This window comes from Lepisma saccharinum, chromosome 10 (assembly GCF_977018435.1).
Source record: "Lepisma saccharinum chromosome 10, izLepSacc3.1, whole genome shotgun sequence".
NCBI classification, from domain to species: Eukaryota; Metazoa; Arthropoda; class Insecta; order Zygentoma; family Lepismatidae; genus Lepisma; species Lepisma saccharinum.
The window spans coordinates 57,925,935-58,070,113 of record NC_139238.1 but is presented as its reverse complement, the minus strand read 5'-3'; positions in this window follow the sequence as shown (position 1 = coordinate 58,070,113).

The following is a 144,179-nucleotide window of genomic DNA, read 5'->3' as shown; positions in this document are numbered from 1 at the left end:
GTCGACGCTGCCCACTTCGCAGAGCGTCGCCGACCTTCACACGCAGTTTACAGAGATGCGAAGCATCGTGAACGATCTTACCGAGAAGAGCTCGAAATTGAATCAAGTCGAGAACCTTCAGAACATTGTCGTCAACATCAGAGATCAAGTTGGAGTGCTGGAATCCACGCAGGAATCGACGCTGGCCTCTTTCGGTGCCAAGTTGCAAGAACTCAACGAAAACTACAAGCAGTTGAACGTGGAAGTGAAAATCAAACCGTCGTTTTCTGCCGTAACGGATACCATAGTCGAGCATTTGCTGCCCATCGAAAATAAACTCGGACAAGTTCACAGTAATCTGCTCGGCGTCGACACTAAATTCGCTAAACTGCATTCTCTGCAAGCCATCGAAATCAACAGCGTACCCAATCAACAGAGAATCTCCACGTTCGTCGAAGGTAACAAACTGTACATGTTGCATCCTTATCATCCGTACTACAAGTTTCTCCTCGATGGCACGATTCAGATAAACGAATTTTCGTACTGGTCTCACGGTAGAAAAGCTAGCGTTCCCACCATGACTTTGATGTCGAATCGTGGTGTCCAGAAAGCGGGAAACATTCCTCTGGCACGTTGGAACGAAACGCGCAACATATATGAAATACACGAAGACGAAGATCTCACCGTTTTCGACGTGAGTGCCGGCGATAAGCTGATCATTCAAAACACGAGCGAAGTGCCGCCCTCTTTGAATCCCATCACGCTTGTGCTCTCTTGAAACGTAATCTCTAAACAAAAAAATGTCTAGGCAGGCCATCGTCGAAGAATTGCATAAACCTGCACGCCGCAACTACGAACGTTTGGCTGTGGTAACCAAGGGCATCGACGACCTCTGGCAAAGTGACCTCGTGGAGATGAGCAGCGGTAATTTGAAAAACGTACATAAATTGAACAAGGGCAACAAGTACCTTCTCACCGTCATAGACACATTTTCGAAATTCGCATGGGCTCTACCTTTGAAGGCCAAAACAGGAACATGTGTCACGGAAGCATTCAAATTAATTTTTCGCGAAAGCGGCGGCAGACGACCTCGGTTTCTGCAAACGGACAAGGGGAAGGAATTTTCCAACCTCGTATTCCAAAAATTTATTCAAAAACATGGGATTCGACATTATTCAACCTTCAGTCACATCAAAGCCAGCATCGTGGAAAGATTCAATCGAACCTTGAAAACACACATGTGGAAACGATTCACGCTTCGGGGAAATTACAAATGGGTCGACATCCTGCCGGAACTCGTCGACACCTATAATGATACGGTACACAGAACGATAGGCATGAAGCCAGCCGACGTTACGAAATCTAACGAGCAGCGTTTAATTTCTACAGTTTACTGTCCAAAGTACACACCCACGACAAAAAAAGCTAAATACAAAATTGGAGACCAGGTGAGGATCAGCAAATTCAAACGCACCTTCGAGAAGGGATTCACAAAAAATTGGAGCACGGAACTTTTTACGGTGGTTCGAGTTTTACCCGGAAACCGACACACGTATATAATAAAAGATAGTAGCGGTGAGATTTTGAAAGGAAGATTTTACGAAGAGGAACTCTAAAACGAAACACCCCGACACGTACCTCATCGAGAAAGTATTGCGTAGGAAAGGTGACAAACTGTTTGTCAAATGGCTGGGACTTCCGGAAAAAAGTTGGATCGACGCGAACGAAGTGATCTTGTGAGTACGTGGAACGTGGTGAAGCGTCTACCGGATCCGGAAAGTCAAACGAAGAAAAAGAACGGTGAGTTGCTTCCCGACAGCATCCGCTGTCTGATCGTAGGTCCTTCGGGGTGTGGGAAAACGACACTGCTCGTGGACAATTTTCTCCCCGCACCGAATTGGTTAGATTGGAAGAACAGGCACCTGTACGTGTTCTCGAAAAGTTTGGAGCAATCCAAATACCAGCAACTGATGAAACTGTACGATGGTCTGGACATTGCAACGTTCGCCTCGGAAATAAAACCACTCGACGATTGTCGTGAAAATTCAGTCGTTGTGTTCGACGACGCCATCCTGGAAAATCAAAATGAAATTCGCAATTTTTTCACGCAAGGTCGTCACAAAGGAATGGATTGTTTTTACCTAGCTCAAACGTTTTCCAAAATTCCAAAACAGTTAGTACGCGACAACGCTAATTTCATATGTTTGTTTCGTCAAGATCACACCAACCTCAAGCACGCGTACGATGACTACGTAGGCGGAGACATGAACTACAATCAATTTTCGGAACGCTGCTGCTCTACTTGCTGGAACGGTGACGATTTCGGATTCGCTACGATCGACATGACGAGGAAACCCAACGACGGAAAATACAGAAACAAAATCAACGACTTTCTAAACGTTGCAACGTTGTGAGAAACGACGTGTATAAATAACGTCATGACGAAACGAAAAATCGAAGACGAAAATCTCAAGCTTCGCGATTACCTCGCGAAACGCTTCAAAGGTTGGAAATCCGAGAATCGCGGATTCTACGAAGAGAAGAAACGTCAGGATCAACCTGTGATCGATGCCATCAGCGGTCTAGGTAAAGAAATTAAAAGTGTCACGGAACAAAATAAAAATTTGATCAACGAACTCGTGCCGCTCGCAGCTAAAAGTTACGCCGTACCCACTCCCATTTCGAGCATTCCTTCGACACCGTTCGAACTGAAGGATGCACCGGCACGACGTCGAGCTATAGGTAGCACGTCGTCGTCTTCGGATAAAATCGAGTTGGGACCTTTGGCACGAGACTACCTGAGTACGGGGAAATTCGACAAGGATGAAGTGTTCGGATTGTATCCCAGCATGGAAACCAACGAAGGCGGTGATGTGGTGTGGAAGATTGGGAAATCGAAGGAGACCTTCGAAGGCAACGACATTAAAGTCAATTTAGGCGACAAGGATAGTTGGACCAGGTATCCGGGTACGGTGGGGCTGTGGGAACTCGTCGCCAAAAAGCAGCCGAAAGATTACACCGACGAAGATTACCAAAGTTACAAGGAAATTCTGATCATGACGGATGCCTTGTACCAGAACAACGACGCCTCGCAGAATAGGGTGAAATCGAGCAGCGGCGAGAAGTACAGGAATCTCATCAAACCGATTTGGAACCAGGTCAAAACAGGCAGCGGCGTCAAACGCTACAACACGTTACCCAAAGAATTCGTTTGGGTGGACGACGTGAGGAAGCTCGTGGACCGATTGTTGGTGATAGCCGGCGAAGAGAATGCAGGCAACCGCAATTTCTACAACGAGAAGGTTGGCATCGTGGACATGATCAGCACGAAACTTTCCAACTTCATCGTGAACGACGACAAGGGCATAGGTTACCTCATCAAAATCATCAACACGCTGCCTCCGAAATTTTGGAACGTGGCCGAAGGAAAGGGGCTTGTGAACGACATCATCAACAAGTTACCTTTCGAGATGCATCTACCTGGCTACCAGTACTGCGGACCGGGTACCAAACTCGAGAAAAGATTGGAGAGAGGAGACAAGGGTGTGAATCTGTTGGACGCGGCATGCAAAGATCACGACATCGCTTACAACACCACGCAGACGGATCTGGATGCACGTCACGAAGCAGACAGAAAGTTAGAGTACGCAGCTTTCAAAAGATTCGTGAGCAGAGACGCATCGTTGGGTGAACGGGTCGCCGCACTGGGTACCACCATCGCCATGAACACAAAACAAAAATTGGGGTGGGGTATATAAATAACATACAGTAAAAAAAACAACATGGCTTGCATAACTGATTTGCCGCACGAACTACAATCTAAAATATTCAAAAAGGTAGTTAACGGAGATGTTAATAAACTTGTGATCATAGCTAGAACGTCGCCGGCATTTCGCATGGGATGCGAAATAGTTCTCAAGGACCATCTTCGGGAGATCAGTGGAATGAGGTGCGGTGATCTCGACACTCTTCTGTCGGCCGCGGGGGAGAAATTGAACGAGAGGTTGGATGAACTGCACGAGGCGAGGCAGGGAAGAAGACGGTATACTGATGATTGGCGTAAGTCCAAACAGGAAACTGAAGAAATCATCACGCAAATCATCGCGTTCTCCGAAGCACGAACTTTCTTCCTCTGTTAAAAAAATCTTCGATACAAATCGTGAAAAAAAATATATATATAAATAACACGCATCGTGAAAAAAATAATCTTCGGTATAAATAACACACATCGTGAAAAAAAAAATTAAATTTCTCTAACACACACACTGAAAATTTCTCTTCTTCGATATGACAAGTGAAAAAATGAGTGACCTCCAAGCATTAAAACAAATGCTAAATTTGTCAGTCGAGTATGTAAAAATTCGGGAATTGGAAGTCGACAAATCTTACACGATAACTTCCGGTTCAATTGTTTCTACCCAGTATGGTCCCAAGGTACGCCTGTTGCTCAACGCACAATACAGTCTATTTTTACCAGATCGATACGCTAACATGTTATCGGACGAGAAGCTATCTATTTTAATCGAGAACAAAACTCAAATCGTGTACAAGGGGGCAAAGGAACTTCTTGGCAAGAAAACAAAGCACGTAATAGAATTTGTGTAGCGACTGCGGGGCCGTGAAAAAAAAAAATCTCAGAATATTTATATATAAATAACATACCGTAAAAAAACTACACAAGAAAAAAATATCAGAATATATATATATAAATAACATACCGTGAAAATAACACATAGAGCATCAACATGAAGCCCAAGGGTGTCGTGTACCAGATACCATACTCCAATCTGAAAAATCTAGGTGCCCTCGATGGGTTACTCACCAAGAAACAACGTGAGAAGAAACGTTCTTGCTTGTCGAAAGGACATGGAATGAAATTACTTCTCAGCACACCTCAATTGAGACGCTTGCAGCGTTCGCGGAAACAGCAAAAGGTCGGAGGTTTCATATTCAGCATCCCGGCCATCCTGGCAGCATTGGGGGCCGTTGGAAGTTTAGCCGGCGGTAGCGCCGCCATCGCGAAAACCGTCATCGACTCGAAGAAGAACAAGGCGGAATTGGAAGAACAGAAACGTCACAACCTGGCCATGGAGAAAAAAGGAGGCAAGGGCGTGATGAAAAAATTTAAAAAAAAGAAACAACGGCACTCACCAACCGAGACATTGAATCTCTGATCGGACCGTTACAAATCAATCACTTCAGAGGAGTTTTCATGTCCGACTCGTTACCTTCAAGCGTGAAAAGAAGAGAATGCGGAGTAGTCAACTTGGACGGTCAAGAAAATCCGGGCACGCATTGGATATGTTACCACAAAAATGATGATAAAGCATTCGTTTTCGATTCTTTCGGAGGTGTTCCACCTACAAATTTAATTCATTATCTGAAAACGAACAAAACCTCTATATACTACAACGACGAACGCATTCAAAATTTCGAAGACGTGAACTGCGGTCATCTCTGCCTCTCCGTGCTCGCGTTTCTCTCTAAAATAAATAACCCTACGATCGAGGATTTCCAGAAAGCATTGTGGAACCTCAAACAGCATTACTAGGATGGGCGTGTTCCATCTCACGAGCGAATCTTCAATCTTGAAACTCACGCTGCACGACGACATCGTCTATCCTAAATCCGTGGCTCTGCGTGCATTCTACAGCATGTACCTCATACCTAACGTCACGCAGCACAACAATAAAATTAGCGTCGGAAGCGAACACATCGTCGTCACGCCAGGACAATACAATCTTTCCACTTTGCAAGCTCAGTTACCCAAAGGCACATACCTTTCTCAAAATTCGGTCACGCACAGAGTGGAAATCCTATCCGCGACGGAAACCGTGGACCTGGGCACCATGGGAGAACTTTTAGGTTTCGAAAACGACACCAAACTCGAAGCTGGCATCAAGCACGTAGCAACCAACATTCCTAAATTCTTGGCCATAGAGACTCTGAACGTACACTGCAACGTGGCGGAAGGTATGATCACGAAATCCTCGGACGGATTGTTAGGAAGTCACAAGCAGACGGGAATCATAGCCACTTTCAAACCAAGTTCCGAGTTCATGGAACCGATCATCTACACGCCCTCTTCGCCGATCTATTTTCCAGTATGTCGCAACCGCATAGACGACATAGAGTTGGTGGTGACGAACGAGAAAGGAGACGTGGTGGATTTCGCAGGTGCCACTACGACGGCCATTGTGGAGATCAACATATAATAAATAACCATACATGTAAAATGGAGCAAATCGAAAGTTACGAATTGCAATCTTTCCCTCCCAACCGTCGCACGTTCGCCAATCTGAACGAAGCGAACAGGGAGATCGAATACGACCTGGACGTAGGCGACGGGTTCATTCATCCTCACAGAGCGGACCTCTACTTTCAATTCGACGTGGTGAAGAAAGAAAGCGGAGACGCGTTTCCCGCAGCAGCAAATTTGATACTCGTGGACAACTTCGTGCCTCACCTGTTCTCGCAGGTGGAGGTGAGGAAACACAACACCGTCATCGACAGAATAGATTATCCAGGCATCACGTCGACGGCAGTGGGAACATTGAAATTATCCAAAACGGACGCAGCGTACTACCAGGCCGGGGGATTCGAAGCCGGGACCAAAATATCGACGAGAAGTCACACGGTGCTCTTTCCCATGCGTCTGCTGCCGGGTTTCTTCTCGGACTACAAGGAGATCATGTGGAAGGGAGGACTGAGGATCACGTTTCGAAGAGCGGCCAACGACAACGACGCACTGATGCGATACACCAACTTGAACGCCGACGGCACGCCGATAGCCAACACTTTACCCGAAGCGGCGAAATGCGTCATCCGAAGCATGGAATTGAGAATGCCGGTGGTGGAATACGAAACGAACTACGCCCTCAAGTACAAAGCTGAGATCTTGAAAAGTCCGCAGGTGCCGATTCACTTTCACGGTTACCAGTGCGTGCAGAAGATGGCGTCGGGAAGTCACATGGAATTCGACGTGACGACGCAGTTCAACAACATACAGTTCGACATGCCAGATTTCGTCGTAGTGCTCTTTCAAACCGGGCGCGATAACTATCAAGAAAAAGATTCCAGCAAATTCGACGACTGCAAGATCAAGAACGTTTATCTCAAGAATGGACGCAACGAAGTGTTCCCGCGCGAGAATTACAACCTGGACATAACCAAAGATGATTACCTCAAACTTTACGAAGCTTACACGGCTTACAAACGCGTGACCGAGGGAAGTGTGGACATGTACTACACCCCCAGCGAATTCAAAATCCGCAGGCCGATGTTCGTCATCAACACCACAAAAAGAAAACAGGTGGTGGTCAACGATCGAACCAACATCAAGGTCGTCTGCGAGTTCCACGACGCGCTGCCTGCCGATACTCTGTGCAGCGTCATCCTGATTGCAGAGAAGTCCTTCGCGTACGACGTGAAAAACGAGAGGGTCACAGAGCAGTTTTAAAAAATATCGCCAACAAGCAAGAATAGCTTTTCTACATTCCCAATTACAAAATTTTTAATCTAAATCACATCCAAAACACGTGTTTTTTAGGATCAAATCGAATTTCTTAAACAAATTGAGGGGGGGGCTTGCTTGTAGTTGAGTAGTTATCATCAAAACCTATCCAACAAACCCACAATCATCATCCTAGCTCAATTAGGAGCCGAGAAAATCAACGTCTTAGAAAACGTCTTAAGATAATTGTCTTAAGAAAATTTTCTTGACAGACCGGAAGTAACATCTTGACAGACCGGAAGTCGACTTTCTTAAAGATTAAGATATTTGTCTTAAGACGTTTTCCAAGACGTTGATTTTCTCGGCTCCTATGGGGTCTAGAACCATGTAACTTTGATCTATGTATATACCAGTACTTGCCCAACCCTGTGGCCGAGTGGTTAGCACATCGCGCTGCGATGCCAAGAGTCCCGGCTTCGAATCCCGGTCGAGCATGGTTGTTTGTGAATATCTATTCATCCATTTCATCACTCATCCCCAATCTTCGCAAATTAGCCAAAAGATACAAAACGCGAAGTAAAATAAACTAAATCAATAAATCAATTAATATACCAGTACTTTTCCTACATGTTCACTCACCTTACAACCCACCCGATCAAAAAATAAAATTTACCCCCTGCGCGTATGCGCACATGTATAAATTTAAATATAAGCTCGATATTGAAACAAAATATTATTTTTTCTCCTCCCCCTCTCTCTCTCTGGCCAAGATTGCAAATAATTGCAGAAATAATAATACCATAATATTTTAAACTGTAGGTCTAGGTCACCCGAACCGGACAACATTTAAGTTGGTATTTTTTTTTTAAGTCCACTTTATGTGCAGTAAGACTAATCGGGACTAGACCTACAGAGTTTTAAAGTGTTATCCGAACCACTTGTGCCTCCAGCGAGTATCGAACCCTTGAATACAAACCTACCTACCACTGCACCATGGAGGAGGCCCCCAGACGACATATTTGCACTACAACAAGCAAAAATAAATTCATATCTGTGCATATAGGAAGTCCAATACATAGTTGGTAATATGTGATGTGATCAGCACCAAACATTTAATTTTTATGTATGTCCGTGTTTGCCCCGACCCTGTGGCCGACTGGTTAGCACATCGCACTGCAACGCCAAGAGTCCCCCGGGTTCAAATCCCGGTCGGGCTTGGTTGTTTGTGAATGTCTATTCATCCATTTCATCACTCATCCCCAATCTTCGCAAATTAGCCAAAAAATACAAAACGCAAAGTAAAATAAACTAAATCAATAAATCAATCATTAAGTTCCGTGTGTTGCAATCATAAAATTAAATTTTAATTAATTTTTTTTACTATCCATCTCTCTCTCTCTCAAATCTATATAGCCTGTTCATATTTGGCATGTCGGCCATTTTGTTTACGTGGTAAAAAAAATCTCAAGCCACTTTTTTGCGAATGCTCGTTCTGTAGCCATAAGTATAATTGGATATAGTTGTCAGATTTTATTTAATTTGAGGTTTAATATCAATAAGCGTGCATAAAAACTAAATATTTTAAATAAATAAGATTCGAATAACTATGGACTTTCACTAGACTTTGCGATGGCGCAGCGGTAGCGTCGTTGCCTTGTAATCAAGGCTTCAATACCCCCACAAGTAGTTCTTAAAACTGTAGGTCCACCCCCGATTCGTCTTACTGTGCATAAAGTAGACTTAAAACATCAAATCAATCAGTACTTCCACTAGCCTCTGCGATGGCGCAGCGATAACGTCGTTGTCTTGTAATCAAGAGTTCGATACCCGGTGGAGGTACAAGTGGTTCTTGAAACTGTAGGTCCAGTTTCAAAAATCAACTCACAAAAACAAAACCATACTTATAAATCAAAGCCAACTCATGCAAGCTAAGAAACAAAGTTACTTACTTTTGGAAAATACTGCAGAAATGCTCTTCACTATCGTTTAAAATAAAAACAGAACTTTCTACACCAGTGCTTTAAGTTTTATACGGTTTTCTAATAAGGTCAAAAGTGAAATGTTAGCCAACGCAACGTGGACCAATAGAAATCCGAGACAATCCGCTCTAGAAGATTCTTCCCCTACATTTCAGCCACATCATTTTGAATAATACATCGCATTGTATTACTGGTATCTATGCTGCTAACTGACGTCACTATATATACTTCCGTCATCCCAAGGCCTACGTATTGTTGAATTTTGTGTTATTGCGTCAATGTTGATAGCACGCGAAATCCCCTTTCGCATTACAGGTATTTCAATGTAATAAAAAGCTTTAGAATTTCATTAGAGATAAGAGGACTTGCATCACTGGTATCTATGCCGCTAACTGACGTCACTATATATACTTCCATCATCCCAAGGTCTACATATTGTTGATTTTGAGTTATTGCGTCAATGTTGATAGCACGGGGAAATTCCTTTCGCATTACAGGTATTTCAATGTAATAAAAAGGCTTTAGAATTTCATTAGAGATAAGAGGACGGTATTTCGAAACCAACACAATGTAATTTCCTGTTCATTCTCGTAACCTACTCCATATTCGAGTGAACACTCTCTTGTTCAACATCCGTCTGTCATTTGACAGACTTGACCGGGACTTGGAAAATTGCAATAAAATATATTCATTCTTCCCCCTTCACGCAGCACACTCGATTTCAAATATCGCTACAATAACAATTTTTACATCATGAGGAGAAAAATATCATAACAGGGGCTTAAAATATTGTAGGAGAAGTTTTGTTAGGTTGTAGTTTGTTAGGTTGTAGTAGGGATTTCCTTAACAAAAAAATAAAATTTTGATTATCACACACACACACACATCGTAGAAAATCACACCTGAGAGTTTTAATAACAAAACATTGTGGCAGATTACGCTGAGAGTGCAAGGTCGTGGTAGATTACACTGAGGGACCTTACAGTAAGAGAAGACAGCCTTATAGGAAAATATCGTAAGTCATTTCAAATATAGGTCAAAAAGCGAGGTAGCATAAGAGCAAGATTTACAGAAGATAAAAAAATAGCTTAAAAAACTGATGCCAGAGCTTTTCTTCTGCCTAATTTTCTTTTATTGTAGGTTAGTTTAGTGCGTAAAACAGATTACGCCGAGAGCAAAAGCCTATTAGCAGGTTGTAGTAGATTACACTGGGGGGGGGGCCTTACAGTAAGAGGAGACAGCCTTATAGGAAAATATCGTAAGTCATTTCAAATGTAGGTCAAAAAGCGAGGTAGCATAAGAGCAAGATTTGCAGAAGATAAAAAAATAGCTTAAAAAACTGATGCCAGAGCTTTTCTTCTGCCTAATTTTCTTTTATTGTAGGTTAGTTTAGTGCGTAAAACAGATTACGCCGAGAGCAAAAGCCTATTAGCAGGTTGTAGTAGATTACACTGGGGGGGGGCTTACAGTAAGAGAAGACAGCCTTATAGGAAAATATCGTAAGTCATTTCAAATGTAGGTCAAAAAACAAGTTAGCATAAAAAATAGCTTAAAAAATAATGCCAGAGCTTTTCTTCTGTCCATTTTTCTCTCATTGTAGGTTAGGTTATACCCAAAAACAAAAATCTTGGTGATTTTTCGAGTGAGGAGTTGGCAACACTGCTCATGCCTTACGAGAGAAATCCATTAAGGTGAGAAAAGTAGGTCAAAAGACCGGTCTAGGATCGGCCATTCCACCTACTTCTATATCCCTTGGCGTCGCCTTTCAGCGTTAAATGTGGACATTATTCAGCATTATGTTGCCAAAGTGCTCAATAGCAACGAGTCTTTCTTTGTGGGGAATACCATTAAATGCTCGGCGCATATTGTGGAAAATCGACGCGGAAGAGGAAAGAGCAAAGTTCCTCTCTACAGAAAGTACGCTCCGTTACTAACAGTGAACAATGCTAATCAGAGACAGCGGGCTATCACTGTAATCCACAAAGAAAGATAATTTGTGTTTACCACGTGGCCGCGGTGGCTCAGTCGGTAACGCGTCTGACTACCATGCTCAAGGTCCCGGGTTCGATCCCCGGCCGGTTCAAATCCGGGAACTTTTCTAACGGTGGAAGCGGCCCCGGCGGCCACCCAGCTTCGAATAACATGGGTACCTGGGGGAAACCCTGGGGGGTAAAGGCGGTCAGGGGCGTGATGCTGATCACATCACCCCCACTCATGACCGGATCAAGAAAGTGTGGGGCGTTACCCACACACCCCCTATACGCCTTCATGGCGTGGTGCTATGCACAGGGGAGCACTTTACCTTTTTTACCTTTTACGGGCAATTATACTTGGCAAGGGTAAAATTGACAAGGATACTAACAAAATCCAATCTTTTCGAAGGTTTGATAATACATTTAAAGAAGCCGCTATGCGTTTGTGTCATGAAGCAAGTGTCGACCCTTCCAACGGGTGTACAGTGGAGGATATTATGATGTCTCAGAATAAGCTAGGGGCAGAGTACCAGATTGTTGTTTTTGCAATGAAAGACGGGGAAAGAGACTATGAGGTGATTCGGACCACTCCATTCGCCCCTAAACAAATCAATTTGTTGTATCATAACGAACACTTTGACATAGTCAATTCAGTTCGGAATCTTCTTGTGAAAAATTATTACTGCCCCAATTGCCAATTAGGTTATAATAACAAATATCAACATACATACATTGCATTGTTCTAAATGTGAAGGTAGTAATTTAGAGGAAAACACTAACTCTGTCCCTCGAAAATGTGGAGAATGTAACCGTACGTTTCTGTCTGGAAAATGTTTCCAGAACCATTTACGTACAGAAGGCCGTAAATCCAGTGTGTGTGAATCCATTCACCAGTGCTCAATCTGCTGTAAAGTAGTGAATATGAGAAAACGTAAAACTCCTCATAAATGTGAAGAATTCTTTTGCAAAAGCTGTAGTGCGTTTCTGGAGCCTACCCACAAATGTTATATTCGCCCGGTCAAAGTAGATCCATTCAGTAAATTTCTGTATATTTTTTATGATTTTGAATGTATGTTGGTTGAAGGGGAAGATGCGCAGAAACATGAAGTGAATCTGGCAGTTGCCAAACAGGCTTGTCACACGTGTAAAGACTCTGAAGCAGATTTCTGCGAAACGTGTGGCCCTCGTATGCATATTTTCCCCAATATTGAGGAATTTATGCATTATATTCAAACACCCAGGGAAGGATTTGAGAAAATTGTGTGCATTGCACATAATGCGGGACGATACGATTCTCATTTTGTACTGAACTATTTGATCACTAAAGAAAATATTATGCCTTCAGTAATTATGAGAGGGTGTAATATTATTGAAATGACCGTGTGCAAAAAAATCATTTTCCGGGATTCATTAAATTTCATGTTAATGAAATTAAAAGACTTGCCTACAAGTCTGGGTCTCGGAGATGAACTGCGTAAAGGCGACTTTCCCTATCTTTTCTCTACGCCTGAGAACCAACATTACGTGGGGCTCTACCCTGATATTTCTTTTTATGATGTGGACGTCAAGTCCCCTAAAGAAAGTGAGGAAATTCGCAAGTGGCATGAAGAAACTGTTCAGGCTGGGAAAATATTTGATTTCCAACAAGAGTTGCGACAGTATTGTATTAGTGATGTTGAAATCCTTGCAGCTGCGTGTATTAAATTTTCAAATTTAATTGAACAATTATCGGGAATTCAATGCTTTCTGAGATGTGACACACTTGCATCTTTAGCCTCATTGATATTCAGGGCTAAATTTCTAAAAGAAAACACACTTATCAAGATACCACCGATGGGATTCCGGGAGCAGGATATTTATTCTCTAATTTCGTTGAAATGGTTGAAATGGATAGAATATTCCAATAATATTACATTGAGGCATTCTGGCAATCTCGGGGAAGCGAAAGTAGGCCGTTATAAGCTGGACGGTCTCCTTGAAGAGTCTAAAACTGTGTACAGTTTTCTGGGATGTTATTTTCATGCTTGCCCGTTATGTTCCCCTGAAAATAGGAATCAACCCCTTAATGAAACAGGAGAAACATTAAACCAGAGGTACGAACGCCCAGTAGCAAGAAAAGCGTTGCTGGAGCAAATGGGGTACACGGTAATTGAAAAATGGGAATGTGAGTTCCATAACGAAATCAAAACCAATCCGGAACTACGAAAATTTATTGGTGAGAACTGCTACTCACTTGACTCCCCGCTTATCCCCAAACAAGCCTTCAATGGCGGACGTACATAACTTTTCAGGGCTCTATACGATCGCCAAGATGGCAAGAATTCATGCATGAAACTTTTAGATGTTGTTTCCCTGTACCCGGCCATGATGAAACAGCGAAAGATGCCCACGGGCAAACCTGTGATTTACACTTCCGAGTTTCCCCCACTGGAGAACATATTCGGGGTAGTAAAGTGCGATGTTCTCCCACCTAAAGATTTATTCTTACCTGTGCTTGGCATGGCGTGCAATAGCAAGTTAATGTTTGCTCTCTGCCGTGCATGTGCACAAATTGAGAATCAGGAAGAGTGCCCACACACCGAAAACAAAGATACTTACAAGGCACCTGGGTATCAGAAGAACTCAAGTTGGCTGTAGAGAAAGGGTACAAAATACTAAAAATTTATGAAGTATGGGATTTTCCTTCAGCACAAGAATCAGATAATGTGTTCAGAGAATACGTAGATACTTTCCTTAGACTGAAACAAGAGTCCTCAGGATATCCTTCCACTTGCAGTACAGAACATGACAAAGACAAGTATATTCGAGATTATTTCGAACATGAGGGTATTCAGCTTGTCAAGGAAGAAATTGGATACAATGCTGGGCTGCGTTACATATGCGTTACATATCCAAAATACTCCTGAATTCAATTTTTGGTAAATTCTCAGAATCCGTATTAAAAACTAAGTCAATTTTTGTCAATACGGAAAAGAAATTCCATGATATTGTATTCAATCCGCAATTTGAGATTAAAAATGTAGTCCCTATTTCTGAAAAATGCTTGCTAGTAAACTTTGTCGACCTGGAAACGGCCAATTCGACGCTAGTACTGTCCAATGTCCTTGTCTCAGCATTTATCACTGCTTATGGAAGAATGCATTTATATTCATTCATGGATCAAGTAAAAGAATCTATCCATTATGTGGACACTGACTCTGTATCCTATGTTGAAAAGCAGGGTGAAACGCTGTTACCTACAGGTTCCTTTCTCGGTGAACTGACCGATGAGATTAAAGAGCCGTATGAAATCTCATGTTTTCTTGGTGGTGGCCCCAAGAATTAAGCATATAAAATGGTAAACAAATATGATGCAACATATGAGAAACATGTCATTGAAGTGCGTGGAATTACCATGAACTACAGGACGCAATTGCAAATTAATTTTGACTACTTCAAGCAACTTGTTAAAGGAGAAATTGAAAAGAGAGTGGTTGAAAACCCTCGAAAAATTAAACGTAAAGCTAATTTCGAAATAGTCTCGGAAAAGGAACAAGAAACTCACCAGGCAGTTCACACGAGACGCCGAAAATTGGAGTAGTATGTATCTTTACCGTACGGGATGTAAACAAAATATAAATGTCATTTTTCAAGAGATGTATTGTAAATAAATACTTACATTTTTTACACACGCACACCACACACACACACACACACACACACAAACACACACACGCATTTTGATAGAATTCTTTTTTCAGTCGCTCTGTTATTGTTTTTTATTTATAGTTATAAATGTTATTCCCGAGTGCGGCCTCCGCCAAGTTAACTGTCTTCTTCTTCCAATATAGGGAGGGTGATGAAAATATAAATGTTCTATAACCTCCTTCTTCCCCCTAAACCCCTGAAGGTCGCAGAAGGGGCACTCCTGCTTTATGTCTTCCTGAAAACAAAAAAATGTACCATGTAACAAATATTATACTCTGACAGAAGGTTGGGGGTTATTTGACAGCAATTTTTCAGCTCATGCATAAATTGGCTCTAGGACCCACCAAGCCTCAATAAAATGGGAAAATAGAGTAGAAAACTTTATCTGCTTCTAAATAACAAGAAACTCTAAAATAATCTGTTCTGTATATCTTTATTCTTTCTCCTACCATTGAAATTTATTTCACGGGGGTCTTATCGTGACGTATATTTTGATTATAGCAAGTATCCCTTCAGTTGAGTGAGTGTCAGCCACAAAGTCGGATCACAATATGAGAGCAGTTATTGATTTTATAGGATTTCGAGATAATCATGGAAAATATATTCCAAAAGATATAGCTGTTGTGGATCCAGAATCTAATTGTTTGCAATCATGGGTATTTAAACCTCCGTGCGCATGGGATGATCTCGATATCCGAATACAAAATGAAAATTTATGGGAAACTCAAAATGTGCACGGCCTCTCTTGGCAAGCTGGAGAAGTGAATTTTACCAATATGTCCACTATTTTATCCTGCTGTACCGAAAATGCCGCAGCCGTTTATTCCTTTGGCGCAGAAAAGTGCCATTTCCTTTCTACCTTACTTCAACGCACTGTGATTAACTTGGAGCAGCTTGGATGCCCTAAATCAGCTCTACTAAGTTTCCCTGCCTATACCCGCTGTGAGAAGAACCACCGCCTGAGAAAAATAGCTTGTGCTCTGAGAAACACGCACCTGTACGGTCATTTTCTACACCACTACAGTTTCATTCAGCACGTTGTACCTGCATGTGCCTCAACCCAAGACGAGAACAACTCGACATCAGACTGCAAAGAAGGCAGCATCTCGTCGTCAGACGAGAACTTATATTCATTGAATTCGGCTGCAAAATGGTAACCATAAGCATAGCCATGTCAGTGTTTTATGTGAAAATTTTTGTTGGAGTGTTTGCAGACAATAAGTTACCGAAAAATATCAAGTTTCAATAAAGACAGAGATTCGGGGCCTGGAATACATTGGACTGCCCTGTACATTGATTCGAATTGCCACGGAACATATTTTGACAGTTTTGGTGAAAACCCCAGTGCTTCTGGGACAGAGTTTTTTAAACTGAACTGTAACTGTATAACCAGAATAATTATTCCTTGACCAATGTGTAGCAGGAACTGATACACAATATATTTGCGAAGGATTTGAAAAAAAAATTACAAATGTGATTTTCTTGACTTTATCAACAGTGTGGATGCTGTGAGCACCTAATCAATGAGCAGTGCCTCGTAGAAGCTGTGGCCCAGACAATAGTGTTTCACTATCCTCACCCTACTTGTGTGGAATGCGAGCATGGAGAAAAAGAAGAAAGCAATCATAGATGCCTTAAACTTGAGTGCATAAAGTAAGAAAAAATGAAGCAGTTGATCAACAAATACAAAGGACGCGTGTGGGGCCTATTTCAAGTCAGTCACAACAGAATAGTTGTGAGAAATAAACAAGCCTTTGAAACAAAAATAGACAGTCTGGATATTACTCTTGTTATGCAATTATATACCAAAATGCTATCTGATCTTCAGGTCAGCTTTGCATGTACATGCAATGATCTGTGGCAAGGAAACAAATCAAGGACTGAGCAAAAAGGAGTAAGCCACATAAATAAATTTGTCACCAATGATAATAAAGTGTATTTTTCTGGTAACCCCATACAGACATTACGAACAAGGGAGTTGTACGGTAATCCCGTACGCCACTGTTTGTTTAGATATAATGAAGTCCCGTCAAAAAAGTTTCACTTTTGTGGCCAGGGACCAATATATGTACCCGAGTCTACGTGTGCATTAGATACGCACCCTGCTCACATTCATGATCGTTCTTTAGAGGATGAGTTCTGGGAGGCAATTTGCAACAATCAATACAAAAACTAGCAAAAAAAAAGAGGAGCTCTTTCTCAAACAATAATGTAATGTTTACAAATGTATATTTGAGATAAAAAAAGCGTTAATATAACACTACTTTGTAGTAGAATAGTATTCTCTGATATGTAACAATTGAAAAAACTTGATGTATTACGTACTTTGTAGTAGACTAGTTTGTGAAAATAAAAATTTCGTGTGTAGAAACCATTTGTTTCATTTATAAAAAGTGGAATTGAGTTACTAAAAAAGGTGCTTGAAAAGTAAATAAACCACCACAGTATTAAAAAAAATATACTTACAATACTGATCGGCAAAGATGACATCTTTGGATACAACGTTCTTCGCACCACACTTCAAAGTAACAATTTGGTATCAGATTACAAGAGGGAGCGTCTATATACCCCCAAGCATCATAAAGTACCTTATAAAAAATCCAGCTTTCATTTTACCCGCTAACTTTGCTATTCAGGCTTGCAGTCGCTTCGTAGCCCTCCCGGATACATAACTTATTTCTTCCTATTTATAGAATGTGAGATATGTGGCATGTCTCTTTCCAGTAAAAATATCTATATTCGGTAAACAATTATAGATGTTTTTTCACTGAAGTCTCGACTATCCCGGGGCGCTTGCAACTTTCCAAAATAAAATATTGGCGACACGTGCTAACCACTACAAATTTAAGCACCATTCAAAAATCATAATAGAGGCAGGGCGTAATGCCCTTTAGATGAGAGGAAAAAAACCTATTAGCAAAGACCGCGAGAACTAACAATGGAGGCTCACCCCTTCCGCCGTGCGAGCGACTGGTGGGAAAATTTTTCCCTGGTTAGGGTCTGGCAGTCTTTCTTTGCTCCCGCAAAACGTTTGTCCCACACTTGTTCAGGGGATTTTGTGAACCGTGTCTTCAAATGATTAGTAATGTCAACCTTATATTTTCCTTTCATACACATAACACTTGTATGCTATTGATCCCTTGGATAATTCTTAACATAACCAACTTTTCACATGTAGAGCGCGTGCCAGGATAGCTTAGTTGGTATAGCATTAGGCTTTTAACCTATCGGTCCAGGGTTCGAGTCCCAGTCTGGGCTGTTACAATTTTTAAACTTTTGTCATTGGTCTTTTGTAAAAGGCTATTTACATAGCAGAATCTGCTTTTGTAATTCTCAATTTATACTATATTACATTTAGCACATAATATAGTATAAATTGAAGTCTAGTTAGTGTTGCGGTGCAAGTGCTTCTGGTACATGTAGTTACTTGAAATAGGAAATATTGGCTGTGTAACTGGTAAAGCTTGCTTTTTGTAGTACTTTGCGATTATTTTGAAAAAATTGTATATATATATATATATATATATATATATATATATATATATATATATATATATATATCCAACAAAATCACTAAGCATTGCAGTCTACTAGAGATCCACATAAAACACACAAGATGGAACCAGAAAGCCGCTACAACATTGATAACAACATGGATGTCGTTATTCGAGGTACTTTCACCGACACTGAATTGATTTTGAAGCATAAAAAAAATTACATTGTCCTAAATAGCGATGAGTACCCATCATGCGTGTACAAATCAGATGCGATCTTCGACACTTACAAGAACAGATTCCCCACACGAGAAGAGAGATTCAGATCTATAAACATTATAGGAGAACTTTACTTCACCTTCGAGGGCAGTGGAGAAAACATAAAAGTGGAAATCAGCAACGCCACTGGAGAAGTCACACTAAATTTTGAACAATGGCGAAAATTTCTCTCTTACTATGACACCCTCATGGAGGAATTCCAGCGGCGGCTAAACTGTAATGACTATGTGATTTTCGCTTATTGGTAGTCTACTTTTCGTGTATATAAATCTGATATATTCTTGAATAAAAATAAACTTTTAAAAAAATAATGCAATTGTTTCATTTGAATCCTAAATGAATATGTAAACTAAAAAACAGATATATGTCAGCATTATTTCTCGATGTAAAAGGTTCTTGCACAGTAATAATGCTCTGTCGTCTGGGTCTACGGCCAGCTTAATCTGTGGTTTGTGTGATTAACCAATCAACATGCTATAGAGCCTAAGCTTTAAGCTTCAGTCAGTGGAATTTAGTCCTGACTGTAGTAAAAATAAGACTCGCATGATATAACAGCCACAAATAATCCCTGGTATAACTAAACACTAAAAAAGTCAATAGTTCTTGAAAAAAGGACTATAAGGCTAAATAACAAAATAGAAAACAATTATTTTTTCACAAATCTTTTATGATTTGCTCTAAAATACATTACATATTGGTAATTGTAGTATTGTACCAAGATACAACTCTTTGTACATTTCTGAAAGCACAACCTTGTTCTGATGGAGGCGAAGTATCAGAATGATACTTGCACAATCCTCCTTGAAACATATACAAATTTCTAAGCGAAGGACAGTTTGCACTTTGCAAATCTACAATATTATAAATATTGAACAAATCTTTGAGAAGTTTGGATTTTTCTTCTCCCTTGCAACAGAAAGTTGAACCTTGACAGTTCAAATTTCTAATTACACTACGAACATAGTACACTTCACATCCCAGAGGAGTATCGTACGATAAAGCATGAATATTTTCTTTCACCCATTGGGATTCATTATTTTCTTTGAAATATTCTGGCACTTTTACAAGAGCATAATACGCAGTATCCAAATTTGTAGAACTAACACACATCTCACGCAATATAAATTTATTATTGTACATAAAACCTTGCGCATCAATAATATATTGCGCCATTTTCACTTTAGATATTAACAAATATTGTTTCTTAACCACGAGCAAGCTCCGCTTCTCGTATAGGCGCTATAAGAGTTTTTACTAGTTCGAAATCTTTTGAAATTTCACACAACACACTGTAAAAGTCTCTGTATCCTGTCGATTCCTCCTGTGCCTTCAAACCATCACCTACATCTTCATGATTAGCAAGATAAAAATCGAAAATATGACTTGTATTGACCGGATCCTGCAGATAACGCTGGATTCTCTCGCACATCCACTCTACACAATTCTGGCATTCATTCTCTCCGCATTCCTCTTGGCAAATTATAAGACAATCGGAGAGTTGAACTTCGTCTTTACCGCGCACATCCTCGCACTCGTAAAAATGTTTAATAACGCAATCGTGGGCTAGTTGGTTGCCTTCATTTGAATAACACCCCCAACATGTAATGTACTTGTAAGGGGTATACTTTTTCAAAGCCTCCAGCACACAATCCTTATCGATATAATCGAAGAAACATGGACATATAAGCACCAAATCACTCATCGCCCTGGGGTCCTGCTCAGCAACGTCCGTTTTCACTATTCGTTTCTTCCAATCGGGCTTTCAGTTCTTTGCAGAGTACTTCACATCTGCTTCTCAGAAAGAACCTGCAACAATAACAATTCACATTGTTAGTGATATTTTCTAATATTTTTGTATAATATTTTTTAAAAAACATTGCTTTGACAAAAGAATGGGTGGAATTCAGAAAAAGAGAAAGTGACAGGACCTGGAACAATAACAATACATATTGTTAGTGTTATTTTCGAGTATTCTTTGTATAATCTTTTCAAAAATAATGCAAAACGCTTAAACTTTGTTTTCATGGCAGTTAAAAAAACAACTTGAAATAAAGAATAGTACACAAAAAAAGATACTTACCAAGTTAAAAAGCCTTTAGTTGCACTGCAACAACTCAGTCACGCTAAAAAATCAGTACGTCTTTCAAGCCAAACACTTGAGAACTCTCTTGGACCGCTTCGTCTTCCGCTCGATATTTATAGATTCTTAGACAAAAGGCCCGTCAATATAAATATTATTTTCATTACTCTTCTCTGATTGGTTGAATCATTTATTAAAAACCTTCTCTCATTGGTTAATATTTTCTAGCCTCTACCCAGGACCGTTCGAGCTCCTCAATTATACCAAATATGACTCACCACCGACGCCAAAATGGCCGGACGTGACGCCTTAGAATAGGCCGAAAGTGTCTTTTGTACATTAATGGAAAAACCATTAATTCCAAACTCCAAAGTTTGTATAAATCATCAGTGACTCATAACCGCCAGAAACGCACATATAAAATACAACACTAGGTTAGCTTAGGCTGAAAACGGAATACATAATAGTATCTTTTGTGCGCTAATGGAAAACCATTAATTTCAAACTCACACGTGTACATCAGTCATCGATGACTCATCTCCTCCTCCACCCTCGACACGTGGCACTTGATTAATTAACAATAGCGTCACCCTCGATACTGAATTAAAAAAAAACATTAATCATAATTAAAAATGACAGATAATCGATGAAAAACGACGGTAAGTATTTTCAATTCTACTAACGTTGCCCTAATTCCAGCCGTAAAAGAAAATTGAAGGAAATGTGAAAACGTTTTTATATTATGGAATACAGTAATATTAGAATACTTATAAGAATCGAATGCTTGCAATAAGCCCCGAGCTGTACGACTTGTGACGGACGGACTTTGTTAGTAAGAGACTGTGTTGCTAACTGTTTGTCGGAATATATGGGTTTGTTACTTTGCACCATAATACACAACTATATCAATGTACATCTATTATCCATACCAGCTAACTGTATACCAAGCGAACGAGAACAATCTCTGCGCAAGTATTGGCGCGAGACGGCTCCACCAATGAACAGTGAGAGAAACGGGATTGTGTAATGGGCGACGGGATATTTCCCTATTTCCTCCGGATTAGTTCCTTCCATATGCAGCGTTGCAAGCTTTTGAAAGGGATAATATCGAACGCACATGGCAAACGGATCGTATTTTTGTCTCCAGGTTAGTAGGATTGGTTTAAGAATTTCTTAGGGCCCCCTCCATGTAGGACTGCCTTGACGGGGCGAGGGGGCTTAGTAGGGAGGCCATTTTCATCTCATCATTTCATACATCCTTCATATCCATCTCTCACATATTCACAATTCCATCTCATCATTCATCTCCATTCCGTTGACCTCAATATAACTAAGAGTCCTGCTAGAGAAGACAACCTCGATAAAAAAAACCTATCCCAAGGTGAGAGTTGCACGTGCCGATGGGACAGTGTTGGCTGCAGAGGTAGGTACAGTCTCGTGGACTCGGGGATTTCGGTTTGGTCCTCGAGTAGCCTCCATTTTGGGGGTAGGCCTCCCTCGGCATAGAGGGCTTGTCGATGCGACAATTTATGGACCCTCCTATAAAAAAGACATTTGTATATGGGTACAAAAAGTAACTCAAACGGGAGAAAACCCCCTTCGAGCCCGCTTCAATTGGTGGAAAAGACAAGTAACGATCCACGTTATATTGTACTTAGTATTATTCAGAAGACCAACGATGAATCTGCAACAACCAAGAAACATGGAGCTGCTACATTGAAGGACTTGTCACCGTTTGTTATCAAGAAACAGCTAAACTACGCCGCTGGTTCAGACGTACCAGAAATAAAGAAGCTACGAAACGGGAGTCTATTGATCCAGACCAGCACAGATCGCCAGACCAACAAACTTTTAAAACTAAGATCTTTGGGCGAATTACCTGTTAATGTTAAACCCCATCGTCAACTTAACAGTAGTAAAGGTGTGATTCGCCACTGGGATCTGCTAAATGCTGAGGAGGAAGATATTCTTGAAGCACTAACAGACCAACATGTCACCGCAGTGCAGCGAATAAAGAAGCGAAAATCCGGAGAACTTGTACCAACTGCTTCACTTATACTGGCGTTTCAAACGACCACTCTCCCAGACAGGGTACGGGCTGGATATTTGAGACTGAAAGTCCGGCCGTACATCCCTAACCCGATGCGGTATTTCAAATGCCAACACTATGGGCACACTCAGCCTTCCTTCAAGGCCACTACCGCCCTTTGTGGTAAGTGTAGTAAGCCTGATCATTGGACCGAACCATGTTCTTCTGGTCCCAAATGCAGTAATTGCCAAGGCGAGCACCCAGTCTGGCATTGTGACTGCCCCTATTTCCAACAAGAGAAGAAAATCAGAGAGTTGGTCGTCACAGAGGAAATCTCCGCTGGTGAAGCAGAACAACGTCTCCGTGAAAGTATACGCACAATTTTACCTGTGCCATTCCCTACAGTTGCTGCAGCTGCTCTTACCCGCAGCAGTATAGGTGTACAAACCGGCGACGTGTCCACTCAAACAACAACGCTTCCCTTAGTAGCTCGCCCTGCTTCGAGGAAAGCAGCAACCACGCCTCGCTCCACAGAGAAGAAGATCAAGCAGGTACATACGAAGGAATATTTTCTCAAGTCCAGTAGCTCTCCAGTCAGGGCGGCATCGACCACCCTGAGACTTAAAGCGCAGCTAAAGGCTGCCCGGCGGGCGCTCAAAGCACCCCACTCCCCCTTCTTCGTCTCCTTCGCCCTCTGTGTCCTTACCCGAGGACATGATACAGGACGAACCCGCGGATGAAGAATTTATCAAGGTGACAGGGCCTAGAAATAGAATACGCCTTAAAATGTAACTATCATACCTACAGATATGGCTTATTGTCTCCAATGGAACCTTAACGGTTTCCGTACGCATCTCGAGGAACTGCAAATCTTAATATCTGAATTTGACCCTGCCATCATATGTCTCCAAGAGACACATTTTCGTCCAAATGAATCAGTGATTCTCAACGGATACACGCTTTACCGCACCGACAAGCTTCCTGAGGGATGTCGTGCACACGGTGGTGTTGCAATCGGTGTTCGAGATACCATCCACTCAACATCAATCTTTCTCATAACCCCATACAAACTGTCGACGTGCGGATCCATCTACCACAGCCAATATCTGTGTTCTGTGTCTACATCACAAGGGAGGAGCGATTATCTCTTGATGAACTCCTTTCTATATTCGAACAACTTGCGTCTCCCGTAGTTCTTTTGGGCGATTTAAATTCGTACCATCGTTTGTGGGGCTCCGTTCGTACAGATCCCCGGTGTCAAATTGTAGATCAATTCCGTGAGGCATCAGCTTTAACGTTGCTGAATGATGGCACTCCCATATATTTCAGTCCTTCCTAAGGCACACACTCTGCGTTGGACTTGTCCTTCTGCAGTCCCAGCCTTGCTCCTACCACATCTTGGAGTCTTCACCCTGATCTCTATGGAAGTGATCACTTTCGAACATCTTCAGCACTCACGTGAACAACACCCTCACTGGCATCTCAGTCGGGCCGACTGGGGTGCCTTCGAGCGTGCAGTGGACCTTGAAGTCGATCTTGCGTCGACTTTGCCTTAAATCAACGCCTTAGACACCTTTGTGTTACGAGTGCATGATGGTGCACGCACCTCCATTCCACATCCCAGTGGACCTGCAAGGCGACGCCCAGTGCGGAGATCAGTGCAGCCATCAAGGACCGAAATCATGCACTAGATCGATTCAATAGGAAGCACACTGCCACAAACATCGAACCAGTTCCGCATTAGACATGTCCGTGCCCGTCGGCTCATTCGAGCCAGCACGAAGGAGTGCTAGGTCCAATCCGTGTCTTCTCTGACGAAGCAGGCTTCGTCGAAAGCCATTTGGACCAAAGTACGTCGCATCCAGGGGGTGCATCTATTCCTCTGAGTGCTCTGGAGCACGATAGAACATTGTACACAAATTCCGGAGACATAGCTAATATCTTAGACACACAGTTTTCTGATGCGTCTAGCTCGGAAATTATGAACCACTTTTCCGCCGTGAGAAGGACCGTCAGGAACGACGCTCTCTACTTTTTCGAAGTCGTAACACCGAGCCATACAACTCTCCTTTCACTGAATGGGAGTTTGATCAGGCGCTTCGAGAGTCTAAGAATACAGATCCTGGAGTGGACAGATCCATTATGAGATGCTTCGTCATCTGCCCATTGGAGCAATACATTTCCTTCTGGCGGTATTCAACAGGCTTTGGTTGGATGACTCTTTCCCTACCTCCTGGAAAGAAGCTATTATCGTTCCCATTATGCAACAAGGTAAACAACGCACCGCAGCCTCGAGTTATAGGCCTATTGCCTTAACTAGTTGTGTGTGCAAGTTGATGGAACGCATGATCAACAAGCGTCTCAAGTGGTTTTTGGAGGAAAACTGTTTGCTAAGTAATTTTCAATGTGGTTTTCGCTCCAACCGTTCCACACTGGACCATCTGGTTCAGGTTGAAACACACATTCAGGACGCATACCTAAACAAGGAACATTTAGTTGGAGTTTTCGTTGACCTCCAAAAGGCATATGACACAACGTGGCGCCATAAAGCAGCTCCATTCTTGGGGCGTTCGTAGCCATATGGCGTACATTTTAGAACAAAATGTATATGAACGTTTTTGTCGCGTACGTGTTGGGTACTTCTTTTCGGATCTTCACGAACAAGAGAACGGTGTCCCGAAGGGCAGCGTACTTAGTGTGACTCTTTTTGCCATAGCAGTGAACAGTGTTATGGCAAGCATTGTTGCCCATGTACATGGTCTCCTGTATGTAGACGACCTCACGATCTTTTTTCGCTCACGGAATCTCGCGTCAGCTTCTCGCCAACTCCAACTGACGATAAACCGTTTGGTTGAGTGGTCCTCCCAAACAGGTTTCACCTTCTCATCTGAGAAATCCGTGTGTCCACTTTTGTCGTCAGCGCACATGTCATTTAGATCTTGACCTGTACATGGGGAAAACTCCCCTGCACTTCGTGAATGAGGTCCGCTTCCTGGGCCTCATTTTCGATAAAACATTAACATGACTACCTCATCTTCGCCAGTTAAAGTTCTCTTGTCTTAGAGTTCTTAACATTTTACGCGTTTTATCTCATACTTCCTGGGGTACTGCTCCGCCTGTACCGCTCACTCATCAGGTCAAAACTTAACAACGGATGTGTTGTGTACTCGTCTGCCCGCCTATCTCGGCTTCCCACCCTAGACGCCGTTCACCGTGCTGGTATTCGTGTGTGTTCTGGTGCTTTCCGCACCAGTCCTATCACCAGTGTGTATGTCGCGGGATTTGAGCCGTCGCTCTCTCTGCGCAGACAGCGGCTGTTAGTGAACTACTTCCTCCATCTTCGCTCAATGCCCTCACATTCATCTTATCATACCGTCTCAGATGAGAGTAGGCTTGCAAGGTATCGGTTCCACCCTAGAGCAACTAGACCATTTGGCGTTCGTGGCGACGAGAACCTGTCAGCACTTGGTGTTGACAGTGATCGTCCTGGCGTCTCTCCACTCATTCCGCCTCTCCCGACCTGAGAGTTTCCTGCACCTTCTATCGATTTTTCTCTGAGTGCCCTTCCAAAGGCAGAAACACCAATGGTTGTATACCAGCAACGGTTTACAGAATGTCGTGCGAAGAACCTCAATTTTAATGTGTTTTACACGGATGGGTCCAAGACAGTCGAATCAGTTGGTTACGCCTTCGTCCTAAACTCTCAAAGTTCCAGTTACTTGCTACATCCTGCCTGTTCCATCTATACGGCAGAGTTGTACGCCATTCTAAAGGCACTGAACTTTGCAGACGTCAATGGTCTGAAGAAAGTCCTTGTGTGCAGTGATTCGATCAGCGTGTTACAGACTCTGGATTCGCCGTATTCCCGGCATCCGGTAGCGCAACGCATATTCAGACGGCTTGTGTCCTTATCTGCCAATGTGGATGTACACTCTGTTGGGTCCCTAGCCACGTGGGCATCCAGGGGAACGAAGCAGCTGATGCTGCCGCCAAGTCTGCTGATGCAGCTAGCGACCTGCAAAATGTATTCCGTTGTTGCGTTCTTGACACTTGGCAGTGGGATACGGAAACGGGGAACAAGCTTCACGCTGTTAAGCCCACCATAGGACAATGCGTTCCTCGTCTCGCCCCTCTCGGCGAGAAGAAGTTATTCTTACCCGCATGCGTCTAGAACACAGCCGTCTAACGCATAGTCACTTGCTACAAGGGCTAGACCCTCCGTTGTGTCGTGTTTGTAACGTTATTTTAAGCATTCGACACATTCTCGTTGAATGTGTCGATCATGCTTACCTCCGGCAGACTAAGCGGACTATGGTCGGACCGTACATCCGTACATGTACAGTCTGGACCGTACGGTTGCCAAAGCTGGTCTTTCAGCAATCGATTATCCTACTCCTCCTCTGCCGATATGCTCGGCCCTCTCTACAGTTAGCTGGGACAGGGTGTAGATGCAATACTACCATAATGTTAGTGGTCTCATCTAATACTTCAACAGCATTTCACATTATATATTTGTTCCACATTTTTGGACCACCCCCAATAAAAGTCTGTCCATTCCTGGATTTGAAACTAAAACCTGTGCTAGCTATACACGTGTGGCGTCTCAAAATGTTCAGAAAAGGTTAAAGTTTTAGACTTACCTTAGTACACTTCGATATGATCACCATTTGTAGCTTTAGTGATGTTTATACGATATTCATTCTCCTGCCACGTCTTCTGAATTTTGTCCAGAGTTATAGTTGCAATTCCTGCAGCAACCCTCCCTTTAAGGTGCTCCCGCGCATGCTCAGTTTTAAGCTCCTTGGTCACTTTAAGACGCTACACGTGTATATCCATTATATACTTATTTTATAATAACAGTTTAAAATTCCGGAAATTATTCTCGATGACCATGTATATTACTATGTTATGGGGATGTTTGTATTTTACAACTGTACTAGTATATTCTGTCCTATTCACACTAAGAGTGGTAGGAAATGAAGTGAATTAATAAATCGACTAATATTAGTGAAATGACTACTTCCACAAATATCAGACGACCGACTAATTATGACTAATAAATTAACTCAATAAGTGATACTTATATTAATTATTTATATTTATATTTAATATATTACTTTAGCGTTATATATTTAACAGTATAATTAAGAATGTTATGAAAAGCCTAGATTACCAAGTATCAATGTGTGTTTAGAGGGAATTATTATTGGCTACTCTGTAAACTTCAATGTTCAGTAGAAGTTTAAAAAGAAATACATCTTAGAATTAGAAGAAAATATTATACCAATATTGTACTCATACAAATTTCACAATTGCCATGTAATGAACACCCTTTGTAACAGCGCATCCGTGTATGTAAAATTTCTCAATTACCTCTTCAATATTGATTATTTTTTTTTGTATTGGTCCAACGTTAGTATAGTTTCTATGTATTAATTTCTGCGATAATCAATTCCCTATGTAATAATAGTATTAACATATGATGTGAGACCTTTTTTTAAAAAAAGTCATACGTGTTAAAATTCCTCGTAGATTCGGAATCATTTAAGATGTGTCCTCATTTCTTTGTTCTTTTAGAAAATGTAGAACTCACGATTACTCAACAATGCATCGATTTTTATCACAAACCAAGGAAGTTGCTAATGATTTTCTTAAACACTCATCTTTGGACGGAGTTAAACACATTTCGCAAGCTTCTAGCACTCTTATCAGGTAAGAATGATTAGATTGATTTAAGTATATTTGATTTCATTGGTTTGTTTTTAGTATATCTTCGCTATCACTTGAAGACTGTATCGTATTTTTCTTTCTTAAACCACATTCAATTTTACGTTGTAATTATTTTGTCCCAGATTTTGTAAGTACTGTTAAATGAAGCTCATTTCCATTCATCAGACGTAATAATAATATCAATAATAATAATAAAACTCGTGAATGCACATGCTCGAGAAGTACACAGAAGACTAACTTAATACCTGTATGGTCGTGGTAGATATGATTATTATTTCGTAATACTAGGGATGATTCGATTATTATCCATTAGCTTAGTTATAAAGTGTAATTGTGTCGCTATTTCGTCTGCTACTGACTGAAAATGTGGCCATTCTGATTATAATTATCCAGCGTCCATCATTTGCTAGAATTTAAAAGTGAGACAAGATGGACATACAAGTCAAGGTGAAATGCAATATGTATTAATTCAAAATTGGAACAATTAATGTAGAAATAAATTGTTAATTTTATTTCCGAAGCTCGTACAGCATAGCAAACATTGATTTTCCTCAGAGTATATACTATGTATCTAAAATATGCTTATGTTTCTTACTTTTCTTAGATCATGTTTAGGTAAATATTTTATAATGAGACCTAGAATTCAATTAAATTAAATTATCGCTTGAGTAAATATCGCTTGATAAATTAATTAAAGCCGAATTTAGCGAATATAATAACCTTTTGTTGCTAATGAAATGATGATGATAAAATGTCATGCGATAAAATGAAGTGGAGTGTGAAAAATATATGATCTCCTTGTTATAATCAATGGGAATAAAAGGAAAATAAAATGGAAATACACTTTTGTAATTAAAAGGAAACCAAATTTATGCTTTACATGTATGACAGATCAATAATGGCCGAGATCTTCTCAATGGTCGAACCGTGAGAGCGCAGCTGTTTCGAAAACAAATGTTGTACGCGAAACATTTGATGGAAAGGTTTTGTAAAGAGGAAGGGAAGATGTGTTGTTACCAAGTAATTATGTTGGGATTTTTAATAGCGAAAACGTAATCGATAGATCAGAAAATTTTATGAAAAACGTTTAAGTCAAGCCGTGAAAGTGCACATGTTTTTTCAAATGTACAAAGACGTTTTAACGAAAAACTTTATGTAATGTGCAAGGGAAGATGTTTTTGTTATTGTATAAATAGGTCGAGTTTGTTTCCCGAAACAGATAAAGATATTTTTTTGTATGAAGGAATTTGTATATTGCGAGGAAGTTACAGCTTATGTCAATAACCTTGAAACTGTCTTGTAGGTATAGGATAGGAAAAAGAGGATATATTGCGCACGTGGAAGGTAGAGAGTAAGGCCAAAGAAGGATGGACGACACAGATGTTTGGAACCTTTTAACAGCTTTTCTCAATGATAATGATTGATTGATTTAGTGTTTGAAGTCTACTTTATTCACAGTAAAGATAATCGGAACTGATTTACAGTTTAATCCATATATGCTCAACTTTTTTTAGTTCAAAATTTGTTTATAATGACAACACTCATTATTTGTGTTTAGTTGATGATGTAAAATGTGAGAATTTTCTTTTTAATGTTTCATTTCTTAAATACACATTCCCCCAAAATTGGGGCGCTGGGCACTTGAGGCTACATGTTATTGAAACCAATTTCTTTTTTGTTTCATAGTTATATTGTTTTTACTACTGTAACAGGAGTTTTACACAAGATATGTTCAGGTAATGTTAAACAATTACTAGTGATTCATAATCAAGGCAAAACTTATAATTTGACTTTTATGTTTCAGTAAGTAGCGATAGATGGATAATGTGTAGGTTGGTTCGTGCCACGGCTGATGACGCGATCAGGCGGAAACACTGACTCAATGCGCGTGATCGTTTCACATGCTATATGCGCCGTGGCTCCATTCTACATAGAATAAGCTTTCCTTCGCTCATCCTCAGTCGGTTGTTCCAACAAACACGTTGAATATGTTACTGATGTAACCAGCCGAGTTAACAGTCTCATGGAAGAACAAGGGGATGGTGCGGCGTGACGACACGGCACACCAGACACCGAGTTTCTGGGCGTGCAGTGGAACCTCCATGAACACGTGTGGGACACATGCAACTGTTGCGTCAAACGCCGAGATGATTTTCGTGGAAGTCGTATCATTAGCTGCGCTGCGTCGCCCACTTCTGTCTCAGTGCGAACAGTCTTTGGACGCACTTTTGGCCTATTCAACAAGGATCCGGTTTCCCGCCATTTTGCAATCAGTTTTTTGCATTACTGATTTGGTTGGGGTCTTCGCTGGAACTCCATTCATCGCGAACTCCGTCGTAAAGAAATCTGCACACTGTTTCCAAGAACCGAGGCGTTTATGCGTCTCGACAACAAAGATACGCTTCTGCACCGTTAACACCATTCTGACCCACCGAACCACAATTAAAACTTTCCTCGCCACTCAACTGCACTCAACTGACCTACACGCCGCCTGCCTCAAGGTCACAACTGAACACTTTCTTTTCAATCCTCCTCTATGTCATGTTTTCTAAACTGCTTGGCACCGATATCCTGGACTGTTCTCTACCTCGCTCTTCTCTTCGGTGTACCAAGGTTGCCTACATGAAAGGAGCATATTTTCCACGGGGCCTCTTATAGCAGACTCACAGGGTACTTATGTGAGGAAGTTTTCAAAACATGGACGAGTATACTATCTTTCAAAGTAGCACTGCACAATGTTCGATATGAAACCTGAAAGTCGGAATCTTCCATCCCTCCTCTTGTTGGAGTGATTATGTATAACTAGCAAGCATTGTCTACACTGCAACTTATCGGAAATACAAGAACCTGCTGGTACAATTCCTTCATACAAACAGCAATCAAAAGCCTATCGTATTTGCAACATCCAAATTACGATTACCGTTAAACGTCGCGTACGTTTCTACCCTTTGACAATCACATTAATTAATGGATCATCCAAATACATCTTTAAGGAATCAACAGGAGATCTGCTTATTTTTGTATGATCTGTTATTGTTTATTCTCGTTCTGGAGATACTGGTAAATCATGATTTGTCCACTTATGGCCTGGCGAAGCTTCACTTTTTGGCAAAGGATAATTTTTTTTTTTAACTTGCATTTGCTTACTTTCATTCACTTCCTTTCTTCGCTCCTTTTGATTATGATAAACCAACGGATCTTTGTCTGAAATTGCTGGCGTTTGTACAGGATTATCTGGAAGAAGTGTTCCCGAAACAGCTGAAATTCCAGTTTGACTGGAAATAGTAGGACCATAAAATCGAATAACTTCGCCAGTTTTAAGATAAACACACCGGTCATTCACGAGATCAGCAACTACAATGGTTACTTTCTCAACACCATTTTCTGTTTTTCCTGTAGCCTAAAGTCCTCCCTCTGCTCGAAGTGTATTCCCTGATAAATGATTCATATCTCCATAGTCATCAAAAACTTTCCTCTTCACTCAGCATATGATGTTCTGAAGGCCAGGTGTAGATAGCAGTATTCGCAAAACAAAAGAAAATGTACAAATACTCTAACAAAACAAACACACACACACTGTATGTATTATACACACACACACGCACGTTTATTAATATGTTCTTGTAAATCGTAGAAGTTGAAAAGTGAGGAAAATATAAGGAATAGAATAGTGTGACAAGGTTTACATATGATATGATTTAATTTGATTTATTTTAATTTACTTCGCTTTTTGTGCCACTTTTGGCTAGTTTGCGAAGATGAGGATCAGTTTTAAAATGATGAATGGACACTAACAAATATCCACGCCTAGGCCAGGATTCAAACCCGGTATCCCTGGTGTCGTAGAGCCATGTGCTAACCACTTCGCGACGGGGGCGGCGGATTACATACCATTATTATTTTTTTTGGCTATTTTTTAAGACACATATGTGGTCATTGGTCAGCATAAACAAGCTTTTTTTTCGTTTAAGATTACAAAACATGCGCTTGTAGTGGCCAAAACAAACATAACTGTAACAAGTCATTAGTATTCGTCACTTTCATTGCAATATTTTCATAAAAGTCTATTAAATGTTCATTGATATTTGATGTAATGGCTAAAGAAAACATGTTTTATTTATTTTCAACATCACACCCAAAATTTCATTCCACGCCCTATAAGCACACCTACATGATTAATATAGGCGCTGCTCTCGTATCATACGTACAAAAAAATATTCAGATTACATCTGATTTTTGCAGAACTGTTCTCATGTACCAACGTTATGTTAACCTCCAATTATTTTATGGTCAATAATGAAAACCTAAGTAGTGCAATCAATTGATAAATTAACTTAAATCTACTATATTGCTAAGCGCAGTTGGCTTCTTTCATGCAAGGTGGCAGAACATTTTGACCGGCTGAGCAGGAGCTAAATACTGATAAATTAAGGTTGACAGATATAAAGTTTGAGTTTCACACAGATATTCCCTCGCCCTCTCCTGAATTGCATTGTATTTCCTTCACCTTTTGTTGTTGCTAATGTACGTCTAATTTTTCCACTCCACCATTTTTCTCTGTTTGTATTACCCCCGTCCCCCCCTCTCTCGGTGTGTTTTAAAAGACACACCTGCGTCACCAAATCTTCTGATCAAAATTCTCTCCATCTCCTCCAGTCTAGAATAAAAGTAGCGAAAGTAACCGATGTCGTCACCTGTTGTAAAACCTCTTGGCTATCATTTCTACCTTTGCTGTCGGATCCCACTTGAAACAGTAGATCCAGTCCCGATTAGCCTTACTTACTGTGCATAAAGTGGACTTACAACACCAACTCAATCAATCTATCTTTCCTGTGTGAATCTTGATATGGCGTCCCTACTTGTCTCATTTATGTGCCCCTTCCTTGATGCCCTTCAATTGCTCAGTAGGATGTACTTCACTTTGCACAGTCATGGGCACTTCTGGGTTGTAACGATTCCATTTAAAGTTAGTGGACTTGTTATAAGCCAGAAGTGTCCGTGACTGTACAGGGGATATTATCCCTTTAAATTAACAAGAAATTTATCATCCACACTTTTTTAGTTGAACGACATATCACATTAATTGATTTGATTTATTTGTTGTATTTAACTTCGCATTTCTTCCACTTTCGGTCTAATCACGAATATCAGGATGAATTGTGATAAGATGAAGCAGACGAAGGGACAATCACAAACACACATGGCCAGATCACAAAACCAGATAAAAGCTCCACGTAGAATTGTACTGGCTGTGAGTCCAGACGCCATAGTCTCGTTATTCTGCTAAATGCAGTCATGGGTGTACTACGTGGTGGACAGTCTGACATTGGGTTGGTAGATTAGAGTAGCCTATATTGTTAAATCCATGAGACAATTATCGAAAATACGGGTTGAAATCTGTTTTACCTCCAAAATTTGCTTTGCCTCTGTAATCCGTTATCCTTCCAGAACCTGTATTGCCTCCGTAATTTTTGTTGCTCCGAAATCCGGATTGCCTCTGAAATCCGGATAGTATAATTTCCGAATCCGTATTTGAAATTTTCCGAAATCCATATTCCAGATTCTTTTGGCCATCTCTTGTAGAAATACGAGGAGAGCGCTGGAAGTGGAATGAAGTTGTATTGGACAGGTATGTCAGTTGAGCCAGTGAGGTTGATTTATTGTGTTGTACGAATAAAGCAGGCAAGATGCCCCTAGTGCGGTGTTGATTGAACGGATTTAAATTACTTTGGGGAAAGATATATACAGGGTGTTTCCGGGATGATGATACAAACTTTCAGGGATGATGGAGAAGGGCACATGTATCAATTTGAGATAAGAAACTCTCGTCCAGAAACGACTTAGTCGAAAGTTAAAAGCGAAAATCGGTGTATGAAGATGTAATACTTTTATTACCTGCACAAGTTTCACATGCTCCTACGTTCACAACAGTTGTTGAAAGTGGCGTACCCCGGCTTCCCTGCAGGCACGACATCGTCTCTCAAAGTTCTGGCGTACCCTGGGGTCGTTCGAACAGTGTCACAGGAAGCGACACTGCAGAGGATCTCCTCGCAAGAATTCTCGCTGCCTGGGTACCCCCAAAACAATGTGTGACGATGTCATGCATGCAGAGAAGCCCAGGGACACCACTTTGGACAACTGTTGTGGATGTAGCAGCTTGTGAAACATGTGCAGGTAATAAAAGCATTACATCTTCTTCCATCGATTTTCGCTTATACAACCTTAGTGACAATGAAGTTCGACCAGTCACAAATATAGGAGTGCGTTGTGAAAGAAGGAGAACACATGCATATGCTGAACATATTTTATTCAGCAGGCTACATGGAACAAAGGAAAACATAAATTTCCGCTGCAATGCAGCAATGTATGGTGTCCACACAAAATAAAACATTTTCGTCCATCTACACGTGACATTGAAGTTCGACCACTGTTAGAGGGGATCCTGTTTACCATGGTGTGACGCCGCGCCGTCAGCGAATAACTGTGGCAATGCGTCGGGGCATGCTGCGGACGAGTCGTTCAAGGTATTCCACATCGATGCGGTGCCATTCCTTCTGCAGGCAGGCGATAAAAGCAGCCACTGTCGTGGATCCCCTCTGTTGCACACGTCGCCTAAGAACACGCCACACATTCTCAATGGGCGAGAGGTCGGGACTCGATGGTGGCCATGGCAGAGTTCGCACGTGATGGGAGTCAACATTCTCTTGTCAGCCGCGCTGTATGAGGCCTGGCATTGTCGTCTTGAAAGATGAGACGCCGCCTGTGGAACAGGTGCCTTCGCACTGTGGGAAGATGCCGCTCCAGTATGTGTGTATAGGCGTGTGCATTCACAATGCCCTCACAGACGTGTAGTGGGCCAATCCCAGATGCCGTCATGCATCCCCATACCATCACTGATGCAGGTTTCTGTACCCGACGTGCATAACATTTTGCTTCATTCTGTTCTTCCTTCCGACAAATGACTGTTTTCCGTATTTTCCCGTACACAACATTGAAAATGGATTCGTCCGTCCACAAAACCCTGTTCCACTGCCGAAATGTCCATCCCCGGTACATTCGTGCCCACCCTAGTCGATTGCCTTTGTTCAACATGGAAAGGAAGGGCTTACGTTTCGCCTTGTACACTCGGTAACCGCATCGCTGTAAAGTAGTATAATTGACTGTATTATAAGGACCACTTACAAGTGTACAAATGATGAGCTCATATAATTAAACAGCCCGATTTGCCCACACTTAAAATTATGCCAAGATCCTCTTATTCCCCAATTCTTCAAGTGTAATATGCTCTTAATTCTAAGAATTTTCAATCCTAGTGTACAAATGATGAGCCCCCTCAGATTGATTTGCTTACACTTATAAAAGGCACTTCTGTGAGATTGTTGTCCATAAATTTGTTAAAAATATGCCCCTCTTGATATTTTTTTTGCCCACACCTAAAACTAAGCCAAGATACACCCATACACATACCCCCCTCACCCACACACACACACACACACACACACACACACATACGTGTAAACGTGGTCTTATAAGGCCCGAGTGAGTGTACATATGTTGTTGGAACCACTATAATTTGATAAATTAGCAAAATAAAATTCATTTTAAAATGTCGAGACCATGCATGTGATTACAAATACCACCGTGGTTTTTGAAAATTATCATTTATGCAGTTTTCCTCACGAAAAAATGGTTACTATTCTTGTTGGAACCTGGTACCAATATCACCTGTCTAATTTACGTGTTGTAATTTTTAATACAATTGCATCCGTTGTGGGTACCAATCAATATTGCAAAACCCGTCCAACCAATCACAATTCTTGTAGGTCACATGATTTCTTCCTGTGTGTAAGCAGCTACGTACCATACCGAATTGGGCAAATAGTTGTGAAATGCGCTTTACGCCGTCAATTGAGAACGCGTAACTTGGACGTTTCTGTCTCGGCGCAGAGCATTCGGAAGGGGAGGGGGAAAAGAGTTCCTCTCGCGGCGGTCGGAAGGGGAGGGGAAAAAGAAGAGTTCCTCTAGCGGCGGAGTTAGGAAGGGATTAACTGTTGTGCAGTCAGTGCCGTACTTAAGGAGTTTTTGCCCCACTGTGGAATTTAGACAATAATCACATTTACCCTAATCGTTGACTCTTAATTTTTACTTTGCATACTTTTATGTGTTGTTTGAAGATTTCAGAAATCAAAGCAGGCTTGTGTGGCCTATCATGCCGCAACTGTGTGAAACGAAGCTCTTTATTGGAACGCTACCAAGCGAAACGCAATAGGTAACAAGCGACAAGAGATACGTATCGCTTGGAATTGAACCCTCAGTAATCAATTTGACCTTTCGCATTGATGCGACAGGGCAAGCTGCACATGTCGCTTTCGGCTCGGTGCATTAGGTTTTTCGCGCATGAGCGGTGAATTTCTTGCTTTAGATCGAAGTCGCCAGTGTTCATGGGAGTCCGTAAAGGGGGGGGGGGCAAGGGGGACCCGTGCCCCCTTTGGAAAATGAAAGTCAACCAAAAATTATATATTTCACACATATAATTCCATTTCAGCCACAATAATATGTGTTAATTAATGCACGAACATGATAAATTCAAATGTAAGCAATGTTTTTTTGAAGGAACATTGGGTAAAATGTGGCTTATTTGCTCCCCCTGTAAAAAAAAATACCTTCCTTGCCCTTCCCTGGAAAACACCCTGCTGACGTCCATGCCAGTGTTGTCTGTCGATTGTCGCCTGCCACTTGTCGCTTCGATCTGAAGTCTCCTTGAAGGGGTCAGGGGAAGAATTCTGACGGATGCGACAAGCGACAGTGTGCTTCCACATCGACAAGAGACACGGGTCCCTTTTGTCTTGTAGACTAAAACATTCACCGCCCGTGCACGACAAGTGGAGGCGTCACGATGCACAACATTGATAAAGTAGCCACTTTGAGTGACACAACCAAGCGACATGCAATATTTGCAGCTTACCGTGCTGTATCAGTTCGAAACGTTGCAATGATTACCGAGGCTTGTCGCTTGTCGCGTTACGCTTCGGTCTGGAATCTGCTTAAACCAGTAGCGGCTCGTGCCTAAAATAACAGGTGAAGAAGTATATTTATAGGCAATGAAAACAAATAGTAAGTGCCAGTGCCCCCCCCCCCCCAATTTAAAACGCCTTTTTTGTCTTCATCCGTCCATCTGGAAAATTGTGTCTGCAACAAATTACACACTAAGTCATTTACTGGGTTCATTGTAGAAACCACAGCTCAACACATGAACACAACACACGATAGGAAACGCGAAACACACACGCGGAACAAGATCTCGCGAGAACGTGAAGATTTTGCCACAAGCACTGGATGCGATGTTTTCTCCGACGAGAGAACTGATTCACGTAGAGGGCGACACCATGTTCAAGGCCAACGCTAGGTGACGTCACCGTTGCCATGACAACCGGCTAAGTCTTCCGCAACCTAGCGGTGTTTGCTCTTGGGTTGGGACGAACTCAATACGTGCGTAGCACCGAGCGGCGTGTTATTTGAGTATTATCGTGTGCGTTCTGCTGGGAAATAGTTTAATTTAATAAGCAAATGAAAAATGTCAATATTAATTTGAAAATTAGGTGAAAACATCTGCACTTGTTGCACTTGGCCAGCCGCCACTGGCTTAAACGGCATAAACGACAGGCGACTAGCGACATGGAGATTTTATACCAAAGCGACAAGCGACATTAGACCATTCAATATAAGGCAAAGCATTCACCGCGCATGTGCGAACAAAAGTACGAAGCGACATGATGCACGGTATTAACAAAACTGGCCAATCAGAGCGACACGCAAGCTACAAGCGACACCTGCATCCTGTCGTGTGGCTTCTGTTCGAAAGGTTCAATTCATTACTGCTGGTTCGCTTCCAAGGGACATGTGTTGGTTGGCGCTTTCTCTCCCTTACAAGGCAAGAAAGCTGCAAACGACAGACGACAAGTGACAGGCGACAAGCGACACGGAGAATTCACACAGAAGCTGCAAGCGGCAAGCGACACTAGCACAGTTAGTCTAAATCCAAACATTCACCGCGCATGAGCTAACAAGAGCACTAGGTGACAGGATGCACGGTATTGAGAAAACGGCCTAATCAGAGCTACACGTGCAGCTTGACCTGTCTTGATACGAAAGGTTGCATTTATTTCTGAATGCTGGTTTGCAAGTTAAGCGTGTCACGTGCCGCTCCCCTCTGAAAGCTACACCAAGCCATTGTTTTATTGAATTCTCCTCAGGAAAGGAAGAGAATGCTTATACAAATACAGTCTCCGTAGATCATTTGCGAAGCCACTCATTATATTTGAAACTTTACTTTATGTGCACACTCAGCGTGCACTATAATCAACTGAAGCGGCCCTAACAAATTATTCGCTGGAACTTGGATCTCACTTTCCTCATCGTTGTGAAGGGTCACTCGCAATAGAATTGTTACGATTTTATCTCTCTGGTTGAGAACAGAATTTGGAGACTATAGTCGACAAAAAAGTTATTTCTCTTGGAGTTATTAGATTGGGGGAGGAGGGTGGTGCTTCAGATGGCTGTTCCATGTAGACTGTACATTTGAAAAAAAGGAGCAAAGGAAAAGTAACTTATTTAATTTCTTTGTAAAATGAATTAAGTGTTAATTTACCAGAAGTCCAGTACAGCGAAACTATCCAAGTTTATAATGGTGTGAGTCTTAATGGACATTTTAATTAAACCTTTCTTAACAAACTGATTCAATATTGAATAGGGTAGTGGTTCCCTAAGGGTGCGCCGCGGCGCCCTGGGGTGCCGCGAAATGTTCCGGAATTTTAACTGAAATGCCACTTACTTGTTAATCTACACAGGGTTTTAGATATGATTGTTCCAAACATGTGCTTATTTAGTACTATTTACATAAACAATGTTTCTGAATTTGAAATATGTGCTTATTTTTTAACATAAGGCAAGCAACCTAACAACACTAACTTAGCGTTGCAAGTTTTAGATAGGCCTATGCCTATATTCTGACTTGGGCGCCGCAGAAAACTTTTGAAACTACAAAGTTTGGGATCCCCTGAAATAGGGCATAATTGTAATAAAGAATGATTGACGTATAAACTTGATGTGAATCGTAGAGAAATGTTTGTTTCGCGAATGGAGCGAACAAGAAAATGTTTTATAAATCTCATTCCTTGCAACCACCCAATCACAGTAACTGTTGATCACCTGACCTCTACTTCCACGTCACCCATGAAGCCTGCTGGTGCTTCTTTGCGTCCTAGCACCTAGACCACAAGCATTTCGTTTTCGCGCTTTTTTTACCGGACGCCCGGTCCTTTCTTATTTCGGTAGTTCTTCTCGCAGTCAAGTAGGAGGGGTACGAGTTCCACTAAAAGCCTCCCCGATGGCCCTGTCGACCTCCGTGACGGTGTGGTTATCACAGAGCGCTACGACGTCAGGGGTTCCGGGTGCGAGTCCCGGGTAAGGCACGGGTATTTGTTTGTCCAAATGAGAAAAACTGAAAATTGAGAATAACCGAGAAATGAAAATCTTGATAATATAGTGAAAAACGGGGGATACTTCCGATTAGGGGTATTCCTTAAAAAAAAAATGGCGTATTGGTTGCTTCGTCGCCTTGTAATCAAAGGGTCCCGGGTTCGATACCCGGGGGAGGCACTTTGTGGGTTGGATTCCACTTTAAACTGTAGATCCATTCCCAATAAGCCTTACTGTGCATAAAGCGGACTTAACCAAGCAAAATATGTACTATTTTGCGAATGTGGGAGTTGTTGGAAAGGTTCCCAATATAGCTATTTTGTTCTCTGATTATTGGGCTGGTTTAAATAGAATTAGTGAAGGCAACGAGAGCAAGTGAAATATTCATTCGAGAATTAGACTGCAAGAATCACTAGCAGAGTTGTCTGTTTCCATCCGAATCGTGGCGCGCCAAAAGCAAGTTCCGAGCGACCCAGCTGGCCGCTGGCGCCAAAGTGTCTGGAATCGTCTCAAGCAGACCGACCTGCAGTGAACACACAGGCAATGAATTCGGTTTCTGGTGAAGTGACACTTATATATATACAAGACCAGGAACGTGACCGGGGATGGAGGGTTGGGACAAGATATAAATTGTTAAATTTGGACCAAGTTATCTGTTTTTACCATGTATTTAGTAACTCTATAGTCCAACAGCCTTTTGAAGACCAGAGCTTATCAAATGGGTTCTTCGTTGATCGCATTCAGTCCCATCGACGCTGTTATCAGACTTTCTCAATAGGAGCCAGATCGTCCTTATTAAAAAAAAAAAAAAAAAAAAAAAAAAGTGAAGGGAAAGTGCTCCCCTGTGCAATGCACCACGCCATGAAGGCGTATAGGGAGCGTGGGGTTAGGGCCTCACACTTTCTTGATTACGGCCGAAGGTGGGGGTGATGTGATCAGCACCACGTCCCTTGCCGCCTTTACCCCCAGAGTTTCCTCCAGGTACCCACTTTATACGACGATGGGTGGACGCCGGAGCTGCCTGAACAGGTGGAAAAATTTCCGGTTCTCCCCCGCCTGGAGAACCTTATTAAGTCTTTGAATTATATTAATTGTGTTGTGTCATCACCCAAATTTTGGAGCTCTCATCTAAGTTCGAACCCGGGACCGCAGATAATACGCAGGAGACCTTTTCATGGTAAGAGTATGATAATTACAATGGAATGAGAACCCAGGAGCTAGATATTTGGCACCCTAGTAGTAGGGTGCCCATAATATTTTGACCCCAAAACGGGACATCCCTAGGAGATCAGTGTACCTCCTCCCCTCCTGAAAAATCAGTTAGGCCTAATTATAAATTTATTGTTATAATTAAAGTATTATTATTATTTTATTATTTGAAATATGATCTCTCATTGTCAAAAGCTATTATTTATTATAATCTCGGTGTGACTTACACAGTATTTCTGGTTCCTTCTGATCAACCTTTGATGTTAGCCCTACGCAGAAGTTGGGGAGTGCCAGAAGTATGTATCAGAACAATCAATCTTCTTGAGAGCGGCTTTATTTTTCACCAACCGTTTGTAAATCTCCTCAAAAACCTTACCCCACACATCTGACGCGAGATTTCCCACTTCAGTTTGTGGTTTGTCCCAAGTTCATATTGAAACTGCATATACGTTTCTTGGGCATACTTATGCACTCTCTACAAATAACGGAACACACGCAAAACAATACAACTTTTTTTTTTTTTTAGCATGAAATATCTCAACTTTATACTTGGTTTTCAAGCTAACCCCTAGGCTTTTCTAAAACGGTACAAATAGTGTTTTTAAATAATATCGAAGGAACGACCGGGACACGCCTCTCAAACAGGACTGTCTCGTTCAAAACGGGAAACGTCCGTTTCCATGGTGAACAACAAGCACGGCAAACTCTCTAAATAATTGTTTGTTATTATACCTCTAAACATTTAGTTAAAGCAACCACGATGTAGATAATATTTTCGCATTGAGTTTACCAATATATGTACGTAATTGTATCTGGGCTGAAACTCCTTATTATGTAGATGTCACCCTCGTTTGATTCACCTTTTCAAAGCCAGGAGTTGATTCAGCTGTGTGTTGTAGATCTGTGAGAAATATAATGTATCTCCACAATTAAGAATTGAAGGAAACAGTGTGTGCTGCAAAAAATGTCCGTGGCAACGGTTGCTAAGGACGTGAAAAAAGAAGGGCTATTTGAGCTATTTTTGAATTTTCTCTGCCTTTTGGGACGATTTCATGGGGTGTCGTAATCGGGCATTTCTCGCCTCCGGGGCTTCCTTCATGAAGAACATTTGCGTCAGTGAGTCAGTCAGTGGTGGGATTGGGGCTTTATATATATTGGATAACTCGGCCTTTCATGTACAATTTTCTGAAACTTTGAGTGAAGTTACGAGCTAGGCACATTGTAGCTCTGTTTGTATACTCTGTCCCGAGAGTGACTCGAGAGTGCTCGACCAATTAACGCGTGAGAGGGAACAGGGAAAATGGGAGAAAATGAGATTTTAAATTCGTCGTTGAAATCTTCAGTGATACTTATTCTGAAGGTAAAAGGTAAATATAATCTACGTGCATTGAATCATGCTGTGAAGGTACACAGGGGTCAAAGGTGGAGCTCTCCCACCGTTGAAAGACCACAAGGTGAATGCAACGCGGTCCTGGAAACTCTCCCTTCTGAAGCATGACGTCATATGAGTTGCAGAGGCGGGTCCCGTTCCTCTGTAGGCAGGGAAGAAGTGAATTGGTGTTTGCAAAACAACAATATTTCATGAGCTTTAGAATATTAGGAGGGAACATTTAAGAAAGTCAACATCTTCTAAAGTCCAAAATTTAGCACTAAAATATTTCTCTAGAGCACGGTTTACTTTAGTTAGTCGTTAAACTCACACCTTGGAGTAAAAAGTATATTGACAATTAGGCTATTATCAGTCAGTGGCGTATGCTGAGACCAAGATCAGGGCTATCTCCAAATATAGTAGTGTTTGAATTTTAAATGAAAATGTGTCCGGCAAAAAAGAGGGAGGGGGGCCTCTTCCTCATTCATTTTGGATTTTTTTGTTTACATCGATATCTTGCCATTAAAAACAACAATAGTAGGCAATGGACATAAACTATTTCATGATTATTTATAAAGAGGAGTGGTCTATAACATGCAATATGTAGGACCTACATGCGAGTATGAAATAATAATTAACTTCTTACCTTACTTGAAGGCAAACTCCATTCTTCTCTCCTTTTCCGTGAATTTTTTTTTGTCACTTTATCGAAGAACGTGTCCTCACATGAATTTCTGATGTTGATTAGAATTCTGTTTTCCTTCACTTTTTCATTATGCAAACTGTCAGCAATCTTCTTTTGCAATTCAAGGAATGATCAATTCTTTGAGAACCGAATGTCTGTAAGTTACTGAACGCACGTATATGACTAAGTGATTTTTGGTGTTTATCGCAAGCAGTTACCAAATAGTTTAAATTACTAAATCCTGTTGTATTCTAAGGACTTTTGTCGGTAGAAAAAAGCAAACATGCCCAGCAATACAACTTATTAAGTGCACTCGATCCAGTCAACCAAAGATATTTTTGGTAGCTGGTCTCGTGAAAACGCCTAATATATACCTTATTTTTGTCTTTCTGCACGACTGTAAAGTCCGGAAGAGGTGGAAGAGGCCTACCTGTCTATTATTTGCATCCTATCCTCGTAAGGAAGCCGTGAGAATGGCGTCTTGGAGACAAGTTCGGTGATTAAATCCATCTTCACACGCCCACGGAACAAAAACACAGAACAACACAACACATGTAAAAAACACAGCACAACAAAAGGGCCTCGATCACTGACATTTTTTTAAAAAGGATTCCCATCCATGAACACGATACGCGGGCAACACAAAGAACTCGGATCTCGGACACAACAAGTTTGACCATATATCCCATCCTTTTGCGGAAACTACCACCGACCCGCGTGGTTGAAAACACGTGCGTGAATGGTTGCTATGACAACATGGATTGTTTATGTTGCCAAACGTATTTCATTGAGATGACTCGGGCCGAAACCCCACCGCGAGGGCGAAGGTTTTGACATTTTGACAGCGGGGGGAGGTGGGAGGGGTGTTGCTTGAAACAGAAGTAAACAGGATGGCAACATGACTGACGTCATCAGAATGTCCCATATAGTTGCGACCGGCTGCGACCACAGTCGAATTTCATGGAGAAGCAGAGTGCCACCTTCAGGGGAAAATCACTAAATTTGGCGGATTTATAATGCTTGTATGTGACGAAATTCATGGAACTGGAAGAGAGACGGGCAATGCTCGAAGGGATGGAGGGGGGGAGGAAGTGATGTAATTTTCATGAGGTATCCCCCTAGCTTGAATAATTTGCATTGGCACCCCCGCCTATATATTTTTTTCCAGCGATTTAGCGAATTTCGTATTTCCATTGTTGGCAACACTACAAACATCACCAGGATGCAGAGAAGTCTTCACTCTCCAGCGCTTGGGGTTGGAAGTCAGCACCAGGGACCACCAAGGTCGTCTCTGCCAGCACAAATACGTCATGGGTTGAAAGGACCGCCTGCTGGTTCAAAGACTTTTCCCTCAGACGAAGAAGCCTGGCGATAAATAAAGACGACCTTACACTAGCGCTTTCCCCCGTGGTCCTTACGTGAGAGTGAAGCATCGGTTAAATTTGCTAGTCGATTATTTCCTGTATTTTAATATGGGCTTCGGCGATAGCCTAGGTAGCCTAGAATATACGCGCCTGTTATCAGTCCTTCTGATTTTTATCAGCCTGGCATGCAGCTTTTTTCATTGCATTGTATGGGTCATACGTAGATAGCTCGGTGGTCGAGAGTGTTCAGTGGTAAACTGGCGACCTAGGTGCCAATGGATCCGGGTTCGATTCCCTGTGTGAGGTGTAAGGCGTGACGTTTGTGAAGAGTACGAATTCCACGCAGTAAAACCCTGGACCGCATTCTGCAGAATAATGAGGATCTGGAGCCCAGATGCACGGACAGTATAATCCTCTGCGGTTGCGTGTTGGCGCCCTGCATGCTAAGTTGCCCTTCGCAACATCTGTTTTTAACTAGGGTGTACAGACTTGAGTCTTCAGACGACGGCAGTTCTAGTATTTGCCTCGACTGTACGTAATCACTGGCGTAGGCCGAGGGGGGTTGGTTGAAGGGGCTACGGTCCACTCCGAAATTTTAAGAAAACCAACATTTTCAAATGAAGGCAGTGAAGAACTGGGAAATGGGGGACCAGAGTGAGTGTTAAATGTGCTGACGTGTCCATAATTTAAATAAATCAATCAAGTATTTTTAAGTTCCAGCCTGCATGAGTCTACCTTTGTAAGTGTAACTCATAATTCATCTTCGTCGTCGCCAATAGTGGCTGAAAAGCGATGTAAATATTAATGAATGCAAACATAAATTCTAGCTCTACGCTGTAGCAATTCTGACCACCTCTCGTACATAAATCAATTTTGTATACTTTTTCTCCATGTCGATGCTTCTCAACAATATCTGGTTAGTAAAGGTAGAATGAGAATGAGAGAAAGGGAGATGTTTCCAGATGTTTCCAGCTTTGGCTGCAAATCGCTTCTCCCATCTCGCTAGAACTCGAGAAAGACCAAACTGTTAAAATTCCAATTTGGAGCCATTACGGGAAATATAACTTTCATTATTGTAGTGGTTATTTCTACATATTTTATTTTTTGAGGACACATTCCAGGGTGGTCAGGCACCATTGGCACCCCCCGTGCGCAAGACTATGCCCTCACATATCAATTTTCATTTGCTTCATCTGTAGAAGAAAGTATTGACGGTAACCAAAATTAGCGATGTTGTTTGAAAGTGTGTTAATATCGGGTGTGTTGTAGAAGAAAAGAAAGCATTATTTACACTGTTACTCTTCCTTGCACTCGTATTGTGTTTCGTTTGTTAACTGGGACCTCCCCGTTGGTGTAGTGGTAACGTCGTCGCCTTGTAATCAAGGGGTCCCAGGTTCGATAGCGGATGAAGGCATAGGAATATAGTGTTTCGGGTTCCACCTTCAACTGTAGGTCTAGTCCCGATTAGCCACACTGTGCATAAAGTGTACTTAAAACACAAAGTCAATCAATGAATTGTTTGTTTACTGAACGGTGCTATTCGAATATGAGCAAAGCGCTTTCGTTACTTACGAAAAATGCTTCTACTTTAACAGAATTATAATCGAACCTTTTTATATCTTTCAGCTATGATTGCTTGGAAAAGTTAAAGGACGTTAGGATTGTAAAATCTCGGTGGACTCATTATCTTAGCACCAAAAATTCTGGGTTGGAATTCCTATGTCAGTTTCGTATCTCTAATGAGGCAAATAGGAAATAATTTGGAAATATGCTCTGCCCCAGGTTTCTCTGCAGCGGCCGAACGAAAGCAAGTCTCTGCGCAATCAGTCAATATGGAGGACTGACTAACGAACGCGTGCGAGGGAACGGGATTGTGGTAAAGGTGAACAACGACCACCCTTTCCAGCAGCGCTCCGCTTACTCACTCTTCCCCTTTCTTGCGCAGCCTTGCTCCATAGATACCCGGGACAGAGTATAGAGAGAATTGGAAGAGACAGCAAACGTGCCATTTTGGTGGCAGAAGTCATCACTGCATCTACGCACAGTATCGGCAGTTTTAAAAAAAACAATGGCATCTATTTGCGTTGGTAATACATCAAAAGGTGAAGAAAAGCAAATGCTGTTATTCACTTTGTTGATGTCTGGTTAAGTATTTTCCTATCTCGTTGTTGTTAACTTTATCGAAAGAGATTTTTTTTTTACTCTGCAAAAGATATATCGTAATTTTGTCACGCCTTGCATGTATCCTGCAGCTAAATATTGACAACAGTAAAAACGCAACAAAACCAGTGTAACAAAGGACTTTGGCCACGTGTGTAGAAATGAACGTTCCTTTCAACGAAACTCGCACGACTCCACCGCTAACTTTTACTGGCGCCTAAGAGTCTGGACTCTGGAGTTGTTTCGCCCAGACATGTGTGCTGGATCTGCTGTGAGAGCTCGAGTTTCGGGTTCACTTCCAAGTGAACGAGAGTAATGTATACACCCAAGCATCAGTGGCGTGTGCAGGGGGATAGTTATAGTTGGGAACGCAATACCCCCAATTGATTCAAGTTCGCTGCACAATTAACGTGAACTGCAAAGAAAGATGGGGAAATAGTATGACTGCTGTCCACTATCGCAAGTCACGTAGTGGTAACGGTATCACATGTAACGATGCGGCGGTCCGGCGTTCGAGCCTCAGTGGTTCAGTTTCCACTGGATGATATTCATTGCGCGAAATCACACCCACCGTCATGGCCACGATTTCGGCAAACATTTCGGGGTGTTTTTTTAACACACTTGATAGGCATTTCGCCTACAGTATTTGTGGCAGTGACTGAAGGTACGCATATAACGATTACATTCTAAATGCAGTTCTTCTTCATTTTGTTTTAGTCTCGTAAAGATTAACAGACTATCTATCAGACTATCTAAAAAGATGTGTAAGGCCTCACACACTCTTCGATCCCGGCCAATTTGGAGGTGATGTGATCAGCACTACGTTCCTGTCGCCTTTACACCCCAGAGTTTTACCTCTAGTTACCCACCATTTATTTGAGGCTGGATGAGCTCCAGTCGCTTTACGCGGGGACAACGACGGAAACATTTCGACCTTAGATCATCCAAGGGACTCCCGTGTGGCAGACAGGCGCCCTACTGACTAGATTACATTATATTGTGCATAACCATTATTTATTTGGAATCAGCCCCTCCCCCGCGACCTTAATTAAAATGATATATTGTTAGCACTAGCTTACCCGGGGGGGGGGGGGATTCCAGGCCAACCAAATTCTCAACTGCGGACATTTGTATTTAAAAAATGAAAATAAATTAAAATACGTTGCAATGGTCCCTACCAATATTTCTGAATTACTTTTGCTCATACAATGATGAAGGTAACGTACATAGGAGGAAAATTCACGCTGTGGGCCTATCAGTATGTTCCGCCATGAAACTTGTGCCTGTAACAGTGTACAATTGGTTGATAATTATGGTAATTAATGTAGTTATTATAATTACTTGAGAACAGCACATACGAAAACAAGAAATAACATTGATTCAACATTAACATGTAATTTTGAGGTCTAGTGAATGATAAAATGTTTGTGAGACTCGTGTAATAATTGGTTCACATGATGGTCATTTTGCAATTATTATATTTGTTATATAAGTTATATGAAAAACAAAAGAAGAAATGATTCATTAAAAAATTGTTCCATGAATTTTAATTTTAATGTTAAAAAGGAAAAAAATGTCTGGGCCTCTGAGGCCCCCTCAGGTATGTTAATTTCTTGTACGCCAGGGGAAGCTAGGGATAAGAAAAACCAAACTTATTCCAGTCTTAACTTACTTCTTTTGTAAAACAATGGTTTTATGCTTGCAATCATGTATTATATGGTATTGCTGCAAGGGTTCTTCGCTTTGGTCAGATTCCCATTCATTCAACAATTTGGCTGCCAACTTTCCTCTTCTGTCCTTTACTCCTGAGCTAGAATACAATTCAAATGTAGTCGAAAAAAGGTATAGGCTAGGTGATGTAATTTGAAACTCTTTCATCTTCGATTCCTACAGATCATAAAATTGTAAAGTCACGACTTCAATAACACAAATAATTTTCGTCGGAATAACAGTTTTAAGTAAGGTATAAAAATGGCTACAAATTGGCCGTGCTTCAACTCTAGATATTAGAGAACCAAGTTATATCATTTGAGCAGGTAAAAATACAAAATACGTATGTTGATAGGATATACGTATTGTAGAACAAAGTGAAAACTATAAAAACCAGTGAAATTGAAATAAATCTACATTTCTCAAGTAAGCATAAAGGAAAGGAAAAGTAACGCACAATTCTTGCAGTAATGATAAAATATTACTAATTGCGAGAGCTTAACCGTGAAACGATTGCCCCGCCATCGATATGGAGACACACGGGAACGAGTCATACAATTCGACAAAGACTGCTAGGCCTCTATTTTGACGTGAAATAAGCTTCGTAAGTTCTTTTTAACAAACATTGTTTCAATGTGCGCGAGCTACACCTCCGCAGTTCTATTCACTGGGAATGACCTACTAAAAGCGCGAATTTTCATGAAAGGCTAGCATGTGAGTCAATGTGTGAAGAACCCCGTCTCCTCGGATTAAAAGCGCGGAGTTAGAGTAGAACCCAGAGCCCCCTGGTAGCAGCAGATTTTTTGGCGGATGGAGTGGGGGAGGGTTGCACGTAATATTTCGTTTATACTGTAGGAAAGTTCAAGTCCGTGCTTCTGAAGTAAGACATGGATGCCGAAATATTGAGGACAGCGACAGAGTGCTGAAAACAACTTTTCCCACCCTCTTTTTTTACTTTTTTTACTAGCGTTTTGGATAAGATTGATTGATTATTTTTTTGTTTCAAGTCCACTTTATGCACAGGAAGGCTAATCGGGTTTTGGATAAAAGTATTTACATTTTGAAGGCATAGTTTCCCTTCCCTTGTAGGAATAATGCGGTGAATTCAGCAGTCCTACATAAAAGTAAAACATTTTACCAGTAGTCTTTAGGTGAGCCTACCTACAAAGATTTAATTTTCCATAATTGTAATTGCTAGTCAGTTAACAAAGCATACACCCTTAATCCACCATCGTGGAATTAACATTTCTTTTCGCATGCATATCTCAAAGTTCGACTACAAAAACACAATTAATTGACTTGGTGTTTTAAGTCCACTTTATTCACAGTCAGGTTAATCGGGACTGGACCTACAGTTAAAATTGGGATCCGAACCACTAGTGCCTCCACCGGGTATCGAACCCGAGACCCCTTGATTATACAGAAACACAATGACCGAAAATATGGGAATAAATAATATCACCCATGAAACAGCAAAATCAAGTTAAGGTTTTGCAACTGATGTGGTGAACGCTCCGTGCAGACTTGAAGACGCCAATGCAACAGTCTCTTTTCATCTTCCCAGTTATATCGTTTACGTCTCGGAAATCACTCCCGCAAGCCGGCTCTGTGGCTGAATTGTTAGCGTAGCGTGCCACAAAACACACGGTGTCCTAGGTTCGCATCCCGGTTAAAAAACCTGGACATGAAGTTGTGTTTGTTCCAACAGCCTGTTTCATCATTCATCCTAGCCTTCACATTATATGCGACATTTGCATGAAGACACAACATTTGCTGCTGTTATCTACTTATTGATTTGATTAGTTTACATCTCGCTTCTGTCTCTTTTGGTCACGCGAAGATTAGGGTGAAATTGAAGCCAGGCAATGACGAACACGCATGGGCGGTTAGCGACACACAGACTGAGTGTGAGTCTAGACGCCAAAGCCCCGTTTGTCTGCAAAATGCACACTCTGTACTAATAGCACTTGTATAGTTTAAAATATCGATACATCTGATTAAAAATATTCATTAAACTTCGTTGTCCTTTAAAACTGCCACTTTCAATATATATTTCGCCATATAACACAAATACCGCAAACGCACTAAAGGAAAACAATAGCCACACTGGACGCGAACCAAGAAACAAGGATGTTGATTTCAGCCTTCAATATCTCTCCACTTGACTTTTAATTGTTGGCATTCAAAATGTTTACATTCTTATTTCGAGGAACAATTGTTTATATTCGAGCAATAAAATTGTACATATTGTTTGTATCACGTGACCTTTGAAAATATGGTCATGATGTAAGAACTTATTTAAGCGCTAGATACTCCTTCGTTCATGAAATTAGCAAGAAAAAGGATTTGACATGTTCTATTCTGCTATTATAACAACGTTAACACATTTTAATAGTCCATGGTCTTCTTCACTTCTGCTCCTTCAGCTTCTCATTTTTGTGCGGCCCTAGGTATCTAGTACCAACCCCCCGCCCCCCTTCCTTGAGTCCATCGTGTCATACCTAAAAGAGACGTTGTCATTTAGGCGCTTGAAGGAAAGTCATCCCTTACACCCCGCTCCAGTTTGTGGGTAATATTCCCACCCTTTCAGTGGCGTGCCTATAAATGTAGTAAAGGGATGTGAGCATAAGGAGATTATGAGTTATTTCTTACCACTCCTAGATCATGCATTGTTTTCCTAAATTTGACGTTTTCTTAAAAGGAAAGTTGCTCTAAAACCCCTTGTACGAGTAGATAGGCAGCTGTTCCATAACTTTCCAGCTGGCATATCATAACCAAGTGACAGAATTCGGCTCTGTTTAGCGTGAAACACAATACAAGCTGACGTAGTAGTTAGGATAACAGACTGATTCTTCAATATTTTCCCGCTCATCTTATCAATTAATCATCTATATAACAGTCACGATGAATAAACTCCGTGGCGAAACTGCCCTTGAATAACAAACGCCTGTTGATTGGTTGACACGTGATCAGAACATCGAATAGCATTGCCGCTGTTATCTGCTTTTCTCGATCGGATCCCACTAATTCACGTAGCTTCCCAACTGGCTTCAAGAGCCAGAAATGTTCGAGCTCCCACCGGTAAATAAATCTGTTATCACGCTAACTTGATTTCTTAGTTTACTTTATGCTAAGATGGGCTAATCAAGACTGGACCTACAGTTTAAAGTTGTATCCGAACCACTGTGTGTCTCCCCCGGGTATCGAACCCGGATCTCCTTGATTACAGGCCGAAGAAATTACCACAACTACATAGGGTTGGCCGTATATTTTAGGCAATAACCGTTCGACTGCTTCAAAGCACTTTGAAAATCGTGGGTTGAGTACGGACATAATATTGATAAAGCAAACACAGTTACAGTACCTAATCTTTGCAGTAATGAATTACCAGTAAATCTTTTGAACAAACCAAAGAAAAGTTTCGCAAAGATACTCCGTAACACCGTCTTTCAGCACTGAAAGATGGGTCAAACGTTTCTTTTGTAGCATTTTGACTATCTATTCCATCCGCACCACGGGACACAGGTCTTCTTGTACAGAGGAATTCGAAAGAAACGCCTCCCTTACGGTTATGCAACCCGGTATTTTATATCGTCTAGTTTCGCCTGGTAGAGTAGTTCCCGAGAGGAGCAGTGTTTCCAAACCTATAACCGTAGTGTTTCCAACCCCGTATTGGTTGGTTGGCTGTTGATTTGGTGTTGTAAGGCCACAATGAACAGTATGACTAATCGGGACTGGACCTACAGTTTAAAGTGGGATCCGAACCACTTTGTGCCTCCACCGGGACCCCTTGATTACAAGGCGTCGACGCTACCACTACGCCATCCAAGCCTGTATTGCTTCGTAGAAGACGAAACCTTCACGTAACTTCTTCATTCGTGATTTACATTTGGTTTACAGACTCACATTACAGGACACTCTTTTCCTGTATTGCATGTTTTCTGGAGCATTTATTTTTCCTTCTGTGGAGAAAATTCTGTTATTATTTTACATCTTATTTTTCGCAGCTTCTCTACCATTTATTGGCTAATCGCAACAATGAGGATGAATGATGACTCGATGGAATTGATAAAAGGACAGTCATAAAGGAACCATGGGGAGCTAGATTCATATTTTTATTATTACTAATATATTTCTCTTTTTTTACTTTACTTTTGGCTAGTCGCAACAATGAGGATTAGTGTATGATAAAATTCATGAAGGAACACTCATAAACAATCATACCCAGGCCGGGACTCGAACCCGGGAATTTCGGCAGCGAGATCAAAAGCCGACGGCTTACAACGCTCGGGCACAGCGGCGGCCAATTATTATTAGTGATATTGTCTCAAGTAGTGTATTTTTGCACCATATTCTTTCACACAATCATGAAACGGATAAAAATTAAAATGTTAAAATACCTGCCTACATTGTTTTTTTTAGCTTGCAATATAAAGCCCTACTGCACGAAGCTAAATTGTGGAAATACGAAACAGAACCAAGTTAACATATCTTGGCCGTGGAAAGTGTTAATAGAAAATCTAGAAAAGAGCCATTTAACAGTTGCCTGATTGCTTTTCCATTTGTTGTATGGGAAGAATTGTCTGAAATGTGTGTGTAGTGGCAGGCAAAAGAGAATACAAAGATCGAATAGAGAGGCAACACTGTCATTGTTCTGCACTGCACAGACCACGCGTCTCGTCGAGTGGGCGGGGCACTGTGTGTGCGAGCGAGCCGCTGTTGCTTCTGCAAAAAGAACACTCACAAACAACTGAATGACGCTCCGCTTAAAATCTAGTCAATCGAGAAAGGATTTGTTGAGGAAGTGAATTGAAATATAAACGCCAGAATTTGGTCTAAGCCTATAATGGTTACTAGCAATAAGAGCTGATCAATTTTTACATGTGGAATTCCGTAATGAACGAGGCAACAGGCCGCACTCCACACCTTTAGTCTGGTAACACTAATAAATCATCTCATTATATGCGTCCGGTTATGCTGATAGTCATGTTTAATATATTACCTTCAAACATAAACAATATCATGGACTCACTCAGAGGCAGAATTCAATTTTACGCTTTACTTTCCTGAAGATATTGTAGCAATATAATCATTCCGCTCTATTTTCGTATTCTCAATTGAACTCGCACTATTTTCCCCCCTCCCTTCTCCCACCTTAAACATTTTTGGGTGAGAGGCTACAAACTATATACTAAAACTGAATTACAGACAATACTTTACGACTCAAAGTGACGTGACCTAGAACGTAGTGAAAAATCACTGGTGCAAAATTCAACGTAATGATGATAAAATGAAGGTAGGAAAATGGATGTGCTAGAAAGTTTTACATACATACACACAGTTATCTCCGTGTAGAAGATAGTTCTTCACATTTTTCTCACCTTGGCTTCCTTGAATTCACGAAACTGTAAAGCCATGAACGCGTTAACCCCCTATAATCACGGAATCCCAGGTTCGATTCCTGGTGGAGATACAACTGCCTAGTGGTTCGGATCCCACTTTCAACTGTAGGTCCCACTTCGGGTAGCCTTTCTGAGCATGAAATGGAATTAAAACAAAATTGGAACACGGTAACCCATCACAACACACGCGCAGAGAGCGTTGAACTTAATGACTGACAACTACATCGAACTTTCAGCGAAGCTGGAATAAGGTCTATTTGCCATGACAAATAGTGTGAATTTTCAGTCTCGTGGTGCTTTCTATACGAAGTGCAAGCAAGTTATCTAAAAAAATTCAAATGTGAGGGTGAGTCGAGCTATGTTTCATTCAATAAGACTCTTCACTTCAAACATATTTTGCTCTATAGCTGTCGATTTCGAATGGGCATCTAAGACTGGTTGCTTAGCGGACCGAATTTGGAAAAAATCACGGACTGTCATTGTTCCAATCACACTACAGACATAGCAAAAATTGATCGCCTGAAGATGAGAGAAGAGGTGATCTCTTGATATGTCTCGAAATATATAGATAGAATATATAGTCAATCAAAAAGAAAAACAATGGATAATGTCCAATTAAGTATAGCAACGCTGTTAGAACCGGTGTTCATTCACAGAGCAGAAGGGTTATTTTGACAAAATTCTGTTTCCCGGCTGGCTGCTTCGGAGAAGAGGGCTTTGTGAAGTTGCCGCTTCTTGCCCAAGCGGTAGACCTAATTCGTTGTTTGGCCACGAGTTCCTTCGTAGGTAAACGCGGCAACAGAGGATCACTGCCATAAAGGTGGTTCCCGCGCCGGCTGAAAGAGCGACGGAAAATCAAAGAACCATTGTCACTAACTTCAGACAGACATCTAATCATTTCCTTATGTTTCGAAGCTGATCCGAAGGGACAACAAATACCAAAAAAACGTCATGAATTAAATGATCAATTGGTCCGTCCTTCTGTTGATGGATGGCAATCCATATTAACAATAATAATCGTAAGCTTATCATTAAAGAGTCAACAATCAAAGCTAATACGCATCTATTGATCAGAAATTACTAGAGAGTTAAAGATGTTTTTGTACCTCTTTGTTATTTTAAGTCGCTCTTCTGCCACTTTCGGCTAATGAGGATGAGTGACGATTAGATTAAATTGACACCATGATATCAATACTGAAGCCGTGACTCGAACGCGGAAATTTCGTGGTATCGGAAGTGGACCATTTAACGCGCTTGGCCACCAAAGAGAACCTTCTCTGCGGCCAAGCGCAGTTAGTGATGGACTAACGATCCAGACACCGAATGTTCCGGGTTCGAGTCCCTTCACAATCTAAGACATAACACTTTATCAAAACTTTATTCACCTCTCCTCCACCTCAAATTTAATACTCAATCTTCCCAACCAAATTTCCAAGCCAATTTTAGACTTCCTGTTGATATTGCTCCCTCCAAAAAAGCAATCTAAGACGTAATAGTAATACACAAGAGTTGGGATTCCCTGCCCCCAAAATAATTATCAATCCAGCTACCTGAAAATCCCACTAACTTCATTAATCGCCCACCATAATTTCCCTATCAATCTAAGGCCTAATATGTAAGAGTTGGATATCGCCCCCCCCCCACCAATATTACTTATTACCCGTAACAATTCCCCTGACAATCTACAAATTACTATTTGTATAACAGCAATGGCTAATTGATAACGTAATTAAACTTGTTCCCTGTTTACTCAGTCAAATTTCCATCACAGTCTGTGCCATAATGCCCCTCCCCCTGGGCACCACTGATTTAGAACTGTGACAACGTGATAGGTGTAATGTAACTAATAGTTAAGTGTTAGGGATGGGTGCATGTGTGCTGCGCATTTGAATTTTATGTGAATCATATCTGTCAATAATGTGAATATTAATATTATAGAATATAATATAATGGTGCAGGTGTGTGAAAAATTAACCATGAGCACCAATAAAAAAGAATTGGAAACATAAGTTGCATATGGAGATGTGTGTAATTAGTTTTGTTCTGGGATGTAGCAAAGAACATCGGTTAAACCGTGCGGGGTTTCAATACTGTGTCCACCCGCCGTTGGATTCAAGCACTGCATCTAGTCGACGAGGCAAGGATTCCACGAGCAGATGTTTGGTCTTCTCCTTAAACTCTCCCAAACATCAAACACGTGAAAATGTTTTCGATTGGGAGACTTCGCCGGCCAATCTACTCTTGAAATTCCTGGGTGCTGATTAAACCAGGTGGTGTTCGCTTTCGATGTATGGACGCTGCTGTTGTCTTGATCGAAAGTCACGTGCGAAATCTCATCTTCAAGGTGTCTCTCTCGCACGCTGGGAAGCGTGTGGTTTTCCAGCACTGCGATGTATTCCTGCGAATTCATTCTCGAGGACACTTCCACCAATCCACCTACTCCAGACGAACTGATCCATCCCCACACCGCCACGGATATCCTGCCACTCCTAGCATGGGTAGAAATGTTCTCGGGGCCGTAGCGAGTTTTGTTGCGCCTCCAAACATAAACCTGACCATTTTCGTCAGACGAAAATACTTTTTTGTCGCTCAAAATTACGTTCTGCCAAAATTCTTGAGGAGCTGATAAATATTGTAAAGAAAACTGATCCGTGCTTCGTGATGGAAATGCGTCATTGCTTCATTCTTTGCCGCTCGACGGTGCCGAACTGTTGCAGCATGGCACTCCAGTTTCAACTCTTGGCGAATCTTCGTTGTAGCCATGAAGGGATTGCCCTCGCTCATCTCAATAATGCCTGCATCTTTTTCCCTGGTTGCCTTCCACGGCCGGCCTTTGTTGGGTCTTCACTTCATTCCTTGGTCACCTTCTTCCTCGTAACACCGAATCCAACGCCTGACGCATGAATCGTCCACACCAAGGGTCGTAGCAATCTGTAGTGCAGCAGATCCGCCGCACAAGAACATGCGGACTATCTTCTCTCTTGTAAATTCCGAAAGTAAGGCATGATGAAATGATATCGTAAAGGAACATTCGGACCGAAGGGACATGCTGCACGTGGCACATGCCTCTTGAAAACACCTTATCATTGGTGCATGTAGAGTTTCACGCCCATTCCGGTGCAGAAAGTTTCATTTTATTGGTTCCGTTGCAAGTGGCATGCTCAAGGCATAGATACGAGTAAAACTGCTGCAGGATCTCGAACGAAGCACCCACCGGGGCTCGAATTAAAGCCAGAGCGTGGTGGCAAAAGGCAACCGTGAAGTTACTGCATCTGAGATTTACGTCAAGCAGGGCCTGCGTGGTGTGTGCAAAGAAACTCACGCTTGCTTTAGGAAATAAGGATACTATTGAATCAATGCAATATAAAAAAGTATATACCGTAAAATATACATTATTATTGACTCATGCATTCCCTGAAAAAAAATGCATTGTTTTCTCGCCCATTTCTGCCCGCAATGAATATAAATGTATAATCTATTAAATTAAGCAGGTGCATGCAGATTTAAAAATATTGATAAGATAATTCAATTGAATTGAATTGAATTGTTGTTTTTTTAAGTCCACTTTATGCACAGAAAGACTAATTGGGACTGGACCTACAGTTTATAGTGGGTTCCGAACCACTATGTTCCTCCACCGGGTATCGAACCCGGGACCCCTTGATTAAAGGTGACGACTCTACGATTGCGCCATAGGGGAGGCCCTAGTCCTCTTACGGAGATAATTCGTTCGGAGCAATAGAAATGCCCTATCAAAACAATTGGGGAATATTATTTTCAATGTGGATATTCTTCGGAAAATATGTTTCTAACAACAGTTTACCTAAATAGTGGGGACTTGGGGTGAGAGAGAGGGACGGAGTTGGAAGAGAGAGAGAGAGAGAGAGAGAGGAAAAGCACACAATTTTCTGTTCAGTGCGAACCTTTGGGATTGCTTTTTTCTAGCGCACCAAAAACACAATACGTATAACCCAAATACAACCCAAACCTTCAATGGCAAAATTGTGAGTCAATCACTCAACTGGAATAAAAAGTACGGATTTAAATCTAGGCCAGAAGATAGTTATTGCGCTACCATGTGCCAAAGAAATCCACTTTGCCCGCGAGAATTGTCATGCCTGAGTGATATGTAGTTTACGTTAGTTGTGAGAGTTGCTTCAATTCCATTGCCTGCCAAGAATAATGATAGCGCTGAAAGCATAAAATACAGAAATGTGCATGTTTGGCGAGCTATGAGAAAATCAGATCCTTGTGTTTTCTTTTCAAAATTTACTAATTTTATGTCAATTTTTACATATAGCCAATGGCGACAGAGGATGAATGATGCTTCAGGGAAATTGATGAAGATTGAAGAAACAACGAAAAAGAAAAACTCATTATCAGAGGCTAGGACCCAAGAACCCTGGCTACGCAGCATGTTATGATATTTAAATATATCACGGATTGCTGCTAAATCCATTCCTAGATATTTGTAATGAATGAACCCCCGCCCCCGCTACGAGAAAAAGAAAGACTATAGGATGTGAAACATTCACAATGTAATTGCATTGCTTTACATCGCTCTTGGCTGTATTCCAAATGTAGTAAGAGATCAGCGATAAGTTAGATTTTTTTGTGGCAAGGTATAAGTGTATTTGAGCGCAAGGGCTACCTATTGCATCATTTATAAAGAGTTAACTTCGTCGTTACACTAGCACCAGGCACAAATGCATCAATTTCTATTTCGGTTATTTTACATCACTCTTCTGCCTCTTGAGTTAATCGCGATAATACGGATGAATTATCAATTTATAAAATTGTGGCGGGACAAACTCAGTGATACATTCATGCCTGACCAGAGTTCGAATCTGGAACATATGACCTCGCTTCGCTAGAAAGGCTGGCAGAAATGTATCGGAAAAGTGTAGGAGCACCAAGAACCGGTTTCACCCAGCACAGACAATGAAATCATTTACAGCGACTCGCTGTGGCAGTGTTGCTCGTCACCCCCTCCCCCTCACTCGCAGATAGAATAGCCTTCTCAGCACGCACATGCTGATGGAAGAGTGGAACCACAAGCAAAACAACCTGCGCAGACCCACGACTCCTGTGCACCGTACTCCCGCGAGGAGGGGCGGGGGAGAGTGGACCATGCTTCCTTATGGCCCGAACTGAAGGGAAGAAGGGAGATCTGCGCGGGTACTTTTCGTCCCAAGGATTTTTTTCGTTTTGGTCGATCTATACTTTTCGTTTCAGGCATATTCCGACTGGAAGGTTTCTGGCACCCCTCCGCCCCCTCCCCTTCCCAGCATGGTTAATAAATGAGACCCTTGCACTTTCAAAACCCTTATCGCAAGAAAAAGCTGGCATCAATTTTACACCACCATACAATAAGATTTACACGGGAAACATTTCCCAACATATTTTCTTGATTCGGACTAAGGGCAAATTAAAAATAATCAAAGAATTAAATTACTGAAAATATGGAAAAGCGCGATACCAAAATCTGTAATGAGTGCGAAGGGAAAATCGAGAAAAGGAAAAAAAAAATTAAGTATAAAAGTATTCGAATAACCAGATTAAGAGAGAAAGTTATCACTGCTCGAACAATGCAAATGAAAAAAAAAACGGGAATACGAATTGAAATATACGACAATCGGAAGTAGGCTGAAGGAAGCAAATTGTAATAAACGTGGAAAGAAAACATAATTAAAGGAGCGCTGGTTCGATTCGCGACGGAAGCTCATATTTGTTGTTCGAATCCCACTCTACACTGTATGTCCAGATGCATTTACACTTAAAACAAACTTCGTGGAACTTTTTCCAAATCAGATGTCGCCAAAAATTTAAAAACAAAAAGAATAACTCTGAAGGAAAAATGCCGAAAGCGTTATTGCAAAATGAAAAAAAAAAATCTTCACATATTCGTTCGGAAGTGGTAAAAGAATAATAAAAAACTCAAGCATAAATGTTAATAACACTTGTTATTATTACCAGAGACATTCTCAAAATAAACTTCTTGTCCGTTAAAATCAAATAAAGAGGAAAGCAAAATCTCCACCCGGTCGCGTGAATCTGTGGCTAGATTCAAGAGTTGGAAACACTACGCTTCTCGCGAGCTGATATTCCTGGCGAAACTAGATGATATAAAATTCCGGGTTGCATAACCGTAAGGGGGGGGCGTTTCATTCGATTTTGAGTGTACTGCATGTACAATGTAGTTTGGCGAAAGGAAAAAAAAGCACGCAGTTCTTATCGCTTTCTTGCAGGAAGGGAAAGTGACAGAGCAGAAACGTTTTTCATCCTCTTAGCTTCTTATTTCTTACACAAGGCATGATTTTTCCTGCATTTACTTGGGTCTCCCCCATGGCGCAGTTGTAGCGTCGTCGCCTTGTAATGAGAGGTCCCGGGTTCGATACCCGGTGGAGGCACACAGTGGTTTGGATCCCACTTTAAACTGTAGGTCCAGTCCCGATTAGCAGAAAGTGCTATTCAAACACCAAATCAATCAATCCTGCATTTACTTGAAAGGTGAAAACGTATCAGCATCAAAGGACGGAATTAGCCGAAGAATGATTGAAAGTCGAACTTCAGCTAAGAAAAATAGAGAGAATGAATTTGATGTTTAAGCTTGACCAAGATGAGAAAAATCCGCTGGCCCTGTTATTTAATTTTCAACAGTAAGGGAGCGGTCGGAGAGTGGTGACGCAATGATCTCTTTACCATGTGATCCTGCCCCTGCGTTGCCAAAATGTTCAGCATTCTTCAACAGATGGTCGTCACCTTTATTCAGTGCTAAGCATTATCATTATGAACGTCACACACCGAAAGTCAAGATGTAATATTTATCGTTGTTGAAGCTTTTGATAACGAAGGAGTGAAGGAAACTGGCAACACGGCGGTACTCGGGTAAATGCGGAAGAGAGAGGAGAAAACAAATGACTGCCAGTGACGGATCTACATATTTTGGGCCCATGGCAAGCATCACTTAAGGCCCCTTCAATGTAAAATACAGAAGTATGTGAAAGGAAATGTCAAAACCTTTCTGCTATTCCGTTTCTTCAATGTATGTATATATTGTTCGTGCGTGCGGGCCCATGGAAAAAATTGATTTTGTTATTTAGCGTCGCCTACAGAGTGTGTCTAATAGCGACGATGAGGATGAGTGATGATAGGATGAAATTACGGAGTGGATGCAGCAACACTCGCAAAGAACAGCCATGCCCAGCAGAGATGCGAACCCGTTACCACTGGCGTCGTAAACTCTGTGCTAACCACTTCGCACGGAGGTCGGTATATCTCTGGATTTTTTACGGATAGTTTTAAGTCCATTTTTATGCACAGGTAGGCTAAATGGGACTGGACCTAACGTTATAAAATGAGATCCGAACCACTATGTGCCTCTACCGGGTATCGAACAAGGTATACCTCTGAAGAGGAAGGTGGAATTGGAAAGGTAGAGTTTTGCAAAATCACGGACAGATGAAACTTTTGATAAGTCACTTATGAGAGATGTCTAAAGATAAAACTCAGCTGGGAATGATGGACCAATAACTGTTCCATAATACATTTCATTCTACATTTGCTCGTTATTACTTTTAATTTGTCAAGCATTGGGCTGGGTATGCAGTAGTGTTTAGGTAAGCAAATCATGTTTGATGGTTCCCAATGTAAATAGTAATTTCGTTCTATCCACGGGATTTTCGTCCCTTGCTTCGCCTGTCTGTTGCAATTATTACTCATTCATTGGACAAACCATTCGTAATGTTAATACTATGAAGGTTCTCTCCAAGAACCAAGTACGAAGGTTAACTTTTGCATTCCGAACTCAGTCTCCCTTTGTCTCGGGGGATTAACAATTTCAAATAAGGTATTCTTACTTTTCTTTGATTGTCGTTGTAAATACAAGATTTAGAAAAATAATAAAATAATAATATTACATTTAGAAAAACTGGGAATGAAACGTTCGATCACAGGTGAGTTTCCTAAGTAAACTGTCACAGAAAAACCAACGCTGTTATTCACTACGTTAATTCATAGTTCATAACTTTGGTATCCCGTTGTTGTTAGTTATTGCGAAAGAGAAAAGTATTTCACTCCGCAAAAGGGCAATCATAATTAATCTCTAATAATAATCGTCATGTTATATGTGGCATTAGGTATAATTTTGTTGCCCGACCCTGTGGCCGAGTGGTTAGCACATCGCGCTGCGACGCCAAGGGTCCCGGGTTCGAATCCCGGTCGGGTTTGGTTGTTTGTAAATGTCCATTCATCAATTTCATCATTTCATCACTCATCCCCATCTTCGCAAATTAGCCAAGAGGCAATTTTTACGCGAAGTAAAATGAACTAAATCAATCAATCATGTTACACCTTGCTTGTAGCCCGAAGCGAAAATTAGATACCAGTCAAAAGAATTCTTACGCACTACTCTCGCAGCCAAACAAGTGGGAGAAGGGGAACGACTGTAGATTACGGCAGCAGATAACACCCACTTGCGCAAGCAGTAGAAACACTCTGCCGTTGAAATATCGAATTGGGACGTTAGTACAGTCACTGACACTACTGGTTTGTAATTGTCCAATTGAAAGTCAATGAAATCGTTACAACCCAGAACTGTTCGTGACTGTACAGCTGTCATGATGCAAGAAAGGACAAGTACAAAGCATGTTTTTCTGGGATTCGAAACCTGAAACGTTACCCTTGCGCGCTGCACGTAAATAAAGACGGACTGGAAGTAAAATTTAGATCTGACATTTTTGTTAATCAGGTTCACCAGAATATGACGAAGAGAAACACTCGTGTTTTAATTCTTAGTTGAAGTTTGTTGTGAAGGAGAGAGTATAAGCAACATATCTTTGGTCTTTGGAAACACTCATGTAGTCTGCAGGTCATGCTAATTTCGTGTTAAAGAAAGGAACATACTAGTATTACATTTTCGGGTTAGTGTACTATTTTTTTTTATTTGTCCCTAAGTAATTTGGAGTTCTCGATTATAATTTGGCTGGTGTGTCTTTAGAGGCTCTCCCCGATGGTGTAGTGGCAACTTCGTTGTCTTGTAATAAAGATGTCCTGTGTTCGATGGAGACACATAGTGTTATGATTCAACTTTAAACTGTAGATCCACCATGACTAGTCTATTTCTACACAAAGTTGATTTATAATAAAAGCTCAAGTCAATTTAAATCACCTGGTTCGTCTAACCTATTATGCACAAAACATCAAGAAAACATAGGACAGCTCTATTATTCAGAAATCCTGGTAACGACGAATTGTCCATCGCCAGAGGTGCCAAGGGGGGCACTTCCTCCCTTTTTTTGCAACTTTTATGCTAAACCTTATATACGAAGGGAAACTAAACTGTCCTTGCCACCTTCCCCCCAGTTTTGGCATCTTCCCCCCTGTTTTGGCACCTTGCACCGCAGTTTTGGCGCCCAATTGCCGCCACTATCCATCACCATTTTCATTCAGTCTGTATTACACAGTGTGATAATAATAAATTGAAATAATGACATCAATAAGCAGAGGCCATTGGCCGCTTCGAACTAACGTAGTTTACTCCTAAAAACAACATAGGATGTACAATAGAATGAAAATGTAATGAAAATAGCGTTGGGCAATTTTCCTACCATTATCTTTGCCGTTGACTGTGCCTTGGAAGTGTCAATCCCAGAATAAAATGCGTAGGACAGCCAGTTATGGATTTTAGATACCAGGTTTCGGTGTATCGAAATACAGGTCACATCGAAGATGCAGAACATATTTGTTTGATGCCAATACTTGGGGGTCTGCTATATTGATATTTCCAGCAGCCGTAATAAGTATCACATTTCTTACAAGTTGTATTTATATTGCAATCAGACAACGTCCTGCATTTCTGCACTTCTGTGGGTCCAGTTCCGATTAGCTTATCTATGCATAAAGTGGCCTTAAAATACAAACTCAAAACTAAAAATATATGAGGGGTGAACGTGCGTTCGTTTTTTTTTTTACTAAATTGGGAATCAACGCAAAAGGGATAAGCTTTATGAAAATAATGCAACTTTAGACAAATTAAGTATTACTTCTATTTATACTAAGTAATTTTATGGCACTTTTGTTTGTATTGGGTTAACCGTGACGATCTTATATACTTCTAAACTGTGAATAATGTGAGTAATGTTTTAAAAATATATTAGTTTAAGCGTATCCTTCTCTCACTGACATTCGCCAGAATGCACAGTCAAACAGCTAAACCATAGGAAGGGGGAAAGGGGCGTGACTTTTCGTGATAGGCAAACGACGGGTGAATTTTCCATTTCGGCTTATTATAACAAACACGGGCCTGGAATCGCTTTTTATTTAACGTGAAGGGGGACGGACAGTGACCATGTAAGAACTGCATAAAGCATGACGTCCACTGAGACGCGGAGAAACTCAGCAAATGAACACGTCAGACCCGTTTCCGGCGTCTCAGTGAGCGATAATCTGTAACATAGCCTGCCAAAATTTTCGTGCTTCGGTTTCGCGCGTTTCACTGTAGTGGGCGTTACACCATTTGATTTAAGTAGAAGCAGACAGCAGATCTGTTGCCGGAAATTTCCATGTTTCGCCGCGTCTCAGTGGGCGTCAAGCTTCAGTCTCTTCCTTGTAACGCGATCAGCTAACCCGCGTGGCTGAGCGAGCCGGTTTATGTTTGCAGGCAATACCACTGCAAATAGGAGAACTGAAAGGTCTGCACATGTAAATATGTTGTAGAAATTAATTCCATTGTAAGGTGTTAAATGCATTGAAAGACATGAACAAAAATGTTAAAAAAAAACAAACGCAAGTGGTGCTTGCTCAGTTTCCTTTACCGCACGCTTCTGAAAAAAAGGGGGTGGGGGATGTTTTCCCAGTGCGTCTCGGTCATCAGTTGTGGCTCTTTCTACACAACTCAATCGCCCTTCTGCTAGCTCGCTGCCTGTTGGGGCAAAGAATATATACAAACCATAATAATATTAATAGTGATAATAATAAAATCGTCTTTACTAGAGCGGGCGTTTTTCATCCGTTTCTAGCCCGACCCTGTGGCCGAGTGGTTAGCACATCGCGCTGCGACGCCAAGGGTCCCGGGTTCGAATCCCGGTCGGGCTTGGTTGTTTGTGAATGTCCATTCATCAATTTCATCATTTCATCACTCATCTCCATCTTCGCAAATTAGCCAAGAGGCACAAAACGCGAAGTAAAATAAACTAAATCAACTCAAATCAAATCAAATCAAATCATCCGTTTCTATCATAAATATAACAATGAGTCGAAGTGGTTGGTAGATGAGAGCAAATAAATTCAGACGCGCACAAATATTCTCGTAGGGCCTAACCTTAGTGCCTCTACTCTTCAACCTTACAAGATATAAATGAATATCACCATTAAAGAGAGTACTTTATGTTGGTTACCGAAGATACCGAAAATGTCGGTTCTCAGTATATCGATATTTAGAGGTCATATTTTCGAGTACAGATAACGGATATCGATGGTTTCAGCAACCGGCCTCCGTGGCGGAGTGGCTAGCACAGCGCGCTACGAAGCCAGGGGTCCCTGGTTCGAACCCTGGCCAGAAATTGGCTGTTTGTGCGAGTCTCTTCATCAATTTCATTAGGTTATATGATCACTCGTCCTCAACTCAATTAACCGTAGGTGGCAGAAAGCGAAGTAAAATAAACCAAATAAATCAATAGTTTTAACAGCACAAAATATATCCCCTTTATGTGACCATTTCAGGATATTTTTTTTAATTTTGCCTGCTTTACGGTGCACTATATACACCAGCAAGTTAAAAACAAGGAAATGAAGTAATTAACTCGAAGCGGATTACATAAAAAATAATTCCATCGTAGATTCCAGCCGAGGCCACTCCCTAAATATCGTGCCACAGTAACCATCAGCCATGGAATCACTTCTTGGTGAACAAGGGCAATTACATTAACATATTATTATTAATAATATTAACTAGAATAGGATTATACACAGTGGCGGCGATTATGGGGGCGTGGGGGTAGTTGCCTCCCCTCAAATTTTGGCACTTCTTGTCCCCTCAACTGCGTCCTCTAACGAAATTTCCTGACACTTCACTCATCTCCACTTCAAAAGCAATGGAAAAAAGAAATAAGTAAGTTAAGAATGGATGACCATAATTAGAGGCAAACCAAAAGAGTGATCAGTTGAGAAGTCGACCCCATCCTTGAAATAATTTGATTTCGATCAGTCAAGTATGAGTTTTTAAACATTTAACAACGTTTTATATGAAAATCTTATATTACATGAATGCGTGCGTTTCGTTGGTTCTCTTCCTACCGCGCCCATTTTCCATTGCTTTCTCTGCAACGTAAAGGTTGGGGGACGTTCATTACTAGGGCTAAAAGGGGCTAGAACATCACCCTAGTTGTTGCCATCAATGGCAGAATTGCGATCCAGTCCCATGTCTTCATCTTTGCTTATGGGCGCGAGAAATCCCCCCCCCCCTTTCCTTTCTCTTCTCATTTCAAGTGCTGGAAAGTAAACTTATACCTTGCAAGAGTCAGTCTAAGAATATTACGAGTATAGAGTGAGTTTTAGATACCCTGGTTCAATATCTCGAACTACCGGTTACATCAAAGATGCAGAAAGTACCGGAAAATAGCGAAGGTACCGTTTCGATATATCGATATTTCGTTGTTGCCAATACCTGAGATTCCGGAATTTTCAAGTAACGGTAAATCAATAACTCCACCATCTTTAAAAAGTATAACGTTTCTTATCATTCATATTTAATTTCTAATCACACACTTTTGAATTTGAATTTGAATTTGAATTTAAAATTTTGGGAGCGTCAGCACTTAGGCTATTTTGCTCCCGTCACATAATACGGGGGCCAGCCCCTTATCGTTACAAATAACAACTCTAGCGTTGCATAACTAAAAAGCTTAAAATGTTCTGACTTATTTTAAAAGCTGAGGCTGTAAACAGGCACTCAGCACACACAAGGACAAAAAACGGGACAACACACACAAAATTATACTGGCCATAGTGCCAGTCGCCAGAGCCTCGTTAGTCTTTAGTCCAGGGTGCACTACGTGGAAGTGAGGTTGACTTTTGGGCGCCTACGTGGAAGGTACCCCTTACACCCCTAATCACACACTTATACTTATGTACACATGTGGAGGTTGTGTGCCTGTGCAGTGCTTCTTTCGGAAGAAAGTATTCAGGTACTGTTTCTAAATTCGTAAGCAACACAAAAGGAAAATCCGAAGTTAATAAACAACTATTTATACTCGGTTATTTACAGCGCGTTTAATTTAAAATTGTACCGCAGTCCGCCCATTTACGAATACCTAACGCAATGCATTTATATGTTTGTAATGGTAACACTACGGCTGCATAGTCACGTAGCTTGGTGTGGAACTTAGAGGCAAGGAAATTGAAAAGGAAATTAATACTTACTCTCATGATGCTTTTCCGGTGGGTTCAAATTTAAATTGAACGCACTGTATATTTTACGTGACTTTTCTTCCTGTTTTGTTAATCGCGACGATTTTACATTTAGGTACTCCAAATTAATAATTTTGTATATTCACACGTCAACCTGCTATTATCCTTCACATTTATATGTTTTTATTTTATCAGTGACTCACTGGCAATTGCCATAATGCATAGTCAAACATCTAACAAAAAGATGGGCGAAAGAAAATATTATCGCACTACGTCTCGGTTCTATTTAGGGGTGAAACCGTTGCACATTACTCAATCGCGTCTGAACTGAATCTCCTACCTGCCCCAAAGGAACGATTGATTGATTAATTTGCTTTACTGTACTTCCCTTTTTGTGCCACTTTTGGCTAGTGGCCTCCCCGATGGCGCAGTGGTTGCGTCGTCGACTTGTAATCAAGGGGTCCCGGGTTCGATACCCGGTGGAGGTACAAGTGGTTCGGATCCCACTTTAAACTGTAGGTCCAGTCCCGATTAGCCTTACTGTGCATAAAGTGGACTTAAAACACCAAATCAACCAACCAACCACTTTTGGCTAATTTTCGAAGATGAGGATGAGTGATCATATGATGAAATTGATGAATGCACACTCACAAACTTCCGTGCTCAGGTCAGGATTCGAACCCGGGACCCCTGGCGTCGTACCGCGATGTGCTAACCACTCTGCCTTCTGGTGCCGGTCCACAGGAACGAGTAGAAGTGGATAGTTATCTAAATAACTTACATAAGTTTGTTGGACGAATAAATTGGTCGCTGCAGAAAATGAACATTGCTTTGCGTTGATTAAAATGAGTCTCAAAATATTTTATCATATATACTTGCTTCAAATTAGCAATCTCGTTACATAATTTTGTACAAGCTTCATGCTTTTAGCGTCTTTAAATATGTTGGCTAAAGAAGAGTAGTTGGATAGCCTCAGGCTGATTTTTTTTTAAAGAAAATACGAATTGATCTAAAGTTATAGTATTTTCTGATCATTTTATAAATGTATTTAATAGTTCTACTGTACACTCAGCGGCGAAAGAAACAGTAGGCGAATTGTCCACCACCATTTTCATTAAGTCTGTATTACACAATGTGATGGTACTGAATTGAAATAATGACGTCAATATGAAGAGGGCAATGCCTGCTTCGAACCAACACAGTGTCATTCCTTAAAATAGCACAGGATATAGAATAAAAAGTAATGAAGATAGCAATGGACAATTTGCCTACCATTTCTTTGCTGTTGACTGTACAAAGTAAAAAGAAAACACTCTGTGGTGGGTTCCTTTACTTTCCACAGTGGTCTTTCAGAACGCCACAAGCAATAACTATACCGCGTTTGGTAGAACCTGTCCCGCTTCCCGCGCTAGATGCTCCGTGGCTTTTCTCGGTGCTGGGGAAAGTCAAAGCCAGGCAGCCAATTAAAATACGCAACGTCGCAACAGCGTCTACGTAAGCGCCTCTCTTCTGGCTTCCATTCGCTCCTCGCTGCCCAGCAGACGATTTTTTCCTCGTTTCTCATTGGCACCGAAACTGTCGAGCGCTCCCTAGCGCGGGAAGCGGGACAGGTTCTACCAAACACGGTTTTTTTTATAATTCTGTGCAACTTGCTTCGTGGCCTCCCTTGCTGGCAGCGTCTGCGGAGTAAAGAATGGCGCCAGGAAGTCTCATCCCGCGTTCGGAAAAGTTACAGACTCAAAATTGCGTTTGCATTAGCTGCTAGTCACTACGTACTTCGTTTTTGCCATCGTTGGTAATATCTGTACATCAAACTTGGTCCATCATCCACTTAAGTAGGATATAATTCAAGTCAATACATGCGAACTACAAAGCAAAACGGATGAGTGAAGGGTGGGGGGTCAATGTTGTTTCATAGTTTAATATAGCGTACGTGTCAAAGCAAAACTTTGGTCAAACCACATTCATCTGTGGTTTAACTTTGTTTTGAGTCCACGTTTTGCATGATAGGCTAATCGGGAAGGACCTACTGTTTAAAGTGGGATTCGAGCCTCTGATCAATCTACCCCAAGCAGGCATGAAAGTTCGATCTCGGAATCCCTTCATTACAAAGCGACAGCGTTGGGCATGAAACAATCAGGAAGGCCCATATCTTTGGAACGGAAGGCAGAATATGGGTGTAACATCATCATATTGACTCTTCGTCGTTGCCTTGTAATCAAGGGGTCCCGGGTTCGATGCCCGGTGGAGACACATAGTGGTTCGTATCCCACCTTAAACTGTAGGTCCAGTTCTGATTAGCCTTACTGTGCATAAAGTGGACTTAAAACACCAACTCAATCAATCAATACTGACTCTTCTTCTTTTTGCTTCGTGTACATGGTGTGAAATCACTGGTTGAGGTTTACAAAGATCTTAATCTACACGTACGTGCGCGCTAATATGTATACGTAATTAAATACAACATTACTAATTACTAAATCACTAAATATTTAGAAATAACATTATTAAATACATTTAAAGAATTATTTTTTACTTTTCATAAATATCAGATTTGCATAAAGTAGCAAACTGATTTCTTTACTAAGTGGTTAAAGATGTCAATTAATTTCAAAATTGATGAAATTGTTTTATTATGGTACAGCTGAAAGATTGATTGATTGAATTGGTTTATTTTACTTCGCTTTTCTGCCACTTTTGGCTAATCGCGAAGATGGAAATGGCTGATGTACAATGAAACCGATGAAGGGACACTCACAAATAACCATGCCCAGGCCGGGATTCGAACCCGGGACCTCAGGCGTCGTAGCACGCTATGCTAACCAATCCTCCACGGATGTCGGCGTAACACTTGAAACATTGTGTTTAGTTTTGCTATTAATATAAATCAATTAGGTTTCATTCTTATATTTATTGTCCTTTCTTGTTTCACTTTAATTGTGAATACGTTGCTATTGCTGTAGATCTGTTAATGATCTTTTGAAAGAGAGATTGTTGTGGAAATGCCCCCGTTGCACCTTGCCCTTGGACCTCTTAGCTCCCAATAGTTCTCATGCACTATCATCCGCTGAGAGGAGATCGTTTCGAGGGATATTGAGCAATCCAGTGTTACGGTGAAAAACCTTCCTTCGCTTCACTTCAAGTGACAAGAAAATCGCAAAAAATTAAGTATAAAGAACAGATTGAACTGTTTGTGACATTTTGATCATTTTTGTAAGATGGTACGTATAAGATGTACATGGTAAGATGTCACTTACCATGTTTTACACTCGAGCCCTTCATTTAATGAATTTATTTTGCCTTAACGTCTCAGCCCGGACCTTGGGGTGCACGAGTTTGCGGTGGCAAAATGCCTTATCTTATTTAAATCTTCTTTTCGTCAACATTCGTGAATTGTAGTGATAGCGAGTTGCATGTTATTGAGTAGGAAAGCAAGCAGAGAACAGCAATTTCAGTAAATCAGGCTGTGATTCCGCCCTTTGGAATTATTTCTCACTTATTGCAGACGATCATGTGACCAGAACCTTAGATAACTTGCAGGAAACATTCCGTTTCTTCCGTTCTGCACGTCCTCTCATATCCGCGTCGTGGTTAACCAGACGGTACAAATTAGTTACCTTCACCTCGTACTAATCCACACAATCCACAATACTTTCACAAAAAAAAATACTTGGAACGGTAGCCATATTATTGGTATTATAACCTGAGCATTGCATTGGTTTGGTTTAGAGTACGAGGTCGTTGTATTAAGAAGTTTATCTAATTTTGTGTGGTGTCGCCAGTGTCACATGTTGGTAGAATGCTGAGGATTTCGGTTTTCCCCTTAATTGACTTATATTCAATGACAACTTGTTTATCGCAGAAGAAAATTGTTATAACAATGTAAAATACAAATCCACAACAAAATTATATGCAAGGTAATTTCGTACTTTGTAAGTCACGCGTATATAACCTATACTGAATGAATGAATAAATACTGCATTTAAATTTCTTTGAATATTGCTCATGTATTAGGGGAGTCTACAGACCCCACCCCCGGTACGCTCTCAGACAAAAAAAAGTAGAGTAAAAAGTAAAGTTGTTGCGTGAAAATATGGCCATTCTATTCAATTGCTATTGCCTTCGGTTTGTAGACCGATTGATTATAAAAAAAGGTGTTTTCTAAACTTTTTTTCGAAGAGCTTGCATTTTCTGCAGCTTGCGTTTGCAACGTTGCAACCAGGAGACAGGACAACCTTACTGTCAAGCAGGCGATCTTGCTTCTCTTCTATCGGTATCTAAGGTTGCCAGACACTCATCTTTTATGATTAACTTCGCTGCTTTTAAATAACGTTATTTTTTCAACATTAAAGCATAAAGTTGGTTTACAAAGTTTAAATTGAAAATATTTCTGTTATACGTTTCGTGAAGCAATGCTGAGAGAACACGGGAGTGAGCGTTCTTAGTTCTCTCTCTTCCCACACGGCCTGAATGCGTTTCTGAAGCAGTGGCAACCATGCCCACTAAGCCCCTCGCAGATAAGGGATGGGGGGGAACAACTCGGTGTTGTTTTTAGATGTTATATGTAGAAGCACTTCCCAGGTTTCTCTCGCTCTTCCTGTGTAACTTGCGATAAATGCAGAATTCCTGTGTTGTGCGCACAATCGAAGGCAAATGTAATAATAGACAAATTGCTCATCATTATGTTAATTAAGTCTGTGTTTTTCAATGTGATTTTCAAGGATCGGAATCGTCATACAGCTTCTTAAAAAAAGCCCCTTCTGGGAAAGTAAATAATGGAGGAAAATTATTGATATCTTGCCTGCTATAATTTTTGCCGTTGACTGTATACAGCAAAAGGACGTTTTGCTGTGGTCTTGGAAAACGATAGCGTCGCCTTGTAATCAAGGGGTCGCGTCACGGGTTTGATACCGGTGGGGACACGTGGTACAGTGTTTCGGATTCCACTTTAGACTGTAGGTTCAGTCTCGAATAGCCTTTCTGTGCAAAAAGTAGCAATTGAATTCTTCGAAAAGGAGCACACATTTCAAATCTTGGTCGTCTAATACACGAACGAATGTTTGTGGTTACAGTTTCCATGCCTCGCCAATACAACACTAAACTAAGGGTTCCAGTGTATTTCTATTTTGCGCCCATTTTCTACCTATCTGGTTAATCGCGACGAAGAGGATAAATGACGAACCAATGAAATGGTGATGGATCACACAATGATACATCCACGCCTGACCAGGTACGTAGGAACCTGAGGCTTCACAGCGTGTTACGCCGTTTACTCCGCAACGGAAATTGCCTAAAGGTTTCAGATGTCAAATGACAGAATGTAGATATCATCACCAATGGTTCAAGGTTGAACCCCTTGAGTTTATTTCTGCTTTCTATCTTTCTTTTTTTTAGTTTTTGTTTTAATTTTAAGGTCACTTTATTCACATAAAGCATACACCCCTTGTTTGGGAATGACTGTTTTATTTTTGTGTAGTGTATCGTGCAGTGGGTAACACAGTTGCCTTGTAATCAAGGGGTTCTAGGTTCTATTCCCTGCGGAGGCACATTGTGGAGTCCGATCTTTGCAAGAGGTTGACTTAAAACAAATTTTTAATTTTTTTTTTTTGTAATTTCTTGTCTTCATCATTCGTTCTCATCGTCGGAATCAATCAAAATTGTCAGAGAGGAGGCGTAAAATTAGGAAAGTTCTAATACGACAAAGACGCTTTTCTGATGTCTTGGCTGATAGTCAACAATTTATTACAAGAATAATTCAATCTAGAGTTTGGTATCCAATGCAAATTACGCTAACCAAAGTGCTTAACGAAAAGTTCTTTCTAGTAGAGGGAAAAGGAAAGAGAGAATGTATGAAGTTGATGTAATCTTAGACGTTATTGTTTCAGAATGTATACAACCAGTATACAGTACTTACAAAAATGTGTACATTTTTACTATTTTATCGCTTGTCGCCACTGTGTTGCATGTTGCGGGGAAATCTCAAATCATTATTATCTTTTCTGGAAGTCGCACATATTTTTCGCTCGTAAGTCTTATTGACCGAGATAAATAATTTGTAAACACATGTCATAAGTTATCGTGAGAATTTGTTTTTAATCACTTTCTGCATTTCTAAGTAAAAATTCTTTAATCTTGAATTCTGAGAATTCTTGAGATGCTCAAAGTTAATAACTTCTGCATTTGTTTTCTTATATCCCTACAAAACAGCTACTTAAGTTGACCGGACAAGGTTTTCAGTGAACTCAGTCGTGAAACAAACTGGAGGCAGGGGTGTCCGGAGGGAGGGGGTTGTGACACGATGCTTGATGGGAATTATTGGAGGGGAAAACAATAATTGAGCTTTGATAATATAATACCAAAACGTTTAAACATATGTTTATACTATTTCTACGACTTCTACCTGACTTCACACAAATATGTGTATATATGAATGTGTGGTTGATTTGAATTGTTAATAAAGTGCACTTTATGCACAGATAGGCTAATCGGAACTGGACCTACAGTTTATAGTGTGATCCGAACCACTGTACTGTGTGCCAGGACCTCTTGGCAAAACGACAACGTTGCCACTACGCCATCGGAGAGGCCCCACGTGTTTGTGTGGTGTGTTGGAGCAGAGGATTACTTGTAAAATCAAACTAACAAATAACCAAGAGTACGGTTCGATACGCTAAATGAAAGTGCAAAATTTGTTTTGTTCATTTTTATGTTTCAAAACATAAAGTGTCCTTACATTCCCTTCGACAATCTTTTAATTTCAACTTCGGCAATGGAGATTTGAAAGATGCGTGGATCCAGAAACTGCCTGTTTTCTTTTCTTCAGCTTCGGTTTCAAGTTTGGTCCTGAAAAATGGTTAACTCAGATTTGCGACCAGCCAATGGGATGGTCTGATTTCTCGGGCCCATTTCTTTCAAGAACTTTTAAGAAATAGTCGGGCTGTTTGTTTTGCTTTATATCCAGTGTAAACTCACTTTTCTCGGTGGCCACAAATCTTCGCTTATCTACAAACACTTGAATCATTTATTAAATCTGTTTGTAATTTTAAATTTCCTCTCCTTGCCTTCTTTCGTTTATTTTCGAATTAAACTTCCAATTTAACTTCCAGGTTATTAGTTCTTACTAGTGTTGCGCAACATATCGTCAATAAATTTTAGAACATCTATCGTGTCAGCGATATAACGTCACGATATATGGCGACATATAAGGTGTCTGCGATATATAGTCACGACATTTGGCGATATTTATCATGAAGGCGATATATCGTCGCGGCAGGCCCCCGTGGAGGACTGGTTAGCACATGGCACTACGACACTAGGGGTACCGTACAAGGTACGGAGAATGCAATACGTATATGTATGTTAATGAGTTTCCTAGTATTATACCCCGCCCGAAACAAAGTTAAAGTACCTACACGTGTGATTGCAAGTACGTTTAGTTCCACGCCTACGCGCATTTGCGTATTATTAATGTAAGAAATGGTCGAACAGTTAACAATGTTTCCCAGTTTTCTTTGTTCAACAAATGTAAAAGAAAAATCATGCTAAAACGCTTTTGCAAGTCAGTTGAAATACAGATGTCTGAAAAATATGTGCAATGAAACCATGGCCAGTATTAATGGAAGGACTATTATGCCTACTCATTTTATACAGGCACACTTTGTGCTTGGGGGAAGTGGGTGGTCAGACGAGACATTTCCTACATCTCCCAAATAAATCAAGATTACATTCTGAGCTCCCAGCAGCCACTTACGGTTAACAACTTTTTACTTTAGTAGAAATTTTAGACTAAATATTTGGTCAAAATTGCCGGTTTTCCCCTCAATTTTGCAAAATAATATTTCTTGCTTGCTTCGATTGTAATATAAACGTTTCTACACGTCACATTATTTAGAAAGAATTAGCGACCTATTCAATTAAAATGTTCCCTACATAGCTATTTCTATTTTGTTTATTTTTCGCCGCTGGTCTATTTCGTGGATAAATCGAGACAATGAGGTGGAATGACAAAATTATGAAGGTACAAACACGATGTCCATGACTCCATATTATCGCGTTTATTCTTTAGATTTAGCTAAACTTTGCGGAAAATTGTGAAAAAGTATTAACGCAATCTTTCAAACCAGAATTTTAATAATTGTTTGAGACCTTCAAGATTGGCCCATGTAAGCAATTGGATCTTCGACGCTGTGCTTCTTGCTTGAGTGCGAGGGGACGTTAAGGGAGGGGAGGGGGTTGGTGACGCCATTCGTGGCTGATTCGAGGGTTGCCGCTTGAAAGTACGGAAAGAAGGGAGACTATGCCATTCCTGTTTTCTGCTTTCAGGGCATATGACCTGAAAGCGAATGATTGTCTACAGTCGGATTAAACATTGTGGAGACTCGAGTTTGAACTCCAATTAAGAATTAACCAGTAGAGCTACGTATTTAAATGTCGTCCCGATTGGACCACAAGTTTTTTTATTACAGAATCTCAAAGAGAGCATAGTTTGAAAAACAACAAAAAAGCTGCATTTTTTTTGTTCTCACGACGATATGAAATTGAAAGTATACTTGAAAAGAAAATAGTTTTTTTTAGCTTAAATCAGAATTCAATAAGTTAAGTGGTTAATTTTTAATTTGAGTTCAAACTCCAGTAGCCATAATTTTTAATTGGACAGTAGTTCGGCAGAATCTCTCTTTATTGTTTCCTTTATGACGCAGTGTTTGTGTGAGAGATCGTGATGATTACATATAAAGAGATATCGCTGTTCGTTAACAGCATGTAAACCAATCACCTGTTCTCTGTCACCTTAACACATTTTAAGTCTAAGCACCTTTCAACTCATTCAGCAAAGTGTCATGATGTTTTAACTTGATTAAATAGCAAGTATTAATATACTAATTAGTTTCATAATTTAAATGAATAATAGAAATATGGGCACACATAATACGTACGCAAAATTCAGAATTATTTAATAAAAGGTGTTCCAAATCGGATGCACTTCAAGAATTCAATCTATCATCATAATTATTTTCTTTCTTTCACTTTCCGGTCTCGGAATGGAGTCTTGGGGCACGGGCCCCTCCTCTCGCAGTGTGGTGTGTGCGAAGTCACCTATACCACTAACATTGCGTATATTTTTCTGCTGAAGACAGCATAGAATTGTTGCAGGGGTTCTTTCCATGTAACCTCTATTCGTGCTGAAAGTGTTCGTGTTTAATTATTTTCGCAATTTTTCTACTCATGGTTGTTCATTAATTTTGGTATCGTTTCATTCTGCTTTTCTTTAAAAATTAATTGGACTCCATACTCTGACAAACCTTGGCTTTCCCAGGGAAGTTGAAGTTTCACCAATCTGTTTAGTTAGCGTCGACAGATTTCCTCCAGGGGCAAAAAGTCTCGTCTCACACATAAAGATCGATATTTAAGATTTCTAGGTGATCGAAAGCACATTACACCGAAAAAGACTTGATTCAGTTAACATGCATTTATTATTATTATTATTATTAGACGTATAACATATAGCGAATACATTACATTCAGTTAGAGAAGTTGTACAGTGAATATTGTTTAAAATTTGTGCATTCAGAGAGCCGTAGGTTGAGAATTGTATGCCAAAGAGAACAACACAATTCGACACACCCTTTACACATCATTAAACTTTTGCTTCTGTCGAAAGTATTATTTTAGAACATATATACTCTATATGAAGAAAAGCTCTCATTGTGAGCCGAGCGAGGAAATTTTCTTTACTCAATTTAGGGTTAAAATGGACAATTTAGACCGGTTTATTAGTGTAAAAAAATATGTACGTGAAATTATCCAATATTTGAAGGCATAGACAACATTTCCAGCTCCCTAGCCTCCCCCTTCCCTGCATTGAGGGAGCTGCTTCTATGCTACTGGTCACCGGTGAAACCTACTTTGTTCTATTTTATGTCTTATATTTGTACAGTTATAAGCCCACGAAATGATCCCCTGTTTAAAAGGGAAGTGGGGGGGGGGGGGGTGATGGACTGCGAGATTCATTTGTGGAGTTTATGGACAATACGAAGCTTTGTCGTCTTCCAGGCCAGTGTTGTTTAGAAGCCATTTGTATTTCATATTTATTTTATGTCGCTTTCCTTCCACTTTTTACTATTCACGACGATGGATCATGATTATGCTAAATGGATGAAGAGACACTCACAAAACAGCCTCGTCCAGGCTGACGGGACTCGAACTCGGAGTGTACGGTCACTCAACGCACTCGTCCACAGAGTCGAACCTTTAGAAGTGGGGAAATTAATCTTTTTACACCATATTTATCAGGAAATTACGTTACGACTATGCGTCAATCAATGATTGAAAATATGAATATATTTTAACTGACATTAAAAGTGTTGTTGAAAAGCCGTAATTTATTTCTATAAAAATATGTTTCAAAATATGAATATTGGTGTAAGAATATAATTTAATCGGTAGGTTTTTATAACTACAATTCGTATATAGTTTAAAACTTTGTTGAAGAGTTTCTTTCATTTTCTAAGATTAATCTTTCATATTAATATGATACTTTTGGAGGTTAAGGCTTTAATTTTCAAACCTAAAATTCCCAATCGGTTGTTCGGCGTAAAAAACAGAACACTGAGCGGCGCATAATATGTTGACGTATTACGGTAACGTTGCGCCATTTGGGACGCACTACTGTACTATCTGTGACGTCACCTGTGCTGTTTGGGTCCGTGACATCGATACAAAGAGATAACGGCCAAAGAAATTCAAGTCGGTAGAAAAACAAAATCACCAAGAAGAGCTTGAAATGTAATGCATGCACATAAAACAGCACATAAAAATTCGGAAGGAAAAATTTAAATACTTTATTTTTGTTTTCAGCCACTGCCAACTGCCATACATAATCATCCTCTGTGGGGTTTGCGTTATATGTTTCTGATCGTCCCTTCTCCACTTCTAACATTCATTTGCATCCTCGCAATTAGACAGAAATGGTAGAAATCCGACGCTAAATAAACTAAATGAACTAACAATAAAATGCTCTCAGTGTAGCATAAACTGCATAAAATAAATGTGACGCTTCGAAAGGTGGTAGTTTAAATTTAGTAATCCCCCTCCCATGTCTTGCATTGCCTCGAATGCAAGTATTCCTTACGTTGCTCAAGTAACATTTTCCCCTAGGATAGTGAAATGATCCACATTAATGAAGCGCCAGTAAAAATTAAACGTATAGCCTATTAATGTTAATCTGAGTCGCTTTTCTTTAGTTAATCGTTAATGACCATTAATGCTGGAATGCAGATATAAATGATAGAAGGAACACAATGGCATACCTTACTCATGATTCTAAATTAGAACTTCTGGCTTCGTAGCCACTCCTTCCTGAATGCAGCAAGGTAAAAAAAATGAACAAAATAAAGTGGATTTGATTAGATTATTATTATGTAGCTTCGCTTTTCTTACCCATTTTGGCTAGTCGAAACTATGGGGATGAGTAATGATACGATGAAATTTATGAAAAGCATCCACAAAGGAACACCGAAGTAGCGTCGTAATGCGATGTGCTAACCTTTCCGCCACGAAGGTTAGCTGCAATAGATTGACGGATTGATTTACTTTATTTCACTTCGCTTTGTGTGTCACTTTTGGCTAATTTTCGACAATGGGAATGATGATGATATGATAAAATTGATGACTGGACACTCACAAACATCTATGCTCAGGCCGAGATTCGAACCCTGAACCCTTGCCGACGTAGCACGATGTGCTAACCACTCAGCCATGGGGGCCGTTAGCAATAGAGTCGAATTTACTGAATGATTGATTGATTGATTTAGTTTATTTTACTTCGCGTTTTGTGCCTCTTGGCTAATTTGCGAAGATGGAGATGAAGGATGAAATGATGAAATTGATGAATGGGCATTTACAAACAACCAAGCCCGAGCGGGATTCGAACCCGGGACCCCTAGACAGCGGAACTAAGGAAGATGGAAGACATACAACTGGATTTTAGTCACCATCCAGGTTTATATTCCCCCCAACTCCCTCCATGTGTTTAGTGCTTCAGTGTGTTCATTGATTAGTGTGTTTAGTGTTGAGTATATTTACTAAGCGCGCTAAGGAAGTTAACGCCTGGAGTGATGAAATTAAAAATATATAGTAACAATAAAATAATAAATAAATAACGACAGGGTAGGTAGTTTCTTGCCATGTGTAGTAGGCAACATTGGTTACAACAAGAAAAAATAAATTTCTGTACGGTACAAAGAGTTATTGAAAAAAATCGTATTGTATCTCAACAAATCTATTCTGGAAGCTGGCCCTCAACGTATTCCGGAAAACGTTTATAAACCGTTGATGTCAGATACCTGTATGTTGAAACCTCACCTATAAAGCACAGTTCTATTAATTATATATATATATATATATATATATATATATATATATATATATATAAAAATCTACTGTTGGTTTTATTTACTGTTTTGCTTTTGACGTCAGTCCACAAAAAATTCATCTTCGAATCAATTTTGTATAACGCTACATGGTGCCTTGTACCGAGAGTTCCTTCTGATTATTTTTTGAGATAATACATTTAACAAGAAATCTTGTTAATAATAAGTTGAGATAGGATTATTTGTGTGTTAGATATTTGTGTCCTGCGTAAGAAAGTGAAAAAAAGCTGTACAGTTTGATCCGGTGAGCAGGCTCTTTCGTTGCAGCTGTACAGGATTAAGGGATTAGGGAGCTAGCGATAAGTAGGTCAGTGGTGCAAACATGGTTCGAACGTCGATCTCTCAGTCTCAGGACGAAGCAGCCGAAATAGGCTGGAATAAAATACTTGAATGCTGCGTCAAGGAACTTTGTTATGAGGGGGCAATAGAATGTAGTTTTTGTAAAAAGTGGTACCATAAATCTTGCACGGGAATGAGCGAAGAAGAATTTACGAAATTTGAGTTGCATTTAGAAGAATTTTTTCCTTGAAGATATGCTGCGCACTGTCAGAAAAGCAAAATATCAAGGAGGAAAAGTAAAATTACACAGGCTGTTCAAAAATTAACTGACGAAAATGAAGAGAGCGTTAGCCTCACGACACGTTTGTAATTTATGAAGCAGAGTAGAGAAGAGGATAGGCAAGAGCAGCTTAAATTTAGAGAAGAGGATATCTTTGGCTGCAAGTCGTTTCACTCTTCTGGCTTTAACTTTAGAAAGGTCCGACCATTAAATTCAAATCTCGAGACAGCAGGGGAGACATTATTTTCATTATTATAATGGTTGTCTCTACATTCTTAATTTTTTGAGGACGCATTTGGAGGTGTTCATGCACCACTGGCAACCCACGTGCGCACTCCTATGCCCTCACAAATCAGTTTTAATTTGCTTCATATGTAAAAGATGTTTTTTGAAATTGTGTTAATATCGGGTGTTTTATAGATCAAAAGAAAGTAAATTTATATATCTAGGCTATTTGTGCCTGGAGAAGTTAAAGGACGTCGCGATTGTTAAATGTCGGTCGACTCATTATCTGAACACAATAAATTCTAGGTTCGAATTCCTATGTCAGTTTCATCTGTCTTACGTGGCAAATATATAATTAATTAGAGGCAGAGATATATATAAGGAGACAGTAAACATATCATTTTGGGGGCAGGGGTAGTGACTGCATTTACGCACAGTATCGGCAGTATTAAAAAAAAAGGTCGGTAATTGCTTTGGTAATATATCAAAAGGTAAATAAAAGCAAGGGCTGTTATTCACTTTGTTGATTTCTGGTTAAATATTTTTTTTTACTATTTCGTCATTAATTTTATCGGAAGAAAACATTCTTACACTCTGCAGAAGAGAAATCGTCTATTAATTTCCGAATAATAATTAATCACCATTTTATATCATTAACATTCTTCTGTTAAGTCTTGCATGTATCCTGCAACGAAATACGGACACCTGTCAAAATACTTCAACGCAACCAAAGCAGTGGGACTGTATAAATGCATGTTCCAACGAACGTCAGTGGCTCAACCGTTATCTGTTTCACGGCGCCTGGAGTTGTCTCGCTGAGAGCTCGAGTTTCGGTTTCGCTTGTAAGTGAGTGAACACTTATATACACAAGCAACAGTGGCGTCTGCATGGGGGCAACTAGTTGGGAATGCAGTACTCCCAATATGGTTCAAGTTTGCTGTACACCATTAGAGCCTCAGCGGCTGTTACCATTGGATGATATTCAGCCAACAACTTCCCCCACAATTGTTTGCGCGAAATCACACCCATTGCAATGATTCCGGCAAACGTTTCGGAGCGTGTTGTAAACACACTTTATAGGCATTACATCTACAGTGATTGTGGCAGTGATTGAAGGTGCAAATATAACGATTATATTCTAAATGTAGTCCTGCATTTTGTTTAGTCTCTTAACAATGACCAGACTATCTAACAGAATATATAAAACGATGTGTAGGGCCTCACACACCCTTCAATCACTGATAATTTGTAGGTGATGTGATGTGAACAAGAAAAAGCATTGATTCAATATTAACATATTATTTTGAGGTTTAGATAATAATAAAAAAAAGTATTTCAGGTCGGCTCTGTGGCTGAATGGTTGGCGTACCGTGTTACAAAACTCGGGGTCCTAGGTTCGCATTCTGGAAAACCTTGACATGAAATTGTGTTTGTTCCAACAATCTGTTTCATCATTCATACTATCCTTCATGTTATATTATATATTTGCGATAGGAATCTTCAATTTGAGGAAGGCACAGCCATTTTCTGCTGTTATCTACAGATTGATTTAACTAATTTCACTTCTCGCTTCTGATTCATTTGGTAAATCGCTAAGATTAGGATGGAATTGATGTGAGGGCAATGACAAAAATGTTTGGACAGTACGCAACAAACAGACTGAATGTGAGTCTAGACGTCAATGCCCAAATTGTCTGCAAAATGCAGCCAATGCAGAGCGGGATAGTATATAGAATTTGGGCCCCTAGGCTATCTTTTCTTTCGGGCACTGTAGACATTTTTATTAATAATTTTGATATCATGGTACTTTATTTTCACTAACTGCATGCTCTGTACTAATAAAACTTGTAAAGTTTAAAACATTGATACAATATCGGTACATATTGTTTGTATGATCTAGGTGACGTTTGAAAATAGGTCATTGTGTAAGAACTTAGTTAAGCGCTAGATAGTCCTTCGTTCACGAAATAAGCAAGTAATAGGATTTGGCATGTTTTAATTTGCCATTATCACAACATTAAGAAATGTTAATAGTCCATGGTCTTCACTTCTGTCCCTTCAGTGTCTCATTTTTGTGTGGCCCTAGGTTATAGCCTAGGATAACCTAATGGCAACCTTCCCCCCCCCCCTGAGTCCAGGACGTGGAAGAGAGGTTGACATTTAGGCTCTTGCAGGAAAGCCATTCATTACACCTCGCTCCTGTTATCGTTAGGTAAGGAACCCTCTCCATTTGCAGCAGTATTCCCCACGCTTCCAGTGGCGTACTCACAAATGCAGTAAGGGGATTATGAGTTACTTCTTACCACTCCTAGATCATGCCATCTTTTCCTAAATTTGACGTTTTTTTTTTAGGAAATTTGAGCAAAAATAAGACTACCTAGCTCTAAAACTCCTTCTAAATACGCCACTGTTCTTAACTTTACAGCTGACATATCATAACACCCATCTATCACCCAGTAACAGAATTCACCTCCGATTAGCGTGAAACACAATAATAGGATGTTTTATTAATATTTTCTCGCCAATCTTATATAAAATTAATCATGTCCATAACAGTTACGATGAAAAAACTCCGTGGCGAAACGGCCTTGAATAACAAATGCCTGTTAAGTGGCTTTCTTATAAGTTGACACGTGGTCAGCACATCGAATCCCTTTGCCCCTGTAATCTTTATCCTCTACTTCACGTAGCTCCCCAATTGCCTTCAAGAAACCGAAATGTTCGGTAATGGAACCTGTGATCACGCTAAATTGAGTTCTAAGTCTACTTTATGCAAAGATGGGCTAATCGGTGCTGACCTATAATTAAAAGTGGTATGCGAACCACAACGTGCATAAGTCCAACAGTAAGGGAGCGGTCGGAGCGTGGGTGACGCAAGCAGCTCTTTACAATAGAATCCTTTCCTTGCGTTGTCAAAATGTTAAGCATTCTTGAACAGATGGTCGTCGCCTTTATTCAATGCTAAGCATTTGTATCATCATGAACCTTAGACATCGAAAGTAGAGATGTAATATTTATCGTTTTTGAAGCTTTTGACAACGAAGCACTGAAGGAAACTGGCAACACGGCGGTTCTCGGGTAAAAGCAATGCGGAGGAAGAGAGAGGAGAAAACAAATGACTGTCATTGACGGATCTACATATCTTGGGCCCATCTCAAAGCATTATTGAAATTACCTTCAATGTAAAACACACATACTTGTGATAAGAAATGTCAAAACATTTCCTACTATTCAGTCTCTTCAGTGTATGTATGTTGTTTGTGTGTGTGTGTGTGTCTGGAATGATTCGATTTTGTTATTTAGCGTCGCTTTTCTATCACTCTGGCAAATCGCGACGATGAGGATGAGTGATGATAGGAAGAAATTAGGAAGTTGATGCAGGAACACTTACAAAGAACACCCATGTCCAGGGGGAGATGCGAACCGTAACCATTGGCTTCGTAAACTCTCTGCTAAGCAGTCCGTGCGGAGATCGGAATATCTCTCGAGTTTTTTAATGTATAGTTTTAAGTTCACTTTTATGCACAGATCGGTTAAATGGGACAGGACTTATAGTTTTAAAATGAGATCCGAACCACTATGTGCCTCCACCGGGAATCGAACATTGTATACCTCTGGGGAGGGATGTAGAATTGGAGAGGTAGAGTTTTGCAAAATCATGTGGAGATGAAACTTTTGATAAGTCACTTGTGAGAGATGTCTGGGGATACAATTCAGCTGGGAATGATGGACCAATATCTATTGCATAATATTTCTACATTTGCTCGCTTTTACTTTTAATTTGTCGAGATTTGGGTTGGCTATGCAGTGGTTGTTAGGTAACTACATCACGTTTGATGGTTCCCAATGTAAATAGTAATTTCGTTCTATCCACGGGATTTTCGCCCCTTGCTCCGCCTGTCTGTCACAATTATTAATCATTCATTGGACAAACCATTCGTTAAATTAATATTACGCACGTTCTCTCCAAGAACCAAGTACGAAAGTTAACTGTTGCATTTCGAAGTCCCTCCCACCCTTTGTTTCACGCTACGGGTTAAGAATTTCAAATAAGACGTCCTTATGTTTCTTTTTTTTTAATTTTCTTTGTAGATACAAGATTTAAATAATAATAATAATAATAATAATAATAATAATAATAATAAAATAATGAATTTAAATAACTGGGAACAAAATATTGGATCACTGGTCAGTTTCCTGAGTAAACCGTCAAAGAAAAGCAAACGCTGTTATTAATTTCGTTGATTCATAGTTCATTGTTTGCTATCTTGTTGATGTTAATTTTAACGAATAATTAATCTGTAACAATCCCCACTTGAGGTGGGGTGTAAGGGGTGGCCTTCAACGTAGTACACCCAATTGTCAAGTAGTACACCCTACACTACATTTTGCAGACGAACGAGGCTCTGGCGACTGGCACTATGGCTAATATAATTTTGTGTGTCTTGTCCTGTTTTTTGTCCTTGTGTGTGCTGAGTTCCACTTTGCAGCCTCAGCTTTTAACGAAAGCCAGAAAATTTTTGTAATTTAGTAACAAGACAGTGCAATAATGCTATTTTAGTTACGGTAAGGAGCTGGACCCCGTATATTGTGACGGGTGCAAAATAGCCTAAGTGCTGACGCACCCAAAATTTTTAAATTCAAATTCAATATCACATGAGGTATGATTTTGTTACACCTTGCTTGTAGCCAGCAGCGAAAATTGCATACCAGTCAAAATAATTGAAAGCACTACTCTCGCAGCCTGGCAGGTGGAACACGGGAGTATAGATTACTGAAGCAGATAACATACACTCCTGCAAGCAGCAGAACAGTTCTGCCGTCGAATTCTGTCGAGCTGAGACATTTGTACATCTTATCATGATGCAAGAAAGGACAAGTGCAAAAACATGCTTTTCTGGGATTCAAACACTGAAACTTTAACCTTGCGTGCTACACGTAAACAATGACGGACTGCAAATAGAGAAACGCTCGTGTTTTACTTTTTAGTTGATGTTTGTTATGAGGGAAAGGGTATATGCAGCAGATCTTTGGAAACACTCATATAGTCTGCGGGTAATGATAATTCCATGTTAAAGAAAGGATCATATTAGTATTATATTCTGTGAAGTAAGGTAAATTTTTTTTCGGATTAGTGTAGTATTTTTTTTATTTGTCACCAAGTAACTTGGAGTTCTAAATTATTTGACTGGTAAAGTCCGTTCAAGGGAAACGAAACTAGCTGGAAAGTACGATTCCAAACGCGAGAGGGGAAGCAGGTAGAACACTCACCAAACCACCCTGTGCCTTTTGCTTGCTAAGGTTCGCTTGCTGTGTTTATTACTGCTTTCTGTGTTGTGTTTGTGATGTCTCTTACAATTCGTAACAAACCGTTTCGAAGTGGAACAAATAAAACTGTGACGCTTTGGTCCCTGTTGCACATTCTACAAACGCCCTCGATACAATACAGAATGCCAAAAAACATTCAGTTACTACATTTTCTTTATTGTGAACACTATTACTAGTGAATATTATCCTGATTACTGCTGTGTGCATTTGTGCTGATTATACGATTTACTAAGAAGACCAATTTAAGTGAATGATCCAAAATAAAGTTCCTGGTTTACAAACAAGTTTATCTACTAATATGACGTAATGAATACTTTCCTGATATGTTCCGTTTGCGTATATAGTAGTATATGGATGGTTATTTTTTTTTCATTCTGTACCCTTACATAATTCGTAAACATCTCTACGTATTTTGATGGTGATGTTACTACGTTTGAAATTTCATTGTTGTTTCCACAGCAGACAATTTTCACGAAACTCACTTCCTGAACATAGTTCCGTCACCCCTATTTTGCCAATGAACACGTCCAGTTGCGTCTTGCACACGTCGCGAAAATTGGTTGCTATTGATAAGAACCTTAAATCTGTGATTGTCCCTTCATTAATTTCTGACATTCGTTTGCATCCTCGCAATTAGCCAGAAGTGGTAGAAATGCGACGTCAAATAAATTAAATCAACTAACAATAAGTACTTGTATAAAAACTAGTGCACAAAACATGTATGACGCTTCGAAAGATGGAATTTTGAATTTAGTAATCCTCTCTCAACAGTGGCGTAGCAACATATAGCGACGCCCTGGAAGAGATTAGAATGCGAGGCCCCCATCCAGTGGCGGAAATTAAGGGGAAATGGGGGCGAGTAGTCTCTCCCCTCTTTTTTTCCACCTTTGCGCCAGCACTATGCTAAACCTTATCTACCAAGGGAAAGTAAACTGTCCTTGTAATTTTTGTTTTATAATCATTGATGCCTGTTTACAAGACATTTAATTTAGTCGAGACAGTCCATTCTTCCAAATCCCTGTCCCAATTTATTTCAAACTTAAGTCGTATTTACCAAAATGTTTCGAGTTTTATTTGTGGGGGTGGGGGGTTAACCCACATTTAGACATGTTCTTCATTTTAATAATGATTGCTAATGTATATCATTTCATTTACAAATGTATTATTTTCTAACCATAGAATTTTCACGGCTGTTCAATGGTGCTGGTACAAGAACATTTCTAAAAAAAATAAAATATTGTTAGTTTGCGGAAGACAGAAATATTCGAATACTTCTGAGAATTGAACGTAAACAATAAGCACCAAGCTGTACGCCTTGTGACAACTTTAGTCTGTAAGCGATTGCGTTGCTGAATGCTGATTGTCGGATAGGGGGGAGGGGGTTATCAGTGAGTTGATTTTTTCCCGATACTTTGGACCGTAACATTGCAACTCTACAATTCTACAACTAGGAAAGATAATAGTAGGCAATTTGTTCACCACCATTTTCATTCTCTCTTTACTCTACAACTTGTGTTGTTCTACGGGGTCATTAATTCTTTTCATGCGAAGTTTATGTTGACATCTGCGTTTCTATTTCAACCCATTATCATGACACTGTGGAAAACAGACTGAATGACAATTCAAAGCAGATGGACATATTGCTTTAACCGTTGGGTGTACACTTAGCATTGTATCTACGAGCTAGCACTAGCTCGTACAATAATACTACCATAACATTGGTGGTCACATCCTATACTCCCAACAGCATTTCGCCGACCAGGGTCGACCAACTGGACGGAGTGGTTAGCACAGCGCACTACGAAGCCGTGGGTTACGGGTTCGAATCCAGGTTTGAGCATGGATGTTCTTTGCGAGTGTTCCTTGATCAATTTCATCATATCGTTACTCATCCTCATCATCGCGATCAGCCAAAAGTGTCAGAAAATCGACGTAAAATAGCCTAATTCAACAAATCCAACAGCATTTCGGATATTCTCTTTTGTTCCACATTTTCGGATTTGTCTCCAACCACTTCAAAAATATCTTGGGTACAGGCCTGTTCTAGGAAGGAATGAAAAAACGCGAGCATTTAAATGCCTCACGCTTGCTTCGTGGCAGTTGGAGGTGTTTGTTGTTAACTTATTAAATTCGGGAGTGAAAGGTAAAGAGAAAGAAGAGAATACAAGACAACGGGCTTTTTATTCAATGAAAGAATAAATGGGTAAAAATGTCTAAGCAAGTTATCGTGAATTTTTGCTAACTGTTTCACGTGAGAAATACGACGATCATTTTTTACTTCTTTCGTGCCCCTTAGGCTTAAGACCTGCCTGCCTGTATGTTATGCTTCTGATTTGACGTATTCATTCAAATTATAACGTTTAATTAGAATTTAAAACCAGATAAATAATAAATAAATGTTTTAATATTATTTCCCGCAAAAATAGCATTTTCCATGTCCCCCCCACTTCTGTTTATAACATTTTTCGTTTCAAGCTCATTCGACGCGAGGCACCTTTACGCGCGAGGAGCCATGCGGTCGGGCACTTCCCTCACCCCTTGCTACACCACTGCCTCTTAATGCCTTGGGTTGCCTCGAAAGCGAATATTCTTCGCGTTGCTAAACTAACATTTTCCCCCTAGGATAGAGAAATGATCCACATCAATGAAGCGACAGAAGAATGCGACGTATAGTTACGTTAATTTTAAGCGTTTTTCTACGTCGTAGGTTAATCGTTAATAAGAATTAATGGTGGAATTAGAACGAACACGATGATATATCCATTCCTCACCCAGGATTCAAAAGTAGGGCTTCTGGCTTCGTAGCTACTTCTTCATGGAGGCCAGAAGGTAACAAATGAATACATTGGATTAGATTATTTTTAGCGTCGGTTTTTTTCATTTTTGGCTAATCCAAACGACGAGGATGAGTAAGAATATGATGAAATTGATGAAGGGCACCGTCAAAGGAACACCCATGAGCAGGCCGGGATTCGAACCTGAAACCACGTATCGTCGTAACGCACTGTGTTAACCTTTCCTTCACGCAGGTGAGCTGCAATAGAGTCGAATCTACTGAATATGTTCATTTTAAGGAGACTTCCCTTTATAATGCTTCATCAGAGCGTGGTTTTTGATCGATTGATTGATTGGAATTTTAAGTCCACTTTATGCACAGTAAGGCTAATCGGGACTGGGCCTACAGTTTAAAGTGGGATCCGAACCACTGTGCCATGTGCCTCCACCGCGTGTCGAACCCGCCACCCCTAGATTACATCAGAGCGTGGTGTTGATCATTCATGTCTCTTTCACTACGGCAGAGATCGAGAATGTGTGGAGCCATATCATTTGCTCGAATGGTGTCACGGCACGCTGCCATACACAGGGGAGAACACAGGCAGTCGCCACATATATTTTGATGGCATAAAATCTTTGCTGTCCCTTCAAGTACATTTGATTCTGTAACTTTGTAAATATTGTTATATAAAGACCACACTGAGGGAAGGAATACGCTATCTTTCACTAAACCTGAATACTTTGTGACCAATTACTTAATTCCATTATTAATTATAAAGTGCAATCAAATACACGGCTATAAATTGTCAGGTTTAGAAACGGGAAGAGTATTTATGTCGTTTACATTTTATTTTGCCATCTAGAAAGTAATGTTTACTACAGTGGATTTAATATTTTCGTTAAGGTCATAGAAGGCAAATATGTTGTTTCCAGGCATTATATAAAAAATTGAATCGATGTCTTCAACTCGAGCTTTTTCCCTTAAAGTTTTCTGGTGGGGAACATTATCAAATGTACATGTCATTGTTCTCTCGGTTGTTTTATGCATAAGATGGCGCAGTGGTAGCGTCGTTGCCTTGTAATCAAGGGATCCCGGGTTCGATAACCGGTGGAAGCTCATAGTGGTTCGGATCCCACTTTAAACTGTAGGTCCAGTCCCGATTAGCCTTATTGTGCATAAAGTGGACTTAAAACACCAAATCAATCAATCAATTATGTATAAGCAAATGCGTTATACGCATATAATAATGCGAATATCTCTGCGTAAGCATTTGTATGTTATCTTTTTACATTTGAACTATGAAGAAACACACGCAAACCGAAGTGACGAGCAGGACACAGTTCCTACTTTGTGAAAATAACGCAATGGAGAGATCAAGCGTAAGATACCGTGACAACAGACACAGGGGGAAAATGCGCGGTGAACTTACTACAAGCAAGGAAGCGATTGTTTTGCCCCTGCGACGTTGTCGGGTGAAGACTTTCCCCTCTCGTTTAGTCGCACGTTAAACAGAGGGAGCGAGTGCAGAAGACGTCAAATACGTGTAGCATGCAACGTCGCAAAAAGACATCCACAGCTCCCTGTCCACGGTTTCGGCGCGGCTGCAGAGGCGAGAGTGAAAACTTCGCTTCACTTATCAGTGTTGCCAAACACGACTGTTAAAAAAAGAACTGCATTGAAATTAAATGTAGTTAAGGATTGCAATCAAGCCGTTAACTTTGAGAAGTATAAACGTTTGTGTTCGTGTTCTACGAATAGGGATCCTATGTTCGAATACCGTACGAGTCTTGGGATGCTTTCAGACCGAAGCGAGACGCGACACGTGTCACTTGGAAACAAACACTCAATAATATATGCTATGCTGCACGGGTAGTGTTACTTCAGTGAGAAACCCCTCGTTGCTCGTCGCTTCGTCCCAATGGAACTTTCGTATCGAAGCGATAAATGGCTTTGGAAACAAAAATTCTTAAATAAATAAAACTTTCTAACAAATGTGATATGACAAACTACACGTGCCACTTGCATGTTTCAAGCACTGGGGACGTTATCGTGTTGCTTCGGTCTGGTGGTCATGCCTAGGCATTGAATGCTTTCTTGCAGAGAGATTTTAAACCGAAACGACAGGCAACAAGTAGCAAACGACGGCTGCAAATGACACTGAAGTTCATACCGAAGTGACAAGCGAAAAGAAAGACAAGCCACTTCAGTCTTCAAGTAAGCATTCACTGTTAAAGCCCGAACACCAGACCTAGGCGACCCAATTCAGGATATTGACAAACGGAAGTAACAGGCGAGACTTGCTTCTTCGTTTCGAAACGTTTCGCTTCTCGGCTTCCGCTTCTGAAAGTCATGGATGTCATGCAGCGTGTCGCCTTGGTCTGTTAGAGCATTTGAGAAAAACGCTTGCTTGTAGACAGAGGTATCGTGTCACTTGTCACTTCGATATGAACCCCCCCCCCCCTTTTGCCGGATCGCTTGTCGCCTTGGTCAGAAATCTCCATTCTTATCCTCATCATGGCCGAAAGGAGACAAGTAACGAGTTTCTACTGATAACATCTGATAACTCTACTCTTTGTTTCCTGGTAATGGAAGAAAATGAGCTTTACAAATGGATTTCTGTTTACCAGTATTATAGTAAAACCCAACTAATAATTTGTTATAGGCACATATAGAACGGTCACATTTGGAGGAATAAATTCTATTGTAGCATTTTGTTTGATTGCAGGATTAAAGCCGACCCCCGTGGTGGAGTGGTTAACACATCGCGCTAGGACACCAGGGTTCCCGAGTTCGAATCCCGGTCTGGGCATGGATGTTGTGGGAGTCGATTCATCAATTTCATGATATCATCACTCATCACCATCTTGGAAAATTAGCCAACAGTGGTACAAAAAGCGAAGTAAAACAAAACAAATCAATTACAATTACACTTGGAGGGTTAGAAGATAATAGAAAAACAGATCTGGTTCCAAAGTTTTAAGTTGGCAACATTGACAGCTCGGAAGCAACAAGACGGCCAGGCGAGAGGGGAACCCCGTCGGCATTTGCACGTACCTTTCCTCGCCTCTCATCCCCCTGGGATGTTCGGTACCAATACATGCGAAATAGATCCAAGATTTTACACACCCACACTTCCTGGTCCCAATAGATGCGATTAAACACCACACTTTTACACAGACGTGAAGCTTCCAGAGCTGGCAGAGTTTAACACACACGTTAACACACAAATCGAACAAATAGCGACTTTTTGGTACCTTCGAAATACTTCGCGTACATGTCGAACGGGGTCTCAGGAGTCTCGCAATGGTCTTTTCTTTGTTGGGACCGGCAAAAAGTCCCAACATTTTTTTTGGTCCCATTAAGAAAGGTGTTTAAACATACACTGGTTCCCACAAGAATATATCTGCGTACTCACACCCACCCACACACACACACACCCACACACACACACACACACACACACACACATATTTACTTCTGGTTTAAGTTCAATTGGATACCAGGCTCAACTTGCATATCTAGTACTAAAACAATGTAATTCTTCTAGAATTGCTCTGTGACTCTCTCATTTCTTACATCATAAACATATGATTTTTCACCTATGAGAATAACACTACATATGGTGTCATCAGGTAATGCCTCATGGAATTCACAGATAATTTTAATGTTTGTCCTGTCATTAACCACAACTTGTTTTCTTTTTGAAGTGTTGATGACAAACATGGGTCTCTGTGCTTTGAATTCATCTGGTGTGTAATACATGTCAGTATTGCCAGTAGTGACCCTTTTGTATGCCGTAAATGCTTCATATAATTTGAGGAAATCATCCTTGGACATGTCTAAATTATAATTTTCTCTAGGAAATACCTCATTTCTGCCATTTTTAAGATATATGTTCTTGATGTTGCAGTTATCAAATCTACTTGAATTTTTTTCCTGATTATTGTGTCTTCCAGTCTGAAACAATACCACCACAAAATCAGGCATGTCATATTGTATACTGGAGAATGAATTTGTAGCATCAAACTCATAATAAGTACCAGATGCGGGCTTCTGTACACATTGATATGTATAAAATTGTAGAGGAATCTGTGGATTTTTTATTATTTCTGCTTTGTATTTAAGAGCATAACTGGCTTCATATTCAACAACAGGGATTCTTAACTCCATAGTCTGAATAATGCATTTGCCTTCATCAGGTAGGGTATTAGGCAGAGCTTCCCCTGTACAGTTTAATGTACTGTACCTCATCAAAGCATTATTATCATTGGCAGCTCTTCTAAATGTGATTCTTAAACCACCCTTCCACATAATATCTTTGTAATCTGAAAAGAATCCTGGCAACAGGCGCATAGGGAACAGCACTGTGTGGCTCTTAGATATAATTATATCACCAGCCTCAAATCCACCTATTTTGTAGTAAGAAGCCTCGGTTTTGGATAATTTTAGTGTGGCCAAAGCTGTGGAGGTAATGCCGGGATAATCCACTCTGTTTATAACAACACCATGCTTTCTGATCTCAATTTCAGAGAATAGATGCGGCACAAAATTATCTACCAATCTTATATTTGAATTTGCCGGATAATCTGTTCCATCGAGCTTTACAACATCAAATTTGATGTATAGATCTGCTCTGTGGGGGTGTATAAAGCCATCCCCTACATCAAGATCAACCTCAATTTCTGTGTTGGGTTGATTTAAATTTGCAAATGTCCTCCTGTTTGGGGGGAATGATTGTAGCTCATAACTCTCAATATTTTCCATTTTTTTTGTATGTATTTTTATTTAAATATTAATCTCTATGATTGCAGTTGTTGTGGCTCCAGCAAAATCAACTAATTCTTCTTTTTCATTAGTGACCATCAATTCAATATTATCTATTCTATTATGACACACTGGAAAATATAATGTTGGGGATGGAGTGTAGATGATTGGCTCCATAAATTCAGAATTAGGTTTGAATGTTGCAATGATGCCAGTTTGTTTGTGAGTGCCTATGCCATTTGATTTGGTGATCATACCCTCAGCCACATTACAGTGAATATTCAGAGTCTCTATGGCTAAGAATTTAGGTACATTAATAGCAGTGTGTTTGATTGCTGCTTCAAGTTTTGTGTTGTTCTCAAATCCTAACAGCAATCCTATAGTACCCAGATCCACTGTTTCTGTAGCAGATACAATCTCTACTCTGTGAGTGACAGAATTTTGACTTAACACTATACCTCTGGGTAATTGAGCATTTAGAGTGGACAGATTATTCTGCCCTGGAGTGATGACAATTTTTTGATCCCCTACTGCAATTTTGTTGTTGTGGTGAGTAATATTAGGGATCAGGTACATGCCGTAAAATGCTCTGAGAGCTATTGTTTTGGGATACACTATGTCATCATGCAATTTGAGTTTCAATATTGAATTTTGGCTGGTGAGATGGAATACTCCCATGATGTTTTAAATACCACAAGGCCTTTTGAAAATTTTCAATTGATGGTTTATTTATTTGAGACATATATCTAAGAACAGATAAACACAAATGTCCACAATTAACATCTTTAAAGTTTTGAACACGGGCATTATTGTAATAAAGAGTAGGTGATTTTAGACATTTTATTAAATTTTCAGGTGGAACACCTCCAAATGAATCAAACACAAATGCCTCATCTTTTAAATATTTAAGATAACAGATCCAGTGTGTGCCCTGATTTTTGTACTTATTCAAATTAACAATGCCACACTCTTTGTTGAGTCATTGTTCTGGTAAAGAATCAGACATGTACACACCTCTAAAATTTTTGATGCCCAGTGGCTTGATTAAAGCTTCAATATCTTGGTTTGTACGCGGCTCTTGTTTTTTTTAAACTTATTCATGGCTCTCTTAACACCTTTGCCTTGTATCTCCATGGCCAGGTTATGGCGCCTCTGCTTATCTAATTCTGCCCTATTCTTCTTGGCATCTATTACTGTTTTTGCTATGGCAGCTGATCCCCCAGCCAAGCTCCCCACAGCCCCGAGAGCAGCTAAGATGGCAGGGATGGTAAATATAAATCCCCCCACATGTGATTTTTTTCTTGATTGCTGTAATTTTTTTAATTGGGGGGTACTAAGCAACAATTTCATACCATGGCCCTTGGCAATACAAGAATTTTTTTTCTTGCGCTGCTTTTTGGTTAAAAGACTGTCAATAGTATTAAGAGATTTAAGACCTGCATAAGGTATTTGATACATAACACCCTTGGCCTTAATTGTAGGTTTATTATATACATATTCACAACCCCCACCCCAGTTTTTGTTTGGTGTTCATAGCTATGGTGGTTCCCAATGCTGCTATTTTTTCACTTAAAGAAGCATCTTTGCTTACAAATCTGCCAAATGCGGCCTCTTCTAATTTCTTGTCTGCAACATGTCTCTTGTCAAGATCAGAATGTGTGTTGTATGCTATGTCATGGTCTCTACAAGCAGCATCTAGGGGATTAACACCAGGATCACCTCTGTTTAATCTATGGTCCAATTTTGTGCCTGGACCACAATACTGATAGCCTGGAATGTGTAGTTCAAATGGCAGCTTGTTTATAATGTCATTAACCAACCCCCGGCCCTCAGAAATATTCCAAAATTTAGGTGGTAGAGTATTAATAATTTTTATAAGATATCCAATCCCCTTAGTGTCATTCACTATAAAATTAGACAATTTTGTGCTTATCATGTCCATAATTCCAACCTTTTCATTGTAAAAATTGTGGTTGCCAGCATTTTCCTCCCCAGCTATCACCAATAACGTATCTACAAGTTTCCTGACATCATCAATCCACACAAATTCTTTAGGCAGGGTGTTGTATTGTTTGATTCCACTGCCAGTCTTAATTTGTGACCATATGGGCTTGATTAAATTGTTGTATTTTGCTCCACTGCTAGACTTGACCCTTTTTTGTGTGGGATCATTGTTCTGGTATAGAGCATCTGATTTTATTAATATTTCTTTGTAATGTTCAAATCTTGATCTGTATAGCTGCCAGGCCTTTTCCTAGTCATCAGTTCCCACAATCCAGGTGTGCCAAGATACTTAACAAAAGCACCTCTTTCTCCAAGATGAGATTCTGAATATACAATTATATCATCTCCCATAAATGTTACTCTGAAATTGCCAATTCTATGTATGATGCTACCATCACGCTCTGTGTCAGCATATAAGCCAAAGACCTCATCTTTGTTGTCTTTAGGTGTGCTTAAATATTTTTGAGCAAGAAGACCCAATTCAATAGGATCCAGAGTAGCTTCAATTCTTCTAGGAGCAACAGGACTAGGTGTATGAATGCTGGAAAGTGGGGTAAATGGATAATCTAATATGTTCCTTGCAGCTACAGGTACAAGCTCTGTAATCAAATTTTGATTTTGCTCTGTAACAGTTTTGATATTTTTACCTAATTCACTAATAGCATCAATTACAGGCTGTTCTGTTTGTTTGTTTTTTTCATAAATTCCTCGGTTCTCTTATTTCCATCCCTTAAATCTTTTTACAAGATAATCTCTTAATTTAAGATCATCAATAGTTGGCCTTTTCATGTTTATTTATATATGTTTCAATGTCTAGAAAATTGTTGATTTTATTTCTGTATTTGCCACTATTGGGTGTTCTTGTCATATCAATTGTGACAAACCCATAACTGTCCTGGTTCCAGCACCTACTGCAAAACTTGGAAAAATCATTGTAGCTCAAGTCCCCACCTACATATTCATCATGTATGTGTTTGAGGTTGGTATGGTCTTGATGAAACACACATATAAAATTGCTGTTGTCTCGGATCAGTTGCTTCGGTATTTTTGAAAAAGTCTGTGCCAGGTAGAAGCAATCAATGTGTTTGTGCCGGCCCTGTGTAAAGAAATTTCTAACCTTGTTTTGATTATCCAGTATAATGTCATCAAACACAACAACAGAATTATCGAGACATTCATGAAGTGGCTTAACATCTGGTTCAAAAGTGGCAATATCCAATCCATCATATAGCTTCATCAGCTGCTGATATTTTAATTGTTCCAAGCTCTTAGAGAAAACATACAAGTGTCTGTTTTTCCAGTCTAACCAGTTGGGTGCCAATAAAAAATTATCAACCATTAGTGTAGTTTTACCACAAGCTGATGGCCCAACAATAAGACATCTAATATTTTCAGGCAGCAACTTGCCATTTCTCTTAATCTGCTGTTCAGGTTCTGGCAGCCTCATTATAACATCCCAGGTGCTCATATTATTATTTTGTTTGCATCGATCCAGCTGTGTTCTGGGAGTCCTAGCCATTTGACAAATAACTTGCTGCCTTTTCTGCGGATAATTTTTTCTATGAGATATGTGTCAGGCTGTTTAGTTTTGCTGAGCTCTTCTTCGTAGAACCTGCCTTTGAGAATTTCTCCTCGGTGGTCTTTTATTATATATGTGTTAAGGTTCCCAGGTTTAATTTGAACCACTGTAAATAATTCAGAGCTCCAGTTTCTTGTAAAGCCTCTTTTGAATTAGTGCTTATATTTGCTGATTCTTACTTGATCACCCACCTTGTATTTGGCCTTTCTTGTTGTTGGCTGGTATCAAGGATAATAAACAGTCCTGATCAATTTTTGCTCATCAGATGAAGTTACTTCAGAGGGTTTCATGTTGATTGTGGAATGGACCGAGTTGTTATATTTATGTAGAAGTTCTGGAAGAATATTAAGCCATTTATAATTACCTTGAAGTGTAAATTGTTTATACATAATATATTTTAGGGTTTTGTTGAATCTCTCTACAATTGAGGCTTTGAGATCACTGTAACTCGAGTAATGTTTTATTGACTGGCTTTTAATAAATTGTTGAAACACTGAATTATAAAATTCTTTGCCATTATCTGTTTGCAAATAGCGGGGTGATCTTCCACTCTGATTGATGATTGTCCTGATGGCTTCTGTAACACATGCCCCAGTCTTGGATTTGAGTGGCACAGCCCAGGCAAATTTTGAAAATGTATCTATTACAGTGAGTAGATACTTGTAGCCCTTGTTGATTTTGTCTAAGTTTTTCAACTGTCCACTTGACATTTCAATTAAGTCGCTCTGCCATAAATCATCTATGCCCTTTGTGACTACTGGGAGTCTCTTAAAATTATGTCTGGCTTGTCTGTGTAATTCATCAACAATAATTTCTCTAGACATAATATGTAAACAAGAATATTGCAACTATAGGGTGTTCAGCAGCTGATACAACAGGATTTTCTAAATATAATTTGTCCCCTATTTGTATTTTAAATTCCAGAGAGCCATCATCTTCAACATAGGCTGTTTCTAATGTATTGGGGTCTGTAAAATCCTCTAACTCTACACTGGTGATTTTTGCTTTGTTATCAGCATTTGTTATTGATAAGGTGGGGTAGTGGTGTGCCTGTGGTTGAAGCCAATATTTGATCTTGATTGGTCTCAATGTGCCCCCAACAAAAAACTGGTAATAAAATTGTGCAGGGGACAGCATATATATTTTGCCACCTGGTGTAAATGGTGAATCATATTCTTTGTTGGGGATGCTGTACAATTCAAGAATTACTGTATGTTTGGATTCTCGATTATGCCTGTTATTTCTTTTCTGCTGTAAGCAATCTGCTTGTTACAGATTCAAGGTGCTCATTGATGATCCTAACAACATCATCATGGCCTGGCTTGATTTTTATGTCCACAACAAGTTTTTGTATTGTTGCACAATTTCTTGTAGCTGGGTGGCAAAAACAGACAGAGCATTTGCTTGATTGGATTCCATGGTTCCTAGCTGTTGCTTGATATTAGCTACAATTTGTTGCAAATTTTCAACAACTGCCAATTTTGAATTTTGAGCAGTAAGATCATGGACCTATCTTCTGATATCCTCAAACAGGGCATGCAGTTCATTAATATGTTGATTAGTTGGTAGAGTGGCCACTGTCTGTGTAAGTTGTTTGATCTCTGCTTGGATATTCTTGATATCTTCTGATTTCAATATGCGATTCACTGCCCTCTTTATATTTTTAAGTTCCTGTGATGTAGGCAGATTTGTTACAGTATTTTGCAAAAATTCAAGTGCCAATTTCACATTGTTTAATTCAGATGCATCAGCCACATTTTGCATAGCATTTTGGATCAGGGCTATATCTGCCTGAGAGGGTGTTGATTGTTGTAAAATTTCAAGTTTTGTTTGGATATCATCGATCAAGTGATGAAAATGAGATAGTTCAGATTCAGGTAAAAAAAAAAAAGGTAAAGTGTTCCCCTATATAGCACCACGCCTGATTCAGTGTTGAGGTTTTCAAGTTTTGTGATTTGTTGCTGGACACTAACAAGGGTATCTACAATACCGGGCAGGCGGGATTCTAGAGATTCTTGTATATTTGTCAAATCACTTTGCACTGCTGCTATTGTACCCTCAAGATGGGTTATGGTACTTTGAATTTTTCCAAAATCTTGATATGTTTCAAGTTGCAGCTTAATATTTGCAACACTCCGAGTTATTGCACTCAAAGCATCAGAAGATGGCAAGTTGTTCATAAAATTTTCAAGTGTCTCAATTTTTTCTTTAACCTCGGCTATGGCATTGTTCAGAGGGTCCAGATTAGGTATTTGGAGTGACTGAATCTGTTCTTTTAGAGTGGAAATCACTAGATCAAAATCTTCTTGTGATTTTATGCTTTTGATAATTGTTTGGTGCTGTGCCTGGACATTATTTATCTGTTCCTCTAATTGTTGTTTCAATTGCTCAGAGTTGTTAGCCTGGGTCTTAAATTTGGCTTGAAGAGCTGCTACAGCTTCTTCTAAACTTTGAAAATTATCCAATGTGGCCAGGTCAGTATATTTCTGAAGCAATAACTTGAGTTCAGAATCAATTTTAAGAAGAGGGTCCATGCATTGTGATTGCAAATTTGTAATTTCTAATTGAAGACTGGCATTGAGTGTAGTTTGTAAAGATTGTAAATCACTTCTTAATTTCTTGACTCTGACATCAAGCATCAGAATCTCATCACTGTGATCTTCATGTCTTGTATGGCCAAATATATCATTAGGCATTTTGTTTTAGTGGTTATTTATTATTGAATATCTGATTCTTAATTCTATAAAAAAAGGTATAAGCTTGTCATATGACCCAGGGACCTCAATATATAAGCAATCACCAGCAGAAACAGTATAAACAGTGCCAGAAATCATGTTTGAGTGCTTAATTCTATAAATATTTCTCCCTACTGAAATTTTAACATCACCCTCAGGGGTTGTAATAAATTACAATTGACCACCTACAGGTAATTGGTAATAATTTAAATTATTGTTAAATATGTAGAATGTTTTACCTGTTTTATCATCAACATCTGTAAGTATGCTGTTCAGATGAATAATTAACAAAGCACTCAGTTTAGATATTATATCAGAAGAGGGTTGTGGTGTTGGCAACTCCATAATAGCCTGTTTTTTGAACCCAAATAAGTTCATTGGCATGTTTATTTATTTCAAATCATGCTCTGTAATTGGGCATTGATTGCCATTTTTCAAATCACAATGACCCCATGGTAGAGTATGTATGCCACATGATAAAATACATCTCTTATCATCATGTGGGTCCAGAGCCACTTTTCTTACAATATTACTAGTCAATAAGTGATCCACACTCTGAATTCTATTTTCTGATGTTTTGATTGTGCTACATGATTTGAGGCAATTTTTGTAATCCTCAAATTCAAGCTCTTTGTCAACAGTCACTCTGCCAATGCCCTTGGCCTTTTTGGCAACAGCACCACTACATGTCTCAAAACTGTACATCTTGGCCCTTAACCCAGAAAATGCCACAATAACATCACCAAGTGTCTCATCTTTTAACTTGCCAGGCACCTTTTTGTTGTGGTGTTTAATTTTTGAATGTTGAGTGGTATCAAAATATTCAAGCAATGCAGGCTGTGCAATATCTTGATAAACATCTTCTGTTTGATTATCAAGAACAAAACTATCCGTGTCCATGTACATCAATTTTACACAATTACCATAAAAAGGTTTCAACACATCATAATAGAGCTCTAACATATGTAATTTGGCCAATTCCAATATCACAGCCCCTACATAAATAGGTTTATCAAACTTAATCTTTGTTTTTTTCATGTTGAAAAGTGCCATATTTTCATCATAAATTCTTCTGTAATTGAAATTAGGCTTTGCAACCAATTTTTTGCTCAGGCTGGGGTCAGTAATTATTTTAACATTGGTATGTTTTCTGACATTTTCAATTGTTTTGCCATACACAGAATTGACCATCAATTTAAACAAAGATTTATGAAATTGGCTCATTGCAGATGTTCGAAGCTCTGTGTTTGTATCAATATATGGCTTCAACCATTTTGAGTGCCTGAACCTCAAAACTTTTCCAACTTTGGTCACTTGAACACCATGATTCATAAGGAACTGGAGGTTTTTGTTATATATGACATAACCCTGTTTCGGCTCTAGAGTCATCATCAATTTCTTCTGTTTAGAGCTAGGTGAACACTTAACCTCAGGAATTGGGGGCAGATCAGAAAATTTGTTGTGTAAATTATCTGGAATTGTCAGATCAACCTCTAAGAAGAGGCCATAGTCACTGTCATCAAAATCCTTAAGATCTTCAATATTGAAATTTTCAACCCACTCAAGCCCTGCATATGGCAGTTTATCCATCATAGCATAACCATAGAGGCTGTTTGCATCCACATACAATATATAATTTGATGGCCGTGCTGGATCATAATCAGGCATATATTTGTTATTTGCTCTGGCATATCTCCGAGAACATTGCACCATGCCTCCTCTTATACATTGCTCCATACACAAGTACATATCTTGATCTTGGATTAGATCCAATTGCTTTTTAGTATTTAAAAACATTGCAGCCCATGCTAGGCCGGGAGCACTGAAAAAATACACTGGATCCAGCTTATAATTTTGCATGGAAGATTTTCTGAATGCCTGCAATATATCAGCTAAGAGGGTCACATCAAGTTTTAAATAAGCCATGTGATAATCACCAAATGTCTGGCATTTTAAATTGTTCCACATCAATTGGGCATGGTGATAATCATCATCAGTGATTCCAGATCCTCTGATTTTGCTGTAAAACTCTTGTTGTGGTGGCAGAGAACACTCATCAAATTTAGAAAAATCTGTAACATAATCATATGGATATACACCCTTCCGCCAAATTAATTTCAGGTCCTGATTTGGAAACAAGGCACATGTGATTTTGAATTGATCATCAGATAATTGAGTGGCCAGTGTAGCCAGGCTAGCCGATAAAATTCTGTATGAATCAAGAAATTTTAAGTGAATAGAAACACCATTAACTTTAATTATTTTGCTAATAGATATATATTTCTCATCATTTTCAGCTAAAATAATTAAATTCTGCTTGTCAAACCCCTCGTACCTAATCAAATGATGAAAATCATAATTGGATGCTCCATGGCAAAATATAGGGATAAATTTTGGTCTCTCGATCTTAATATTACAGCTATTACACAGGGCCATTAAGAATTTACAATCTGTATGAGAATGGTGATGAACCTTGATATTTGCATCTGAAAATTCAGAATCACATACCGGGCATTTTTCTGCATTGTTGAAATCTTCAATCTGTTTCTCTGTTAAAGGCAACATGGGTTTTGATTTTAATAAGATATTAGATGCTATGTCATGGCACTCATTTTCTATTCTATGTGCAAATTCTTTGATGGCATCTGCTCCCATGTATAAATATTTTTTACTAACCACACCACCCTGTACAACCACATAATAAAAGCTGGAAGGTTCATGTAACTGGTATGGTGTAATTGAAGATTCCTCAGGATCTGGGCTACAGAATGCAAGAGGTTTGAGATTTGATTCAAACTCACACACTATATATGCTGGGTGCTCCAACAAGGCTTCAAACTTATTGAATTTTGCATTTTCACTTGGCATTGGCATCACCATATGAACAGGTTTATGGTTGCCACAGTATTTCAGATGCTCAAGTAACTTGTTTTTTGCAATTTCTGCATTCCCTTCACAAAACCCATTCACCATTTTTTGACCATAAAATACAGTTAAACATCTTCTGCACAACTTAAATATTGTATTGGACTTGTCTATTTGCTTTCTTACTAAAGCTTCAAGATTATGTATCAGAGAGTAATGATATGTGCCATCCCCTTCAATTAAGAGCAAATCAATCGGAATAGCAGAATCATCATTAATTGTACTGATTCTGAGAGGTGCTATCAAGCAATTATCACGACCAGTGGAACAAATAAATACAATAATAGATAATTGTTTATTATTGATATTCCTGGCCCTTTTTTCAAATTTATCAATATTCTGAACAGACATTGGATATTCTAAACCCTCCATTGCTTCATCAAAATCATTTTCATGCTGTTTATAATAACTTATTCGCTCAGGATGCCTTGAAACTGGATACGAAGCAGCTAAAATACACCATAAAAAGCATTTCTGGTCATTATTTTTTATATTAACCACGGCTCTTTTGTTTTTAATATTGGCAGGTAATGGCAGATATGTAGATCCTTGTAATGGGTTAAATTCAGAAATATTAACATATAACTTGTGTGGAGAACTGCATAGGCTCCATCCAGACTCTTTTGCTGCAAATTCAGAGTGTTTAATATTCAATTGATCTATCAAACTGCTTATTATTTTGTCTGAATTTGCATTTGAATATACCGGTAGAGTTTCTGTTATGTGGGGCTGTGTAAATTTTGTGCCATTTGGCTTCTTATATTGTGTAAACAATTTGAGAGACAGCTTATAAGACCCATTTTGTGCATTTAGAATTGCCTGCACATCTGGATTTATACTGTTCAAAAAATTCTTAATGTCACATCTTGGCTCTGATACAAACCGGTGATCCCTTAATTGGCCGTTAAAACTGCTATGGATAGGTGGTGCATAGCGTGGCTGCTTTGCTGGTCCAGCATTAACAGGTGTTTCATGCTTCCTTTAAAGACCAGATGTAGAAGGTTTAGGGGGCAATGTTGATGACTGTACAGAACAAGAACCCACATGTCTATTGAAATATGCCTTGCTAAATATTTTATTGCATTTAGAACATATTTTAGTGGGAATTCTGAATTTGCCTGGGTTACAATTCTTTTGATGTCTGGCCCAATTGGGGCTGGATATATTCTTATTACACTGATTGCAATATTTTTGATTTGGCATTTTTGTTGTTGGTTTATTATATAAGATTTCTGGGGTTCAATTCAAAATTTTGTACTTAATATATATATATATTTTGTTCAGCTGTGTGCTTTGTTTATTTCTTGTGTATATTTAATATGTTAATAATGTTAATTTTTATCCTCGGTTTATTATATAAATTTTTTTGGGTTTTAAACCAAAACTCTATGCTTATTATGACAGGTTGTAAAGCTGATAGCCCACAAGTGGAAAAAGAGAATAAATATTGATCTAAACTGACCTTCCACAAATACCTGCACGGACATGCATGTCTAGAATGGCAATGACCTGGCGCTGAGTGTTATGTATTGATTTTTGTACAACAGGCTAGGACAGATATAAGCCTGACTCTAAATAAGAGTGGATTACAAGAAACAAGCTGGATGCAACAAATATCAGATTTTTTATACAAAATATAAGCCCTTTTGTTCAATATACCAGAAATATATTTAATATGAATAATATATTAAACCAAACAGGCCTGTAAGTATGAGAAGCACTGTAACAACACATCTGTTCTCCTCAGCCACTCTCACAATACTGGCTGATGCAATTTTGTTTGCACGCAAAGCTTCAATACTCGGAAATTTCTGTAAGCACTGACGCAGAGGAGAATCACTTGAAACATGCAAAGCAAAAATTCAATACTACTGTGTCGGGAATTGTGCACATTAATCACTTTGATCTAAACAAACCCTAACACAGAGGAGAATCACTTGAAACATGCAAACATATGATGTAAGAAATGAGAGAGTCACAGAGCAATTCTAGAAGAATTACATTGTTTTAATATTAGATATGCAAGTTGAGCCTGGTATCCAATTGAACTTAAACCAGAAGTAAATATGTGTGTGTGTGTGTCTGTGTGTGTGTGTGTGTGTGTGGGTGTGTGTGTGTGTGTGTGTGTGTGTGTATGTGGGTGTGTGTGTGTGGGTGTGTGTGGGTGTATCTTGGCTTAGTTTTAGGTGTGGGCAAAAAAAATATCAAGAGGGGCATATTTTTAACAAATTTATGGACAACAATCTCACAGAAGTGCCTTTTATAAGTGTAAGCAAATCAATCTGAGGGGGCTCATCATTTGTACACTAGGATTGAAAATTCTTAGAATTAAGAGCATATTACACTTGAAGAATTGGGGAATAAGAGGATCTTGGCATAATTTTAAGTGTGGGCAAATCGGGCTGTTTAATTATATGAGCTCATCATTTGTACACTTGTAAGTGGTCCTTATAATACAGTCAATTATACTACTCTGTAAGTAACGGCGAATGGTTCTGGTTGACACTTGAATGTGAAAGCGTTCCGAGTCCACAGTCGTAATTCGGCCACAGAAACATTATTGTTGGTCTGGATATAGCGCCTAAATATCCGTAGGTCACGCACGCTCAGCAGGCGTTTTCGACCGGGGGCCTTACCTGGCTCTGTAGTACCCGTATTTTGGTGGTGTTTGATGATGCAGTGGACGGTTGACTTGGGTAAGTTCAGTTGGCGCCCTATTTCCCGTTCACTGAGTCCATCCCGTTGCAACTCCACCACTCTTCTCCTCACGGTGTTGTCAATAGGTTTGCCCCTGGCCATGATGATGATGCACTGCGGTTCCTCGGTGCACAGCACGCGCTTATATACGGCGGACTCCCTTATCGTGTCCGTGACGTCATGCTTCCGTCGAATGCGCCACTATCTGGAAACGTTCCGTATGGGTCTGGTGCCTGGTCGAAGTTCAATGTCACGCGTATGGTTCCCCGTTCTTGCGTGCTCACACGCCTCCTCTTACACACATGCGTCACTTCTGCGGGTCACCCATTCCACCGCCCATGCCTCTGAGCATTTAATCACTTATTCCTTTCTGGTCGAACTTCATTGTCACCAAGGTTGTACCTTTCGACTAAGTCGTTTCAAGACCAGGGGTCCTTATCTCAAATTGATACATGTGCCCTTCTCCATCATCCCTGAAAGTTTGTATCATCAGCCCGGAAACACCCTGTATATAATTGGGTTCCTTTGCATTGGATTGAAGTCAATGGGCGATTGATTTAGCTTAGTGAATATTTAGTTGATTCAGGGGCGGTTGTTTAGATGGGACCGTTGAATGTAACTTTAAGAGAACCGCTGTTGCAAGAGCGTTTAGCTTAATGGGAGAACGTTGCTGTGAGAAATTGTTGGAGAGTCGTTGGGTATTGGATTAATATTGTTGCACCGTTAACTGTGGATTTTGATTGCAGAAAGAAGGAGAGGTACTGAGTTGATGTTAGTGAATGTGCCTGGGAGTTATCGGAGTTGTTACGTGTTTAAATATTGTTGCAACGGGAGGACATTAAATGATCTTGTTAAGAGAAATTGCTCACGCTGTTTATTATTTGAGTATTGTGAGGATATGGCTATTTTGGAGTTGTATAAGTTAAACAGAAAGCTCCAGTTAATTGTAAGCTTATTCGCTTCCGGACTCAACTCTCCTACGAAAACTATTCGTTGAATACAAAGGAGAGGGGCGGGTTTGGGGACTCCTGCGTAAATTGAACTGTCACTTGGCGTTTCTTTGACAATAATTACTAACTGTATAAATATCCGAGTACCACTCACCGCAGGCAAACCAAACTTTCCATTTTGAGTCCGTTTATGGTGGTGTCCCCCATTCAGTACTTGAAATTGTGGGTAATTAAATGCAATTAGGTTTTGAAATACTATATGTAATGTAGAGAAAGTTAAAAGTAATAAAATCTTAAGAGTCAATAAGTTAAAATTAGAAACTTTTGGTCATGAAATATATCTTAGGTTGAGCATAAACTATCAGGTTTATAAGATGAGAAAATACATATTACAATGTTGCAGAAAACGTCGAAAAATTATGATCGTCTGTATTCAAACCAAGTCGCCCCTTCTAATGTTTTCACTGGATGTAGAAAGAGGATTAACTACACGGATCCATTCCAATTCAATCTCATTTATACTCTCACCACAGAGGCAGACTAAGTCCCCTCCTCCTTACGATAGGCTACGAACCACTCCAGCAACCAACCTGCTTAAACGTATCTGCTTCCCGCTGGAGCCTTGAAGATATCGCCAGTATTGCAAGCTCTGAATACCTGAAGAAAAATTGTGAAGGTTGATATATATACATAAATATCATCCCGCCACAGCTTCACTCTCCTCTTGATGTATGTGAGTGATAATTAGATTCGACAAAATGCGTCACTAATTATTACGTAACATTGTCAAGTTGCAAGCCTTCTCGAGAGAGGGCGCTTCCCCGAGAGGTAACCGTGCGCATGCGTAAATATTCTTCCCGATCGGACAGGTCTGGGAACACGTATTCGCTTCGTATTCTCGACGTTCAAACAAGCTGCTTACTTTAAATTACTTAACATAAAATATGGTATATTTGCATTGTAAATAATTGTAGGAAAACATCTTATGTTGCACTCTTATCCCGTTCTCCTCTATATGTAAGTAGACGGAACGTATTGTTCCTGGTAAAGAAAACAATTAATGAAACACAGATAATCATTTATTAATTGATTGATCGATTGAATTGGTATGTTCAACTTCTCTCGACTGATTGATTGATTTTGTTTATTTTACTTGGCTTTTTGCCACTTAAGGCTAATCGCGAAGATAGGAATAAGTTGTGATGTGATGAAATCGACGAAAAAGACCCACGCCAGTGCCCTTGGAGTGGTAGTACCTCGGTAGCACGTGGTATTTATGTATTGGAATGAAATTTTCATAGTTGCTCTGTAGCGATAAGAATGAAGCTAATTCTACCTTTCATTGCAGGTGTCTTTGGTTCATTCTTTGGTGCGGATTCCTCGTGGCTGCTGTGTTGGGAACATTTTCTCTCTGGGATAAATTCTACTACCAATCAGTTGTGTACGAAGAAGCTGAGGATGATCCACTCAACACTGTGGTTATGCCGGCATTTGCAATATGCAGTGGATGTAATTTTTGTGCTGTTGCGTAAGTTAAACTATAAATATTTTGTGCAAAGCAGGTGTAAATTCTAACTCATGAAAAAAAATTATAATTCTCTTCGGGGTTTGCGGAATCTATGAAAATAGCAACCGAGACAAACCCATAAGTAATATGCATGTCATTAAATGCGGGAAGTCACCAAGTTTGTGTAGGACAACAGCGTGTCTTTGCGCTACGTAGTTTCTCATTTTATCCACCAGGAGTATCATTGTCGCAATTATGTCGAATGAATGTGAACAGAAAGCATTCTTGCTTCGGAGTTTGCTACTTAATGTTTCAAGAGTTTAATGAAGTTTTCCTGCAACTAGTAAATTGAAATATATAGAAATAACATTGTGCGAAAATTAAAATTGCCGCAGCAGCAAAACATGTGATTCCTATGGAGTTAGTGCCCTGATGACGATAGTGAAAACAGTTTTTCGCTATCACATAAACGTTTCTCTGGAAACTAAATTTTATCAGCACACGACTGCATGTTATTGTTGTCGAGGCGCTTATCAGCACATCCTGTTACTAGGGCTTGACAGTACATATGGGAAGGGATGGAGAGGGGAGGGATAGATAACACAGGGCCGCAAATTAAATTCAATTTATTAATGTTTTTTGTTTAATAGGTGAACTTTATTATTTCTGCCAAGCTGATCATAAATATGAAATTCGTTTTTTTCTATCAAACAAGGTTTTCTTACAAATCAAATTTCAAAATTTGGCTTTGTCCAATATTGCATACTGTTTTATTATAATTTTTCTTTTCTTCAATCAGAATGAGTAGCTTATCACACTAAACGCATCAACATGTTTATTTTAAAATGAATATAGACAGACACAAAGGACCCATGTAATATAGAAAACGACATATAGCAGTATATAATATACACACAAGAAAATCATTACATAATATATATTTTTCAGTTCTGTTTAGCACGCTTTCTTCTGTAAGCTTTCCTAACTTTCTTGTGATTTTCGTCTGGCGTTTCTCTCTACTATGCCTAAAAGTAGTCAGCCATCATGCTAACACTCCAATGTCCTTGATACCTTTTCTACATATCCCTCATGTCCTGATCGAACCGTTCTCCTTGTTCCTCACTTCATTCACTGACATTTTGTGGAAAGTTATCAAGGCGTGAATGCAAAAAATGTAATTTGAGATTCATGTTACAAAACAGCTCTTGAAATTGAAGTAACATATTCTCAACAACTTCTCTGTATTCAGGACTTTTGTGGTTCCCCAAGAAGTTCAACACTACACTTTTAAATGCTATCCAAGCATCTCTTACACTCTTAAATGCTATCCAAGCATCTCTTTCATCCACAGTCATTGTTTCCTCGAAGTCTTTATCATTCATTAATTTCCTAATGTCTGGTCCAACAAGAACACCTTCTTTCACTTTTCCGTAAGACAGGGATCGAAATTTGTTGCATATGAACTGGAAACATTGTCCTCCCTTGTTAAGTGCCTTCACAAATTGTTTAATCAGCCCTAATTTGATATAAAAAGTGGGACGTACAACTTTCTCAGGACTGACTAAATGTTGTTGTACGATGTTCTTTGAACCCGGGTTCAACGTTTTCCATATTGACTATTCTTTTCATTGCCAGTGGTAATTTCGTGCCCTACTATCCCACTCACAGATGTAACATGACATTTTCGTATATCCACATTGTAGTCCAAGTAAAATGCTCAAAACTTGAAGATCACCACACACCAACCAAACATGGTCCTCATATTTAATTTTATTAAGAACAAGTTGCATATTGCTGTAGGTTTATTTTAATGACACAGAATGAGCAATATTACATATTCCATTATGTAACAGAATAAATTTTAAACTTGTTTTATTCGAGTCAATGAATAGCCTCCAATCAGTTCAAAGACAAAGAAAATTTAATTAGTCAGCACACCGGACACATCACAACAAAACACAAGAGAATCTTGTTTCGAGAAATAATGCACAAACTCTTTATCTCGGTGACTGTACCAGGAAAATGTTGTTCCACGAGCCAGCAAGTTCTTTTCGTTAAGTCTGGAACCAAGAAGTCAGCTGATCCTTTAGATAAATTTAGGTCTCTAACTATATCATTTAGTTCGCTTTGAGTGAACTGCATAGGGTCACGAAATCCGTGAGAGGGGGTCATAAATATCATCTTCCATTTCACCTCCTTCCACTGAATCACTTAGTGAACCAGTATCACTTACACACTCAAGACTTGATAAAGGTGTCGGTACAAGCAAGTCTGGACCGTGCAACACAGGTCTCATTGCAGAGGAAATATTGGGATACACTATCCTCTTCTTGTTTCTAATATTTCGACCTACAATTTCACAGGAACAGAAGTAACAATCATTGCTGTGATCCTGAGGCTCCCTCCACACCATAGGTATTGCAAATGGCATAGATGGCCACTTTCCCGTGCTCCAGTTTCGTAAAGATTCTACATATGATCTACATATCTTGCGTGGGGCCCACGATTTATCTTGATCTCCTAGTTTCATTTTAAAGTATGAGTAACATACTCTTCTTACAAAATCTGTAATTTCCTGTCTGTACCCGGGGAACAAATTCCCCGCAGATGTAGCAAAACATATCTGGACTATTCAGACAACCACGAGATGCCATGACCACACCATGCAAATTAGGACTTTTGAGAGTTACATATAAAATTAATTTCAAATGAAATATCAATGTTTTACATACATTTTCAGTATTTAGCCAAGAAACATATTAATTAATTTAAATAAAACAAAACTTCTCTGTATTTAAAGCTTGTTCGTCTTTTTTACCTGTTGAAAAATTTTGAAACGTATCAGTGACATCTAGCGACAATCACTTCAATTGCACTGCAACGTGCATACCACAACCCAAATATAAAAATCGTGAATTGTAAAAAAAAAATTGCGTGATGTGAGAAAACTAATGCCAGTTTCAGCATCAGCAAGTTCAAATGCATTTAGAACACCTAAAATTATAGAAACAACAGAACCCATGCGGCCCTGTGTAATCAATTGATTGAGGTATAGTAGAGTTGCAGTTATTTCCATCATTCAGTTGCTAGTGGGATCACGCAGTGTCTGGTCCTGCAGTGTGTATCGTGCAAAACTCGTAACGTAACATTCTGTCGAAATTTTGAAATTTTAAACATTGGTTGGATTGAGATTTTTACTCACATCCAAGTGTGCGTAACAAATCTGCAATCAGATTTTGTCTAACTCCTATCGAAATAGTTGATGGAAATTGACGGTTCTGTCCGGTTAAAGTGGCCGTGGCTAATTATTGGCACTCTGAAAATGGGATTCAATTAACCTAAGTCTCTAAAAAAAAATATCGTTTCACTGGAACCCGGTATTTTGGTATACGATATCTGGCATAAGGATTTTGATACAAAACGAAATTTTTGTGATACATTTCGGTACAAAACGAGTACAAATCGATAAAAGTATCACAACCTCAGTTTTCGAATTTCGAAAATATTATTTTTGTCGAACCCGGTATGGTCAAAAGGAAGATTTGCGCCACTGATTGAAAAAAGAGATACTATATCTGGTATAAGAAATTTGGTAGAAAACAAAATTTTTGTAGTACATTGCGGTACAATACGTGCACATTTCGATGGGAGTATCAGAACCTCAATTTTCGAATATCGAAAATTCCATTTCACCGCAACCAGGTATTTTGGTACAAACGAAATTTTTGTTGTACATTTCGGTACAAAAGGAGCACAGTTGCCGTTGGAATCCAGTGAATTGATCCCGACTAATTCGAATGCCTTAAATCCTGTCACCTCTTCCTCGAGCGGAGCAGAGCATTTAGAAGGTCGACCATGCTCTGACCACCAACGTTGTGAGGAAGGTTGCCCTGCATGTGCGCGATGACAAGAGGTGCATCCTCGAGTGTGGGATTCACACTCTCCCTTGGGTTCACTATCGCCTGAAAACCAGCAAGTCTTGCCCTATTTGTTATTGGAGCGCACATTTACGCAACTGCACAACATATCCAATTGCTTTTACTGTATCATATCTGTGCAAAATTGTGACGGGGGAATCGAAATTCGAAAAATCTGACATCTCGGTTTATTTTACAGAGGCATTGGGACATAGCGTTTGCAAACGAGTGGAGGTTTGGGTTATATTTTGAGGGTTACTCCCTCATTGTCAGTAGAGTGCATACTTAAACGCACAAATATGTTTTTTGCGAGCACCATTGCAAAACGCAATGTTATAGGATGTCGGCGGGCAGGGCGTCGTGGAACTAGCAAAAAATCTTGATGTTGGTGCGATCGTTAACAACCACCTGCTTCCTCTTCGACGTGTTGATGGCGAACATGGGCTTGCAAGCCTTGAATTCTCTGGGGGTGTAGTACATGTCTACATTGCCGGCAGTTACCCTCTTGTACGCGGTGTACGCTTCCTACAGTTTGAGATAGTCGTCTTGGGCGATGTCTAGGCTGCAGTCCTTGCGCGAGAAAACTTCGTTGCGACCGTTATTGAGGTAAGCGTTCTTGATTATGCAGTTGTCGTATATGCTTGAATCTTTTTCCTGGTTATTATCACGTCCGGTCTGAGACAGCACAACCACAAAATCTGGCATGTTGTACTGTATACTGTAAAACTGCGTGGTCTCATCAAACTCGTATTGATTGCCCAAAATAGGTATCTGGATGCACTGCTAAATGTAAAACTGAATAGGCTGTTGAGGATTTTTCAAAATGCCGGCTCTGTACTTGAGACCCAAGTTGGCCTCGTACTACACGACATGCATCCTCAGTTCCATGATTCGGATGACGCACTTGCCGGGTTCGGGTAGAGTGTTGGCAGTGCTCTACCGTCCGCATTCAAGGTACTGTTACGCATCAGAGCGGAGACATGTAAACCTTAAACCTCCATTCCACATGATATTCTTTCAGTCGGAAAAGAAACTGGGCAACGGACAAACGGGGAACAGCACCGTGTGAAACTTTGTCAAAATTTTAACTCCCGCTTCGAGACCGTGTGCCTAGTAAGTAGTGTATATGGTACGTTCTTGGCCATTGATTTTGGATATATTCATTTTGTCCTTATTTCAGATAATTTTCCAAGGGGAAACTATCCAAATCCAAATTTTACTATTTTTATAGCTTAAAGAATAATTATGTTTTTTTTATCAAAGTCAAACCACTCCATTTTATAGGGGAAAATTTACTTTTTGAGTCTAAATCAGTATATTTTAAGCATACATTTTACAATTATCGAGATTTTGATACATGCAAAAGTTCAACATTTAGTTTTTTATACAGTAAAATTGCAAGATTTAGATAATTTCTAATTCTAACTCTAATTAACTCCCTTAATATTTTTTTTACAATTTCGCTTTTTAATAATTAAAGCGAAATTTATTTGTTTTTCTAAGTGTAAAAAAATTATTCAACACAACTTCAGTTTTAAATTTTTTTGCAAAATACCTCAGTAGCAATTCGGTCCATTTATCTGACCCGAAGATACTGCACTTGCATATTTCTATATTACCATATGTACTAATTAATCTTTTATACTGTTTGTGCTTCAAACTAATCAGTAACATAATGGCGGTATGAGAAATATACAAATAGAAAGATATTTTAGCAGATATGCGACGTCTAGCAATTAGCTATGTCAACTCAAGAGCGCTCTATCCTATGTCTTCAGCTAATCGTATTGCTAAGGAAAGATATTTAACATAATTGAGTAATGAATCTTATCTCATCAAGTACATTTCTTTGCAACTAGATGGCAGCATCTAGTGATACTTACTTTTTCATGTTCTCCAAGTACATTTATTTGCTACTAGATTACAGTGGCGGTATGTAAAGCACTGTGTATGAAGTATCTTCGGGAACCTAACTTGCGTGACATGCAAAGAGATCGATGATATCTCGGAACATTGGTAGTGCGAGACATGCATGCTATGAAGAGAAGCATTATGCCTTGGATTCCTTTATCTTCTTCTTTGATCTTTAAAATTATTAAAATGCATATATCTCGAGAACCAAGTTACGTAAAAAGGTGGTTTCTTTATGTTCTCTTTCATCTGATACCAAACTTGATAAATAAAAAAATAAATATATAAAACCTAAGATTTTTTAAAATATATATAGAAACCTAAGAAATTTTATTTAAAACATTGTAATATATGAAACCTATTTTTTTAAAAAAAATTATAAAAGCTAATATTTTTTAAAAAATAAATATATAAAACCTAAAATAATATTTTTTAATTTTTAATATATAAAAGTAACATTTAAAAAATATATAATTTTATATATATATATATCCAGAAATTATATAAAAAATGCACAAAAAAATATATTAAATTTAACCAAAAACAAGAAATTTTGTATACAAAAAAATATACCACATCAGACATAAATGATGAATTCTCAGATATTCCAAATTTTTTAGCTAAAGTGAAAGAAAAAAATATAGATGCAATTCAAAATAAACTTAAAAGATTTTCACTCAAAATATATTTTAATCTATTCTCTACGTATATAAATTCTCATAGTGATAAACAACAATACATTGATCGTCCTCGTGTGTTAATTTTACACTATAATAATATTGTTTCTTTGTACGATATTCATGATAAAAGTTGTGAGGAACTTAAGTAAAAACAGCAAGAGTTCCAAGGGAGAGGTTCCGGTTGGTCACTATGTGACACAAACAATAAAATAGAATTAAATATAGCAAGATATGAGCCTCTTGGTGGGTGTAATTATATTGAATTACCCTACCACATCAAAAACCAAAAAACAGTAATAAATATTCAAAATAATGACAAATAAATGTTTTTTTATGGTGTCTCATAGCTTATCTTCATCCAGCATCTGACCATAAACGTCTTGTCTCTGATTACAATTATTTTGAATATATAGCGTAGTATAAAAAGCTTATGTCAGACATAAAATATCTAATAGATATCTTTGCTATCAATCAATTTGAAAAAATTGGTAAAAAATATGATCCAGATTTACATAATGAAATACCAATGAACCCTCTTACACCAGAACAACAACAGGAATATGATAATGCTTTAAGAATTACACATTTTGAGAATTCGGGTAAACTAGTATCATTGGCTTTTCCATCTGGATTCAAAGTTTTGTATCCAATTATCGAATTATGATCATCCGGTGATCTGCGAAATATGACACTTAAACCACCTTTCCACATAATTTCTTTATAATCAGAGAAAAAGCCAAATAGCAATCTCATTGGGAACAGTACTGTTTGACTTTTTGCATTAATTTTTGTTCCAACTTAAAACCCACCAAGTTTATAATATACACTCTCTGATTTGGATAATTTTAATGTCCGCACTATAGTGGATGTAATCCCACGATAATCAATTCTGTACAATGACTGAGCATGCTTTCTGATTTCAATTTGTGAGAATAAAAATGAAACAAAATTATCTATAAGTTTTACATTAGCAGTAGGGGGATATTATTCACCATTATTCTTTTTTTACAATATCAAATTTTATATACAGATCCGATCTATGTGGATGAAAAAAACATTTTCCTATTTTAATGTCAAATTGAATATCCTTATTCGGTTCATTGAGGTTAGCAAATGTCCTCCTGTTTGGAGGAAATGACTGCTACTTATAACTCTTGATATTTTCCATTGGTATTTATGTATTTATTTATTTTAAATATTTATTTATATTATTGCAGTGGTATTAGCACCAGCAAAATCGCTGGTTTTCTGATTTGTAATTGTTATCTCTATGTGATTAACTTTATCAAGAGAAACAGGGAAATAGACTGGTGGGATTAGAGAATAGATGATAGGTTCCATAAATTCTGAATTTGGCTTAAATGTAGCAATGATACCTGTCTCCTTCTGGTAACGAAATGAATTTTCTTCAGCTTTGATAATCATTCCTTAGCAATGTTGCAGTGAATATTCAATGTTTCTATAGCTAAGAAGTTTGGTATAAATGTACCTATGGGCCTAATACTTGTTTCTAATTTGCTATTTTTGGGGAAACCTAGAAGTTCGCTCATGGTAGATAGGTCTACTGTTTCTCTGGTGGATACGATCTCCACTCTGTGTGTTACAGAGTTTTGAGATAGCAATACAGTGTTTGGAAGTTCAGATTGTAAAGTAGATGCATTATATTGTCCAAGAGAAATAATATTTTTTTCATTAACTACAAATATAGAATTGTTGTAGGTAGTTACATTTGGAATCAGATACATGGCGTAGAAGGCTCTCAGAGCTATGGATTTTATATAGATAATATCATGGTGGACATGTAGTTTCAAGACCGAAGTCTCGCTGGAGAGATGAAATATTCCTATAGTTAATATTCCACATTGCTTTTTAAAAATCTTGTAATTTGATGTTATGTATTTTATTTAATATTCTAAGCATCGTAATGCAAACATGACCACATATAATTTGATAGTAATCTTGAATACGTTCGTCGTTGTAATAAATTTTAACTTGTCTTAAATAATGAATTAATTCTGTAAGCGGTACTCCTCCGAAAGGATCTAAAATGAAAGCATTGTTATTTTGTTTACAATAGCTTGTTCAGTGGGTAAAAATATTTTTCGACATGTCCAAAATCACCACGCCACATTCTCGAGAATGGGGACTATCTTTATGGAGAGAATCAGACATGAAAACCCCCAAAATTGTCGAATTTAAATATTTTAACTAAACATTTAATGTCTTGGATCGTGAGAACTTCTTCTTTTTATAATTTTCTGAGTGCTCTGGAGTTCACACCACTGCCTAATTTTCTTTCCATGGCAAAATTATGACGCTTCTGCTCTTCTAGTTATGCCTTATTCTTTTTTGAATCAATTACAGTTTTGGCAATAGCAGCACTGGCACCAGCTAAACTTCCTACTGCCCTAAAGCTGCCAGGATAGCTGGAATGCTGAATATGAATCCTACACGGTGTGTTTTTTTCTTGTATTTTGTAAACCTTTTAATTGTGGTGTACTAAGTAATAATTTCATTAAATTTCCTCTGGCTATACATTGTCTCTTCTTTACCTGTGTTTCTTACTTAAAATTGGGTTAATTTTTAATTTTTTAAGATTAGGATATGGAATTTGGTACACAATTCCTTTATGTTTCATGTTGTTTGTTATTATTATTATTTTTTCAGGGTATTTATATTTATATAATATATATTACAGACCCCACCCTAATTTTTGCTTTGTATTCATAGCTATAGTTGTACCCAATGCTGTTATTCGTTCACCCAAAGAAACATCTCTGCCGGTTAATCTTTCAAATACAGTCTCTTCCAATTTTTGATCAGCCACATTACGAGCATCCAGATCTCTGAGAGTGTTGTATGGAATGTCATGTTCTTTAAAAGCTGCATCGAGTTGATTGATCCCACAGTCCCCCTTTTTAATTGCTTCTCAAGTTTTGTCCCAGGACCACAGTATTGATAACCAGGTACGTGTAACTAAATTGGGAGCTTATTATTATTAATATTTATTATTAATATTTATTATTAATAATATCATTTACAAAACCTCGACCCTCTGCTACATTCCAGAATTTAGGAGGTAGAGTGTTAATAGTTTTAATTAAGTATCCTATACCTTTGTGATCATTTACAATAAAATGAGCTAGTTTATTCTAATCATGTATAAAAGGTAAAAGTAAAAGGTAAAGTGTTTCCCTGTGCATAGCACCACGCCATTAAGGCGTATAGGGGGTGTGGGGGTAACGCCCCACACTTTCTTTGATCCGGTCGTGAATCATGTATACAATACCCATTTTCTCGTTGTAAAAGTTGTTCAGCAATCTATCTATGCGTTTTCTCACATCATTCACCTACACAAATTATTTTGGTAAAGTATTGTATTCTTTGATACCACTACCATTTTTGAGTTAAACCAGACAGGTTTAACAAAATTCTTTTTGTCCCCACTGCTCGACTTAACTCTATTCTGAGTGGCATCGTTATTTTTATATAAGGCATTAGATAGTATCAAAATATCGGAGTAACTCTGATAATCTTCTTCTGTAAAATTCTTTGGTTGTTTCTTGGTGATGAGCTCCCATAAGCTATATAGACCAGCTGCTTTTCCCACCTAAATTGATTTTTATGTTGTCCCCTTCGAATGTTACTCTAGATTTTCAAATTTCCAAATTACTCCCTCATATGTTTCCATGGTTGGATACATTCCAAACACTTCATCTTTTTCAAATTTGCCTGTACTCAAGTATTGTCTTGCCAAGAGACCCAACTCCATTTTATCTGATTCACTTACAGCTTTATTAGGTTGTAGTTGGACGGTCAGAGGTGTGTGAATGATGGATAATGGAATGGGTGGAAAATCTGCATAATTTTTAGCAGCAAAAGGTACCAATTCATTTATGAGATTTTTATTTAGTTTTCTGACACCCTTAATTACTTTACCGTGACCACTGATTGCATCGATAATTGGTTGCTCTTGACATTTGTGTTGCTCATAAAATCCTCGATTCTCTGATTCCCAATCTTTGAAATGTTTGGACAGGTAATCACGGAATTTCAAATTATCTTCGATTTTATGTTTTGAAACATTTATTTTTTGATTGGAGGTTATGTTATATCGTTTCAACGATCAAAAGTCGTTGAATTTATTTCTAAATTTTTCATTAAGTTTTCTAGTCATATCGATGGTAGCAAATCCAAAATCATCACTGTTCCAACAAGATGACCAGAATTTTGAAAATTGGTTATAATTTAAGTCACCCCCACATAATCTTCATATACATGTTTCAAATTAGTGTGATCGTGACGAAACAAACAAATTAGGTTTGTATTATCTCGTAGTAATTGTTTAGGAATTTTTGAATAAGTGTGAGCTAAATAAAAGCAGTCTATTTTTTGGGACGGTCTTGTGTAAAGAAATTTCGGATTTCGTTTTCATTTTCTAGAATGATGTCATCAAAAACTACAACAAAATTTTTCACACAATCATTGAGAGGCTTTATTTTTAATGCAAATGTAGCTATGTTAAGTCCCGCGTAGAAGTTCATGAGTTTGTGATATTTCGGTTTTTCTAAACTTTTAGAGAATACATACAGGTGTCTATTTTCCCAATCTGGCCAATTAGAGGCAAGCAGGAAATTATCTACCAGCAGAGAGGTTTTTCCACAACCAGAGGGACCTGCAATGCGGTACCTTATATTATCAGGTAACAACTACCCATGATTTTACTACTTTCCACTAAATCTGGTAAACGCTGTACCACATTCCATGTTGGTGTCAAAGAATTACTTGGTTTGCTTCTATACAATTCCTTTCTGGCAGTCCTAGCCATTAAACATACAATTTATTATTTTCTTACGTAATATTTTCTCAATTAAATATGTATCTCGATATTTCGTTTTACTGAGTACCTCTTCATAAAATCTCCCCTTCAATATTTTATTATAATTATCTTTTATCATATATGTATTTCTATTCCCTGGTAACACTTGAACTACAGTGAATAACTCTGTAATCCAATTTTTGGTGAATCACTTCTCAAATAAATGTTTAACTTTACTGACTCCTACCTGTTCTCAAATTTTGTATTTTGGTTTCTTGGTAGTGTATTTATGTTTTTGACAATAAACAGTAGAAATCAACCTAGACTCATCTGACTTGGTTACCTCAGCAGGTTTTATCTGAATAGTTCTGTGTACTGAATTATTATAATTATTAACTAGCTCGGGTAAAATTTGTACCGTGTAGGGTAAATTGTCTCCACATGCAATTTTTTAATGTTCTGTTGAATCGTTCCACTATATAAGCTTCCAAATTACTATATGTAGAATAATGTTTAATATTATGTTAATTCATTTACTTATTAAAAGTAGAATTATAAAATTATTTTCCTCTGTCTGTCTGTAAATAATTCGGTATCCTACCCGCACTAAATATTGACTTTAAAGCCTCGGTAACACAAGTACCTGTCTTAGATTTTAAAGGAATAGAACATGCATATTTACTGAATCTATCAATAACTGTGAGCATATATTTGTAACAATGATTTATTTTATGTAAATTTTTTAAAGTTCCTGTGCTCATTTCTATCAGATCAGCTTGAAACATACCATCTACACTTTCGTTACCAAACTCAATCGTTTGTAGTTGCGACGAGCTGGTCTGTGTAATTCATTAAATATATCTTGCCCTGACATCGGGTTCTATAACAACATATGACAAAAAATTGATTATTTTCAATGTATAATTGTTTCACTTCAAATAATAATTGGTTACCAGCTTCCACATGAAAACCAGATAATTTTTCATCCTAATGTATTTTATATTTTTTTGCAGATTCATCCCAATATGCAATTGGTATCTGAAGTGCTCTGTCCACCCCTTCTTTACTCTGTATGGTGAAATTTGGCACTTCCAAATGTTTTCCCTTCCTTAAGTAGCCAAATATTGAAAACCTAATATTACTTCAAGAAAAAATTCATGAGACTGAATGTAGGGATAAAATTTGTAAACATTACCTGTATTAACATAAGTCTAGTGCTCTCGTAAATTTGCTACACTCTCAAGTCTAACTATCTCAACGGTGAAAAAGTGACGTAATTCTAGATCGCCTAATCTGCTTAATACTGATTCTTGATATTCGTTTTGGGGCGTACCACTTCATCGTAGCTGGGTTTGATTTTCACATCGACATTCAATTATTTAAATTGTGCTTTGAGATCATGAAGTTTCGAGGTAAAACTTGATAATGCAGGTTCTTGACTTGTTTCGTGGGTACTGATTAGTAGCTTAATGTTAGAAATAATCTCTTGTAAACTTTCTACAAGTTTGAATTTAGTACATTGGCTTGCAAGATCGTGTATCCGACTTCTGATTTCCTCAAACAATGCATACAGTTCGTTGACAATCTGGTTGGTAGGCAAAGTAGTGATGGTGTCTTGAATTACAGTAATTACCGCTTGAATGTTCTTGATGTCCTCTGACTTGAGTAATCGATTTACTGATCTTGTTACAGATGAAGTGGGTAAATTAGCTACAGTATTTTGAAGTGTGGTCAAACTTGTTTGACAGCATCTAACTCCGTAGCATCTGCAACATTGCTCAAAGCATCTTTACATTGTTGTATATCATCTTGTGTAGGCGTAGATTGTTGCAGTGTTTCTAATTTGTTCTGTATGTCATCAATCAGATGATGAAAATGGGATATTTCAGACTCGGTATTCAGATTTTCTAACTCAGTAATCTGTTGTTGAATTATGTTTAAAGATTCGGTTATGCTTGGCAACTTAAATTCCAGAGTTTCCTGTACTCTTGTCAATTCATTTATGAAGGTTGTCAAAGTGTCTTCAATATGAACTATGGTACCCTGTATCTTCCCAAAATCTTCATAAGTCTCCAACTGTAATTTGATACTGGCAACACTACGTGCGATGGTATTTAATTCGGAAGATGAAAGTAAATTATTGATAAAATCTTCCAACGTTTGTAGTTTAGACTGAACTTCTATTATAGCCCTGTGTAACTCATCAGATTGCAATTCAATTTTAATATTTTCTAGTGTAGGAATTCCGAAAGATAGAAATCGCTGTCATATTTCGAGAATACTAGCATTAACCTGTTCGTATTGCTATTGCGATTTGATATTTTGAATAACAGAAAGCAGTTCGGTACGAATAGTATCTGCTTGATTGTTTAATTTTGTTTTAATTACTCTGAAGTGCTTTGTTGAATTTGTCGGAATTTATTAAATCCATTTTTAAACGTGGCTATGTTTCTTCTAAATTTTGAACATTGTCTATTGAGGCAAAGTTGGTATACTTTTGGAGTAGGGATTTCAGTTCGTCATCAATTTTCAGTATGGGATTAATTAAATCAGTTTGGAGATTTGTAATCTCAGCTTGTATATTGAAATTTAGTGAATTTTGTAAAATTAATAAATCTGATTTAAGTCTTTTAAGATGATCGTCTAATCTGGTAATGTCGTTGGATTTGTCTGATATCTTTTCTCGCCTTCTATTTGCAAATATATCCATTGTTTTTTTATACTTATTTTTAATTTTTATTTGTGTTATTCATGTTTGGTATTTTTATATATTCATGAGAGGATACATTATTCTTATTTCAATGAAGAGAGGAATTAATGTAACATACTCCCCAATTATTTCTGAATAGAGGAAATCACTTGCTTCCACATCTTATGTGGTGTTGGGAATCATATTATTGTGTTTAATTAGGTACAAATTTTGTTCTATGTGTACAGCTGCTGCATTGGATGAAGAGATACTTATTTAAATTTTCCCCGTGACGGGAATTTTATATGATACTGGGTTATTATTGAATACATGCAATTGTTTACACATATCCTCATCCAATTGATACCAGATACTATTTAGATGGATTCTATCCGGACCTCTTAGTTTACGATGGATTTTCGTAATGATATGCATGTATACTGGAATTCTCTCTATTTGTTCAACATGTTTCTTAAAACCAAAACCATTCATGGCCATTATTTCTTGTTGGTTATTTGTTTATCGAGTTTGGTATCAAATTAAAGAGAACATCAAAGGAAATCCAATTAAAGAAAACCCACCTTTGTACGTTACTTGGTTCTCGAGATATATGCATTTTAATAATTTTAAGATAGAAAAAAGATAGAGGAATCCAAGGCATAATGCTTCTCTTCATACCATGCAAAGCGTAGATAATAATCTTTGCATGTCACGCAAGTTATGTTCCCGAAGATACTTCATACACAGTGCTTTATATATCGCCACTGCCATCTAGTTGCAAACAAATGTACTTGGAGAACATGAAAGTAGTAAGTATCACTAGATGCTGCCATCTAGTTGCAAAGAAATGTACACTACTTGTTGGGATAAGATTCTTTACTCAATGATTTTAAATATCTTCCGGTAGCAATACATTTAGCTGAAGACATAGGATAGAGCACTCTTGAGTTGACATAGCTAATTGCTAGACGTCGCATATTTGCTAAAATACCTTTCTATTTGTATATTTCTCATACCGCCATTATGTTACTGATTAGTTTGAAGCACGAACAGTGTAAAAGATTAATTAGTACATATGGTAATATAGAAATATGCAAGTGTAGTATCTTCGGTTCAGATAAATGGACCGAATTGATGCTGGGTAATTTTGGAAAAATTTTTAACATTGAAGTTTAGATTTATTACATTTAGAAAAACAAATAAATTTCGCTTTAATTATTAAGAAGCGATTTTTTTAACAAAATAAGGGTGTTACTTATAGAATTAGAGTTAGAAATTATCTAAATCTTGCAATTTTACTGTATAGAAAATTAAATGTTGAACTTTTGCATGAATCAAAATCTGGATAATTGTAAAATGTATGATTAAAATATACTGATTTAGGCTAAAAATGTAAATTTTCTCCTATAAAAAAGAGTAGTTGGACTTTGATAAAAATACAATTATTTTTTATAATATAAAAATAGTAAAATTTGGAGTTTTGGATATTTTCCTCTTGGAATATTAGCTGAAATCAGGGCAAAATAAATAAATACAAAATAAATGGCCCAGAACGTACCATATACACTACTCTAGTAGTAAGCGGCGTCTACCTTGGAACGTTTCAGCGTCCCTATCGCCCTGCTGGTAATGCCCAGATGGTCAATGAGGTCGATGACCGTGTCATGCTTCCTGCCTTCCACCTGCGAGAACAGGAGAGCGCGAAGTTTACCAAGAGGTTGAGACTTGAGTTGGGAGAGAACGCCTAACTCTCTGCGGCTCAGGAGTTGGATAAATTTCCCGACCCTTCCGGCGCGGAGAAGGTTCGAATTTTTTTTTAAATTAACACTTTAAATATTTTTTATTTTGACATAAGAATACATATTTTCATAAAATTTCTTAAATTCTATTGTAATTGTAATTTTAATTTGAAAAAACTGGTGGTTATCAGCACTAACCATCACGCAAATGTAACATGTTTTTTTACGCAACATATGTGAATGAAAATTGTGAAATACAAAGGTTTTCTTTACCTAAATTCAACTTCAATTTCGGTGAAAGGTTTGGAAACAGTCTTTATCCTTCCGAAACAAAGGGGCACATTACAAACACTGCACATCCATATTGTGCGGACTGGATTGCTCTTCGTGCTACACTTAGCACATCTTCTTGATGTGAACCTCTTAGGTTGATGGCTTGCACTCTGGTTCCTAATACTCGGCATGACACTAGGTTTGTGGCGCTTTATTTCTACACTTCTGTTTGGGGGAGGGTGTGGAGTTGCTATTCTTTTGGAGGGCAAACCTATATATACATCCTTCCTAAATTCCTTGTTAGTGAACTTCTCACCTTCAATTTGATTGTGAATAATAAAAGCATTTCTTAGAGCTGCATCAAGAAAGTGAAAAAATAATCTCAAGTACCATTTCTTACTTTTGCGGTCAATCTGGTAATCATTCTTCTGTCGATCAAAATTATCGACAAAATTCATATTTTCATTGTACTCCTTCGCAATCTTTGGGCAGGGCACATCTGAAATAGTACCATCTTTTGCCTTCCTACTGATGGTTATTGTATCATTGGGATTGTGGAAATCAGACAAAAAGTTCACTGCTCGTTTATCCTTCCATCTTATCATTGTTATGTCATCATCGGACTGTTGCCAATCATATTCTCCTTTCTTTAGTTCCTTCTCCGCTTTGAGACTAGGTAGGAACTTCCGTGCAGGATTCACTGTCCCACATGCAAAAATATTTTTGGCTTTTAGAGTTAGCAGCAGCTCATAGCTATTGAAGTAGTTGTCTACAAATAGAACATGGTTTTTATCAATAAAATCATGACAGAGACTGACAACAACTCGGGAAGCCAACCCTTTCTCACCTTGATCGCTTGTTTTCCCAGTATGGATTTCGAACCTGTGGTTATATCCAGACGAGTCACAGAGCATCCATATCTTCAAACCTCTTTTGATTGGCTTACCCCTCATGAATTGTTTCATACTAGATCTTCCTTTGAATTTTACCATCGATTCATCGACGACAAGTTTCTGATAAGCTTTGCAGTTTTGCGCGAAAGAGTGTGCCAGATTGATCAGAAATGGTCGGAGTTTATATAATCTATCAAATTGTGGATCACGACGCTCTGGTTGAACAGCATTGTGTTGAAATGTATGTGACCCAACAGCCAACCAAACCTTTTTACACTCATTAGTTTTGAAATATAATAGTCATGACAGTCTGGTTTTGATGACCAATAATCTCTGTAACTTGACATTCGTTTGAGACCCATAAAAATGTTCATTCCTATAAATACTCGAATTTCATCCATGTCTGTCGGTTGGAAGGGCTTACCTTGTTGTGTAGCATATAAGTTCGTGTGAAACACAATATGATTGAGCAGCTCATCATTGAAAAAGAGTGAAAAAATTGCAAGAGGGCTCTTATCTTGCAGTTCGTTCACAGCATCAGTCGGTCCCACCCTACTTGAGAAATGTGGCACTGGAGTTGTTTGATGAGATGTCTGATCCCAGATTGGTGACCTTGTTACATGAACCAATGGCACAATTGGAGTACACACTGTGACCTCATTGGAACCATCCTGTTGTCTGACGCTCATTGATGCACTAACACAACCTGTGGCACTTTGTGTTGATGTCGAAGGTCCTTCGTTAGTAGGAATATTGCACCCAAGAAATTCATCTTCACAGTACGTTTCTGCAATGCACATTCCTTCTGCACTTATTTCTGGGTGAAAAGTGGGATCTGCATCTGAATCATCACTACTGAAGTCCAAATCGGAGCCTGAGGGTATGTCCTTAGCATTAAAAAAGTCTCGAATATCCTGATCAGTCAGCCTCTCCATGACTCTAGGAAATATGTAAATTTACACAGAGTTCCGAAAGCAACCAAATCTGCGCGGTGGTCAGCAACACTAACCACCTACATATGAAGAGTTCCTTTGTGAACGACCGCACAAACACCTCCACTTCTTGGCACAGACGTAGCCACGGTAATGGGGAAATATAAAAGCACAGTGGATTCGGCAGAAAACGAAAAAGAACTACCATTACAACAATTAGTCATTAACAATCACTGTTTACAACAACATTCAACAAAAGCGGCACCATAAAGGAGACTGGAGTAAACATAAGAGACAACAATAACCAAAATCTCATTTCAAACAAAAGGCGATACACCTCAAAGCGAAACATTCGAGTTAAAATACCACACAAAACGAAAATTTGCATTTCAAGTGGTGGTCAGTGACACTAACCACCGAGCCGAAAAGGACAATCTTGAGGTGGTTACCATTGGTAACCACTTTTTTTTTTTAAGCCACAATTTTTTTATTGGCCTTTAGAATGTATACACACATACATATTCATACATATATACATACACATATACACATACAGCACATATACATATCTAAAGGGGGAAACCTCCCGAAGTAGCCCGCCTCCACCCGCGTAGTTTCGAGGGTATGCTCTCAATGTCCTGGTACCTTTAAATAAACCAGGACGTCAGTTTCCTGAATTTAAACGGTTCCCCCGCCTTTTTATCCTACTTCTTATCATCTTTATTTTCATACATAAAATACAATTACAAAAAAATAAAATAAAATACATGGAGATTCTATACATAGCTACATTTAATAATTTTTAGTTTGTATTATTTTAATAGACCGTTCTGGTGACCGGAACAAGTCTTAAAGATTTCTTGTAAATTTACTGTGCATTTGTATGATTGGTAGTTAATTAAATTTGTTAATAGTAGTTATGGATTAGTTTATGTTAGTTTATTGGTTAGTTTTAGTTATCGTATAGATAGTACTATAGGAAATGCTATGTACAAGAGGGACAACCATTCTGGTATCCAGAACTGTTTTAAGCTTGAGGGGAGAGTATGATGGGGTGAGAGTTTAGATTGGGGTGAATGATTGCTTGGATTAGTCTGCACGGACGCAAGTTCCCTGTCTGGTTTCCAGATCAGGCTTTATTGTAGTGTGTGGGGAGAATTTGCTATTTGGAAGTTAAATGCACTGAAATACTGGGCTAGATCATTAATTTAGTGGATGTCGATTCCTAATATACACTTACTGTAAGAGGTTTTGTAGTTCCTTATTTATCTCGCAGTAGTGGTATTTACGGTACTATAAACCCACGAAAGTATGAACCCCCCTCAAGCAGATTTGCTATACTTAAAAAAGGCTCAACATGCCCATATGAGTTTTTTGCTCAAGTGTGGAACTCTTGCCTAATCCAAGATTTTTGTAAAAAAGCCCTCAAGAATTTTTCGGAAAGGAAGAGCTTTTTCGGAAAGGAAGAGCCTCCTTGTCTATACTTACAAAAGGCACTTCTGTGAGATTGTTGTCCATAAACTTGTCAAAAAAATGCCCCTCTTGACCACACTTAAAACTAGGCCACCCACACCCATACACACACCCATACACACCCACACCCACCCACACCCACCCACACATATCCACTTCCGGTCCACTTCCGGTCTACTTCCGGTTCACTTCCGGTCTACTTCCGGTCCACTTCCGGTCCACTTCCGGTCCACTTCCGGTTTGCCTACTTCCGGTCCACTTGTGGCCAAGTTGTTGCCTATTTCTGGTTTATTTATATTGCATCATGTTTTTGCAACAAATTATTATCCAGTATAGAGTTTTGATTTGAACCCCAAGAAATTTTATATAAATACCAAAGCCAAAAATATTAACACACATACACATATACACACACAAAATATACAAAGCACACTGCTGAACCCAACTGATATTTTTTATTAAGCATAGAATTTTGAATTGGACCCCAGGAAATATTTTACAATTTTGAGAATCTCAATTTAAATTCAGGAACAAGAGATTTGGATTTGATGTATCTGGAAATATCTTTGCATCTTGAATCAACCTGCAAACAACATTACATGTTAGGCTGGGCTGTTTCAACAGCAGTAAATATTTACCAAATGTTTCAACGTTAAAAACAATCAGAATAATATCTTCCAGGACCTGAACATGCAAACATATTTTGAAAAAAGAAATATTGCAAGATATATAAAATCAGACTACCTGTTGGATTGTTTTAGGGAAAAATTTGAAAATCTATCAGAGTATGATTTTTTTAAAGTGCAAAATGAAACAGAGGCAAGATGGGTACTTGACAGTGATGTTGGGTTTGGGTATGTGAGCATAGAATTGGGTTCTGAATATGATGATTTTGAATCCAATACATACTGGCATAGAATTGATGCATACCTGTTGCATTGTTATTGGGGAAAATATGTTGCTTTTTTTACAAAAAGTACTTCAAGTTTAGAAAAATTTAGGTTTTACAAATTTTTCCATGATCATAGAATTTATACAAACAGCAGGTGGCCTGTTGATGACATAACATGGGACACAACAATTTCCATACTTGATGAGGCAGGAAAATTGGATGTAAATTCTGGTTTATATTTTAATGAGTTGATTATGTACCTGCTTAAAAACAATATCAATTCTGGCTTATTCAATACAAGATGGACTTAAATAATTAGAGTTTTTACACAAAATATTGAGAGAATATGTTGTTTTTAAGATCAGCATTGATTCTGTAGTACAGTATTGCTGTGGAACATGTCAAGTCCTTGGATTCTGTCACACCTATTCTAATACAATTAATATCACAAGGCACGCACCGCATAAAATCATAATTCCAAGCGATGGCATGGATTCCACGATTCCATATCATACATACTGCAATTGGAGCTTCAGCAGTTCGGGACTGTGCAATATATTGTCTACAAATATAGGATTGTACGGGTTGCAAACAAAACTCCCAAAGCTTATGTATTTCAGGTTTCTTAAATTTGAAACATGCTTCTGCATGAGCAAGAGGTGATGTGTTTATAATATTTGGTGGTATAGAGGTTTGTTCTGAATCTTATCAATTATGAACAGCTCTGCTGCATGTTGTGATGATGAATATCTAGTCCCTAAACCTAACAGAGCTGTGCAGTGATGTTGTTATTGGGAACAGGATTCAAATCCTACACAGATTTATGGAAGAATTAATTTTTGCTATGAAATTATATCTAGATCCCTGTGCAATAATGCTGTTATTGGGAATAGGATTCAAATCCTACACAGATATAGATTCTTGCTGAGCTTCATGCCATGAACTATGCCATGAACAAAACTGTGCGGTGATATAATTATTGGGAACAAGCTTCAAAACCTCGCACAATGCTGAGCTTAGAGTGAAGATACCAGTGATATAATTATTGAGAACAGGATTCAAATTTTGGATAGGTGATTACCATGAAGATACTCAATATTTTTGTTATTAGGTATAAATATTATTTTATTCAATTCTTCACCTCCATATCTATAACATCTCTGTGTAATTCCATAACAGTTCCATGATCAGCTTACAAACAAATCTCATCTAACAGTTCCATAACAGTTCCATGCTTAGCTCTGTGTCTGTGTGAGGCAAGCACAGCTCTGTTAGAGATAGGGATTAAAAATTATTTCATTCTTCACAAATCTAACAGTTCCATGCTCAGCTCTGTCTGTGTGGGGATTTGTGCCTAATAACATCAAAAACAACACAGCTCTGTTAGTTCAATTCTTCACATCCATGTCCATAACATCTCTGTGTAATTCCATAACAGTTCCATGCTCAGCTCTGTGTCTATGTAGAGCAGATAGGGATATTAAGTATAAATTTAAAAATTATTTTATTCTTCACAAACAAATCTCTTCTAACAATTCCATAGCAGTTCCATGCTCAGCTTGTATCTGTGTGGGATTTGTACAGCAACATTAGAGACAGAGTAGATGGGTTTCATTCAATTCTTCACCCCCATATTCATAACAGCTCTGTGTTTATAATAGATCTTCACATCTAACAATTCCCATAACAGTTTCATGCTCAGCAAGGCTCTGTGTCTGTGTAGTTTCATAACAGTTTCTGTGTGGGATTTGTACAGAGCACAGCTCTGAGATAGGGACTAACAGTTAGGGTATAATTAATTCTTCACATCTAACAACTATAACAATTCCTCCTATCTATTGAGTGTCTAGATGTTATTTCATCCCTATGCCATGACAGTTTCAACTCTGTATTTGTGTGGGATTTAAAGCTTGTCTAATTCTTCACATCTCCCAATGTGTGGCATGAAATTGTGTTTTTTGCCAAAAAAAATCTCAGCATGGCCCTGTGTCTGTGTGAGATTTGAGGCCTGTTCCCGGTATAGGTAGATTTGAAATAGGATCTGTGCCTCCCGGCTTGAGAAGAAAGGGACTATGCACATTGTTTTGAGGTGGGATCTGAATCTCAGCAAAAGCCCTAATCACAGCGGGGCTGTGTCAGGGATCATAATTGATAGGATATAATTGTATTCAGAACAAACCCCCCTATAAGATATGATAACTTTCAAGCTCTGCTGTTACAAATACTTCCCTGTATACATACTGGGCTATCACTATAATAATATTTGCCACATGTTCTGTGATCTTGTAATAATTATTCCTGTCGGTGATAAAAATATTGTTCAATTCTAACTAGTTCAATTCTTCACAATTCCATAACAGTTCCATGCTCAGCTAGCAGATAGGGATATTAAGTATAAATTTAAAAATTCACAAACAAATCTTATTTAACAATTCCATAACAGTTCCATACTCAGCTCTGTGTCTGTGTGAGGCAAGCACAGCTCTATTAATAAATTTTATTCTTTCCAATTATATAATTGAGCATAACAAAAAATCTCAGCATGGCCCTGTGTCTGTGTTTGAGGCCTGTTCCCGGTATGGGTAGGTACAAATCTGGCAATCACATAGGATCTGTGCCCCCCGGCTTGAGATATGCATATTGTTTTGAAATCTTACTGGGTGGGATCTGAATCTCAGCAAAAGCCCTAATAAAATATAATTTGGATGTGTTTCTGTATTTTTCAAGCTCTGCTGTTACAAACACTTCCCTGTATACATACTCAGCAACATATGGGCCATCACTATAATAATATTTGCCACATGTTCTGTGATCTGTAATCTTGTAATAATTATTCCTGTCGGTGATACAAATATTGTCACAAATTTCCTGTCTTGAGGAAATATCAACAAGGCTCATTCTTCACAAACAAATCTCATCTAACAATTCCATGCTCAGCTCTGTGTCTGTGCGAGGAGGATTTGTACCTAATAACATCAGTACAGCACAGCAGCTCTGTTAGAGATAGAGATGATTTAATTATATTATTATTGAAACATCTAGAAATTATTCTTCACAAACAAATCTCATCTAACAATTCCATGCTCAGTTTTGTGTTTGTGCGAGGATTTGTACCTAATAACATCGGTACAGCACAGCTGCTCTGTTAGAGACAGAGCAAATAGGTATAAATATTATTTTATTTAATTCTTCACAACATCTTTGTGCCTGTGTGAGACAAGCACAGCTCTGTTAGAGATAGGGATATTGAGTATTGAAAATCTAGAAATTATTTCATTCTTCACAAACAAATCTCATCTAACAATTCAATGCTCAGCTCTGTGTCTGTGTGGGGATTTGTACCTAATAACATCAAAACAACACAGCTCTGTTAGAGACAGAATATTCATTTCTTCACAATTCCATAACAGTTCCATGCTCAGCTCTGTGTCTATGTAGAGCAAAACTGTTAGAGATAGGGATATTAAGTATAAATTAAAAAATTATTTCATTCTTCACAAACAAATCTCATCTAACAATTCCATAACAGTTCCATGCTCAGCTCTGTGTCTGTGTGAGGCAAGCACAGCTTTCATTCTTCACAAACATATCTCATCTAACAATTCCATAATAGTTTCATGCTCAGCTGTGTGTCTGTGTGGGATTTCTACAGCAACATAGCTTTGTTAGAGACAGAGTAGATGGGTATAAATATTATCTCATTCAATTCTTCACCTCCATATCCATAACAGCTCTGTAAAATTTATTGTTCACATCTAACAATTCCCATAACAGTTTCATGCTCAGCAAGGCTCTGTGTCTGTGTAGATAGGGATATTAATATTTCATTCCTTCATAACAGTTCCTGTGTCTGTGTGGGATTTGTACAGAGCACAGCTCTGAGATAGTGATTAATAGTTAGGGTATAATTAATTCTTCACATCTATTGAGTGTCTAGATGTTATTTCATCCCTATGCCATTACAGTTTCAACTCTGTATTTGTATGGAATTTAAAACTTGTTGTTGTTTCATTTATGTGTTGAGGACACACGCCCGATAAGATACCGGCGTCAGCACTCCGTGTCAACTTGGTTATGCGACATGAAGCTGACTCTGCATTCCACGGGAGCGACAGTGGCCGTGCGAGGTTCAATGTCCGTGCAGACTGAGGCTGCTATGAGATCTCAGAATGAAATCACAGCCGCACAATTTAACGTGAGTTAACGGGTACTAAGTTTTGATAGAATGCTAATTATGCGGAAACTGTAATTGTTAGATATGTAATAGATAAATAAATATGACATAAAAAACGCAAATAATTATATGTAGACTTGATAATAATAATAATAATAATAATAAAAAAAATTAAAAAGGAAAAAGATAAACAAACTTTTATATTAGATTATATTAATTAATAATAAGTATATAAATATATGTTCATGGTTTTTACTACACTTACATTGTTAAAAAATTAATTTTAATTTAATTTGTTTGTTCGAAATTTCCTTTTATATTAAGTCTCTTTGGTGCCTACTGGATTCCAGCAGATTCCAAGTCTAGCAATTTTCAAGTTAAATTTTTAAGAGTTTATGGTCCCTCATCTTGGATGTATTATTAAAGAAACTTTAGTCACGATTTAATGTGGGGTTCTGATATTACTTTTAAAGTTGTTGTTTTTGTTGTTTTTTTCGTTATTATGCTATTGTATTATTTTATCCCTAGAGATGGTTTTTAGGTCATTTTCATCTTCGACGACTTCTCTCCGGGCAACCTTCATGGCTCTCTCCAGGCTGATTGGACGGGGGTAACCCTCTCCTGGCGGCGGCTCCTCGTCTCCCAGTGGACACTCTGAAGTTTCTCCTTCGGGTTGAATCTTCCGGTGCTGACTCCTCTTCTTCCTGTGGTATCTGCTCCCGACGCGATCGTGACGGTCTCCGGGGAGGGGGTATGGGGACTTGGTTTCGTATCCTGCTGCTTCTGCGGGGCTCCTGTTGAGGAGGGGTGGCTGGTGGGCGCCGGGTTTCCGGTTCCGTCAGGTACCTCCGAAACTCGATATTGGACACTAAATCTGCGAGGTCGCATAACTTATTTAAATGTTCGCTCCTTATCAGTTCGAAGATGTTGTTATTCGGCAGGTCTCTTCTGGCCAATATTATCTGTTCATCAGAATCGGGGCAGGAAAAAACTCTATGTTCTGGCGTGTCTCTTTCCATCCGGCAATCTCGGCATACGTCGGTTTCCCTTTTACCTATTTTTGTGAGGTAACTCCCGTATGGTCCGTGCCCTGTTAGAAGATGTATCAGCCCTCTGGATGGCGTGACGTCCCTGTTAAAAACGTTCTCCTGTGTGCAGGGGAGGAAGTTATACAGTCTTCTACCGTTCTCGCACTCGTCCCATTCTCGCTGCCAGTCTCGATGAATCTTCGCCTTCATCTCCTGGACGGTGGGGAGGAATTCTCCCATTTGTTCGGTTATCTCCCTCTCGTTCCCACGTTTGAAGTGATAAGTCATTGCCCTCAGCTTAATTTGATAATCAATTGGCAAAGTTCCCATCATGACAAACAGCGCTTCCGACGAAGTAGTTTTAAAAGTCCCGGTAACTCTGAGAATTACTTTCATGTAAGAAGATCTTAGCTTACGAACGTACGTTATTTTATGCAATGACGATGAGGCCCACGCCGATGCCCCGTAAGTGATGATTGAAAAGTAGATGGACACTAGAAAAGTTTTAATAACTGACGGAGGAAGTCTGTAGCTGTTGGATGCAATGGTAGCTAGTTTGTTCATGAGAGCTTCCCCTTTGGAGGTTATGTTCTCAATGTGGCTTTTGAAAAGCAAGCCCTCTTCCAGCGTCACTCCCAAGTATTTAATCTCAGTTACCCTTTTTATTGATTTGCCTTTCATTCTTATTAATGGATTCCGATGTTGGCTAAATTTTCCTTTCAAAACTATGTATTTGGTCTTTGTATCCGATAATTTTAATTTAGCTTTATCACACCATTGTGTCAATTGTGTAACCACTGCGCCGCAAAGAGCTAACCGCCGAATCTCTTGACCATATCGAAGTTCATATACAGGTCTGCTCCGTGCGGATCCACGAAGCCATCGCCGACGTCTACGTTCACCTTGATCTCGCGATTCGGTTTGTTTCGGTTCGCGATCGTGCGACGGTTGGGAGAGAAGGACTCCAACACGTAACTCTCGATTTGTTCCATGATGTATATTTATTACACGTTGATCTCTACGACGGCAGTGGTCGTGGCTCCAGCGATAACCACCACCTCACCCATTTCGTTGGTCACCACCAACTCTATGTGGTTTATGTTGGTGTCGCACACGAGAAAGTATATCGGTGACGAGAGCGTGTAAATTAATGGTTCCATAGACTCCAAGTTCGGTTTGAAGTTGGCGATAATCCACGTCTGCTTGTGGCACCCCGGGATGGCGTCCGTGGACTTGGTGATCATCCTTCGCATCCTCCACGTTGCAGTGCTTATTCAGAATCTCGATGTCTAGAAATTTAGGAATATTGGCGCCAATGTGCTTGATGTCAGGTTCGAGCTTGGCACCGTTCTTGGATCACAGGAACTCTCCGACAGTTCCAAGGTCCACGGTTTCCGTGCCAGACACCAGTTCCACCCTGTGGGGCACTGAGTTTTGCGAGAGCAACACACCTCCCGGACGGTGTGCCTGTAAGGTAGACAGTTGTATTGGCCGGGGATGATGCTGATTCTCTCGCTTTCGATCTTCATGGTGTGTTTATATACCGTCACGTTGGGTATCAGGTTCTTGCAGTAGAATGCGCGAAGGGTGATGGATTTAGGGTAGATAATGTCGTTGTGCAACTAGAGTTTCAGGACGGAAGTCTCGCTGTTGAGAAGGGACACTCCTATCGTGCTTTAGGTGCCACAACGCTTTCTGGAAATCACCGATCGTTGGGTTATATGTTCATGACAGGAAGACGATCATGAAAACGCAGAGACGACCAGAGTCCACTTCTTCAAAACCTTGCATGCGGTCGTCGTTGTAGTATAGGATGGAAGCACCTAGGTAGTTCACCAACCCAGCAGATGGCACGCCGCCAAAACAATCGAAAATGAAACTATTGTCGATTGCCTGCTTGTGGTAGCAGATCCAATGGGTGCTCGGATTTTCGTAACTGTCGAGGTTCTCGCAGACCGATGAGGTAGATTCGGACATGAAAACTCCCCTGAAGTGTTTGATCCCCAACGGCTCGATCAGAAATTTAATATCAAGGTTAGACAGCGGTTCTTCTCTTTTGATACTTCCTCAGAACTTAGAAATTGTTCTTTCGCTTCCTGCCGACTCCTTTCCATTTCGTTTCCTAGGACAGGTTGTGATGTTTCTGCTCTTCCAGTCTTGGCGATGACAGCGCTGCATCCAGCCATTTTGTCCACAGCGCCCATAGCCATCAGGATGGCTAGTATGCTGAGTACGAAACCACCACACTTCTGCTTTTTTCGCGAGCGTTGGAACCTCCTCAATTGGGGAGTGCTGAGATGTAATTTCATTCCGTGGCCTTTTCCAAAGGAGGAACGTTTCTTCTCCTTGTGTTTCTTGGTGGGGAATCCATCAATAGCTCCAAGAGACTTGAGGTTTGTTCCAAAGTTTCGGAGGCAGGGTGTTTATGATCTTGGTGAGGTAACCTATGCTTTGTTGTCTTTGACGAAAAAGTTGGCCATCTTGGAGCTGATGATGTCCACGATGCACTCCATCTCGTTGTGGAAATTACGGTTCCCGGCATTCTCCTCACCTGCGATGACTGCAAACGGTCCACGAGGATCCTCACATCATCCACCCACACAAACTCCTTGGGCAGGGTGTTGTAGCGTTTGATGTTCCTCCCCGTTTTGACCTGGCTCCATATCGGCTTGATGATGTTCTTTTACTGTTCACCGTTGCTGTATATGACGCGAGTCTGCGTGGCGTCGTTGTTTTGTTACAGGGTGTTCGTCTTTCCGAATTTCCGACTTTCCGTGTAACTTTGGTAATCCTCGCTCGTGTAATATCTTGGCTCCTTTTTGGTACTGAGTTCCCACAGTCCCACCGTGTGGGTATACCTGGTCCATCTGTTCTTCTCTCCCAAATTGACTCTCACGTAGTCACTTTCGATTTTCCGATATTCCGAATCAGGCCCTTATTGGGATTCATGGTCGGGAAAAATCCAGAAAACTCTGCCTTCTCGAATTTCCAGTGCTTAGGTTATCCCTCGCCAACCGACCCAGCTGAGTAGCTTGTCCGAAGAGGTGCTGCCTAGGGCATGATGTTTCGGCGACGGTGCGAGTTTGAAAGGTGTAGTGTAAATGCTTTGTTTTTGCTCGGAGACATATCTAATTTCTTTACCGAGACCGCCGGTGTCATCGATGATATGTTGGTCCTGGCGCTTTTTCTATTCGTAAATTGTACGATTCCCGGATTTCCACACCAGGTAGTCGCGCAGCTTCAGGTTATTGTCTGTAAGTTTGCGTTTCGGCATTGTTTGGACGTTATGTTACTTTATACGACGTGGCGACGTTTATGCAACGTTGCAATGTTTGTGAAATCATTGATTTTGTTCCTCTATTTGTCATCCTTTGTTTTTCTCGTCGATCGTAACAAATTCAAAGTTGTCTCGGTTCCAGCACAACGAGCAGAATTTGGAAAATTCGTTGTAGCTCTAATCTCAACCCACGTAGTCCTCATGATCGTGCTTGAGGTTGGTAGGGTTCTAACGAAACAGGCACACAAGGATGGCTTCGTCCCGGAGCAGCATCTTGGGAATCTTGCAGAAGGTCTGCTCGACGTAGAAGAAGTCCGTGCTCCTGTCTTGACCCTTGGTGAAGTAGTTGCAAATCTCGTTATGGTTTTCCAGGATCACGTCATCGAAAACCACAACGAAATTTTCGATGCAGCAGTGAAGCGATATCACTTGAGAAGATAACGTGTCTATGTCCATTCCCTTGGACAGTTTTGCTTGCTGGCGGTCATTGGGTTGCTCGAAACTTTTGAAGAAAACGTATAGGTACCAGTTCTTCCAAGTTAAGTTGGGCGCAAGCAATGTTGTCTTGCAGCATCCCGTAGGTCCAACGACGAGACAGCAAATGTTGTCGAACAACAGCTCGCCGTTTATTCTACTCTGACGTTCCGAGTCAGGCAGTCGCCTCACCACGTCCCACACGCCAGTCACACGATTACCTCGTAGGAGTTGATCCATCTTCTTTCCTCGAGTGCCAGCCATTTGACAAGCTGCTTCTAACCTTTCAAGAGCAGGACCTTCTCGATGAGGTACGAGTCCCAAGTACTCTATTTAGCCGATGCTGGAACATGTTTTGTAGGTATCCCCTACATCTATGGATTTAGCCTCAGTTGTATCATATCATGACGATTTTTTTGTGGATTTTATGGCATTCGACGAAGTTCCAGTACTATTTTCACCTCGACTCGGTTTTTCCTACATCATCCTTTCTAGGTATGCTACGATCTTTTGTGATATAACTTAACCTATTCGTCGTTCTCTTTCACTCCAGTTGTATGTAGTAGATTATGAAGGTCGTTTCAAAAGTAATTCTTGCACGAATCTCACTATAAGTACGAATGGCTTTCAGAGTAATCTTGTACGAGTATTTTTTTATATTTCACGAAAGGACCTCAGAGCAATCTTCTACGATCTATTTTCTGACGCTGACCGCTTCCTTTTTATTTTTAGGATCTTTTACGTGCTAAGATATCCTACGTATGCAAATCCAAAAAAAACAACAGAGTACTTATATTCTAGCGGTTCAAAGCCATACTTGGTACGAGGCCTATTGTTTTATTAACCCTCGAGTACTCGCGCAGCATCCCGTAACACGGATACTAGCGCGGATGACAGTTGTCACCCATAAGATATTTTATTTATTTCGAAAAGACTAATTATAGTATGGTGAGTAGTGTAATTTGTGCTACAACCAGCACCACTTACAAGTGTACAAATGATGAGCTCATATAATTAAACAGCCCGATTTGCCCACACTTAAAATTATGCCAAGATCCTCTTATTCCCCAATTCTTCAAGTGTGATATGCTCTTAATTCTAAGGATTTTGAATCCTAGTGTACAAATGATGACCCCCCTCAGATTGATTTGCCCACACTTATAAAAGGCACTTCTGTGAGATTGTTGTCCATAAATTTGTTAAAAATATGCCCCTCTTGATATTTTTTTTGCCCACACCTAAAACTAGGCCAAACGTATTAACACACACCCACAACCACCCACACCCACCCACCCACATACACCCACACACACACACACATATTTACTTCTTGTTTAAGTTCAATTGGGCAAGAGGCTCAATTTGTTTATCTAATATTAAAACAATGTAATTCTTCTAGAATTGTTCTGTGACTCTCTCATTTCTTACATCATAAACATATGATTTTTCCCCTATGAGAATAACACTACATATGGTGTCATCAGGTAATGCCTCATGGAATTCACAGATAATTTTAATGTTTGTCCTGTCATTAACCACAACTTGTTTTCTTTTTGAAGTGTTGATTACAAACATGGGTCTCTGTGCTTTGAATTCATCTGGTGTGTAATACATGTCAGTATTGCCAGTAGTGACCCTTTTGTATGCTGTAAATGCTTCATATAATTTAAGGAAATCACCCTTGGAAATGTCTAAATTATAATTTTCTCTAGGAAATACCTCATTTCTGCCATTTTTAAGATATATGTTCTTGATGTTGCAGTTATCAAATCTAATTGAATTTTTTTCCTGATTATTGTGTTTTCCAGTCTGAAACAGTACCACCACAAAATCCGGCATGTCATATTGTATACTGGAGAATGAATTTGTAGCATCAAACTCATAATAAGTACCAGCGGCAGGCTTCTGTACACATTGATATGTATAAAATTGTAAAGGAATCTGTGGATTTTTTATTATATCTGCTTTGTATTTAAGAGCATAACTGGCTTCATATTCAACAACTGGGATTCTTAGCTCCATAGTCTGAATAATGCACTTGCCCTCATCAGGTAGGGTATTAGGCAGAGCTTCCCCTGTAGAGTTTAATGTGTTGTACCTCATCAAAGCATTATTATCATTTGCAGCTCTTCTAAATGTGATTCTTAAACCACCCTTCCACATAATATCTTTGTAATCTGAGAAGAATCCTGGCAATAGGCGCATAGGGAACAGCACTGTGTGGCTCTTAGATATTATTTTATCACCAGCCTCAAATCCAACTATTTTGTAGTAAGAAACCTCGGTTTTGGATAATTTTAGTGTGGCCAAAGCTGTGGAGGTAATGCCGGGATAATCCACTCTGTTTATAACAACACCATGCTTTCTGATCTCAATTTCAGAGAACAGATGCGGCACAAAATTGTCTACCAATCTTATATTTGAATTTGCCGGATAATCTGTTCCATCGAGCTTTACAACATCAAATTTGATGTATAGATCTGCTCTGTGGGGGTGTATAAAGCCATCCCCTACATCAAGATCAACCTCAATCTCTGTGTTGGGTTGATTTAAATTTGTAAATGTCCTCCTGTTTGGGGGGAATGATTGTAGCTCATAACTCTCAATATTTTCCATTTTTTTCTTGTATGTATTTTTATTTAAATATTAATCTCTATGATAGCAGTTGTTGTGGCTCCAGCAAAATCAACTAATTCTTCTTTTTCATTAGTGACCATCAATTCAATGTTATCTATTCTATTATGGCACACAGGAAAATATAATGTTGGGGATGGAGTGTAGATGAGGGGCTCCATAAATTCAAAGTTAGGTTTGAATGTTGCAATGATGCCAGTTTGTTTGTGAGTGCCTATGCCATTTGATTTGGTGATCATACCCTCGGCCACATTACAGTGAATATTGAGAGTCTCTATGGCTAAGAATTTGGGTATATTAATAGCAGTGTGTGTGATGGCTGGTACGAGTTTTGTGTTGTTCTCAAAGCCTAACAGCTCTCCTATAGTACCCAGATCCACTGTTTCTGTAGCAGATACAATCTCTACTCTGTGAGTGACAGAATTTTGAGTTAATACTATACCTCTGGGTAATTGAGCATTTAAAGTGGACAGATTATATTGCCCTGGAGTGATGACAATTTTTTGATCCCCTACTGCAATTTTGTTGTTGTGGTGTGTAATATTAGGGATCAAGTACATGCCATAAAATGCTTTGAGAGCTATTGTTTTGGGATACACTATATCATCATGTAATTTGAGTTTCAATATTGAATTTTGGCTGGTGAGATGGAATACTCCCATGATGTTTTAAATACCACAAGGCTTTTTAAAAATTTTCAATTGATGGTTTATTTATTTGAGACATATATCTAAGAACAGATAAACACAAATGTCCGCAATTAACATCTTTGAAGTTTTGAACACGGGCATTATTGTAATAAAGATTAGCTGATTTTAGATATTTTATTAAATTTTCAGGTGGAACACCTCCAAATGAATCAAACACAAATGCCTCATCTTTTAAATATTTAAGATAACAAATCCAGTGAGTGCCCTGATTTTTGTACTTATCCAAATTAACAATGCCACACTCTTTGTTGAGTGGTTGTTCTGGCAAAGAATCAGACATGTACACACCTCTAAAATGTTTGATGCCCAGTGGCTTGATTAAAGCTTCAATATCTTGGTTTGTAAGCGGCTCTTGTTTTTTTTAAACATATTCATGGCTCTCTTAACACCTTTGCCTTGTTTCTCCATGGCCAGGTTATGGCGCTTTATTTCATCTAATTCTGCCTTATTTTTATTGGCATCTATTACTGTTTTTGCTATGGCAGCTGATCCCCCAGCCAAGCTCCCAACAGCCCCAAGTGCTGCTAATATGGCCGGGATAGTAAATATGAAACCCCCCACATGTGATTTTTTTCTAGATTGTTGTAATTTTTTTAATTGGGGGGTGCTAAGCAACAATTTCATACCATGGCCCTATGCAAGACAAGAATTTTTTTTTCCTCCGCTGCTTTTTGGTTTAAAGACTATCAATAGTTTTAAGAGATTTAAGACCTGCATAAGGTATTTGATACATAACACCCTTGGCCTTCATTGTAGGTTTATTATATACATATTCACAGCCCCCACCCCAGTTTTTGTTTGGTGTTCATAGCTATGGTGGTTCCCAATGCTGCTATTTTTTCACTCAAAGAAGCATCTTTGCTTACAAATCTACCAAATGCAGCCTCTTCTTATTTCTTGTCTGCAACATGTCTCTTGTCAAGATCAGAATGTGTGTTGTATGCTATGTCATGGTCTCTACAAGCAGCATCTAGGGGATTAACACCAGGATCACCTCTGTTTAATCTATGGTCCAATTTTGTGCCTGGACCACAATACTGATAGCCTGGAATGTGTAGTTCAAATGGCAGCTTGTTTATAATGTCATTAACCAACCCCCGGCCCTCAGAAATATTCCAAAATTTAGGTGGTAGAGTATTAATAATTTTTATAAGATATCCAATCCCCTTAGTGTCATTCACTATAAAATTAGACAATTTTGTACTTATCATGTCCATAATTCCAAACTTTTCATTGTAAAAATTGTGGTTGCCAGCATTTTCCTCCCCAGCTATCACCAATAACCTATCTACAAGTTTCCTGACATCATCAACCCACACAAATTCTTTAGGCAGGGTGTTGTATTGTTTGATTCCACTACCTGTCTTGATTTGTGACCATATGGGCTTGATTAAATTGTTGTATTTTGCTCCACTGCTAGACTTGACCCTTTTTTGTGTGGGATCATTGTTCTGGTATAGAGCATCTGATTTTATTAATATTTCTTTGTAGTGCTCATAGTCTTGATCTGTATAGCTGCCAGGCCTCTTCCTAGTTATCAGTTCCCACAATCCAGGTGTGCCGGGATATTTAACAAAACCACCTCTTTGTCCAAGATGAGATTCTGAATATACAATGAGATCATCTCACATAAATGTTACTCTGAAATTGCCAATTCTATATATGATGCTACCATCACGCTCTGTGTCAGCATATAAGCCATAGACCTCATCTTTGTTGTCTTTAGGTGTGCTTAAATATTTTTGAGCAAGAAGACCAAATTCAATAGGATCCTGAGTAGCTTCAATTCTTCGAGGAGCAACAGGACTAGGTGTATGAATACTGGAAAGTGGGGTGATTGGTTAATCTAATATGTTCCTTGCAGCTACAGGTACAAGCTCTGTGATCAAATTTTGATTTTGCTCTGTAACAGTTTTGATATTTTTACCTAATTCACTAATAGCATCAATGATAGGCTGTTCTGTTTGTTTGTGTTGTTCATAAATTCCTCGGTTCTGTGATTTCCATCCCTTAAATCTTTTTACAAGATAATCTCTTAATTTAAGATCATCAATGATTGGCCTTTTCACGGTTATTTATATATGTTTCAATGTCTTGTAGCCCTTGTTGATTTTGTCTAAGTTTTTCAACTGTCCACTTGCCATCTCAATAAAGTCCCCTTGCCATAAATCATCTATGCCTTTTGTGACTACTGGCAGTCTCTTATAATTATGTCTGGCTTGTCTGTGTAATTCATCAACAATAATTTGTCTACACATAATATGAAAACAAGAATATTGCAACTATGGGGTGTTCCGCAGTTGATACTACAGGATTTTCTAAATACAGTTTGTCCCCTATTTGTATTTTAAATTCCAGAGAGCCATCATCTTCAGCATAGGCTGTTTCTAATGTATTGGGGTCTGTAAAATCCTCTAACTCTACACTGGTGATTTTTGGTTTGTTGTCAGCATTTGTTATTGACAAGGTAGGGTAGTGGTGTGCCTGTGGTTGAAGCCAATATTTGATCTTGATTGGTCTAAGTGTCCCCCCAACAAAAAACTGGTAATAAAATTGTGCAGGGGACAGCATATATATTTTGCCAAAAGGTGTAAATGGTGAATCATATTCTTTGTTGGGGATGCTGTACAATTCAAGAATTACTGTATGTTTTGGATTCTCGATTATGCCTGTTATTTCTTTTTCTGCTGTAAGCAATCTGCTTGTTACAGATTCAAGATGCTCATTGATGGTCCTAACAACATCATCATGGCCTGGCTTGATTTTTATGTCCACAACAAGTTTCTTGTATTGTTGCACAATCTCTTGAAGCTGGATGGCAAAAACAGACAAAGCGTTTGCTTGATTGGATTCCATGGTCCCTAGCTGTTGCTTGATATTAGCTACAATTTGTTGCAAATTTTCAATAACTGTCAATTTTGAATTTTGAGCAGTAAGATCATGGACTTGTCTTCTGATATCCTCAAACAGGGCATGCAGTTCATTAATATGTTGATTACTTGGTAGAGTGGCCACTGTCTGAGTGAGTTGTTTGATCTCTGTCTGTATATTCTTGATATCTTCTGATTTCAATATGCGATTCACTGCTCTCTTTATATTTTTAATTTCCTGTGATGTAGGCAGATTTGACACAGTATTTTGCAAAGATTCAAGTGCCAATTTCACATTGTTTAATTCAGAAGCATCAGCCACATTTTGCATAGCATTTTGGATCAGGGCTATATCTGCCTGAGTGGGTGTTGATTGTTGTAAAATTTCAAGTTTTGTTTGGATATCATCGATCAAGTGATGAAAATGAGATAGCTCAGATTCAGTGTTGAGGTTTTCAAGCTTTGTGATTTGTTGCTGGACACTAACAAGGGTATCTACAATACCGTTCAGGCGGGATTCTAGAGATTCTTGTATATTTGTCAAATAACCTTGCACTGCTGCTATTGTACCCTCAAGATGGGTTATGGTACTTTGAATTTTTCCAAAATTTTCATATGTTTCAAGTTGCAGCTTGATGTTGGCAACACTCCGAGTTATTGCACTCAAAGCATCAGAAGATGGCAAATTGTTCATAAAATTTTCAAGTGTCTCAATTTTTTCTTTAACCTCGGTTATGGCATTGTTCAGAGGGTCCAGATTAGGTATTTGGAGTGATTGAATCTGTTCTTTTAGAGTGGAAATCACTAGATCAAAATCTTCTTGTGATTTTATGCTTTTACAATTGTTTGG